The sequence below is a fragment of the Mastigoproctus giganteus genome, chromosome 6 (genome assembly GCF_048544385.1).
Source record: "Mastigoproctus giganteus isolate SK-2022 chromosome 6, ASM4854438v1, whole genome shotgun sequence".
Lineage (NCBI taxonomy): Eukaryota > Metazoa > Arthropoda > Arachnida > Uropygi > Thelyphonidae > Mastigoproctus > Mastigoproctus giganteus.
In genome coordinates, this window is record NC_143580.1 from 22837147 (window position 1) to 22981325 (window position 144179).

At 36.9% G+C, this 144179-nt stretch overlaps 1 protein-coding gene across 1 annotated transcript; it reads left to right on the top strand.

Annotated features, from left to right (window-relative positions):
- Positions 1–16480: 16480 nt before the first annotated feature.
- Positions 16481–96899, top strand: Cp110 (Centriolar coiled coil protein 110kDa). Its single transcript, XM_090376108.1, has 14 exons — positions 16481–16575; positions 30308–30422; positions 35552–35655; positions 41221–41355; positions 46927–48596; positions 55547–55764; positions 62980–63212; positions 75512–75628; positions 79320–79421; positions 79523–79648; positions 84933–85015; positions 87607–87723; positions 96170–96279; positions 96799–96899. Exons 2-14 carry the CDS (start codon positions 30404–30406, stop codon positions 96897–96899), a joined length of 3135 nt encoding a protein of 1044 aa, XP_090232234.1. The 5' UTR covers positions 16481–16575; positions 30308–30403.
- The last annotated feature ends 47280 nt before the right edge of the window (positions 96900–144179 follow it).

The following is a 144179-nucleotide window of genomic DNA, read 5'->3' on the forward strand; positions in this document are numbered from 1 at the left end:
TGGATAAGGCACATGGCTTTTGGAACCAGAAATGGCCGGAGAGTTTAAGGATACATTCGTCCGAGCGCTACAATCTTAATAGGGATAAGGGCTGTTGCATTCATCCACTCTTTGAAGCCCTTACCCTACGAAGAGACAAACGGTTTAGAGCAACCCGTCCACTTTCCAGTTCCAATGCATGAGAAGTGAACTGTGCGCAGACGCCATAGTTCATGTTGCAGACCTGCTGAGACGTATGTAGTACATATAGATTGTTGGTCATCCTGCAACCACTACAGCTGATGAAGGTGGCCGCTGCTGCCGGAAAGCTCCTGTGTTAGTGGTTTTAAAACAACTTTTAATTTTATATATTTTATTGTATATCATAATAAAGATGTTTTACAGATTCGAGTCAGTGTTATTTAGTAGCATTACAGATGAATTACAGAGTTCCTGACTCCAGAGGCCTTTTCAATTAATATACCAGTTACATATATGTTAACTAATTTATATTTTTCGGTAAAAGTTTCATCTGGAAAACTGTTCACTGCTTAATCTTTGTGGGGGGGGGGGTGCAAATGGTATATTTTGTTATTTCTGATTTGGTTAGGGTTGCCAAGTATCCTTCATTTCAAAGGACAGTCCTTTATTTCAGCTCATATGTCCTTGTTATTAAACTAGGAAAGGATGCCAAATGTCCTTTAATTCAGTAATTGACCCCCAAAATTTTGTTCATTATTAAAATTTTTAGATGCATATGTTTTCAAAATTAATTAGTTAAATCGGGATAAGTTAAATCAATATTCAGATATAATTTCTCATTAATGCATAAATTAGAGCAGTTGGCAACTTGGCATTCCTGCCACACTACCCATTGCAGCTTATCACTGTTATCTTTGCTGGAAGGGAATGAGGAAGGCACTGTCCCTAAAGCATTAACATATTTAGTACTTAGCCATAGTTTACCAAGTTTGTCGGTATCTTAAAAAAATTAGATGCTACAGTTAGAGCAACAGTTTAAAAAAATTTCAAATTATTCTATAGCACTGCTTTGAGATGTTTGAAAGAGAAATTAGATTTCAGTCAAACTTCGTCTTTTGTTATACTATCCAGCCTTTGCTTCCAAGAAAACGAATGCCCAAAATATGAAACTTTTATAGAAGTAGTGGAGAATTTTAAAATGATTGATAAACTGGGTTTGGCCATGGTGGTTTGTTTGATGAAGTTTCAACTCTCAAAAGCAACTCTGGATCTATTTTAAACACTGAAAGTTGAAAGTTTTAAGAACTGCTTAAGTACAGCAAGCAAATGGCACCTCATTTTAAAAAGCAGTAGTTTCAAATGTATAAATATTTTCAAAGTGGTGTCATAAGCTTTGTCAATTCCTGGAACATCAGCATATTGTGAAAAAATTTTCAGTGTAATGAATGCAAAGTGGTGAGATGACAGAAACAAATGTTCAGTGGAATTAATAAAAAGTGAACTTTTGGTTTATTTTAATTTGAAAGACAATTGTGCTGATTTTGCTCGCAATATAAAAAGTATGCAGCTTTATTGAAGGCTGATCAAAATCAAGAGAAGTACAGTTTCATAAACAAATAAAGACTTCATTCATCATAATTTTTTCCTGTCTTTAATTCACAAAATATAATAAAAAAAATTTTTAAATGTTTAATATAGTAGTGTGATTTTACAAGTGTAGCACTTTCTAGATATTTTTATCAATGAATATAATAATCACATTATAAAAAATATTGCACAGGCAAATTTTTATCATGGTAAGCAGGGAAATATACGGTAGCCAGCAAGTGTCCTTTATTCAAGATCTGTTGACTTGGCAACCCTAGATTTGGTTGATGGATATTAAATAGGTGTGCCAATGCTGAACTTTATATTCCTGAAATTGCAACCTTTACAATACACGTGTACTGTATGTATATCAAACTTTCTGCAGAACTGAGTCTTTGTCATGTTATCTGCAACTTTACAACCCATGACGACAAATATTAACTGCCATCGGTAGAATCTAAGGGCATATTCATAAATTTTCCGGCCCGAAACAAAATATCCACACACAGGGCTACTAGTTCGAGGGCAAAAAATTCATTCTCTTATGTGAAAGAAAAACTTTATATGGTATAAAATATGGGATAGTAACCAGCACGTAGACTAATGCACATGCCTAATTTCAAAATATGATCTAATGAATGCAACAGAACGAGTGACTGTCAAGGGCCATGAGTCCTGACCATTATCTTATGTATCTTAAGTGTAAATTCGGAAGAAACATTCATTCACTACTAATTCAACAAATTCCCATGTCACATGCGTTTCCTTCGGTATGCAAACAGCATTGGAAAGAAATGTTTACCAATAAATTGTTTTGGGCGAAAAAAGCAGTGCAAAACATTTTTCTTCCCCGCCATCACTGTCTCCATCCAAGCGGAAGCCATCTCATGTGCTCCACACTTTCACTGCAAAAACGTAATAGCAACAAATAAAATAACCAATCATAAAATATGAAAAGGCAAAATACTTACTTTATTTACTTCTGTGTTTATTATCCACTTATCAATTATCATTAATTCATATTTTCGGTAATCACAATTGACGCACATTGCTTTATTTACTGACACACTGAACTTCAAACGGGCATTGTACAGTTACAAGAACGCATCAAATTCTGGTTTCAGCATAATGACAAGCACATCACCCATTGATAAAATGAAGTTTCTCGTAAAAGTTCTCCATTTTCAGCACTATATAATATACTATCCAGCTGATGAACTCTTGCAAATATTTTATATAAAACAACACACACCTCCATAATGTCCTTCGTTCTTGGCGTCAGTCTTACAACAATGGAGTATAACCCCCGATATTTTATTTTAACATTTTTTTAAACTTTATAAAACAACTAATTTTTATTAATCGCTAAGTATATTTGAATAAATTGTATTATTTTTGGAATGGTAAAATATTGACTTTAACGTCTAGTGCTATATTATTACTATATTTTAAGTATAAAAAATTATGGGGAGTGTAGCAAATGCCTTCAACGGAGCTGCCTTTTAAGGATCAAGGACGTTAAGCTTTTTGTCCCGCCAAAACATGTTACGGATGGTGTGAAGTTTAAAACCCAGAGAACTTACGCATTCATTCATACGCTATGTTTGCTGCGGTTCCTTTCCACTCCTCCCCCTTTTACTATTATTTATCATAGACTGAAAACATAGATGATATATGTGAAAATAAAATATGCAGACAAAAGTAAAGTAAAGCAAAGCGAGGTGAAAATGAAGTGGCTAATTTCACTCATTATTCAACTCTGTTATGAATGAATGATGAATTTTCTGTTTATTCTCTGGGACGACAACACGGTCAGAGGAGTTCTTAATTTTTTTTTTTTTTTTTATATTACACGGTTAAAATCCTGTCCACACCACCTACTATGACAGCCCGCCAAACGACAGGTGACAAACAAGTTCAAGGGTGAAGCTCCAATGAGTTCGTGGACCCCTGCGATGTGTCTAGGGCCTGTCGGTACTTGAATTGGAAAATATTAATAACCGGAACCAAACACGCACCCAGTATTTGGGGAGAGGGGGAGGGTTATAGAAATCAGAGCCGCTACTTGACTAAGATTTCTTTTTTTTTTTTTTTTTGTTGTTCGAATCTCTTTAAGGGAAGGAGGGAATAAGATTAAATATTCTGTTTGTCACAATATAATAGCATAGCTTAATTTAATTTATTATGGTACTCACCTTTTTATAATCTGCATTGATGTTGGAATAAAATGGATGACAATTTTAAATTTAAGTTGGCGTGAATAAGTTAGGATTTAAAAACAGAATTAAAATGTGCTCAAGGAAGTAGAAGTGCACGTCTTCGTCCTTGGTTGTCAATGTTGAAATTTGAAAAAATTGAAGTTATATGGTTGGAAACTGAAGGCTAATAGCCATAACAAGTGGCTTTCGTTTTACACGTGTAAAAATGTGAACAGTTCAGAACAATGAGCAAAATACTGCCGAGAATAATACAAAATAGAATATACCCTAAAATAGACTCTAATCTCGATGAAGACAAATTCGGTTTTAGGAAAGAAGTGGCACGAAGAGGCAATATAATCGTTAATCTATAATTAAAAAAGAGATTAGAAATTAGCAAAGGACCTTATTTGCTTTATAGACCTAGAAAGGCATTTGATAAGGTCGATTGGAATCTAATGGTCAATTCTAAGTTCTCTGTTATAGTGTTGAATTTTTTTTACTAATGTTGTTTTCTTTTTCATAAGTCAGGCTGTAGCCACGATATTTAAATCAATTTATTTGTTCAAGAATTGTATTACCAATGCAAATTTTGTTTTGTACAGTTTCCTTTCCTTGAAAGACACAATTTTTGTTTTTTTTTGCAGTTGATATTTCCATGTTAATTTTTTTTTTTTTTTTTTTTTTTGCAGTAAGGTATATCCTAGGTGGTAGATGACTCTCATCAACCGGTGCAATACTAGCACTTTTCTTATTGGAGGCTTAAAGTGGTGAAACCCATGTTTAGTCTCTAGAGCAAAGTTTCCAGCATCCCTGCCCTCTCCCCATACTTCTCCTTCAACCCATGCACGGTACCAAGTACTATAGGTTTTGATACCTTTCGTGTTTGGGGTTTCATAAAAAAAAGAGCATCGAAATTTTGCTGTTTAGAGATAATGCAGAAGACGAGCATGCTAAAATGTGTTTTTAGAATGAATTTTGGTAGGAGAATATCTACTTTTTTTGAAAAACTTTTTTAAAATTTATTTATTGTTCCCTATATACATTATATAAGAAATACCTAAATTACAATGTATCCAAGGAAAATACATATTACCTCAGGGGCTCACATCTAGTGAGTATGGACTTGGCACACCCAGGGTCCTGAGCTAGCTGGATATCATCATTCTTCTCTTTCTTGATGATTCCCTTCTACTTCTGATTCTCTCTCTCTCTCTCTCTCTCTCAGGATAATTCAGAATTTTTTTTTTTGGCTGGTGCAGCATAAGCCTCAGGCTTCCTTGCATATGCATAATAATAATAATAATAATAATAATAATAATAATAATAGTGAGTAAAAAATTAAGAATAAATAATACAGTATAAAACAAATACAGTTGTTGTTGGGTTTAGGAGCATTGGTGACTACGGCTATGTTGCTCCATGTAGATTGTTTGTAAAAATTGCGTGTGTTCTGAGGTCGATTTTCTGTTTGCCGGACAAAAACCCCAAAATTCCAAGAGTAAAAACCCTCGCCTGAGACCGACTAACTCGGCCACATTGTGAAAAAGACTCATAAAAATTCCTCCCGTTATCAACGGGATTCGAACTCAGGTCCTCCCTCACCCAGTGTGAGGAAAACCTGAGTTCGAACTGGGGGAGGGAGAACGGCGATTTTATCAACTGTGCTACCCACGAGGACACAAATATAGTATTAACAATACGGAATATATTATGTACAGTATAATGATAATATACAATATACGTTTTCTTATTAACAAGAATACCGTGAAGGTTCGCGCCGGTATGTTAATTCCTCCCCCTTCCTCAATTCCGGCCCAATAGGAGATTTACACACCATTTTTGTCATATACCCAGTTCAAGTCTTCAGTAATAGTGGTAGTAAATATAGCAACTCTTTTTATTTATTACATAAATATACCACCTCTTTTTATTTATTACAAATAAATAATAAATTAAATAAGACAATAATTAACAATAAATGTGATTTATAATAATAATAAATGTAATAAATATAATAAATTTTATATTAAAATATTAATGTTTTAATATTTTAATATAAAATATATTAATATAAAATATATTAATATTATTTTGAAATATTAAAGTAAATTATTCATGTAATTATTCATATAGGAACAATTTATGCATTTCATATAATTATATAGAAAATTGAAATTCAATTTAATGAAATATTTTAGTAAATGTAATAAAATATTTCATAAAACTTTATAAATTTTATTTATATTTACATTTAATCGTTTTACATCTCATATTTTTCTTTGTCTTTTCTTACATCCCCTCTATTCAAATGATCATTAACTTGTCTCTTCATGGAGAAAGAGAAAGGAAAAACTCAATTTAAACTACTGTAGCTACTCAAAAACGCGAGGTTTCAAATCAAAGAAATAAAGATTTTATCTTTCCTCGATACAGATTAATCCCTTTATACTCACAGATCTAATATTACCTACTCATATGCTGATTACAACAAACTGATGTAGTCAGCACATGAGTAGGCCCTAAAAACCTTCGTAGGTTCTAGGCGTAATGCCTAATGGAAAACAGGAGCCAGATAAAACATAAGTCAAATATAATTCAATGATTTTATTCCAACAAAATTCTACAAACTAATTTTTAAACACATATTTCTAAAATAAATTCTTTCTTGGCTTTTTCTGTTAGCAAAATAATTAACAATATGATCAAAATTCGCATTGCGAGTAAGTTGGTGTTGGAATAAGTGTTGTGGAAATAACTTAAAGTGAACCATCTTTTCCATTCTAGAGATCTTTAAATCACCAACGCATAGACCCTCTTCCCTCTCTCAGAGCCCTAAATCGGGCATCTGCTGCCCCTACAAAGAGATTCTTCTAAAAGAGTATATAGGAAGGCTTATACACTGAGTGGCCACTTTTTCAGAAAAAGAGGACTTTTCCATTCGGTGTGGGGAGAATGGGCTTATATGCACTGTGGTTCTGTAGGGCATCAAGATGAAATAAAATAGTGCATTTTAAAACGGTTATGGTGGCTGTGTGATAACGTTAAACAAAGCAGTTTTCTCCATCCTCAGTTTAAATCCCTCCTACCTTTTTAATCACTGGATGTTGATCTGTACAGGTTTGCATGTGACAAAGCAGTACAGGAGAAGGATTTTTTTTTTGCAGGCACTCAGTAGGATATTTTATTTTTATTTTTTTCCTTCTGACTGCAGGATGATATATATATATTTTTTTTTTTTAGGCACTCGGTAGGATTTTTTTTCCCCTCTGAATGCGGGATGATTTTATTTATTTATTATTATTACTATTATTACTATTTTATTATTAAATTTATTTTATTTATTTATAATTTATATATATATATTTTATTATATATATATATTTATATAATTTTTATTATATATATATTTTTTATTTTTATTTATATATATATTTTTTTTTATTTCATTTTATTTTTATTATTATTATTTTTTTTTTTTTGTCTCCCAGGTGTGGGCTGCTTGGGAGTAGGGGAAGTTCGCACACACCGGTATTGCACTACATCTGGTGAATGTGGTGTTTTGTGCTCAATGCACTGACAGCGAAGTAGACCCAGGCCTGGATCCTCGTGCCCAGGACGAGCACCAGGAAGCAGACTCCCTGGTGGCGAAATGGCCTAATGGTTTTTTTTTTTTTACATTCATATTTCACACACACTTTTTCACTCACTTACACTCCAGGCTCATTTGTAGAGGTTCTACTCGCATACAGGGGATACTGGTGGAGATGGACGTTAGTTCAGGTGCCACCTTAGACATATTCATATAGTGTACATATGTGTTGTGTCTTATGTACAGCGGCACATAAACGTTAGTTCAACTCCGCCTACATATACATATACCTAAACATCATTACTGACCAGGTAAACCCTTTTATGGCAACGGTTCTATCCTCTGGCGGTGCCGTCTTTCAGCAGGATAATGCGCCATGCCACACTGCCCGGATTGTTCGAGACTGGTTCGCGGAACATGAGGAAGACTTCCAGTTATTGCCCTGGCCACCAAATTCCCCAGACATCAATCCCATCGAGCATCTGTGGTTTGTGTTGGAACAGCAATTCCGATCTGCGGCGTCTCAACCACGGAATAAGGAGTTAAAGGATCTGCTGGTTACGTATTGGTACCAGATACCACAAGACATTTAGAAATCTTGTGACGCGTACGATCTCCTCCAATAGCTAAACAGGCGTGACAGCGGTCACCATGCTCGATATTTTATTTTATTACACACGCACTACACACGTATCTGACCATTGTACAGAGTTTTGTTTATCATCAGAAAGAACCATGGCGGAGTTGAATTAAAGTTTAGGGGACGCCTTACCTAAAACACAACACTTGTCCACATCTTCAGTTTCAAGATATTTCTCCACGACTTGAGCTCTATATGCAGTAGCGTTGGCGTGCATGAAAAGAAAATCTGAGCCAACCCCACCCCAAAAGTCACACATAGGGTTGGAGCATCTGTTCTTGGTACCTCTGTACAGTTACAGTACCCCCCATCAAACATCAAAAACATGAAGAGGGGTGTGGCCATCGTTCATAATTCTGCTTCACACAACAACACCGCCTCCACTGTAGGTGTCCCTTTCTCTGATACTGGAGGGATGGTATTTCATTCCTTTCTCTCCGGATGAAATAACGCCTAGAATCTCTTTGCAGGCCAAAGAACAGAACATTAGAGAACAGAACTGTACCCCATGAATCAGGGCTCAAAGTTACATCTTCACTAGTTTCGACGAGCTCTGCAGTGGTTTGGCATTAATGGGATACAAACCACTGGCTTCCTTGCGTAGAATTGGGCCTTCTTAACACCGTCAGGTTGGAAATGTTTTCACTTGTGACCGCAGCAACCTCACGAGACAGTTGATAACAGGACATCGTAGTGTTCCGTCTTGCTGTTAGAGCCAGATAACGGTTTGTTCTGATTGACGTAGCCCTCCGGCGACCTTGGCCACTTCTTGTAATGGTTCTTGATTCCTGAAACTGTTTCCATGGTGCAAAGACGAAACTGCGTGAAACATTACTGAATGCAGGTCTGGAGGCCACATTTTAGGAAGGCTGTAGAGCTGCTGAAATGGGTACAGATAAGGGCAACGAGGGGTGCAAAGGAACATCTTACCAAGAAAAACTTAAGTCCTGCAAATTGCAGCGTCTGCAGTTGCCTCCGCAGTTGAGACTCTTTTCTACTTCTTTTTTTGGCTGGTACAGTAAAAACCTGTGGCTTCCTTGCTGTCCGCGCGTGTAGCGCAGTGGTATCGTCATCGTCCTCCCCACACCGGGTGGAAAAGGCTCCGGTTCGAATCCCGTCGATGAAGCAAGGAACTTTAATGGGCTTTTTTCACTCCGTGGCTGAGTTAGTCGGTCTCAGGCGCAGATAGCAAAAACGAAAAAAACTTGGTATTTTTCCCCAGAAACTCCCCAGAAACTTGGTATATATATATATATATACATATATATATATATATATATATATATTATTCTTTAGTAATATGATAATTTATGTTGTATTTAACTTTTAATATACTTTTATAGTGGTTTTCCTTAAATTATTTCTAGATTTTTCTGTTGTCCCAGTAGCTGTTTTAGCAATGCCCGGGTACGAACAGAGTACATATTATTATTTTATCTTTCTATTGTGGTTTATTGTGTTTATTTTCTAAATTACGGGTGTTTTCTACTCATAGGTATTATGGTTAATACATTACTGGTCTTTAAGCTAGCCTAAACTCGGTTATCTTAAATGCCCAGGGCCTATTCATTTATTATTTTTAACTTGTTACGTATTGCTAAAGAAATTGTCATATTAATTATAGATGAAAAACTGTAGCAATACTACTTTATGACAAAATGATAAAATATTAAACATTTTTATACATTTATTGTATTACATCTTTATACATATTTGTATTACATCACATGGTCGTCAATCCCCTACTTCATCGGGGGCTTTGAGCGGATTGACGGTCCATTCGATGTAATGCATTACTTACTTACCCGTTTCTGTTTGTATCTATCACAGCTTTGCTATTTTATCCGATGCTGAATTCTAAGTTTCTTTTAAATTCCCATTTTTGACCTTTCCCATTGCTATTAGTTAAATAGGTATTATTTATTATAAATTTATTATGAACCGAATTAATATCCCATAATTTCTACCGCAACTGTGATAGAATACACAAAGCCCAACGGGTGAGTTTTTTAAAAAATTACAATAACTTTACTTACTTGATGTGTATAAGTGGAGGTCGTAGTGTCGAATCAGGAAAGTTTCCCATCCTACTTGATGTGTTTCGGTGGAGGTCGTCGATTCGAAAAAGGAATGTTTCGCACCCTTAACTTGTTTTATAGATGGCTATTTTTATGGCTTTGTCGCTTTAGCGTTTCCCTGTGTTCCGATGGTATTTTGGCGGAAGTCCCCGAACTTCAGGCCAAGGTCTATTATGGTGGTTTTGTGGCAGGTTAAATGAATTTATTTAGTTGTGTATTTACAATATTTTTACATTTATTTTATGTCTCACCTCGGACAGTGCCGGTACCGCTTTTCCAAGGCGTAACAGCACTTGTTTGTCCAGAGGCAAAACTATATACATATATACAGCCTCTTACTATGGGAGAGGGGGGGGGTTTAATTTTGGCAATAGGTTGTAGTGCATTGTAGTACAGTAGATATCACGTAAGAACTGCCATATACGCAAATATTAGAAAACACCATCCCAATGTAGACCCATATACTTTTATCAAAAGCCAACTAAAAATATAATAGTAATTACTCAGAAGAGTATCCCCTTATTTACTAGGTTTATTGCACTCAGGCGAGGCTCGTCGCCTGACTGCACTACAACCTATTGCCAAAATTAAACCCCCCCCCCTCTCCCATAGTAAGAGGCTGTATATATGTATATACAGTCGATTCCGGTTATTTGGGACACATCGGGACTAGTGCATTTTGGCCCGATTAAGCGGCTGCCCCAATTATCCGAAGTTTCACGAATAGTTAAAAATACAATTTACTCCCCCCCCCTTTACAATTAGTTCACTGTACAATCAAATCACGTTACGACGAACTCAAAATAGTAAAGTGCCGTTCACTATACGATGTGCAGTAAGCGCCGGTCATTATGATCACGTTTGTGAATTGAATTTTAATTCTATTAAACAGCGATTCTAATTAGCGAAAATAGGAGGAATATTATCCACAGGCTATAAAAGTAAAGATATATTAAGCACAAATTTACCCTTTATTACCTTACCAATTAAAAAATTAAATGATACGTGAAAATCGGAAGAATATACGTGATAATCGGAATAATTAATACGTACTGTAATATGTACATACTAACTAAACTAGTTGACATTTCTGTTCACTGACATTTGTTGGTGGGGGCTGAATTTAAAACAGTAAAAAGATAAGCAATCAATAACAAAGAACAGGGCACACACAAATTGCAAGTAACACAACACGCGCAAGTGAGAACGGAGTAACAAATTAGGAAGCTTTAAAAATAGGAATGAAGAGAAGATTCTGAAAATTATTTTTTTTATATGATTGAAGATTCCATGGAAGTGTAAACACATTTTACCATAATAACCCACAGAATTCCAGCTGCCGGTATTATCGCAAATTCAATAAGATCGAGTTTACTGTCCGTTTATGATAGATTGCACTAACAGAAAAGCCCAATAAACAGGTGGCTGCTAATTGTTTTTATTGTTTTATGGTTGTGACCTCCAGAAATCCGACCGAACTACGTGGTACGGTCGGAGACAATCGTAGGGTAATCTCCAGTGCTGAGGTCTCCTGCCCCGATTAAACGGCATTTTGTCCCAATTAAGCGAAGTAAACCCTGGTTATTTTCTCCATCGGTTTTTGTTTTTTAAGATTTGCCCCAAATAAACGGCTGCCCCGATTAACCGGTGGCCCAAATAACCGAAATCCACTGTAGTTTTGCCTCTGGACAAACAAGTGCTGTTACGCCTTGGAAAAGCGGTACCGGCACTGTCCGAGGTGAGACATAAAATAAATGTAAAAATATTGTAAATACACAACTAAATAAATTCATTTAACCTGCCACAAAACCACCATAATAGACCTTGGCCTGAAGTTCGGGGACTTCCGCCAAAACACCATCGGAACACAGGGAAACGCTAAAGCGACAAAGCCATAAAAATAGCCATCTATAAAACAAGTTAAGGGTGCGAAACATTCCTTTTTCGAATCGACGACCTCCACCGAAACACATCAAGTAGGATGGGAAACTTTCCTGATTCGACACTACGACCTCCACTTATACACATCAAGTAAGTAAAGTTATTGTAATTTTTTAAAAAACTCACCCGTTGGGCTTTGTGTATTCTATCACAGTTGCGGTAGAAATTATGGGATATTAATTCGGTTCATAATAAATTTATAATAAATAATACCTATTTAACTAATAGCAATGGGAAAGGTCAAAAATGGGAATTTAAAAGAAACTTAGAATTCAGCATCGGATAAAATAGCAAAGCTGTGATAGATACAAACAGAAACGGGTAAGTAAGTAATGCATTACATCGAATGGACCGTCAATCCGCTCAAAGCCCCCGATGAAGTAGGGGATTGACGACCATGTGATGTAATACAAATATGTATAAAGATGTAATACAATAAATGTATAAAAATGTTTAATATTTTATCATTTTGTCATAAAGTAGTATTGCTACAGTTTTTCATCTATAATTAATATGACAATTTCTTTAGCAATACGTAACAAGTTAAAAATAATAAATGAATAGGCCCTGGGCATTTAAGATAACCGAGTTTAGGCTAGCTTAAAGACCAGTAATGTATTAACCATAATACCTATGAGTAGAAAACACCCGTAATTTAGAAAATAAACACAATAAACCACAATAGAAAGATAAAATAATAATATATATATATATATATGTAAGAGATTACAGGTGGCCCTAATATAATAATTTGAATTTTTGTGGCTTCCTTGCGCTATATGGCTAATACTAATTACCTACTTTTAACTGAATTCTCTGCCGATTGTTGTTAAGGTTTTAGGCGCATCAGGGACTTACGCCATATATATTATTATTATGTCTGTAAATTGTAATTGTTCGAGTCCCGTCGATGATCAAAGGAATTTTTACTGGCTTTTTTCACAACGTGGCTGAGTTAGTCGATCTCAGGCGAGGACAGCATCGTTTTTCCTACTGGAAACTCGGGTTTTTCGTACAGCGAAACAGAAAATCGATCTCAGAACACACGTAATTTACGGAGCAATATGGCCTTTGTCGCTGATGCTCCTAAAACCCAACTACAACAACCAGGTTTTGATTTGATTTGGGGAACTAACTTGTTATTTTATTAACCTTTTATTTCTTAAATTTTAGTAATGGCTTTATAAAACGTAATTATAAAACCATTAATAAAATAATTTTTAATAAAATTAATTTTATGAAAGGTTTATAATATTTGCAAATTAGTAATGAATTAATTTATAATGGAGTTATAATTATTTATATTAATTTATTACTTAAAAATTATTAACTGTATAAATCTTAAAATCGATTTTTGTTTTAATAAATATGTGTAGAATTCAGTAATAATCTTTCATATATATATTTTTTTTTTGGTCATAACCTCGTTTTCATTGTTGGTCACTTCCCTCCTACTTCATTGCTTATCTTTAATAGACAATAACTCTCTTCCTGTATGAACAGCGTCCTTTTTCATTTAAAAAAAAAAAAAAATCTTCCATGAGTCGCTTCTTTTCCAAATCTTGTCTTGAAATTGGGTCAACAATTTTAGTTCTTCAAGGGCTTTCGTCTATACTGCAGTTCATGAATCTAGACGTGAAACAAAACTATATCTTCCTGAACAGAACAACTATTGAAATCCATTCTCGTTCGCTTTATAAGATCCGGAAAGGAACTATCTTGTGCTGCCACTTTATTAGGTACACCCCTGCTATGCACACAAATGGTTTGTCCCACAACGTTGCAATTCATATGACCACAGTTGTGGATATAAATGCAGCAGAACAACCTTTCTAGTATCAGTTAAGCGTACAAACCGTAGAAAGAATGGGGAAAAGAAGTGATCTAATGGACTTCGAACGTGGCATGGTAGTAGGTGCAAGACATGCTGGACAAAGCATCTCTGAAACGTTCTCCTGAACTTTTCACGCACCACAGTTTCAAGGGTGTATCGAGAATGGTGCAACGAACAGAAAACATCCTCTCAACAGCACCCCTGTGGAAGAATATCGCTTGTTGATGAGAGAGGTCAGAGGAGGACGGCTAGAATTGTGCAAGGAAACAGACGAGCCACAATGTCGCACATCACTTCACAATACGTCACAATTGGTGAGCAGAACGAAATATCACAATGGACCACTAGTCGCACTTTGTCGCGAATGGGCTACAGCAGCCGATGGCCACATCGCGTACCTTTGTTATCAATGAAGAACAAGACAGCACGTCTCTTATGGGCACAGCAACACCAGCACATGAGTTATGAGTTATTGGTGTGGGCACAGCAACACCAGCACATGAGACATGAGTTATTGAGGATTGGAAAACAGTTGCTTAGTCTGACGAGTCGCAGTTCCTGGTGCATTATGGTGATCGAAGGCTCAGAATTTGGCGAAAACAACTGAATCCATGGACCCGTCATGTCTGACGACTACTGTGCAAGGTTTTTATTTGGTTTTTAATGATGCATTGGCAGCTAAGACCATAATGCGCCACTGTGCAAGGTGGTGGAGGCAGTGTTATGATTTGGGCAATGTTTTCTTGGCACATGTTGGGTCCATTGAAACCCATAGATTCACGTCTGAATGCCACATCTTACTTAAACATCATTGCTAACCAAGTGCATCCGTTCATGTTGACAGTTAATCCTTAGTCAGATGGTTACTTCCAGCAGGATAATGCCCCTGTGCACAAAGCCCGAATCACTATGGAATGGTTCCAGGAACATGACAATGACTTTTCTTTGCTGCAGTGGCCCGCTCAGTCCATAGATCTTAATTCTATTGAACGTCGTTGGGATGAGCTGGAAAAGGCTGTTCGCTGCAGGCCTACACCTCCGTCGAATCTCATGGATCTGCGTGACAGACTGATGTCTGCATGGTACTCCATTCCTGCACAACGTTTTCAGCATCTTTTTCAATCCATGCCTAGACGAATTCAGTCTGTTTTGAAGGCTAAAGGAGGTTCAACATGCTATTAGGTAGGTGTACCTAATAAAGTGGCAGCACAATGTATCATAATTAACAGTTGAACAATGAAAATAAATAATAAGAATTTCAAAATATTTTAAGCGATTATTATTTATTCTTAAGTGATTATTATTTAGAAGGATGAAAGAGTTTTTGGAAAATTTTGTATTGTTCTCATTCTTTTAATGTACTATAGCTCTTAAAGAAGAACGACACGACACAGGTCTTGTTATTATTAAGACACTTTGCAGCAGTTGTTACTAATGCATTTATTCCTGAATTCCAAAATATGCCCTCGTGGGTAGCACAGTTGGTATAATCACCATCTTCCTCACACCAGGTAGAAAAGACATGAGTTAGAATCCTGTCAAAGACGCGAGGAATTTCTGTGGGCATTTTTCACAACGCGGCTGAGTTAGTCGGTCTGAGGCGTGGGTAGCTTGGTTTTTCTCCCGGAAACTCGGGTTTTCCGTCCAGCAAATAGTAAATCGACCACAGAAGACGAGAATTTTACAAAACAGACGTTATATTATTATTATTATTTCTCCATGATTGGGTGATTCCACTCCCTGACGGGTACTGCTATCAAGTAAACAGGGTGGTTGTAATGTCTGGTGTTACCGTTGGTCGTGGAACTCTCTGACTATCCTACAGGTGTTCAGGATTGCGACTTTCTGGAGTTCCTTGTAGGTGTTCTCTGGGAGACCTATTGCTGCTAGGCTGCTGTGTAGGATCTTTGGCATCATACCAGTGGTCGACGCGATGATCGGGATGGTCGTTATTTCTCGCATATGCCACATCTCCCTGACCATATTATTATTATTTTTTAAAATTTTATTTTATTTTTATTATTATTTTTTTTTTAGCTATAGGATGCAAGGAAGCCTTATGCGACTTATGCTGCACCAGCCAAAAAAAAAAAAAAAAAAAAAATTCTCGAGTTACGCTGAGAGAGAGAGAGAGTTAAAAGTAGAAAAGGGAATCACCAAGAAGAGAAGAATGATGATATCCAGCTCAGGACCCTGGGTGTGCCAAGCCCATATTCACCAGATGTGAGCCCTTCGGGTTCCGAGCAGTATGACTTAAGTTGCTAATGCGACTAAAAGCCTATATGACAACAAATCCCAAAGTGAGAATCAATAAGTGTAAGGCATCGTTTCTTCCATTTTTCAAGATTTGAAAGCAGCTTTCTTCTAAAAGTGCTTTCAAACCTTGGTCTGTACTTGTGTATGACCTCCAACAGATGATTCGCCGGTGTTATTGGTATTTTTGGTATTATACCACTAGGTGGCACTAATCATGTTTTGATTATAATTGTGTCTGTTAAACTTCATTTGTTGGTGTGTGTTACTAAAGTTGTTAACTGTAGTTATTTGTTTAATTATTTATTATGTTTATTGATAGCAGTTCAGGTTAACTGAAGATTTTTGTTTCTTTAAAAATCAGTTTGTATGTTTTATCATGAAGTTTTGCAGCATAGCTCTCAGTACACGCGAAAAACAATCTGTTTTTGGATAGCTATTGAATTCAAAAAAAGTAGATACGCTGCTATGGAATGACATACACACGTTTGGTGAGTGGAGAGCTTGCATGTGGTATAATCAGTAAGAAGTGACTTCTAAAGTAATTAACCATAACTGGCATATACACAGAATTAAAAGTTCTTAAGTAATAAATGATAATATAAAATCAAAAAATAATTACGTATCTAAAACAAATATATATATATATATATATATACACTCATTTTGTGTACATGTATGTTTTGGTCACAGGCAATGATATAGCAGTTTAGCTACCAAGAGATGAAATTAAGTAAGAAATTGGGATAGAAATAGACCCACCTGCCCTCATATAACTAATAGCCCAGAGTGTGGAAAAAATTAGTTGGAGGAAGGTAAACAGTATACGAATAAAGAATATGAACTTAGTGTTCGGCTTTGATTAATGACATAATGAAACATTTTGTCGTTAATCAAAAGCCTATTAGAAGCCATATTGACCAGGAGACTCGGGGTTTTTCAAAATCAGTGATGAAATTTTCATTTCATTATCAAATCTGGTCACAGTGTGATAACAACAGTAACAGCATCTGCCCCCATCCTCAGTAAATTAGGGACCAGTGATTCTGTAATAGGAAATGACACACCATATTGTTCATCAGTCTCTCTCGCAGCAAGTTCATTTGGCCACTGGTATGCTAGGAGATATATTGCTTGTTTGTTAATGTTTTTTGACAGCTGCATGTAATATTCATTGAAAAACTGAAAAGCTTTGGTGCAGAGGCACCTTAGTAATAGCATGAAAATTTTCATTTTCATGCTAACAATAAGTTCTCTACACATAGTTGCCACTGTTTATTTTCAAGGTCATGAAGTACTTTGATCTGTTATGCAAATACACCTGACATGTGCCATTATAAGTTTTTCATGTTCTGACTTGGGATACTTTAGAATTTTGTCAAAAACTGCCCAACAGATACATTGTTAGTACACTGGCTCCTTCCAAAGTGCTTTTGTTTTATTAACTGACTTTTTTTTTTTTTTTTTTTTTTTGACAGAATTTAGTCACAAGCATCTGTACTGTACATTCTGATGAAAGATATCATTTTGTTTCTTTTGATAGAGGCTTTCAAAGCTTATTTTCTTTTGCCAGCCTAACTGCTTTAATGCTCAATCCACCAGAATATCCATTTCCATATGAGGCAAAAAAAAAAAGAAAAAAAAAATCATCACACGCCATTTCACAAATATCTATTGTAACTTTGTGCATTTCAATGAACAGACATGTTTTAATTTGATAAGAGTTATCGTCTGTCTGCATTTTATTTTTTCTAACTGATTGGAGATGCTTTGTTCCCTCCAGTGGCAGCAACAAGATTTAGATATATGTTCACTTTAGAAATGATTTTGTGCTCCACAAGTTAACCTAAAGTTACTAATTTTGTTTTTTATTTATTAAAAATATGATGATAATTATTAAAAAGCAAAAAAGTTAATAATTTTAGACTAACTCGTGGATAACAATGTTCTTTCTAAAGTATAAGTCCAAGCTTTGTTACTGGAGGGAAGTGAATGTCCTCTGACAGCGCCGACCGGGCTAGCCGAGTGGGTAAAGTACCTGCCCGGCAACCCAAAGGTCGCGGGTTCGATTCCCGCCTCGGGCTTGGATCAAAGTACTGCAAAAACCTTGGGAGGTGCAATATGACCACAGAAGCCGATGCGCCAACAACTACCAAATCAATCAAATCCTCTGACAGCTAGACATAAAAAGAAAACACAAAGAGGCATACTGTTATTAAATTATTTCAACATCTGTGTTGAAATATAACCTGTTCCTTTACTTTGGTAGTCTTTTTTTTTTTTTTTTTTTTTATATAAAATGGCCTGACTCGGGTTAAGCACTGAGGTACATGCTGCCACCTTTTGGGTTACTTTCTTCTGGCCATATTGCATTTATAGGCCCATCAAAAATATCATGCTGAAATAGCCTTATCAGTTGATAAAGGTTTTTTAGGTTATATGTCCATACACAAACTAAGAGCAAAAGTCATATCATACCTTGTGTCTATATGGTAGCCTTGGCTTCCAAAATGTTTAATAGCATTTTAAATTTGACTTGGCGCATTATGGCCTTAGCTGCCAATGCGTCATTAAAAACCAAACCAAACCTTGTGTCTATAGCCTTTGTTCTTCCACACTGTGGAAAAGACCTGGGTTTGATTCTTATTAGATAGAAGAAACTTTTAAGTACTTTTTTTTATACTGTGATTCAGATTACCAACAAATTAAATGAATATTTTGCAACAAAGAAGTTTTTAGGGATAGGAATACGAGGTGTGCCAAGTTATAACTGGTAACAAAATGATTTTTTGATAACTGAGAAGAAAGGGTAAAAGAAAATCTTAAATTTCTCTTTTACTTTTGGTGCCTTTTATGTACTTTTAGAAAGCTAAACGTATGTAAGGCACCTTGGTCTGATGGGATTTATTCAATTATATTAAAAGCAGCAGCAAAAGAGGTAAGGAAATCTTTGACCATAATTACAAGAGCATTTTTGGATTCAAGGGAGGGTGGACTGGAGATGCAAATTTATCCCCATTTCGTATTGGAGAATAAAAGGGTGAAAAGAGTAATTACAGAGCCTTAATTTCTGTTCCAGGATAAATAATGGAGTCTGGTTAAAGTAGTATTGGCAAAGTATTGGAAAATTACTGAAATTACAGCATGGATTTGTTAAGGGGAAATCTTGTCTGGCCAATCTGATTAGCTATTATGATGCAGTAACAGAGAAAATGGATGCAAAATATAATTTTGACAAGTATATAATTAGATTTCAAAAAAGCTTTTGACACTGTTGCACGCATGCATGTGAAAGACTGCTGGACAAATTGGCATTGTGGTCAAGTTACTTACTACTGTACTATGAAAAAAGGGAGCTTATTGACAGATGACAGAGGATGGTTATTAATGTGTACTATTCTTCTTGGACTAATGTTATTAGTTGTCTCCCTCATGGTCAGTGCTGGGCTTATTGTTTCTCATATTAACAGTATTGATGAAGGCATATCAAGTTTAATGTATTTAAGTTTGACGATGATATAAAAGTTGGCAGGGTGGTTAATAACAGTAATCAGGATGTTCTACTCCAACAAAACCTGGTTAAATCAGGCCACACCTTGAGTACTGCATACAGGTCTGGAGGCCTCATTTTAGGAATGACGTAGAATTGCTAGAACGAGTACAGACGGAATCTCCGTAGCCAGGTGGAAAGGAGCAGCAGCAGTGCATAGCACACGCTTCTTGATTAGACCGGGGTTCGAGCCCATCACCACCAAATATGGAGGATGTGGAAAGGTCGGGGAATGACCACCGCATATCCCGGAGCAATATGGCCTTAGTTGCTAATGCTCCTTAAAACCAAATAACGAACAAATGAGTACAGAGAAGAGCAACAAGATTGGTGAGAGGAACAAAGGGGTTCTCTTACCAGGAGAGGCTTAAATTCTGCAAGTTGCAGCATCTGGAGAATAGGCATCTGTGAGGTGATCTGATTGAGGTGTACAAGGCCTTGAATGGTTTGAGCAGGCTCAGTGCTAATGGGATACTTTTGCTTGCTCAGATTAAGAACCTGAGGAGGCATAGATTCAAATTGAGGAAAGACAATTATAGACTAGATGTGTAGAAGTTTGCCTTTAGCCAGTGGGTAGTTGTTTGTTGGAACAGACTTCCATATGTTGTGGAAGTTGATAGCTTAAATAAATTTAAGGCTGAACCAGACAAACATTTGGAGTGACCGGATGGGTGAAATGGGAAGTTTTTTTTGGCTGATGATAAGCTTGCTTTCTTCCATCATATGCCTCAACTAATGCTGATGCTAAAAATTAGGTAGATGGGCTGATAAATGGCAGTTGAGTTTTAATATTGATAATTGTAAGGTATTACTGCACTTGGGGAGCAGTAATCGCAGAATAACATACCAGTTAGGTGATACTACACTCATGTCATGGTCAACAAAACAGACATGAGTAATTGTACGGTCTGATATGAAGTTTCCTGAGCAGTGCAGATAGGTTACTAGGACCTACTATGTAGAAGTTTTGTTATATTTGAGAATGTTTTGTATGATGGAATATGCAGACCCATAGCTAATGGATATGACCTTCCACAACAACAGAAACAGTAACAGTCTGCATGACACCTATGTAGAAAGGTGTCAGCAAACTTATTGCTGACACCTTTCTTACTACTTATTGCATTGATCTCATATTGCAGAGGCTTTCTTGCTATTTATTGCATCGATCTCATATTTCAGAGGCTTTCTTACTACTTATTGCATTTATCTCATAGTGCAATTCCAAGGCAACTTTGCCACAAGTTCCATTACTAAATGAAAGGCAATGCTCCATTGGAGAAGTATATTGCTTTTTGTTTAAAGTGTATGAGTTTAAGGCAATAAATATACTTCTCCATTGGAGCAGTGTCTTTTATTTAGAGTAGGGCAATACCAAAGCAACTTATGGTGAAGTGCCTCTGTAAATAAAATGTAGGTTGATGCACTAAATAGCAAACCCAGTTTGCTCACATCTGTGTACAGCAAGAGGCTATGCCCAACATGTATAACAACTTATTCCCGTAATTAATAATTTTCTTACTAAAAGAAAGCTTCCTACAATCCAGTCTGAATTTCTTTCTCCATTCTTTGCATTTATATCCCCTAATTCTGGAATCATTTATAATTGTGAATCTGCATTAATTCATATAGGCTCTGAAAATGGATAGTTTTGCTGTTTGCTTTCAGAGCTTATATAGACATCAGTTGGGTCTCCTCTAAAGTGTTTGGTTGCCAGGCTTTGTAGCACACATATTTGAAGTATTTCCTCATGTGGTGCTGTTTTGCCTATCTCTGGACCTTTTCAAGAAACTTGATGTTTTTTTTTTTTTTTTTTTTAGGTGCAGCCTCTGTACTCCGGCACATTATTTTACATGCTGTCTTGTATGGTAGAGTTTCAATTTATGTTTATTATAGTTTGTTTATTTTTATTTATTATCCATTTATTTTGACAGCAGATACTCTAATAAGCTTTGCTTCTTTGAATTATTCTTCCATTTTAAGACTGATATTAAGATGCATTGCCATTCAGTATTTTTAAAATTAACAGACTTATTTTTGTACTTGAGTTTGTTATGAACTGTAAACATGGACCAATGACTGTAAACATGGACCAAACTTGGTAGACGAACTGTGCAAGACAGTAGCTAGCACGAGTTGGGAAAATTCTACAATTAAAGCTGTGGAAGCAGTGGCACTAAACCAGCAGCACAACAAAAGCCAAGTGCATGCATTATACATAAAATTTTTGCTGCTGCTAACTAAACAGACTGATAGTAAAATAAAATAAAATGTTTAATTAGCATTGGTAGAGGCATACAATGCAAGAAAGCAAGCTTATGCAGCATCAGCCAAAAAAAAAACCCCTCCCATTTCATCCCTCCATTCATTCCAAATGCTGCATACCAATCATGCATTAATCATGCTGCATACTAAAATCCACATGAAGCCACAGAACACAGTAATGTTCTCATAGTCTTTTGTAATGACCTCAAACCCCACAACAATATAAATCATAGGCACTATAAATAGCATAGGAAGTATAAACATAGACACCATTTCAGCAGGAAAGAATATAAAATGAAATATGATAAATTCTAGAAGGTACTGAAAAAAAAAAATTACATATTAATGGTAAAGAAGCACAATTTAAAATATTGCAGCTGAGAGCTGAACCCTGGTGAAATACCTTCAGCAAGTTTTATGTGTCAGTTATATCAAATGACTTAAGAAGAAAGATGGGCAAATAGGCATTTAAAACTCACACAAATATTCTTAATTGATTCAAACCAACTGATTAATTGACTTAAAAGTACTACCATATCTATAATAGAATAAGAAAAACATGTGCTGCATGTAATTAAATTAAATTTAGAGATTTAAATGGAAACAGTTCAGAATTTAGACAACCATGTTTTACAGTCTGCTATTCGAGATCTTTGACTATGGTAAGTAAACTGAGAAAATGAGGAAAAAACTGATGACTGCCTTACATTGTTCCTCAATGAAGAAATCTGGACCAACATACAGAGTTTCATTTAAAAGACATTGACTTTTTTTTGTCTCATATAGGCTGAATTTTTTAAATTTAATGTTAAAACTGGACTAAGTATTATATGTGGATTTTACAATTTATAAATTAAAATTTTGTCCAATCAACTGCTGTTTTTGATGCATGCTAAACCAAAGATGGGAAAGCTGTTCCCCATCTTTGGTTTAGCGTAAAATGCCATCAGTTTACTTCCGAAATGAATGGGTTTTATTTGAAGTAAAAATAAATGATAATAGTAATAATAACAATACAATGGTTGTAAAGTGAGGAGATGCAATATAAACTGCCCTCATACAGCCAGCTTTATGTGCATGCTGAAGAGTGAATATCACATACTACTTTTTTTTCCCCTTTTTTTCAAATAAAACAAATGTAAACCATTGCAATCGCAATGGTTTACATTTGTTTTATTTGAAACATTTGTTTGAGAACAACTTCCCATTGAGAAAAAAGTAGTGATGATTAAGCCAAATTTAAAAATTGTAAAATCTAAATGATTGTATTTAGCCAAATTTTGACATCAAATTCAAAACTTTCAGCCAAAATACGACAAAAAATTTCGAACAAAAAAACAGCTTAAACCTGAAAATAAGTAAGATAGACTCTAATGTGTTTTTAATTGAAACATCCTGTATATGCGACTTTTCAGTACCTTTCAGTTATAAGAACTACAAAGAAAACAGGAAAATCTTATTGTCCAAGAAATAAGATAGAGATACCTTTGATATCAAGGACTTATGTGTGATTGGTATTGCAGTGCTTCCTTAACATTTATAAATGGGAAAAAAATGGATAATGAAACTAGAAAAAAAAACTATTCAAATTGTTGCAGAAAATGCCTTATTCAGACTCAGATTGTGAAAGACAGTTTGCAATTAGCAAAGCAGAATAACTTCATAGAAGAGGTAATAACAATCACTGAATTGTGGTTTTCAGAGTTTAACTAGAAGTATTTCCCAGTGGAAACATGTTGACTCATCATTGCTGAAAACATTTCAGGTGGCAACTTCTCAGGAGACAGTTCTGTATGCCATATTCTGGGACTCATAAGGTATCATTTTCTAATTGCAAATTAGAAAATGATACCTTTGATGGAACCTATTCACTGGAATAGGTTCCATCAAAGCTTGGAAGAACAAATTCTTTTCAGCTCTGCAACAAAAAAAAAAAAAAAAAAAAAAGGCATAAAGTGCTGCCGAACAATGTGGTTTTTCATTATGACGGTGCACTCCACTGTTGACTGTAAAAACATCGAAACATTTCTTTGGTACAGCAGTGTTTTTTCATAGTTAGTCAAAGAATTTGAACTCGTATCCCATTCCCAAAAGACCTAGTTCCATAATATAATGTTACCTAATGTCACATGTATTAGGAGAACAGCATAATGTACAGCTCCAAAGTGAAAGGAATGAATTCAGTCCAGCTTTTTGCAAAAAATTAGCATTCAAAAATATATATAACCATGTTGGTTGAAGTTCTTACATTTTGACTCTAATTTTTGAGTTTTCTACATAGCTGACATATGGTAATAATCCCCGTATGCTGTCAACGACTGGTCAACATACTGCAGTCTTCTCTAATCTAGTTTCCTACGTTTATAAATACTCTACACACAATATATTTACGTATTTGCTAACTTTGTGCAGATGGTCAAGTTCATCATTCAAAACTATTTTGGGGAAATGTATGTAATTAATTTATTCAACAGTCGTATCCTATGCTGAATGCAAAATTCATATCCCTCAACTTATCCTAGCTTCAAGCTGGTATGCACTATTTGGATATTCTGTTCTCCAGTAGGTAGAATCCAAATAGGAACCCAAGTCACAAAGAAGAAATCCAATTATTTACATAGGTCCTCTAACCAAAAGTTAAGGGACCATGTAGGTTCCCTAACTTTTGGTTAGAAGTCTATTTGCTGGTATTTCACTAAAGGAAGGAAGGCCAAGAGAGAACTCTCTTAGCCTCAGGAGACCTAGCTCCAAGCAAATTTGAGCTCTTCATAGAACTGAAAATTGATCTCTTGAACCCTGATCTGTAACACAATTTGCATTGGAATCAGCAATTGGCCAGTCAACATATCCCTCCTCCATAATGGAGAGAAAAATTGTGTTTTCAGCCTTTTCAGTTCTCCATTGCAAAAAATCTGTGATTGCTGGAGGAACTTAGCATTAGTAGAGGCATATGATGCAAGAAAGCAAGCTTATGCAGCATCAGCCAAAAAAAAAAAAACCCACTCCCATTTCACCCCTCCGTTCGTTTGAAATACCTGTCCAGCTGAGCCTTAAATTTATTTAGGCTATCAACTTTCATAACAAGGGATGGAAGTCTGTTCCACCAACCAACTACCCGCTGGCTAAAGGCAAATTTCTGCACATCTATCCTACATCTGTCTTTCCTCAATTTGAATTTATGCCCTCTCAGGTGATTATTCTGAGCAAAAGGAAGAATCCCATCAGCATTGAGCAGGCACAAACCATTCAAGGCTTTATACACCTCTATCAGATCACCTCGCGGTGCCTAGTCTCCAGACACTGTAATTTGCAAAACTTAAGCCTTTCTTCGTAAGAGCACCCTTTGTTCCATTCACTAATCTTGTTGCCCTTCTCTGTACTTGTTCCAGCAGCTCTACATCCTTCTTGAAATGAGGCCTCCAGACCTGTATACAGTACTCAAGGTGTGGCCTGACCATTGCCTTATACAAGGGAATAATCACCTCCTTATCCCTGCTAGAAAAATTCCTGTATATCATTGACAAGACACCATGAGCTACTCTTGCAGACCGTCTGCACTGCTCAGAAAACTTCATATCTGCCTGCACAATTACCTCCAGGTCCTTTTCATTCTCAACCACTGTCAGTGTAGTACCACAGAGTTGATACGTTGCTCTGGGGTTACTGTTTCTCATATGTAGTACTTTACATTTGTCAATGTTAAACTTCATTTGCCACCTCTCAGCCCATCTGCTCAACCTTTCCAGATCCTGTTGCAGCAGCATACTGTCAGTAGTGTCCTTAACAACCCTGCCAACCTTTGTATCATTTATACACCTCTATCAGATCACCTCGTGGTGCCTAGTCTCCAGACACTGTAATTTGCAACACTTAAGCCTTTCTTTGTAATAGCAACCCTTTGTTCCATTCACTAATCTTGTTGTCCTTCTCTGTACTGTTTATAGATAAAGGGATGGTTGAGGGGAAGAAGACAGAGAGATTACCACTCTCTGTCTGCTTCCCCTCAGCCATCCCTTTATCCATAGCAGCAATTTGCCTCCATTGCCACACTGCTCCAATTTGTGCAGCAGTCTTCCATGTGCAACAGTATCAAAAGCCTTTCTAAGATCCAAATATATAATATCAAAGTTATTCCCTGCATCCAGTTCTTTTGTTACTGCATCATAGTATCCAAATTGGTCAGGCAAGACTTTCCCTTAACAAAACCATGCTGTGTCTGAGCTATAACTGAAGTCTTGTCTAGATGATCCTGCAGTGCTTCTTTAACCAGTGCCTCCATTAATTTTCCTGGAACAGAAGTTAAACTCACAGGTCTATAATTACTTGCATCAGCCTTTGATCTTCCTTTGTGAATTGGGATCACATTTTCACGTCTCCAGTCTATGGGTACTTTCCCTGAGTCCAAAGAAGCGCTCATAATTATGGCTAAGGGTTTGCTGCCTCCTTTAATATAACTGAATAGATCCCATCCACCCTGGGTGCCTTTTTTATGTTTATCCTCAACAATTTCTCCTCCACTTTCCTCTCAGTTATTACAAAATCATCTAGCTCACTGCCAGAGTTTGCTTCACCTCTGGCATTCCCCTTCCTGAATAACTCCTCATGTGCGAATGTAGATGCAAAATACTCGTTTAGTATGTTAGCCACCTGAGCAGGATCATCAACAGTTGAACCATCAATATCCATTGGACCAATCTGATTCATCCCTTTCCTTGTAGAGTTTACATAGGTAAAGAACTCTTTTCTGTTTTTCTTTGCATCTTTTGCCAAGGATTTCTCAAAATCTGCTTTTGCCTGCCTAATTTCCTTTGTGACTTGGTTACAGACCAGCTTATATCTATCATAGGCTTCCATGTCACCCATTAATTTATATGTATCTCATGCATTTTTCTTCTCTGCCATATGTCTCATTAGTTCATCTGACATCCATTTAGGCCTAAACCTTGAGCAATATTTCTTAGTTGGTATGTAAAGCCTAGTAGCTTCCAAGATAAATTCTTTGAATGCTTCTCATTTTGAATTTGCTGTTGGTAACATCATCAGTTGGTCCCACTGTATAGAATTTAAATACTGTTTCAGACCATCATAGTCGCCTTTATGAAAGCAAAAACACTTCCCTTTACCCCTGATGGTAGTTACCTCTTTGAGTAAATCCCACTTCAGCACACTGTGATCACTGCCACCTAGTGGTTCCTTTATCTGCAGATTCTTAATGCATGTAGAATCACTACTGATAATCAGATCAAGAGTATTACTCCCTCTAGTTGCCTCTCGAACATGCTGATGTAGAAAACAATCATCCAATAAATCTACAAAAGCCTTGCTAGTGTGTGAGTGACCAACCCACAAATTCCAGTCAATATCTGGGAAATTAAAATCCCCCATTATAAGACTCTCTGATTTACTGGCCCATCTATTTCACTGTACAGTTTCTTATTATACTCATCAGAGTCATTAGGCCTATCGCAAACTCCTACTCTCAATTTTGATCTCCCAATGCTTATGTCACACCAAACTGACTTGACACTGCACTGTCCATTGATGTCAACTGGCTTCACTTCCTTGGATTTTGTGTTTCTTAACTAATAGCATAACCCCCCCCCCCTCCTTTCCTATCCTGTCTATCCTTTCTGTACATACTGTACACCCCAAATTCCAGTTCTGCATTCCTTATATCTGTGTGACACCACGTCTCTGATATCTCAACAATATCTGCCTTTGATGTTTTGAGCAATACCTCAAATTCATCAAATTTATTTACCAACCTCCTAGCATTGGTGTACACGCAAGTATACATGCACCTGTTCCTATTCTTAGCTACCTAACACAACCCACGTGTTTACTGTACCACAATGACTCCCAGCAGTCTCTGAAATACCCTGCACCTTGTTTTTCAGGCTGTTGCTCATTCCAGAAGCAGTGCAAGAATCACTTTCACCTCTGCCAGTGGCTACTGTTAATCTATTAGTCCTCGTATCCCCCCCAAGCTAGCAGTTTTCCGACCCACCTAACTGCCTCGATAGCATCAGCAAATATTCTTGCACCCTTTCTATTTACCGTATTTCCCCATGTATAAGGTGCACCTTTTTTCGAACAATTTGGGGTCTTAAAACTGGGTGCGTCTTATACAGTGGTTGTAGATTTTTTTTTTACTTGCATTTCCCGCTTTTTCGCGCTTGATGTCTTTGCGCTCATTGTTTCGCACTTGTTACCAGTATATTAGGTTACGTTTTGCCACGTTCTGCCCAGAAATGGCTCAGAAAAGATTTTCGTACAGTGCTGAATTCAAGTTAAAAGTGATCCAGTCTGCAAAAGTGAATGGAAATCGTGCTGCTGATCGTGTTTGGTCCTCCTCTAACTGAGAAAACAATCCGAGACTGGCTATGGGAAGAAGAAACGCTACTGAAAATGCCACAGCAGAAGAAGGCCATTAGAGGCAAGTCAGCAAAATGGCCTGATTTAGAGAGGGAATTGAAGATACGGATTGAAGAGCAAAGGGCAATTGGAATTCCTGTGTCCACAAAGATGGTTCAGCATGAGGCAAGAAGAATTGTTGATGAAAAAGAAGTTACTGATTTCAGAGGAGGACACAATTGGTGATTCAGGTTCATGAAACGGAATGGACTAAGCATGCGTACACGCACCAGACTTGCCCAAAACATGCCTGAAAGCTATGAGCAGAAGGTCCTTGAATTTCATCGTTTTGTCATCAATGTCAGAAGACATCAGTTTGAGTTGGGACAGATTGCAAATATGGACGAAGTCCCCCTTCAATTTGATGTCCCAAGTAACAGCACTGTTGATAAGAAGTGGGTGAAAATTGTAACTGTGAAGAAAGTGGACATGAAAAGAGCCATTATACAGTTGTTCTAGCTTGTTGTGACGACGGAACCAAGCTGCCTCCTATGCTGATTTTCAAACACAAAGCAATGCCAAAAGAAGACATTCCTCGAGGAGTGATTGTCCACATTCATGACAAAGGTTGCATGGATCAGGATGGGATGAAGATCTGGTTTGAGAAAGTTTGGAGCAGGAGACCAAGTGGGCTCTTACGCAAACCTGCCCTATTGGTGCTTGATCAGTTCAGGGCACACATAACAAAAAATACAAAGAAGATTGCTGCAGAGCAAAAAACAAAACTTGTCATCATACCTGGAGGCTTGACATCCCAGCTCCAACCACTTGATGTCAGCATTAACAAATCCTTCAAAGCTGCCATGAGAGATGAATGGAACTAATGGATGAAGTCTTCTGGGGACAATTTGACACCAGCAGGAAGAGTGAAGAAACCAACTATAGGAGAAGTTTGTACCTGGGTGAAAAGATCCTGGGATAATATCAAGATTGAGATTGTTGTCAAGTCATTTAAGAAGTGTGGCATTTCAAATGCCATAGATGGAACTGAGGACGAGGCAATATATGAAGACAGTGATTCGTCATCAGACACAGATGAGGACAAGCTAATGGATGGGAATTTTGACAGTGATGAGTTGTATGAATTTTATGATGAATAAAACTTGAGTTCAATAACTTTATGTAATACATTTTTTTTCAAATTTCGGGCCCCAAAATTAAGGTGCGTCTTATACATGGGGAAATACGGAAAGTGTATCCCATCCCTGTAGAAGCAGTCTCTCCTGTTAACTTGTACCATTCATACAAAGTAATAAATTAATGAGCAGAATTTGAATGACTGCATTTATTGAAGCAGTGGTTTTCTCTAGGTATTACAGTATTCCTTTCAATGTATTAGAGGCGCCTTCGTAGCCAGGTGGACAGGAGCAGCAGTGCGTAGCACACGCTTCTTGATTAGACCAGGGTTCGAGCCCGTGACCACCAAATACGGAGGATGCGGAAAGGTCAGGGAATGACCACCGCATATCCCCGGAGCAATATGGCCTTAGTTGCTAATGCTCCTAAAAACCAAATGACAAACAAACAAACAATCAATGTATTTGTCTTGTTGATATAATATAATTTCAACCATGTACAGTCTGTATTTAAGTGCTTTCAATAAGTCCTGGTAGCAAAAACACCTTGACAACAAATTCTTAGAAATTTTTCTGTATTCCATCACATCTGTGATGGAATAAAGAAAATAATTTGATAGGCTGTGGACAGTTAAGTGGTTAAAGCAGTAAAACCTTGAATAATAATTAAATAATTAATTTTTATATATGGTTGTGTGTTTAAAAAAAAAAAGGAATAAAATTTTTAGTGCGTGTTAACTTATATAAATTTAAAATAATATTTTTCCCTTCATGTAGCATATAAGAAGGAAACAAGAAAAGACAATCATTTCTTGTTTATTTGTAATTATTACATGATTCATAATAAATTCCATAAAGTTAGTTGTCTTTATGTTACTATAAAGCATTCTTCATGATTTCCTGTATTCCTCTCCTTAGAATTTTACCATCAAATGCCTATGGATGGAAGAGTTTGTGGAGGTGTGATCAATCCTGGTCTTGAAGTATACTTGAAACTTCCTGAAATTCCTGAAGATGAGCATATTCGCTACAAGTAAATTTTACTTAAAATTTGTTTAACTTTGTATAACTTTAAGATATACAAACTGTGTGACAATTATATATATATATATATATATATATATGTTACTTTCTTCTGCAGAAAAAAGTAATATATAATTTCATATAAGCATACCAGATGAATACCATTAACCTGAATAATATGTTAAATATAAAATTTGTTATATCTCAGTTGTTATTTTTCAGCATCTGAATAATTTGTTTAGACTTTGTTGAAGTAGCATACACTGATTAATGTTGTTAATTGCTAACCTTTGTGGCAGCAAACTTAGATATTAAACTAGAAATACTTATTAATCATTAATCAGGTACAATAAGGGAATTCACACTGAACCTTGTGAGACTTCACTGATTAACTTGATTACAGACTATTTTATACCCACTGTAGGATTCTTTGTTCCCTGAAAATTTATAATCATCCTTTGCATTGTTCTTCGTTGCTTCTAAACCCATCAGTTGTTGATGGGCTATACCATGAACAGTACCTCTCTGTTGGTATGAAAAGCATAATAACTTCTAGGATTATTTTCTTTTATTTGTTAAAACATGTTGGTCCCATTGAAAAGAATTAAACATCTAAGACCACTGTAATTGCATCTGAAAAAAGCAAAATTGCTTCCACTTACCACTGATATTAGTTACTCGGAATAAATTCCAAATCAGTATGCAATCACTGTGACATAATTATTTATTTTCATGGCAGTTCTTAATACTTGATGAATCACTGCTGATTATTGTACCAGAATATTGCTTTCTCTTGTGTCTCTACTATTCTGTTCTAAAAGCAACCATTCAACCAATCCAGTCATATATTACAAATGTCTTTTTTTGGGAGGGGGGGGATCACAAGGAAGAGACTTATAAAATTCTTGCTGATAACAACTAAACAGGAAATAAATCTGGAGAAAGTTAACTGATGTTTAAGAGTTATTTTTTGGTAATAAGTCAACTGAGATTGTATGTGTGTATGTGTAACTATAAAAATTATATGAAAAGGAAAGGGAAGAAAGAGTGAGGAAAAAGAAAAAGGGGAGAATTTTATGTAAAGTGGCCACTGATAGACAGAAATCACCCAATGACCATAATTGTATAATGTATAGATAAATAATAGCAGCTGAGGAAAGAAAAGAAAAAAAAGGAAAGATTAGAGTAGGTAGTATAGCTACTAAAAAAGGTGAAAAAAAACCCAACACTATATAGAAATAAATAAATATTTATATACAGTGGTTGAGCTGTGAATATTTTAACAATGGGCTCGCAGTTTTGCTGACTTTTTGATGTGAAACATCCTTGGGGATTCCTACCGAGTAAATCTGATTGGTCACGGAAGTGACATCATCTGCCAGAGGAGGTGCTTCCCACGCTCACGCTACTAGCAGGGGCGTATTCAGGGGTGGGCAGAGATGGCACATGTCCCCCTTAACCAAAAATCTAAATTAAAGAAAATGAATGTAGGAGGGGTTTAAAAAAACCTCAAAAACTTGGTCACCATGCCCCCTTACGATGATACCTGGATGGTCACCATGCTCCCCCTTACGATGATATCTGGATACACCACTGACTACTAGTAGTGTGATTAGAGCACGTGATGCATTTTTCATGACGTATGAAATCTTGAGTCAGAGGTGGGGTGGACAGATGGGGCTTATTCTCCCCTGAACCATACATATAAGTGCATGTGTATAATTTTCCTAGGTCTATCTAAAAATAAAAATTTAAAAACCTGGTCATTGTACCCCCCCTTATGATGATACCTGGATACGATAGCGATAGTGTCTGCAGTTCTAACTTTTTAGAATTTTTGAATAGTATGACATCACAATCATACTTTTGAAGTTATCACTGCAGTAAGTATGATTGCAACAATACAAGTATTTGTCATGTGACTGCGACAATACAAATATTTGTCAACAATTTCTTATTTTCGTCTCGCATTTTTGTTACATTCTATTGTTAGGTGCCCCTAATGCCTGCGTATGTTGCTTCAACTACAAGATCGGTACATCAATCGATGCTGTTTTCCAGAGACATTTAGATACATTGCAATCACAAGTATACATCTCTTACTTTAGTTATCATAAATCCATTGTATATTGCCTACCAGAAATTATGAAAATTTGTGAATGATCAATAAAATACTGTATTTACAATACAAAAGCTCTTTTATTTCATAATCAATATATACAAATCAAAATACCTAAAAGAAACGTGAAGGATGTTTTACATAATACAAAACTACCGCACGTGTTCGCATGCGTAACTTTTTTATTGGTCTGTTTATTTTAACAACTAGGGAAATATAATGGATACATTTTTTCATGATAAAATTTTAATATTGTGAATAAAAAATAACATGAAATATTTCTCATATCACAAATAACATAAAAACTATCACACAACATTCTACAATATAAAAACAAATATTACATAAAAAACTAACTATTCTAGAAAAGGTACACAAAAATCACAGATTACATTAAAAAATTATTATACAAATATTCAAGAAAAATTTATTTTGAAAATTGCCATATAGAATTTACTTCTTTATTAATATTTGTTGTTGATCTTATGCTTTTCTCAATAGCTAAGCGATAATTACAGAGGAATGATTTGATGTAACAATCGGGATCAAATTGAAGCAATGGTGTTTTCCATTCAGATGTATGGTTATCATAATCTGCAACGTGTTTAATTGTCACAACATTATTCATTGCACTGAAAGCTCACCAGCTTCAGCACTGCTAATTGCAGTGGTTTCAAAGATATTTCCTGGCTTTCTTAATTGAAAAGGGAATTTCACTCGATTTTAAAGATAAACTGTCTTCGACATAATCTCTAAAATCATTAATTTTTATTTCTTATTTTATCAGAAACTTAAATTTCTTATTTGGTTTTCACCGTCTTGCCACTGAGATGAAAGTTCTTTCATATTCCACAATTCTGGGTAGCATATGTTTAAAATTTCTTTCAATTTCTTGCCGTCAGTGGCATCATTATTTAATTTAAATTCATTCTGTTGCATTAATAGCTTATCCTTTAAGGATAAAACAATGCATTTAATAACTTGTCATGAGGTAATTTTTTAAATGTGTTCTTACTTTGGGACACAATTTTTTTGATTCCTTCAAATTCTCTCCACTTCAACATGCTCTCAATTTTAGCTTCATAATTTCCTTCAGAATTTTTCAAATTAGCAATAGCATTGGTAGTTCCAGTAATTAATCTGCTTTTGCTATAGTGATGCTGTGACTTTGTAAAGCTTCTGAAAGGTTTTTCTTATAATCCTGCAGGATGTCGATCATTAGCGCTAAATCGTTAAGAAATTCCATATATAAAAGTTGGTTTAATAATCCTGAATATTTAACTCCTGATTCAAAATGTTTGCACAAAGCAGGATAATTCCTCCAACCCGCAATTGCCGTCCACAAGCTACAAACTGCCCATCATGGCCTGAATACACGACCGATCTTAACAGTTTTCATATCAAGTTCTTTAGCAATCATCCTTAATTCGCACTGGTTTTTTGGAGATTGGCGATATCATCATACAGTTTTTTTTTTTTTTTTTAATTATTGCCTCTAAATCAAAATCTGCCAATGTTTCATCTTTGGAAAGTTTACTTAATACCTTAGTTGCCTCATTCCCCCCCCCCCTCTACATTGCTGCTGTCACTAGTTCTTTGAATACTGTGCAAAATGTCAGAATCACGCGGATATTCAGCTACTTAGACCATGTAAACGTAGACAGGAGAAATTTACTGAAAGGCACAGATCACTCACTTCTCTGAAAAACATATGCCTGTTTGTTGGAGCAAAGGGGAACCACAACACAGGTTGACCAGAGGCTATTATTTGTGTCAGGAATCTTCTTAATCCTCTGACTGGCTATGGAAAGCATATTGACTAGCACAACTTCTTGATATTTAACCATAGGTTTTATGGACACCACTAACGTTGTGGAATGTAATCCCTTTCACCCTTAATTTGTGCTTTCTAATTACCAAAATTGCCTAAAGGTGAGAACAATGCATACAAAGTTGGCTCTTGTAATCTATTCGTTATATGGAAATTTTCTTCGTTCAATGGAAACTATTTCAAATGTAATTACCAAGGGGAATTCAAAAAAATTAGTCTCACTGTAATTAAATCAAAATTGAGGCAATTTTAAAATACATAACTAGTCAATTTCGCCATTAAAATGCTGGGGATGGAGCCCTGCTCACCCCACTGTATTTTCGGCTCTGGATACTCAATAATTGCATTCAGGACTTCATTTGTGGAATAAATATTGTCTCAACAATGGGCTTGCAATTTTAAAAAAAAAATAGCAATGGGCTCTCATGAGCCCACTATAGCTTGCCACTGCTTATATACAAAATTATATTGTTGCATATTGCACAATCCTGGCATCACCTCAAGTGTAAACCACCAGAATTGCACGACAAAATGATAATATAGTGTCCTCTGTTTCTAACATAAAGTATTTACCATGGCAAAGTAAAATTAATAAATAGAATTAAGGGAGAGGAGGGGAAAAAATTTTTCCCTCCTTGTGGCTAACCCACAAGTTCTAAACAATATATAGAAAATTAAAATCCACCATTATATGAGACATTCTGATTTGCTAGCCTACTCGATTTGTCTGTGAAGGTGTTCACTATGCTTATGGCAGTAATTTAGTTGGTAACATACTCCTCTCATTTTTGCTTTCCCAGTGCTTATGCCACACTAAACTGATTCAGTATTACAGTGACAGCTCATGTTTGCTGGCTATACTGTTTTAGATTATGTTGCTTTTTGACTGACTAAAAGCTTAACCTCTCCCATGTCTTCCTTTCTGTACTTATTTTAAAATTGGATATGATAATTATGATGCATACAGAAAAATTTTAAATATGGCAAGTACAGAGTTACATCATGTTTCTACTTGTAATTATTCCTGTTATGTTAATATTTGATGAGTTAACCAATCTTCAGATTCATAATTTAATTGCTATGCTTTTAGCATTACTGTATAAGGAAGTGTATGTCCATTTGTTTGTTCTCTTAGTGCATCAATAAGTGAATATATATTTAATTTCCTTTTGTTTTATAACCTTTACAGGTACTGCTGCTGATATGGCTACTACTTTACCAAATATAGAACCACTCTCTGCCTATACGTCCTGCATTACAGTTTCTGGGAGACCAATTATGCCACCTTTATTGGTATGCATAAATGATTATTTAGCAAAAATTTTAATGTTCATATTTCAATTTTTTGAATTTTTTATTTAAAGGTTTAGCACTGTAATTATCTCACTTATAAAGTTAGATATTCATAATTTTACTTTTATCATCCCTAATACAAGGTTTTTTTCAAAAAGTTCAGTGAATGGTCTTTATAATTCTTGAATGCATAGCAATAGCTAAAATATTATGAGTGTGACTTAAAATGACATGTTTTGAGTATTCACACACCATGTTTTAACTTGCTACAAGGAAGCCTAGTGGAAAGCCACTTTGAGTGAATACTTGTTTTTCCCATTTGTCGTGTACTGAAAATGGCAAAATTTTAACAGTGTATGAACATTAAAATTTTTGTATGTGTATGGATATGACTCAAAGCCCAAGATTCAAAGCTCCTAGTGGAAAATGTTGTCATCACCAAGGCTGAAAGAGGTGTGGCAGTGAAAATCACATGCAAAGGTCATGTTGATTGCATTTTTGAAAAGGAGGTGGTGTTATCAGAATTTGTTCTATGAAGTGTATCTATGCTACCTGCTACCAAGAACTACCGTAAATAACCCCAAAATGTGGCAGAATGGTTTGCTCTTTCACCATAACACGTGCCATATCGTTCATCCCTCGGCTTCCAGCAGTTTTTGACTGACAAAAACATTCCCATCATGTCAGACCTACTTTATTTGGCACCAGTCGTCTTTTGGCTGTTTTCAGAATTAAAAACAGGACACAGAAGGAGAACAATTTGAAGCTATTCAAGCAAGCTTATTAGACCTGGCAAGATTGCCTAAAGCCATTCACAAAAGATACTTCCAAAAATGTTTTGATCAGTGGTGGGCAAGTGGCACAAGTGTGTGATTGCAGGATAGACTACACTGAAAAATATTAATGTAAATATTTGAATAAAATTAATTTTTTGAAACATTTCAAACTTTCTGATCAAACCTTGTAAAGGCTGCTTATGGTGTATAACATGCATTTCTCATTTTTTTTAAAGCTTTGTTGGCTGTAAGAACCTATAGTGGACCTGAAATATATAACCTGTAACCTGAAATCTATAGTGGACAAAGCTGCATCTTTAAGGTTTTTTTTTTTTTTTTTTTTTTTTTCAAGATAGTACATGAAATATTGTTAGTTTTATTTGAATATTATTTTATTATTTTATTTTGTGTGTACATTGCCACAAAAAGTGCCTGGACCATTACGACTAACTGAAAATCCAGCTGTCCTTAATAATTCAACATGTGTGAAGCCACAATAATTTATAAACTGTTTTGGCCTTGGCCACCTAGAGACTAAACAAAAGTTTATTTATCCACTTGGTCACACCCTACTCATTTTACTCCTTAAAAATAGTCCAATATGACAAAGTCATTCATCAAATAAAGTTTTTAAAGTTTAATTCACACTGTTACTATTTTTTTTAAATGCTGTTAATATAAGTACAGTTCACTGATTTGTTTTATAACTTTCTATTATTGCCGTTTTTTTTGTTTTTTTTAGTAAATTTTGAAGGTATTCTTTATAAATGATTTGCTGGAATAATTTCATTGTTTAACTTTGTAAAAAAGTGGTTTCAGTCTTTAGGAAGTCTGAAATGTGGTAAAAAATGTAAAAAAGCATTTTTTAATCCAAGTGATTCTATTTTAATATATAAAGGAACAAAATTTGTTATATAAACATCATCATTTATTCAAAATAAATGGTTTCTGGTTACTCCCCTCCCCCATAACTTATTCTTGGTTTTTCAGCCTGCATAACATGCAGATCATCCCATTAACATATATTCTTGCATAGACATAATACACTATAAAGTACCTTATCTGGTGAACTGCATGTTAACAAAGTAATCAATGCACCAAAGCTCCCCCAATCAACCAACCAAGCAGACATAACAAAAAATGGCATTGTTAAATCTATTACTTTCATCTCATTTGTGTTCTGATAGCTCTGTTGCAACCATATCTAAAATAAGTTGATTTTTCAATATTCTACTATACTTAAAGATAAGCTGACTTCTCAGGAGCTGACCTGTTAATGTTCTACTCCATTTAAAGGATTGAAACTGGCCAACTTCCAATAAATTTTACACATAAGAACATTTTAAAAAATGTGGCAAACTTCTATGATGATCGTGGCTGCACTGGCCATTTGACTACTTAATCATACCTGCCAACTCTTCCAATTTAGTTGGAAGTTTTTTAATAATAGGGTAGCTCCTGTGGGTTTTTAATAAGTTTTTTTTTTTTTATCCAAGTTTGTGTCATTTTTAAAATATAGAAATATGTTATTTTGAACATATTAAATTTAATCATATACTCTCACAAGCTGATATCTGGGGTCTTGGAGTAATGTATGAGGTATGGCAATGAAGTTACCAGACCTGTGAAATAAAAATAACACAAAGTGAAGAAGCTCAAAAATTATTTTATTTTTATTCAAAGTAATCACCACCTAATTGAACGTACTTATTATACCATTTTAAACTGAAAAGAGTGTCAGCAAAGGCATCCAAAAGATGACATTCAGTTAGGCTGTTGCATTTTTCTTTATGTCCTCAACATCCCAAAATCTTTTTCTTTTGAGGGCTGGTTTCACCTTGGGAAAGAGGAAGAAGTCTGTTAGCGCTAGATCAGGGAATAGGGTGGATGGTTGATCTCTCCATGTTTCATCAGAAATGTCTTCACAACAAGTGTGGAATGGGTGGGAGCATTGTCATGTGCAACAAGAACCAGCTGCTTTCCCTCAAAATTGCATCCTCACCAGGGAAATGTGCTTCAATAGTGTTTGAAAGCACCTGTACATGGAATACAACATTGATTTTCTCCCCTTCAGGTATAAATTCCTTGTGACTCACAAGGAATTTGTACCTGTTTGTCAAAAAACATGATCAGCATTGTCTTGATACTGGACATCTGTAAATGAAACATTTTGGGCCTTGGTGATGATTTTGAAGTCCACTGCATGCTCTGGACTTCAATATCATGATGAACCAGAGATAAAGAGCATTGCATGCTCTTCATCTCTGGGTCACACTGAAACACCCATCACTCATCTCCAGTGACAACAATACAGTCAAGAAAATTAGGATTTTCTTGACAATTTGGGATGAAGTCTTCTCATGATGACACTTTGTTGCTTCTGTTCATCTGTGAGATTGTTGTGCAGCACAAATTTTGCACAGACCTTGCTTTTCCTTAAACTTTCACACAGAATTTGATGAATCATTTCCTTATTCATATCCAACTCACCAGCCATCATTCTGAGGGTCAAATGATGATCTCTTGCCACAATTTCCTGAACTTTTGCAACTCTGTCCTCATTTTGCGATGTTGATGGATGTCCACTTCTTGGGTCATCTTGAATATCCTCACATCCATTTTTGAATTGCTTATACCATTCAGACACATTGGTAAAGTTTGATATTTGTTTTGTTTGTTACTCCATTGCAAAATCGTGACACAGAACACTAACACTACTAATGAAACTGGTTGTTACTTGCAAGCTGTCAGCCTACTGGACAATTTCTGTATTATCATCTGTTGGAGGAAGTTTGAACTGCAATGTACCACTTCCGTTTATTTTCAAACTCATACAATTGACTGCAACAGCACCAGTCTGGGAACTTTATTGCCACACCTCATATATAGTCTCTTTTTTTTTAAATTTTTATTTTTTATTGTATTAAGTGGTTCTTGCCCACCTTTAAATTCACACATTGTGAGATAAAGCCTGCATGCTGGTAAATTGAATGCACTAAAACAGTTATAATGAAGTAAATCTTCTAGCCTTGGCCATCCAGAATATAAATATAAATTTATTTATTTTTGAATGGCCATTACAGATACAATATCCTAAATCTTAGCTTTCCAAAAACTGGACATTTTTAAGATGTATTTTGTTTTTTAATACTTTCTGCTGCACCACTGGAAGATGAACTAGTTCTCTAAATATAATTATATTTAAGTTAAGTATTATTTAATTTAAATATAATTCTGTGGTCTTCCACCAACTCATGATAGAAAGCCTGCCGACTGCCAGAATAAGTTCATAACTTACCAGATTTATTCATTCAAATCAGTACATAATGATCTTATACAATTATTGCTACTGCTTTTTTTTTTTTTTTAACTGTCTGTATAAATATGGAAAGTTTTGCCATGAAGCAGTCAGTGTTGTGCTCCTGATCAATTCCTTATCCATCAGCTGGTGTGATATTCACTGTCTCTACATTCATTTCTTATTGATCTTCAATAATTGTGATTGAAGATCAATCAATTATTGAAGATCAGGAGCACACAGAAGCTTACACACTGTGTTTTGGCAATATTTCTAGATTTCCAAACTATTGGCAGTATGAAATGAGTAGCTCCCGTATATTTATTTTATTTGGAAATAAATATTTTTGATATTGGGTTTTATTAATCTTTATATTTGCTAAACCTTTATTGTCTTCTAAATCTGTTGGAGGAAGTTATCTTCCTCCAACAGATTTAGAAGTTGAGGAGAATTTTGTTTCCAATTGCCATTGCCCAACTGGTTCAAGAGCACAGTTGGCTGACAGTATAGGGTATTGTTGTAATGTTCAGAAAACTTTTATTTCCCAAGCTTGTTAGATAAACTGTTTGACCCCTGTATAACACACCAAGAAATTATGATCTCATGGTTGGTGTGAATACTTTTCTCTGGCCAGGAAGAAAATCTAAAATCCTTTACATTTATTTCTGTATACTGGTCCTCTTGAACTGCTGGTGAAGATATCCTATGTGGCTTTTTGCACTTCTGTATATTTTTTTTCTCATTATTTTATTTTTTAAATAGAACATTACCAAAGCAATTTTATAGGCACTCTGTAACTGCACTATGCCTGAGTTTGTTTTTGTTTAAATTTTTACCCACAATCCAGATAAGAGTAAATGAAAGTAAAATAATATAGTTAATACAGTTAATAAAAAAATAAGTAAATCACATAGAGATATTGGCAAAAAGTAAACAGCTGAGCTGCCAATGTTCTCCATTTATCTATGCTTAGATTTTGTCATTTATTTATTTTGCTGTATTTCAGATTGTTACATCTGTTCTATGTTATTAAACAAAATAAACAAATGAAGCCAATACCTTTTATAGAACAATTTTATTGCCTTTCATGCCAATATGCATGATTTACGTGGCACCTCCATAGCCAGGTGGGAAGGAGTGCGTAGCACATGCTTCTTGATTAGACCGGGGTTCGAGCCCGTCACCACCAAATACGGAGGATGCGGAAAGGTCAATGAATGACCACCCCATATCCACGGAGCAATATGGCCTTAGTTGCTAATGCTCCTAAAAACCAAATAACAACAACAACAAACAAGCATGATTTACCCACTGCAGTATATGACATGCATTAATTAATTCTATTAATTTGAAAAAAAAAAAAAAAAAAAAATTTAAAGTAAGCAATAACAGATAAGTGGAGAAGTTTGTACCGAAGGTGCATTTATTAGTTTGTACCGAAGGTGCATTTATTAGTTTGTACTGAAGGCACATTATCTATTTAAATTTCAGTTAACCCTTGAATCAAAGCAGGAGATGGAGGAATATCGAAGGAAAGCAGTAATAGCTGAAACAAGAATTCTTAGGCGAAAACTTGAAAGAGTCCGCCTGGTTAACAAGGTTCAGGCTGTAGTTGATAGAATTGAGGTATGCTATATTTTTCTTGAAAGTGAATTGTCATTTTATAAGAAAATGTGTAAATCATTAATTTTTTTCTTATTTCAGATTGATCACTGGCAGTAGTAAATTAATTATCCTGGAATTCTCAATATTCAGTAATGAATAAAGCCATTGGAACTTTAATTTGAAAGTGGCTCCATCATAATTTAAGCTTTCAGAAGAGAATTTCATTGAAGAGATGCTCCCAGTAAACATTCATTTCTGTAATGTGATACTCTGATAGAGGTAGAGAAGAAGGCTCTGTGGCTTCAAAAAAATACATTGAAATATGCTTCTTTGAAGTTTGAGATTACATGTTCAAATGTAATCTCTGGTGTTTTAATGAACAGGAGATAGTCTAAGCTGTATTGGTAATTTTCTGTCATTAATCATATATTCAGTATTAATCAAAATCATTCTTCATAGCTGAAATTTACAGAAATTTAGATCTGGCATTATATGCACTGTACAGCATGCTTATGCATCCATTTAATTAAACAGCATCACTTGAGGGAACTACAGCATAACTACTTCTGCAGCCTAGCAAATGAGATCTGCACATCATAGCAAATGAGACCTGCACATCACAGTTCTTTTAAGAAAAACATTGAGATTTTGTAGATTTTATTTATTTATTTTATTATTATTTTTTTTTTTTTTTGCATGCTTACAGATAATTAGGTTTAATATGGTACTGCATGACTTTGTTTAATTTAATAGTATTCATAATTTCTGAAATTTAATTTTACATATAGTATACTTTAACTTATGGTATACTTTTATTTTACTCAATCAAAATACTTAAAATTAATTTTCATCATTATTTTCAGAGAGGTACTTTGCAAAATTGAAGAGAAAGTATTCTGCATAAAAGTATTTCTTAGACTCCTGCAGTTTCATGAAGGACCTTGGGGTTCTGAAGAAAACTTAGAGAATATTTGTTGAAAATGGAAATTGAAAAAACATTCTATAAATTTTTTATTATTAATTTTCTGTTTAATTTGTACATATATAAGTTACTGGAGGAATTATCTATTACAATCAGGCGCCAGAAAGACATTTTGCCCTGGGCATCGATAACCCTAGCTACACTACTGAAAGATTGACTATTTGCATATAACGGGGGCATACTTATAACACTTTTGCCGCAGGCATAGGATTGCTTAGCATTAGCATTAGCAGAGGCATTTGATGCAAGAAAGCAAGCTTATGCAGCATCAGCCAAAAAAAAAAAAAAAACACTTCCACTTCACCCCTCTGTTCGTTCAAAATACCTGTCCAGCTGAGCCTTAAACTTATTTAGGCTATCAACTTCCACGACAAGGGATGGAAGTCTGTTCCACCAACCAACCACCCGCTGGCTAAAGGCAAATTTCCGCACGTCTATCCTATATCTGTCTTTCCTCAATTTGAATTTATGCCCTCTCAGGTGATTATTCTGAGCGAGAGGAAGAATCCATCAGCATTGAGCATGCTCAAACCATTCAAGGCTTTATACACCTCTATCAGATCACCTTGCTGGTGCCTAGTCTCCAGACACTGTAATTTGCAAAACTTAAGCCTTTCTTCGTAAGAGCACCCCTTTGTTCCATTCACTAATCTTGTTGCCCTTCTCTGTACTCGTTCCAGCAGGTCTACATCCTTCTTGAAATGAGGCCTCCAGACCTGTATGCAGTACTCTAGGTGTGGCCTGACCATTGCCTTATACAAGGGAATAATCACCTCCTTATCCCTGCTAGAAAAATTCCTATATATCATTGACAATACACCATGAGCTACTCTTGCAGCCCGTCTGCACTGCTCAGAGAACTTCATATCTGCCTGTACAACCACCCCCAGGTCCCTTTCATTCTCTACCACTGTCAGTTTAGTACCACAGAGTTGATACGTTGCTCTGGGGTTGCTGTTTCCCATGTGTAGTACTTTACATTTGTCAATGTTAAACTTCATTTGCCACCTCTCAGCCCATCTGCTCAACCTTTCCAGATCCTGTTGCAGCAGCATAGTGTCAGTAGTGTCCTTGACAACCCTGCCTACCTTTGTATCGTCTGCAAACTTGGACATTAAGCTTGATATACCATCATCAATATCATTTATGAATACAGAAAACAATAATGGACCCAACACTGAGCCCTGAGGGACTCCACTAATAACATTAGTCCATGACGAGCAGTGTCCATTGATTACCACTCTCTGTCTTCTCCCCCTCAGCCACCCCTTTATCCACAGCAGCAATTTGCCTCCAATGTCACACTGCTCCAATTTGTGCAGCAGTCTTCCATGTGCAACAGTATCAAAAGCCTTTCTGAGATCCAAGTATATAATGTCAAAGTTATTCCCTGCATCCAGTTCCTTTGTGACTGCATCATAGTATCCAATCAAATTGGTCAGGCAAGACTTCGCCTTAACAAAACCATGCTGTGTCTGAGCTATAACTGAAGTCTTGTCTAAATGATCCTGCAGTGCTTCTTTAACTAGTGCCTCCATTAATTTTCCTGGAACAGAAGTTAAACTCACAGGTCTATAATTACTTGTGTCAGCCTTTGATCCTCCTTTGTGAATTGGGGTCACATTTGCACATCTCCAGTGTGTGGGTACCTCCCCTGAGTCCAAGGAAACTCTCATAATTATGGCTAAGGGTTTGCTTACTACTTCTGCTGCCTTCTTTAATATAACTGGATAGATCCCATCTACCCTGGGTGCCTTTCTTGTGTTTGTCTTCAACAATTTCTCCTCCACTTTACTCTCAGTTATTACAAGATTCTCTAGCTTACTGCTAAAGTTGAATACACCTCTGGCTTTCCCCTCACTAAATAACTCCTCATGTGTGAATGTTGATGCAAAATATTCATTTAGTTTGTTAGCTACCTGAGCAGGATCATCAACAGTTGACCCATCGATATCAAGTGGACCAATCTGATTCATCCCCTTCCTTCTAGAGTTTACATAAGTAAAGAACTCTTTGCTGTTTTTCTTTGCATCCCTTGCCAAAGATTTCTCGTAATCTGTCTTCGCCTGCCTAACCTCCTTTGTAACTTGGTTACAGATCAACTTGTATCTATCATAGGCTTCTGTGTCATGTGTTAATTTGTATGTATCCCGGCTCTGCCATAATGAATGCCAAAAATGAGTTTTGGATCATTCGGAGAAGGGGGGGTGGGAAATCCCACATCCATTGGCAGAGTGAAAGACCAGTAATTGCCAATAATCCTCGCGTACCTAGAAAGCTCAAACCCGGACACTAGCAGATCCCTCCTCTGGCACAAGGCTAAAGGCCAACAATAAAATAAATTAAATAAATGGATATGAATTAAAAGAACTTCAGGCAGGAATGGGAATGTTTGAATAGCACAGTGCATGCTTCAGATGTATGATATTAATTTTAGAATGTCTGTTCTCAGCTGTACTGAAGAATAAAATAGCCGTTGAGTTATTCTAAAAAAGTAAAAATAGGAAAGAAAAAGCCATTATATGGGAGCTTTTAAAGAAGAAAATTAATAAAATTAAACATACTGCATCACATTTTTCTGTTTAAATTTGAGTTTACTCCCTTGATAGTGAATTTGTATGTTAATTAATTAACAGTCAGTGTGTCTAGTAATAGTAAATGATTCAAGGAAGCAAACTTATATAGCATCAGCAAAAAAAAAACAAAAAAAACCCAGTTCATCCATCCATACCCTCCAAGAATTTGTCTAGTTTGCCCTTGGATTTATTCAACATTTCCACAACAACAGATGAAAGTCTGTTCCAACAATCAACCACCTGCTGGCTGAAGGCACACTTCTATCCTATTCTATCTTCTGAAGGTACATCTATCCTGCAACCATCCTTCTCTGACTTGAATTTATGCCATTTTTTAAAATTCAAACAGCCCTGTAACCATTCAGATTTGGACATGTTTATATACATTTATTTCATTGTTTTCAGGTCCTGGCTCAATCCTGAAAGTACAACCCACATGTTATGATACATTCTATATGTGACGTTCATAAGTGGACTCATTGGAGTATGTCCATATACAAGGTGTAAGCCAAAAGTTTCTGAACTGGAGTAATAAAATTAATTTATACTTACCTTAGTTACATGTTGGCATTGTCTCCTTGAAAGTAGTCCTCTTCAAAGTTTATACATTGATTCCAGCACTTCTCTCACTATTCGAAGAATTTCTGGATCTCCTGTTTCATGATGCTGTCCAATGCTAGTTGAAATTCATCTTGAATCTCCCTGATGACAACGACTCTTCATCCTTCTAATTGGATTTTGAGGTACAGGAAGAAGTCACAGAATACCAGGTAGAATAGCGAGGGTGTAGGACCATCACCATATTTTGTTCTTAGCTAAAAATTGCTGAACCAGTAAAGACATGGAATGGTGCATTGTTGTGATACAGAAGCCAATCCTGAGTGCGGCATTTGTCTGGGAATTTTCTCCTGACAATGCATAACCAAGAACCAATGCAAACATACCTTGGTTCTGGTACAACTATATTTATTACAAAAATTGTGAACCATTTCCCCAACAATTCAGTATCTCAATAAAACTAAACTTCCTTCAACCAGAGCAGTATGCACTTGACTGTTCTGTTCTGATGTACCTAAATCAGAGGTGCATCACTTGGCAGGTCACAAGATACCTGCCAAGCTCCTAGTTACATTTGTTTCTAGGGCAAGCACCTGTTTCTTCAGTGATGCAAATTCTTCTCATAATGCACCACATTTTAATTTGAGATTGGTACACTCTTTACATCAGGTGCAAAGAAAAGAATTGTCAGTTGAGCTTTTTTTGTCTGCTAGACCAACATTAGAATACATGTCACGGGCTGTACAAGCAATGAACATTATGACTCGCACTGGAAATGCCTGCAGGAATTTCTGTCTGAATCATGGTGTCCTCGGATGATGTGTTGAAAGTAGATCTTGCAATAACCATTATTTAGGTAAAATTTTGCTTAAGAAAGATTACAAAATTTAAATTTTCAACATATTACAGAATTTTAGTTCAAGTAATACAGAAATGAAACTGTTACGAAAATATTTTCCACTAGTGAAGTTAAAATTCGCTACTGAAGTAACAAAGAATTTAACTTAGCAGAAATACTTTAGAAAAGTTAAGAATTAAATTTACAAATATTGTAAAAATTTATTTCACAAAATTACTGAAATAAGATTTAAAAATTACAGAAATTAAATTTAAACAAAAATTTTGTCTACTAGACACTTTATTTTAATCCCCTTCAGTTAAACTGCCAAAGCCAACCTTTGACTGTCTACAGTAAGACCAGAGAAGCATTAATTATCTAATTATTTCAATTCCTGCATGGAAATAAAATTGATATTATAACATTAATTAAATTTGGTTAAAATTAAATTATGATCATTTAAGATTATAATTAACAAAGATCATATTTAAGATCATTGTGAGTCTAAAATGTGATATTTCATTAGCTGTTTTTTAATTCAAATTTAATTTAGGAGATTTTACAAAATCATTTGTAGTTAATATTTATTAATATATTTTAACATTTACAAAGACTTACTTTTCATTCCTTTCTTTTAGAAAGTTGACAATGGTGTATTTCCTTTAAATTCAAAAGTCCTGACGCCCTGTGAAGAAACATCTGAAAGAGAAGATGACTTTTTGACCTATAAGAATCAAGCAGATGAAGAAAAAGCTGAAAATGAAAAGGATTTTTTGTCCTACAAGGAGCAGCTTGCTGAAGACAAATCCACAGAAGCAGGTGAGGAAGATGAGTTAGTGTCCTCTGTAGCAGAGAAGTCTGAGACAGTTCTCAAAGAACTAGATAGGGAAAGACTTAAAAGTGATACCTCTGTTGAGGATATGGAAAACATTTCTCTGTTGAGCTTAGCAAAGAAAAGGAGACGTTCACAATCATGTGATGAAACTCTCAGAAAGCCATCCCTTTTTCTTCATAGGAGCTATTCTTTGAGTGATATTACACATTTCACTAACTGTGATATGTCTTTTAAACTAGATAATCCAAAATATGACATTACAATTGTTAATCCAATTGTTATCAATGATTTACAGAAAGTGCCTCAAATAAATAGCTTCAGCAAAAGTGATCTTGTAGTTAAAGATACCTCTTCAGTTTCATCATCTGATGATAGATTTTCTGACTTAGAAGATGACTGTACTTCATCAGTTACTGTTGTGAAAGTCAACATTGAAAATGTTGATGCACAAGATACAGACACAGAAAGCATTCCTACGAGTGTTGCACAAAGTACTGATTTAGAAAAATACTTAATCAGCTCACCTGAGACCATTAACAACTCCAGTGAAATGTCAAAACAGAATATTAATGGATTTGTTTCTAGAATTTCTAGTGTTACAAGTACACAAACGCTTGTTGTTCCTGATACCCAGAGTTCACTATCAGATGAAGGTACTGAGATAAGAAGCGAATCTGTATCCCCATCACAGACTAGTGATACTAGTAAAGTTTCTTGTAATTTAATAACACAAAAGAGACCCAGTAGTCTTGGTGAGAGTTTATCAAAGGATGAAAAAGATTCAGGGGTAGCATCTAAAGAAAAGAATAAATCTCATTTTCGATGTCACATCCGTCGGTCGTCATACACTTTAGATCAGCCATCTCCAGCTTTGATTAAGATTCATACAGGTTGTAGCTGTGATAATAGTCCAGTTAGTGAAAAAATCTTTCCTCACACAAATCCTGTTAACATTGAGGATGCAAATTTTACCTCTCTGCTTAATAATAACAATAATTCACATCTGTTTTCTAAGATACCTCTGCCTGCAAATTCTTTACATTTGAACCAAAGTGACATAGAAGTTGAGAGCATTTGCACTGTTTCTCCTCTGCCACCTAACACCAACCAGAATACTGAGCAACCTAAACATTTGTCCTCAGATGACTTTGCTGACCATCCTTCTGTTTTGACATATGCTGATAAACAAATTTCCATGTTAGAAGAGAAACAGAAACAGTTACGAAGATACCTCCAAGAACTATCCCAGGCAACACCACCTCCAGTGCAAACTCCTATTTTGACTGAATCCTTACTTAAAAGCCCAGATAGTGTTATAACAAATGAAAAATTTCTTCATTTGCATCATGGTGCTATAAACAATATTAAATATGATAATATTGGTAATGGTGGTGGAGATAGCTCAGATATCAGTGGCTTGCAAGATGAATATCTTATTAAATATGGAAATAGTCCAGTGAGTTCTGATTTAAGGTAATTTCTTTCTTTGAATCCCATGATATATTAATTATTATATAAACTATTAAACTAATAGTTGATTTATTTGTATTAAAAATTTGACAAGTTATATTAACTTATTTTTTGATACCTCAACTCATTAGTGGATCCTTGGGAATCTTTTTGTTCTTATCGCTATAAAACATATTCTGTGCTAAAACTTCGCATCTGGTCATGGGTAATTTTTTACTATCTTTTGAGTGCACTATGAGGATTATCAGCTGCAATAATATGTAATTATGAAAACTAAAGTAAAAGGTCAAATGGTCCTAGCGACAGAATGATCACTTGATCTTTGAAAGAACTTCAATTTCACTTTAGCATAGGGCCAGTCATATGGAAATCTTTCAGAGAAAGCGAATGACTTTTTTCTGAAACTTCTTTGATCAAATGCTTACTCAAAAGTTGAGATAGTGTTATAATAAATAAAAATTATTTTCCTCAAATATATTATTGTGGTGTAAATAATATTAAATATCATTATTATTGGTTGAAGGTGGGGATTTCTCATAAAAACAAACATTTCTTTTTTTATTTATTTATTTATTTTGAAACTTGAGAGAGAGAGGGAGAAATGTTTTTGATGTCATGTGATACTTGTACGTGACTGTTGAGCCTAGGCATTTCTACCTCGTGTTGATAATGGATTCCTGGAAAATCAAACATAACACGGAATATATTTTTCTATAAACTTAATGCTACACTGCCCTACCCATTAATATGAACACTTGTATATCTGCAAATAACTTTTATTTACAGGAAAACTAAAAATGTGTGCTGAAACCTTTAGCCTTTATGACAGCTCCTAGTCTTCATGGAACACTTTCCACCAGTTTTTTGTAAATGTCCTTGGATATTTTCTTCGATTAGGCCTTCAAAGCAACAATCAGTTCAGCTGTTTTGTGGACAGTCTCTCTTCACACACACACACATACACACCTGACAATCCAGTTCATCCCAGAGGTTCTCTGACGGATTGAGGTCCTTTCTCAAACGTTCCATCACAGGACTCGCTGCCCTCCCCACACCAGGGAGGGTGGCAATTCTGCTGGCTCTGCTAACCATGAGGGCCATAATATTAAAGTTGCCAACATGTATAGATGAAGAATTCCATATGAGTTTACAGCTAAAATAGACTTATGCTATGGAAGCTATATAATTAGCATGAAAAAGCATTGTTTTTATACATGTGAGAAAAGTATATTTGTACATTAATTATATACCGTCTGAAGCATAGATTTTTATGCTCTAGACCTGTATGGAGATTTGAAATATAACAAATTATTTATTTTTTACATTGGGGGATGGATAGACTTCTCTTAATGGAAGTCCACACAGACTTTCTACAATTTAGTAAAAGAATAATCTAATCCCTCCCCGATCTCCTTCAACCCATGCACAGTACTACTATACTTATATTAATACTAACCAGTACCACTATTCATACTAATAAATAATACTTTAATATAATAGTAATATAATTCTAATACTTACTAATACTAGGTGGTTGATGTCTCTCATCAACTGGTGCAGTACCACCACTTTGCTTATTGGAGGCTTGAAGCAGTGAAACCCATGTTTAGTCTCCAGAACAAAGTTTCTGGAATCCCCTCCCTACCAATCTTCTTCAACCCAAGCACAGTACCAAGTACTATAGGTTTTGATACCTTTCGTGTTTGGAGTTTTCATAAAAAAAAAAAAAAAAGTGCAAGCAGTATGATATGTTGTATTTTATAGATATTATAGGTATGGGCCTTCCTCAACATGCTGCCACAATGCTAACACAATCATCCAAGACATCTAGACAGACCTTAGCATTAATGATTTTGTCCAAAACAGCCAATTGTTCTAAGCCAAACCATGAAAAACAACCCCAGACCATCACACTGTGTGCCAAACTTCATTGTTTGGCAGACACAGTGTAGACAATGTATAGTCGATCTACAGTCTCCAGTGATCTATGGTCTAAAAACTGCGGGCCTCACACCAAGCTAGACAGCATCTCATAATTGGTTGGGGTGATTAGGTGACTTGTGAACAGATGCACAACCATGATAATCCATGTCATGCAGCATTCTGCACACTGTACTCATGTTGACATAGTAATAGTAGTAGTGGCATGTGATGCAAGAAAGCAAATGTATGATCTTATGCAGCATCAGCCAAAAAAAAAAAAAAAAAAAAAAAAAAAAATCACACCATTCCCTCCAAATGCCTGTCCAGTTCCTCCTTAAATTTATTCAACCTATCAACTTCCACAACGACAGATGGAAGTTTGTTCCAGCAATTAACCACCCGCTGGCTAAAGGCAAATTTCCACACATCTAATCTACATCTGTCTTTTCTTAATTTGAATTTATGCCCCCTTAGGTTCGTAATCTGAACAAGTGAAAGGATCCCATCACAATTCAGCGTGCTGAACCCATTCAAGGCCTTATACACCTCAATCAGATCACCGCGCAGGTGCCTAGTCTCCAGCCACTGCAATTTGCAGAACTTAAGCCTCTCTTGATAAGAGGATCCCTTCATTCCCCTCACCAATCTTGTTGCCCTTCTCTGTACATGCTCAAGTAAATCTACATCCTTCCTAAAATGAGGCCTCCGGACCTGTACGCAGTACTCAAGGCGTGGCCTGACCATTGCTTTATACAGAGGGATAATCACCACCTTTTCCCTGCTAGCAAAATTCCTATATATCATTGACAAAACCCCATGACCTGCCCTGGCAACCTGTCTGCATTGCTCAGAAAACTTCATATCTGCCTGCACAATTACTCCCAGGTCTTTTTCATTTTCTACCACCTTAAGTATAGTACCACACAGTTGGTACGTTTCTCTGGGGTTACTTCTACCCAAATGCAGTACTTTGCATTTGTCAAGGTTAAACTTCAGTTGCCACTTCTTAGCCCATCTGCCCAAATTATCTAGATCCTGTTGCAGTAGCACACTGCCATTACTGTCATTAACAACCTTGCCAACCTTTGTATCATCTGCAAACTTCGACACTAAGCCTGATATACCTTCATCAATATCATTGATAAATATACAAAACAGCACCGAACCCTGTGGGACTCCACTAATAACATTAGTCCAAGAAGAGCAGCACCCATTGATTACCACCCTCTGTCTTCTCCCACTTAACCATCCTTTTATCCATTGTAGCAACTTACCCTTAATACCATTCTGCTCCAATTTGTACAATAGTCTTCCATGCGCAACAGTGTCAAAAGCTTTCCTGAAATCCAAATATATGATATCAAAATTATTTTTTGCATCCAGTTCCTTTGTAACCACATCATAATATCCTATCAAATTTGTCAGACAAGACTTTCCCTTAACAAATCCATGCTGTGTCTGAATTATTGCTGCAGTCTTGTCTAGATGATCCTGCAATGCATCTTTAATGAGCGACTCCATTATTTTACCCGGAACAGAAGTTAAACTAACTGGTCTATAATTACCCGTGTCACCCTTCGATCCCCCTTTGTGAATTGGGGATACATTTGCACATCTCCAGTCCGTGGGGACCTCCCCTGAGTCCAAGGATGCTCTCATAATTATTGCTAAGGGTTTGCTTAGTTGCTTTGCCGCGTCCTTTAATATAAGTGGATAGATCCCATCCATCCCAGGTGCTTTTCTTACGTTTAACTTCAACAGTTTCTCCCACTTTTCTCTCAGTTATTACAAAATCATTAAGTATTCTGCTACAATTTGATAACCTTCTGCCATTTTCAAACCTTAATAATTCCTCACGTGTGAATGTAGATGCAAAATGCTCATTCAGTTTGTTTGCTATCTGAGCAGGATCATCAACAGTCGAACCATCGATGTCAAGTGGACCAATCAGATTCATCCCCTTCCTTTTAGAGTTTATATAAGTAAAGAAATCCTTGCTGTTTTTCTTAGCATCTTTTGCCAAGGATTTCTCATAATCTGCCTTCGCCTGCCTAACCTCCTTTGTAACTTGGTTACAGATCAACTTGTAGCCATCATAGGCTTCTGTGTCACGTGTTAATTTGTATGCATCCCATGCATTTTTCTTCTCTGTTACGAGTCTCATTAGTTCATTTGACAACCATTTAGGCCTAAACCTTGAACAATATTTCTTAATAGGTATGAAACTTTTAGTAACATCTGCGATTAATTCCTTGAATGCTTCCCACTTAGAATTTACTGTTGGTAACATCATCAGTTGATTCCACTGTACAGAATTTAAAAACTGTCGGAGACCACTGTACTCCCCTTTACGGAAGCAAAAACCCTTTCCTTTACCCCTGATGGTAATTAAATCTTTAAGTAAATCCCACGTCAGTACACTGTGATCACTGCCACCTAGTGGTTCTTTTATCTGCAAATTCCTAATACATGAATGATCACTGCTGATAACCAGATCAAGAGTATTACTTTTTCTGGTTGCCTCGCGAAAATGCTGCTGCAGAAAACAATCATCCAATAAATCCACAAATGTCTGACTAGTGTGTGAGTGCCCAAACCACAAGTTCCAGTCAATATCTGGGAAGTTGAAATCCCCCATTATAAGACATTCCGATTTACTAGCCCACTCTATTTCTCTGTACAATTGTTCATTGTACTCATTCGAGTCATTAGGCCTATAACACACCCCTACTCTTATTTTTGCTTTGGCAGTGCTTATGTCACACCAAACTGACTCAACAGTGCACTGTTCATCTATATCAACTGGATGCACTTCTTTTGATTTTATGTTTTTCTTAATTAACAGCATAACACCTCCTCCCTTCCTATCCTGTCTATCCTTTCTGTACACATTGTACTCCCCAAATTCCAGTTCGGCATTCCTTATATCTGTGCGACACCACGTCTCTGATATCCCAACAATATCCGCCTTTGATGTCTTGACCAACACTTCAAATTCATCAAATTTATTTACTATACTTCTAGCATTGGTATACATGCAAGCATACATGCTCCTACTCCTATTCTTTGTTACCCTAACACATCCCATATACCCACCCGTCCCACGATGACCGCCACCCATCCCTGAAACCCCCAACACCCCACGCTCCAGGTCGCTACTTATTCTAATAGAAGTTGTGCAAGAATCACCTTCATCTCTGCCTACGGCTACTGTTAAACTATTAGTCCTTGTATCCCCCCAAGCCATCAGTTTTCCGACCCACCCAACACTGCCTCGATAGCATCAGCAAATATTCTTGCACCCTTTCTATTTAAGTGTATCCCATCCCTGTAGAAGCAGTCTCTCCTGTTAACAAGTACAGACCAGGCTGAAAAAAATTCTATCCCTTGAGCCTTACACAATCTTTCCAGGGCCGAATTTATCGACAAGGCTCTCATCATATACTCCCTCCTATCGTGTCTGGGTTGAATTGCAGACACTTTCAAATTCAACCCTAATTCACGGCTTTTTTTCATCAGTGACCTGTACTTGTTAAGTAATTCGGCCGGTCTCCTACTCTTGCTATCATTAGTGCCAACTTGTACAACTATATCACCTTTTGTGCCCTTAAAAGATGATATCTGCTCTACAACGTCATCAACCTTTGCCCCGGGCAGACATACCTTGGTCCTGTTCCACCTATCCTTTTTACACAATATATTTCCCATCTCCCTGACAATAGAGTCACCAACAACTACTAGTTCCTGTGGGATCAGCGCATTCTGCCTTGGGGGTTGCTGCTGTGTTGCGTGATGACCAAGTGCAAGCTCTGGCATTGATGTGGGCAGCTGAGAGCCTGATCTGCCCCTCAATTTAGATCTTTCGAGGGCATTCAACCTGTCCTTCAAACTCTCATATAGGCACATAACAACGCTGAGTTGTCGTCTGATTTCCTTACACTCCTTACATCGCGCACACACAAAGACATCCCCCATGGCAATATCATGTTCCGCTCCAGATAGTTCGGCAAACATTTCACAAGTTGCACATTTTTTTAGGCTGTGATGCGTTGGAGAATCACCCTCCTCAGTTCTCTCCCGAGTCACAGCACTCCTGCCACTTTGTGCCCGTTGCTTTGCTGCTCTAGTTTGGGGCATGATACTTTAAATTAATAAAATCAATAAATTAAATTAATTAAATGTCAATACTACGCTATCTAATAGAAACAGTGAAGCGTATTACTGTTTCTATAATTATACGTTAGATCTACCTAGCTACCTCAATTAAAAATTTGAATTCCCTATCCCATTTATCTCGTTAAGGGGCTTTTGTGTGTGTGTGTGTGTGTGTGTGTGTGTGTGTGTGTGTGTGTGTGTACTAACCTGGCAAGCTTTATTGACACAATTGCTCATGAGCTGGATGTAAGAAGCAATTTTTACATAGTTTATTTGGGTTTTAGAGGTTACTGTGAACTGGAACATGTTGGGATCACTGGCAAGATTCTATGATGGATTGCAGAGTGGATGCACGGCAGAGGGTTGTGATATTGGATATTCTTTAGATTGGTGCAACATCAAAAGTGGGATCCCCCAAGAATTGGTTCTTGGACCACTGTTTCTGATTTTCATAAACAACAGTGACAAAAGGATAGAGGACATGATGTAAAAATCTCTATGAATCTGCATATCTAAGTTTTCGTATAGAAGATTTGAAAATAAAAACAAGAAAGCCAAGGAAACTGAAAAAAAATTAAAAACTGCTTCCCTCTCTCTCCCCTCCCTCCTGAAGTACACCTTAGTCAAGTCTATCAAATTTAAAACTGCTAAACCCAGGCATAAAATTAGGTAATGGTTAAAGAAATAAAATTATTTCTTAATTTCAAACCTTTCATTTTTCATTTACTTTCCATTCTGCATCTCTGAAATTTTAGAGATGCAGATTTATAGAGTAGAGTTATCTCTAAAAAGAAGTTTCTAAACATAATTCTTATTAATTAAAATTATTCATTTAAAACTTTGTCTTTTATAAAAGTTACAAAATATATTTGTAGATGCTCTCCTCTATCCATGGTAACAGATGAATTAATAAAAGAAAAGAATCATATTTTTGACACTATTAGACATCAGATGCAAGTTCGTCACCAACAACAGATGGAAACTTTATTGGAAGAACAGCGTCGACAATGGCAACAGCTACAAGATGAACTTCTCCGTCAAGATGAAAACTTGCAGCAACAGATGGATTGCATGCCTTCTACTGCTTCTAATGGTGAAACCATTGTAGTGTATTTATATATCTATTGTTATGAACTGCACAGAAATAGTACATAGCTCTTTAAAATGCAGGCATACATTGCATATTTAAAGTGCTGTTTAAAATTGAAAATTTTAAATTACAGTTAAGGTTAAAAAAATTTAAACCTCATTCCAGAATATTGTTATATACCATTTAGAATTAGTGATTTTGGTGTAAACTGGAGATACCAAATATGTAGCCAGCCAGCCAGGCTGCATACAGAACACAAATTAGAGTATACAACGGTGTATCTCACAAGCCCTTGATTTTAGTACCAAAGCAACTGAGTTGAAGCATGGATTTTGCTCGCTCGCTCGCTCTCTCTCTCTCTCTCTCTCTCTCTCTCTCCCCCCCCTCCCCCCTCCCTCAAGCAGTAAATACAGAGTAGTTCAATTTCAAAGAATCCAGAAATCACCTTTTATAGTTTATTAATGATGACCAATACAACTCTAGCTGTTTGTATGCAGATGTTTAGAATTATTATTAGTAGTAGTAGTGGCATGTGATGTAAGAAAGCAAGTGTATGAGCTTATACAGCATCAGCCAAAAAAAAAAAAAAAAATTACAAAACCATTCCCTCTAAATGTTTGTCCAGTTGCTCCTTAAATTTATTTAACCTATCAACTTTCACAACGACAGAAGTTTGTTCCAGAAATTAACCACCTGCTGGCTAAAGGCAAATTTCCGCACATCTATTCTACATCTGTCTTTCCTCAATTTCAATCTGTGCCCCCTTAGGTTTGTAATCTGAACAAGTGGAAGAATCCCATCAGAATTCAACATGCTCAACCCATTCAAGGCCTTATACACCTCAATCGGATCACCTCACAGGTGCTTAGTCTCCAGCCGCTGCAATTTGCAGAACTTAAACCTCTCTCTCTTGGTAAGAGGATCCCTTCATTCCTCTCACCAATCTTGTTGCCTTTCTCTGTACATGCTCAAGCAAATCTAAATCCTTCCGAAAATGAGGCCTCCAGACCTTTACGCAGTACTCAAGGCATGGCCTGACCATTGCCTTATACAGAGAGACAATCACCTCCTTTTTCCTGCTAGTAAAATTCCTGTATATCATTGACAAAACCCCATGACCTGCTCTGGCAGCCTGTCTACATTGCTCAGAAAACCATATCTGACTGCACAATTACTCCCAGGTCTTTTTCATTTTCTACCACCTTAAGTGTAGTACAACACAGTTGGTACGTTTCTCTGGGGTTACTTCTACCAATATGCAGTACTTTGCATTTGGCAATGTTAAACTTCGGTTGCCACTTCTGAGCCCATCTGCCCAAATTTTCTAGATCCTGTTGCAGTAGCACACTGCCATTACTGTCATTAATAACCCTGCCAACCTTTGTATCATCTGCAAACTTCAACACTAAGCCTGATGTACCTTCATCAATATCATTGATAAATATACAAAACAACAGTGGACCCTAAACCGAACCCTGTGGGACTTCACTAATAACATTAGTCCACAAAGAGCAGCACCCATTGATTATCACCCTCTGTCTTCTCCCACTCAACCATCCTTTTATCCATTGTAGCAACTTACCCTTAATACCATTCTGCTCCAATTTGTACAATAGCCTTCCATGCACAACAGTGTCAAAAGCTTACCTGAAATCCAAATATATGATATCAAAATTATTTTTTGCATCCAGTTCCTTTGTGACCACATCATAGTACCCAATCAAATTTGTCAGACAAGACTTTCCCTTAACAAATCCATGCTGTGTCTGAATTATTGCTGCAGTCTTGTCTAGATGATCCTGCCATGCATCTTTAACCAGTGACTCCATTATTTTACCTGGAACAGAAGTTAAACTAACTGGTCTGTAATTACTCGTGTCACCCTTTGATCCCCCTTTGTGAATTGGGGACACATTTGCACATCTCCAGTCCGTGGGAACCTCTCCCGAGTCCAAGGATACTCTCATAATTATGGCTAAGGGTTTGCTTACTTCCTTTGCCGTCTCCTTTAATATAACTGGATAGATCTCATCCACCCCAGGTGCCTTTCTTATGTTTAACTTTGACAATTTCTCCTCCACTTTGCTCTCAGTTATTACAAAATCATTAAGCACCCTGCTACAATTTGATAACCTTCTGGTATTTTCAAACCTTAATAGAAATCTAGAATTTACACCGAAGCACCACAAAAGAAGTGCCTAAGTCGAGTAAATCCATGTTAGTGCATGGATGTGGAGTGGAGAATGTTTGTTCTTGTTTGTTATTTGGTTTTTAGGAGCATTAGCAACTAAGGCCATATTGGTCCGTAGATATGCGGTGGTTATTCTCTGACCTTTCCACATCCTCCGTATTTATTGGTCATGGGCTCGAACCCCGGTCTAATCAAGAAGCATGTGCTACGCACTGCCGCTCCTGCCCACCTGGCTACGGAGGCGCCAAGTGGAGAATGCTGTCCATAAAAGTTATAATATTATCCTGCACAGAATAGGCTAATTTACTGAATTTCAAAAAAAGGAAGCTTTGTGACACAAAAGTCAGTTGGAAAATTAGGAAAAATAACTGCCTGAAATCTTTGTTTTTGAATGAGAGAGATACAAAAAATGTGTTCCACTATGTTTCGCATTCTGGTATAAAATATTTTGAAGGGGCTAAAGCAGTATTCTGCAGAATTATTAAGCCTTAATCATCACATAGCAGTAAAACAATTCACATTATTTTGATCATGGCTATATCCCCTTTAGCCCCTTCCTTGGACAACCACTGGTCTTTACCATTACACCTCCATTGATTTTTTTCCCATCTAAAAACTCTGCTCCCACTTGACAGATTTTCACGAGATTTTATATTTGACTTTTAGAAAGGTTTTAAATTTCGTTAAAATCAAACAAATAGAAATCTAGAAATTGTTATTTTTATATACATATCATATAAGCAAATATACTGTATATTGTTGCCCAGCTGCTCAAAATATATGCTTTGCAAATCACAGTGAAAATTATGTTTTGTATCACTAATTCAGAAATGGATTTCAGACAGGGTTGTTTCTTTTTCATTTTTTCAACTGACTTTTCAGTTATATTGTACAAGGAATATTGCACAGAAGATGTCAAGGTCACAGAATAAGTTCATGAAGATACTTGTATTTTTACACACTTTTATTTAACCTAGTGATTAGATTTGTGTAATTCTCATAACAGTTTTAAAAAAAAATTCTGAAATAAGATGGATCTGTTTTCAGTTCTCAAGTAATTGCTATTGTAGTAACCTTGTTTATACTCTGGCATGACCACCAGGTCAGTGGAGTTGACAATAAATCAACGATACAAATGTTAATCGTATTTAGCAGTCACGGGCTTGAACCTCGGTCCACTCAAAGAATGCCACTGCACTCATGCTCCTGATCACTCAGCTATGTTGATGTTCCTGTTAAAAGTTAACCCTAATTTTGACAGCTGCCTCACTTTATTTTTTGTTTATGAAATTTTCATTTTTTAATGAAAAATTTGAAAATTTTAAAATATATTTTTTACATATAATTTTTAATGAAACAAAATTTATATTAATTCTGTTCAAATTTAAAAAAAAAATTAAATTGTTAGTTACTTCCATTTTCTAGTTCATAAATTTGTTAAGGCTACAAAATTTTATACCTGTGCATGCAGGTATTTCCACATATACGGGGTGTCTCAAAAATAACTTCAGGCATAACTTCAGGAACGAGTTCCTCATATAGACAATAAAAATATTTTATATCAACATAGTTCCAGAAATGCTTGTTTTCCGAGTTTTGAAGGTCTGTCTATGACACTTAACTGTTCACATCACTTTATAGTAATTGTTCAAAATGTCCACTTTCTGCCTGAATATTGGCCTCACATCGACGTCTCATGGACTCGCAAAGACGATTCTAAATTCCTGGCATGTTTCGTATTATCTCACAACCTGCCACAATTCAATTGTGGAGAGTTTCCACATCAGCTACTGGAGTCGATGTTTCCACATCGACTCCGGTAGCTGATGTGGTAACAGCCAGTTGCATTGCTATTCTGCGTGTGCTGATTCCAGGAGTGGCATGCACAACATCCAAAACCTCCTCCTCTACTTCACGAGTCATAGATCTTGGTTGTCCTCTGTCGGCAGCACGAGGTGTAAAGGTCCCATGTTCACAAAGGCGGCAGTGGATACCTTCAAACATTTTCCTGTCTGGACATCTTCGTTCTGGGAACCTTTCGTGGTACAAACGACGAGCCTCCAGAGCATTGCCATCTGCCAAACCGTACATAAAATGCATATCCACTTGCTCCTGATTTGAATACATGATCGGAATGGAAAACCACCAGATTCTGTCAGTACCTTGTGATGAAGGAAATCACCTGCGGGAGATAAGACATTCCTGTTAATAACTCAGGAACGAAGCATTTCCGGAACTGTGTTGATATAAAATATTTTTATTGTCTACATATGAGGAACTCATTCCTGAAGTTATGCCGTGTATTTTTGAGACACCCTCTATACAGTAGTGTTAGTTATACAGAATAATTGATGTCAGACCTCTTCCGGATAATTGAATGTAAGATTAGATTAAATAAATTTAATCTAACCTTACCATTAAATTAAATAATTAAGATTAATTTAATTTAAAAAAATTATAAACCAATCTTGGAAAACAGAAACATCCAACCAGGCATTTTTATGATTTTTATACAAAACAGGAAAATTAGAAAGATTTTGAAATGCTCTCGGTTTTTTTTCCACTTACTGATAACAAGCACAGACAACCTGTGCTTCCCGGTAACATTTGCACACATAGCAATTGTAACTCGCTCTTTTCCCATCTTAAAACTTGGTGTAGGCATTTTTCTTTTAGTGGCTAGGGTTTTTCTCGGTAATGCTTTCCATAATAAGTGTTTCTCGGTAATAGTTCCATAATAAACGTTTTCTTTCTTGTAATTTGCTATAGCTGAAATAAACTTACAAGGACACTGCTGCCAGTTTGTCTGCAGAAAGTTTCTTGCCTTTAATACCTAGTTCACATATACTGTATCTCAGTTTAAAGTTTTTCAGCCAACCTGTGCTTGCCTTAAAATTTTCATTACCTCTTAATTTTCAGTTAAAATCCAATGCTTTTTCACACAACATTGAGCCAGACACTGGTTCACCTAAACTTGACTTCTGAAGAAACCACAAATAAAGTGGACTCTCTAAAGCGGCATTTTCAAGTTTCAATATCGTATTTTCCATAATGGACACAAATTCTATTATAGCATTGGAATTTTTCTTGATGTCATAAATTGTTGAAGTCCCCACATTTCCTAGATTTCCTAAATTTTCACCTTTTCTAATTCTATTAATAATTTCCATTTTTTATTGCAATGTTAAAACTACACGTTTGTTTTGCTCATATTTTACTGTAAAAAATTTAGAATATAATAAATTGCACAGTTTAGTGCCGATATTATTCTTACTGAATATGGAGCTAAACTAATCTGAAATTCACTCGTGGTTTCCGAGAAAACCCAGTAGTCTCTGTGATATTTTTCTAAAGCACATTTTTTGCTTATTAGAATCAAAATTCAGTTTGCAAACGTGATCACTATAACTGGCGCTTACTGTACTACCGTTAATAAAAAAAAAAAAAAGAGAGAGAGAGAGAAAGAAAGATCAGCCTTTCAAATTATTCTGGATAACCGACATTCTATTGTATTATGCATATAAATATTAAAACACACACACAACTAGTATTTCCAACTTCACATTTCAGGAAATCAGTTTCATTTATACATAACTTGTGGTTTCGTTTTTCCATAATTGTGTTATTTACTTCAAAGTAGATGTTTCCATAGTTTAATAGAGGGGTGGGCAACCTTTTTAAATGGCGGGCTGAATAAAATATCTGTGAGAGGTACATACATAGGCCAAATTTTTTTTTGCTTCCCGCGATTTTTAGGATTATTAAAATGGTGTATAATGAAAAAATGGTCGTAAACAGTCTTATGTTATTTATTGTAATATTATACATAATGTAAATATAATTAATTTTATTAATAAGAAAAACAAAATACAAATTCAAGATAAATTTACAAAAATACAAATACAATTCCAGTAACAAAAATTTCAATATTTTATTTTTATAATATTTTTAGTGAGAGATTTGATAATGTTTATTTTTATCAGTGAATTGATGTCTGGATTGATATTTATCATAACAATGCACACAGTATTTTCTAAATTTGTGTCAGAAATTCAATTAATTCAAAAATATATATATATAATAAACTGCAGCCTGTTTATTATATATTTCAAAAACAACTGCAAGCTGGATTACACACATTTGTGGCCAGAAATTGCCCATTCTTGGTTTAATGCATTATCAGTTTCAACTACTAGTGATTACATTTTAAAATGAACTCAGTTGATGTATGCTCAGCAAAATTGCCTAAACCTATCAGTGTTAGGTGTAGACATGTTTGCAAGAATACACTACACAAGTGAGTTATTATGATTTGAGCAGCAACATCTAAAGTACACATCAATGAATATTTCTTACAGGCATGCCTACAAACTCAGCCAGTTTTGATGTAATTTAACAGAGCTCTTTTGTTGTTGAATATTTAATTGTTTTCATTGCATCAATTAGTGTTTTAAATGGCTGACTGAAAACAGTATAAGGTAAAGTTGGAATGGGCAACATGCTTTTTGAAAAAAAGTAAGTATCATAACTTTAAGAAAAACTGTTCATTCGAGAATCAACATTTAACAAATTTCACACCAAGTTAAAAAATAAAATTGTATTTGGAAAAAATGTCTTGCAACAACCAAAACAACTTTATTAAAATATGATAAATGCAGATATAAATAAAACTAGGTTAAAAACTGATGAAATAATAATAATAAAAGTGGTAAAAATATGCAGATAAAAAGATAAAATGAATAAGGGCAAATAAAAGTAAATAAAAGTGGTTACAAGAAAAGAAGCTTTCAGGGCAAAGCTCCTCTTTATCAACCTGACAGCAGGTGACACATCAATTTTAATAGTATAGATATGTGCTATCGATATATGTGACAGAAGCTGCCAGGACATGACAGTATTCAGAGAAAGAGGGGAGGGGGAACAAAATTTATTATTATCTAAAATTTTTGAATGTTGAGTTATTTGAATTAGAGAAACATTATTTAAATTTTGGCATTGAAATAGTTTTTTTTTTTTTTTTTTTACAGCTCAGTTTTCTTTTGAGCAAAAAGAAGCTGGTTTGCCACTGAGGTCACCTGGAACAGACCATTCAGCTGTATTTGTTGATATGCAAGATGCGTCCATTCCAGGAAGTAGTAATCCACATCTTGTGAATTCTGATTCTGATTTTCAGTCAGCCCCTTTTGAAAGTTGCAGCAGTTTCTCAGCTAAAGGTTCACCAGTAATACAGTTGAATCGTAAAAATATTATTCCTTCTGAGGTAAAATTACAGATACTTATCTCATCACCTGCTGCTAAAATGTTGATAAACATAACTGAAATCACAACTTATTAATAAATAAGTTGGAATTTCAGTGAGTTGAAGCTTATTATGACTAAAAATATGAATATTATAAAACACGTCTCTAGGATCAGTACTCTATGATATACACTGGTATTAACTAATTGAAACTAGTAATATAATCAAATGACTGTCTAATATCCTGTTGGATTGTGACTGAAGTTTTGCTTTTATATCTTCTTCAAGTTCCTGATTTAGAGCTAATAAATTTAGTAGTTTCCTCTGTTTTTCTAATGTAAAGTATAAATTTTTCTCTTGAGCAGAAATAGTCTTGACTGAAAAGAAACCTGTTTTCTGTCAAAAAAAGAATTCTTTTGTCTATAAAAAATGTACAAAAATAAGTCTACTAACTTTTTAATATGCCTTCTGGCAGTCGTCAAGCAGTTCAATTTATCTTCTGACATACATATATATATGGAAAAAGCACTTTGAATTATTTTGTCTATTTATTTGCATGTCCCAGTAGATTTTAAAATGTAGTGAATATTTCAATGTAAATACACCCAAAAAGTCTGAAACCACAGGAAGTTGGTTTCAGATTAATTTAGAATTAATAATGATTAATTGATTTAATTATTAATCTCATTAATTAACTGATTAATTAATGAAAATTAATTATATTAAGTTTAATTTTAAATCAATTACAGGTGGGCTCTGATTTATGCCAGGAATGTGTTCCTGTGAAGGGCAATGTATATAAAAATGACATACAGTTGGGTATGCCATTTACATACATACCTTTATCTGTTATAAAGTGTGATGTGGACTTGACAACTTAGTTTAAGCTTCACTTAAATACTCACTAAAAAAAATTAAACAACCGAATATTATACCAGGAAAGCAATAAAAATACATACTTGTATTATACTGTATACTTAAACATTTATTATTTACATACTGTGGTCATGCTAAATTATAAAAATTCTGTTGAATTTTGCTGCTGCTTCTTTTAATACAGTTTATTACCGCAGCCAAAAGACTACTACACCTCTTGACCAGCCTTAAACTTATTATTCTGTTCGTGTTTGAGTCAACTTCAAAAAGAATGACCATCCATTTTTCAAATGAGCTGAAAGCTTCAATCATCCTTTTTTGTTATGAGCTGTAATTCCCCTTTCCCCTTTGCTCTTGTTGCTCAAACATTCGGGTGCTCATTAAGTCAGTTTAGTACCACATTTGTAACAATAATCTACCACCTGCTGGCTGAAAGCAAGTTGCTGCACATCTATCCTGAAACCATTCTTCCTCAATTTGAAGCCTTAGATGCTAATGCGCCATAAAACTCTAAAACAAACAAACGTCCTCAATTTGAATTTATGTCCCCTCGTGTGTAGTCTGTGCAAGAGGAATAATGCCATCAGCATTGAGTTTGTTCAATCCATTCAAAGCCTTAAACACAATATCAACAACTATCCACTGGCTTTCAGTCAGTGGATAGTTGCTGATCATGGTGCAACTGCAATAGTTGATTGTTAGAATAGATGTCTCCATACATTTATCCTACAACCATCCTTCTTCAGTTTAAATTTATGCTCCCCTTTTGTGTTGTCTGATCAAGAGAAAATATGCCATCAGCATTTAGCTTTCATTGTCAGAAGTCTCATTTTAGGAAAAATGTGAATCTGTGGGCTTGGAAGTGGCAATTGAAATTTAACATTGACAAATGCACATTACTGCATTTGAGTAGCAGTAGCCCAGTGTAACATAATAATTGTGTGTTACCATATAATGAAGCTAGTGGAAAACATAAAAGAACTTGGGGATTATTGTGCAGTCAGATATGAAGTTCTCTGAGCAGACTACAAGTTCAGCTCATAGGATTTTGCCAATGATAAAGAGGAATTTTTCCAGCAGGGATAAAGAAGTGATTATGCTGTTGTTGTATAAGGCAGTGTTGAATACTGCTTACAGGTCTGCAAGCCTCATTTTAAGAAAGATGTGGTTATATTGGAACAGGTGCAAAGAAGCGCAATGAGATTAATGAGGGGAACAAAAGGGTATTCTTACCAGAAAAAAAAATTTCAGTTCTGAAAATTGTAGCATCTAGAAACTGGGCACCTTCAATGAGATCTCATTGTGCATTGAATGGATTGAGAAGCTCAATGCTGATATCACCCTTCCTCTTGCTTAGACCACACATGTGAGGGTACATAAATTGAGGAAGGATGGTTGCTGGATAGATGTTTTCCTTCAACCAGTGAGTAGTTGATTGTTTGAACAAACTTCCATCTGGTATTTTGATTAATTTTAATGAAGAAATAGACAGATACTTAGAGGAATGGAAGGTGATTTGGGAAGATTTTTTTTTTTTTACCGTTGTATAAGCTAGTATAAGTCTTACTTCATTTGCCACTACTTAGTTTACTAGTGTTATTGTCATTTCAGACACAGTTGCTACTTGGGTCTGGGAAAGCCAAATTTAGACAGGTTGTCCACATTTCAATGATCAGTGAGTGTATTTTGTATACTCTGACTACAAATGTGGCCGACCGGGCTAGCCGTGTGGGTAAAGTGCCTGCCTGGCAACCCAAAGGTCGCGAGTTCGAATCCTGCCTCAGGCTTGGATCAAAGTACTGCAAAAAAAAAAAAAAAACCTTGAGAGGTGCACTATGGCCATAGAAGCCGATGCGCCAACAACTACCAAATAAAAAAAAAAAAAAAAAGAAAGTGTGTGTGTGTGTGTGTGTGTGTGTACACTGAACTATGACCACCTACCTAATACCATGTTGGGTCTGTGTTAGGTGAATTGTGGTTAACAGCCACTATTCGCCCAGGAATCAATTCCAATAGATGTCTAAAGAAGTCTGTAGGGATCAGCAGCCATGCTACCTGAAGGGCTTTTCACAGTGTTGGAATAGATGATGGTTGCTTGTCCACATGCTTCACTTTCCATTCCAAAACATCCCACAGGATTGAGGTCAGAGGAATTTGGATGCCAATCAAAATGGTTAATGCCTTCACTGTGTTCCTTTAACCACTCATGCACAGTGCAGGCCCAATGACATGGCTCATTATCGTCTTGGAAGATCCTGTTTCTGTCTGGGAAAAAATGCAACATGGCAGGGTGCACATGGTCTCCTAAGAGCTGCAGGTCCAAAAGGAACAACAGGCGAAATCATGAAATCAATAGATTAAATGAAATCTACAAAAAAACAGAAGAATGTATAACAGGACGATCTACCATGAAAAGCATTCTGCCTGGGAAAGGCTTGTTGAAAGGAACTGTGACTCAGACCCATGGGGACTAATCTATAGGATCATCACCGAGAAGCTCCACCCAGGGGGAGGTCTACTCATCCATCCGAGACAGAAACAGTGCTGAGAACCCTCTCATGGGAACAATCAGCTTCCAAGATTCTGAACTCCATCATTCACCAGGATGACAATAGAAAAGAATCAACCATCTGGACTGACATGCGTATTGATGACCTTGCCTATCAAGGAAACCCCTATGAAAGAAACTTTGACAGAGAGGAAATTGAAAGCGCAATAGCTATCACTAAATCTGGCAAATGCCCAGGTCTGGACCAAATTGAAGTCGAAGTTAGCAAAAAGCTTTGGCAGTTCTCTCCAGCTATACTGCAAAACTTTTCAACTCTTGCCTGTGTGATGGAATCTTCCCCACCATCTGGAAGTATGCTCATCTTAAAATTCTGCTTAAGAAAGACAGACCAAAGGATCAACCGGAGTTGTATTGCCCAATCGCCCTGCTCTCTGTCCCTGGCAAAATACTAGAAAAGTTATTGGCTCAAAGATTCTCTGCAACCTACCAGGCAAAGGATTTGCCATACTCTGATTGAGGTATATAAAGCCTTGAATGGGTTGAGCATGCTGAAGGGATTCTTCCACTTGTTCAGATTACGAACCTAAGGGGGCATAAATTGAAATTGAGGAAGGACAGGTGTAGAATAGATGTGCGGAAAGTTGCTTTTAGCCAGCGGGTGGTTAATTGCTGGAACAAACTTCCATCTATCGTTGTGGAAGTTGATAGGTTAAATAAATTTAAGGAGGAACTGGACAAGTATTTAGAGGGGATTGTTTTGTAATTTTTTTTTTTTTTTTTTGCTGATGCTGCATAAACTCATACACTTGCTTTCTTGCATCACATGCCACTACTACTCCCAGCAATTTGGCTTCAAAAAAGGACCACTGTGTGGGGGATGCAATTCATGCTCTCCTTACTGCAAGAAATACAGGTATTAAGTATGCCCTTGGCTTCTTTGTAGATTTCAAAGGGGCTTTTGACACCCCTTGGTGGCAAAGTGTCCTGAAGAGGTTCAGGGAGGCTGAGGTGTCCAAACCCATATACCTACTCATGTCCAGTTATCTCGATAACAGAAGCCTCGTGAGAACCACCCACTCCCAGCTAAACAGGCACATTACCAAAGGATGCCTTCGGAGGCCTTTCTGCTGGAATGCTGTTTTTGATAAATGGCTGAAAAGAACCCACAACAACAACACTGTCAAGCTGGCTTACGCTGATGATCTTGCCATTGTAGTGTATGGAAACTCCAGATTTCAACTTGAGACTGCTGCCAACAGCATCTTGGATAATCTTTCAGAGTGGTATGAAGTAAACAAACTAACAGTCTCCACAGACCCAACAAATGCTCATCAAGGGTACAATGAACACCAGGCAACTACCAACAGTAAAGTACAGACATGCCCAGATCAAATACTTAGGAATATACAAATACCTAGGAGTAGTAGTAGACAACAACTCTTTCTTACTGCATTGTGACTTCATCAAAGAAAAAATCAAGAATATAACTGGGAAGATGGCTAGAGTCATGTGGAGGGACTGAGGTCTTAAACCTCACACTCTCCGGATTTACTATGAATCTCTATTTTTGCCTATTCTGACCTTTGGTGCTGGCGCATGGGGACACTGTGTTGAGAACAAGTCTGTCCAGAAAGGCTAACTCAAGCACAGAGGATAATCCTCCTAATGGTATCCACAGCCTGCAGAACTGTCTCCACTTTGTCATTGCAAGCTATTTGTGGAAAATTTCCCATCCACCTAGAGATCATGCATTCATGTCTTAAATATCACCTGAGAATTGGAAATCCATCAGAAATAAATACTTTTTGGACCTGACTGTCACCCGGCAACTAAAATTAGGAGAATCCATGCCCAGTTTGTCCAAATTTGGCAGCAGAACTGGAACAACAGCCTACTTGGTAGAACCACATTCCACTTTTTTTTTTTTTGACTGATGCTGCATGAGCTCATACACTTGCTTTCTTGCATCACATGCCACTACTACTACTTCATCCCTTCAGTCGGGGAGCTTAATAAACAGTTCCTTCCTCTCCTGGTTCTAATCAGGACTATATGCGATGTATATCCTCACTGGACACGGTAGCCTGAATGCCAAGCTGCACAGCTTCCACCTCTCTCAGACCCCCTATGCACTTGTCGTTCCCAGGAAACGGCATACTACTAGAATGTCCACACTATGCTGATCTTCAGCGGGGGTCTGGAAAATTCACGTCAGTTTATCACATTTTACCGTCTAAAAGCAATGAGATGTGTTCGGTCAAATCATAAAAAGTTATTTTTTATTGAAGTTTCTGCCTTAAGCTATGATTAGCATATTTTTGGAATTCTATGAACTGTGAGGGAATAGTACAGAAATAAAAAAAAAAACACATGTATGGAAATATGTAATTTAATAGGTAGATTATGTATTTTAATAGTTACATGTATCACAAAAATAGTAAAAAATCCATTATTTGAACAATATAACAATTGGTTAATTTTAAACTAAACTAAACTAATTATAACATTATGTATGTCATAGTACACTGCAAAAATTCAAAATGAATGTTTATGCAATCTTCAGAATCAGTCACGTTGGGATAATTAATTACTAAGAAACTGTAATATTTACAACACAGTATGGAAATTATTAATAAGAAATATTATGCGTTATACCTCTTAGATAATCAACAATATCACCCCATTCATCGTATGCACTAACATGCCTTTTAATTCATAAATCACAATCGCGATACTTCTTTTTTTTTTTGCTGTCCGGATCAATTCCACTTAAATATTGTTCAATGCGCATTTCGTTAATACTTTGTTCTTTTTTAATGCAATCGATAAATTTCCAAATGTTGGGATGATAAGTAGCGACTTGTTCCTCAAATCCTCTATGCCACCCTTTAACAGAATTATTCGTTCTTGGTAATCCTTCAAGAACAAGCTGGCATACGTTCCACATTTCATGGGAATACTTTGTTGGTCGACGAAGATGTCGTCTGGTTGGGTGGTCCAATCCATGTATCCTCAAAAATAATCAACAACTTCTCGCGATTCTGGAGGAAAAACACCATTTTCACACAAATGTTCAAAAACGACTGTCACAATTGGAGTGGGCTCAAATGCAATTGCTGCCAAAATTTGCATATTTAAAGCAAAATTAGCGTCAGTTTCATAACGTTGTTTCAATCCATTATTCTGAATGGAATGAAAAATACATTGTGAAAAGTGAAAAAAACAACCCCGTTGCGAAGCGTCAGGAAAAACTGTTCTGCAATCATTCATCACCGCTGTCTGAAAATCTATAGTTATTGATTGCGGGGACATAGCCAGTTCCAATACTTTCAGCTGCATATGTTTCTTCAGACTTGTTAGGCAATAATGCATAAACTAATGGAAGCGATATTTTGTCCTCGAATCCATGTATCGTATACTGCTGATAAAAAAGTAAGAGAACTGTTTTGAAAGTCCCATCAGCATACCAGTGTTCACTTCGCGCTAACAACTGCAAATTTCTTTTCATACTGAAAATTAACATACTATTGTCCTCGGGTCCAGAATCAAATTGTAGAAACAATTTTCCATTGCATGATGTTTTATATTCTTCTGTAAAAATTATGTTTCTATGATACATTGGAAGAACTTGGCAGGGTTGTCAAGGACACTACTGACACTATGCTGCTGCAACAGGATCTGGAAAGGTTGAGCAGATGGGCTGAGAGGTGGCAAATGAAGTTTAACATTGACAAATGTAAAGTACTACACATGGGAAACAGCAACCCCAGAGCAACGTATCAACTCTGTGGTACTACACTGACAGTGGTAGAGAATGAAAGGGACTTGGGGGGTGGTTGTGCAGGCAGATATGAAGTTCTCTGAGCAGTGCAGACGGGCTGCAAGAGTAGCTCATGGAGTATTGTCAATGATATACAGGAATTTTTCCAGCAGGGATAAGGAGGTGATTATTCCATTGTATAAGGCAATGGTCAGGCCACACCTAGAGTACTGTATACAGGTCTGGAGGCCTCATTTCAAGAAGGATGTAGAGCTGCTGGAACGAGTACAGAGAAGGGCAACGAGATTAGTGAATGGAACAAAAGGGTGCTCTTACGAAGAAAGGCTTAAGTTTTGCAAATTACAGTGTCTGGAGACTAGGCACCAGCGAGGTGATCTGATAGAGGTGTATAAAGCCTTGAATGGTTTAAGCATGCACAATGCTGATGGGATTCTTCCTCTAGCTCAGAAAAATCACCTGAGAGGGCATAAATTCAAATTGAGGAAAGACAGATGTAGGATAGACGTGCGGAAATTTGCCTTTAGCCAGCGGGTGGTTGGTTGGTGGAACAGACTGCCATCCCTTGTGGTGGAGGTTGATAGCCTAAATAAGTTTAAGGCTCAGCTGGACAGGTATTTTGAACGAACAGAGGGGTGAAGTGGAAGTGGGTTTTTTTTTTTTTTTTTTTTTTTTGGCTGATGCTGCATAAGCTTGCTTTCTTGCATCAAATGCCTCTACTAATGCTAATGCTAACTGGGCCATCAAAATTTCGATTTCTTATATTTCAGATTGTTCGTTTCATTGTATCTACACTTGGAAGCTTAGGGGCTGCTGCTTGGCTACAGATTCTCGAAACATTTGAAATAATACTATGAGGCGTATTATTTGTTGTTTCTGCATAAGTTCGAATGGTATCAAGAAGTTGTACTGCCTCAACTCCTGCTGCGTCTCCACAATGATTGTGCTCCTTCCATGTTTTAACAATGGTGTTATCTACTGTAGTAACATGAGCGGCACATTTGGTTTTTCGGTAATTTTGACACTTCCAATGAATTTCTGTTTCATTTTGCCTGTCTTTATGAAACAAATGCCGACTAAAGCGCAATTTCAGTTTTCCTTTTTCTGATTTCAAAAATTCCACCGACATGATGCGTTCACAAACTCAAAAGGATGAAAAATAAACTCAAAATAAGAAAATGTTGTGATTGTAAGAGATTATAAATATATAAGTACCTCCCTAATTGGCACGCCCTACCTCCACTCCCCCAAAACATACCACTGAAGTTAAAAATAAATTATATGTATTGCCTGGTGATATTTGTAGGCTATAAATTGTTTATGCGATAAACTGACGCGGTGGTAAACTGCTAGCGATTAATTGCTGGCGGTGAATTGCGGGATAAACTTTCCTAGACTTCTTCTTCTTCTTCTTTGGTCCTTAGCTGGCAGCTGGGGGAGGTGGTTGGCTACGCAACCAGTATGCTGCTGTAGGTGCCGCAGGGTTTCGGACTTGCTCTGTGATGTTCTTCCATACCTTACGATCCATGGCTTCAGTCCTGGCCTGGTTAAGGTCGAGACGTCGGCTCTTCAAGTCATCTTCCACTTTCCTAGACTTAGTCTAGGAAAGTTTATCGCCGAAAGTTTAAGAAAATTTATAAGCAATTTATAGCCTACAAATGATCGCTAGCATATTTTATTGCCAGGCAATACATATAATTTATATAAATTTATTGGTCATTTTAAATTGAAAATATGACTTTTCTATAGGTGTTATATAAGAATTAAGTGCAGTTAAAAATGGAAGTTATATGCTAAGTATACATTTCCTAGAAATACATATGATTGCAGGTGCTTTAATTTAATTTTATTTTCCAAAATTGGAATTAGGTAGGTACCTACTTAATTCCTTTAACTTAAGTGGAAGTGATCCGGGTGACAAAAAAAAAAAAAAAGTATTGCGATTGTGATTTATGAATTAAAAGGCTTGTTAGTGCATACGATGAATGGGGTGATATTGTTGATTATCTAAGAGGTATAGCGCATAATATTTCTTATTAATAATTTACATACTGTGTTGTAATATTACAGTTTCTTAGTGATTAATTATCCCAACGTGACTGATTCTGAAGATTGCATAAACATTCATTTTGAATTTTTGCAGTGTACTATGACATACATAATGTTATAATTAGTTTAGTTTAGTTTAAAATTAACCAATTGTTATATTGTTCAAATAATGGATTTTTTACTATTTTTGTGATACATGTAACTATTAAAATACATAATCTATCTATTAAATTACATATTTCCATACATGTGTTTTTTTTTATTTCTGTACTATTCCCTCACAGTTCATAGAATTCCAAAAATATGATAATCATAGCTTAAGACAGAAACTTAAATAAAAAATAACTTTTTATGTTTTGACCGAACACATCTCATTGCTTCTAGATGGTAAAATGCGATAAACTGACGCGGCGGTAAATTGCTGGCGGTAAATTTTCCTAGACTCATCTTCAGGAAGAACTCTCTTTGTTAGACTCCAGGGAAAACCACAATGCTTTCACATACTATGCCAATGAAGTCTTTAAAAGAAGAAATAGTCATCTGATGCTGAACAACACCACATAACCCTGAATGAATACTCTTGGATATTCTATGTCTTAACAGAGGATATACCTGCCTTCTCCACATGGACATGACAAACACTATCCTAAGAGACCCACCTGGACTGGATTACATCTGACAAACTTTGATACCCACATAGACAGCCTTAATTGTGCTTACCAACTGGCAGACTCCACTACAAACATTGATCCACAATGATACTGACCTGAGACTTCACCACTATAATGACACACCCGGACTGAATGCTCACTGGACTGGAATTTTGATCTACTTCATTTCACCCGGACTTGTCAACTGCTGACCCCCTACCTCTACAGGTGGGAACTCTGCGTGAACTGCTCTCCCCTGCTTGTCTAGCAAACCAGCTGGGTTGGGATCTTTGCTCGTTCTGGTGCTTGGCTCAGAGCAGGAAGATAGACACCCCTCTTAGATGCCAGCTGACCTTGGTAGCCTGAGGGACAGACCCCTTCAGGGGTGGGATTAACAGACACCACTGTCCAGACTTTCTTTGCTTTTAATTTCCTTCATTGATCTTGTAACTTCTACTTTTCTTGAGGATGTCTCCTTCTTTCTTCCCCTACCTTTCTGTCTATCTCCCTCCCCTCCATTTTATCCCATTCTTCACCAACTAGTTCCTCTTCTGTTCAGTGTTTCTTTTGGACTTCTCCAGAATTTTCTGGAAAGTCTGGTGCGAGACCCATCCTTGATAGTTTCTGGCATGCCTCCACTGAGGTTGGGAGGCAGGGGCCAGCTGACCAGGTGTCTGCTGCTCGCTGGCTGCAAAATTGGCAGGTGCCTGCACACAAGCATAACATTTGCAAACCTACGTTACACTTACACAGCCGGCTTTGGAATTTGCCTAGTACACACAATACAGCGACGTATGGGGGGAACCCTGGAGACCACAAAAAAAAAAAACAAGAAACAAAAAAAAAAAAAAACCTCACCAGTGAAATGTTGCTCCATATGCACTGGGGGTCCTAGTTCTTGCAAGCAAAACATACCCTATATTAAGCAACCACTGTCACCTGCCTGAATGTTGGGCACCACACGCAATGGGTCCATGGACTCATGTTGCTTGTGCTACACACACAAAGACATCCATTGAAGTGTTGCACCGAGTATTTGGACTCATCTGACCAGCACAATCATTTCCAGTCCTGCAGCATGTTGTTGACACTACAGCACTCACCTACAATGAGCAGCGGTGAGGAGAGGGTGTCTCCTCACCACTGGATATTATTCTTGCATTCCCCATATTGTATTATGATGTCAACTGTTGCACAGACCTGCCATTGAGCCTGTACAATGCACTGCACCTTTCGCTCACCATGAACATCCACCGTGTGTAATCCTTTACAGTTCTGTTGGTGGGAGGTGGTTCGACCCATTCAGCATTATTCTTTGTACACCTTAACCACAATAGGCCGTGAGCAACCAACAAGACATGCTGCTTCCAATATTAAAGCACCCGACGCACGAGTTCCCACAATCAACCCCTTTTGAAACTCCATGATGTCTACTATGTCTCATAACTGCTACTTTATCATTTTGACTTGCACAATCAGATGCAAATTACCACTGCTCTAGCATGGAAAGCTGTTTGTCTTTTTATACTGTAGGCTATCTGGCATAGCCCATTGTGGATGGGGTGGTCATAATTCAGTGATCACTGAGTGTATAGTAGTAGTAATGGCAAATAATGAAAGAAAGCAAGCTTATATAGCATCAGACAAAAAAAATAAAAGAAACAGTTCACCCATCTGTACCCTCTAAGAATTTGTCTGGTTCTCCCTTGAATTTATTCAACCCATCCGCTTCCACAACAACAGATGAAAGCCTGTTCCAACAATCAACTACCCACTGGCTCAATGCAAACTTCCGCACATCTATCCTGCAACCATCTCAACTTGAATTTATGCCCACTTGTGTGCGTAGTCTTAGCAAGTGGAAGAATACCATTAACATTCAGTTTACTCTGTCCATTCAAGGCACTGAACACCTCAATCAGATCTCCTCACAGGTGCCTGGTCCCAAGGCACTGCAATTTGCAGAACTGAAGCCTTCTAGGTAAAAGCACCTTTTTGTTTCCTTTGCCAGTCTGGTTGCCCTTCTCTGCACCCATTCAGCAGATCTACATCCTTCCTAAAGCGAGGCCTCCAAATCTGTATACAGTACTCAAGTTGCAGCCTAACCATGGCCTGTATAGATGGTATGTAGATGTATTAGTAATGGCCATGTGGTACAAGGAAGCCTAAGGTTTATGCTGCACCAGCCAAAAAAAAAAAAGAAAGAAAGAAAGAAAAAAATATTAAAATAATAATGATGAATTAAATAATATAAGAAAAGGAAACAGACAAACTATGTATTTCCTTCCTTCCATAGGTAACTATCCAACTGACCCTTAAATTTCCCTAAACTGTCAGCCTCTACCACCCATGTAGACAGAGTATACAAAAATTAGCAGCAATATTTTATGCTAAAAATTAATATACTGATATATGCATGTATATATATATATATATTTATTTTATTTTTTAATCAAAGGCAGTGGATCCACGTATGAAGTCAAAATTTGATAGAGTGAGTGCTGCTGTGAAAGGTTATCTTACGAGACGTTTAATGAAAACAGAGAGGGTACAAGGAATCATCCAGACAATCAAGGTATGCATATATCATATACATATATAGAGAGAGTTCTAGCAGAATAAAATGAGATATTGTTTATTATTTGCACGAATTTGCATCCTGTAAATAATAAACAATAAAACAATATCTTTTTAATATTTTATTGGTTATTTTTTGTGTATCGTTTGTTTATGCCAGATTTCATTTAATGTTTAAATCATAGGGTAATGTAAATTAAACAATTAATTAGACAGCAAACTAGGTTACAATTTTGCCACTTACTTTGGGAACAGTGAAATTGCAACTGATCACGAGCCATTCTGCTAAATAATGGGCAGTAATCTGCTGCAATTCAGTTAACAGTGGATCCTGCCCCTGTATAACAGGTGGCCAAGTTTAATTTGTTTACTTATTTTATATTCCTACTAACAGCTAATGGCATACTTCTCCAGTTGTAGCTATACTTATACATACGTATAGCTACAACTGGGATGTTAGTAGTGCAGTTTAATTTTAAATTGTTTCAGTCAACAATTAGCAATATATTTTCTAGCTGCAACCAACTGCACATTACAGATCATTAATCTTAAAAGCAGGTTCAGTAAACCATCCAAAAATCTAATGATGACTCATGCCTGAGTCATGAGAGTGTTGTTAGCTACATGCTCATACCTGTGGCAGCATGTTCCCAAATAGTTAGTCCTTATACTTTGTACTGCAAAAAAAAAAAAAAAAATATTGTGTGTTAATATATCCACATATTATCACCACATTGCATATAATGGTGATGTTTTCCATATGAATATGATTTGTTTGTTCTTTAATGTCATATCCCTTCAGTGGCATCATTATTTTATAACAGTTTTCTGTATGGATCACAGATTTCAACTATATCATTATAAAAATTGAATGATATGCCAGAATTGTTTTTTTTTTTTTTTTTTTTTTTATGAATACCCCAAAATGCAAAAGGATTATAAAAAGAACCTATATATGGGGTTATGAGTTAAAGATTGAGGAAACTGAAAATATGTATTGACATCAGATTTGAAGGGAATTACAGGTGGCAATTCAGAAGGGCAGTGCCCATGAAAGTATCTATACAAAAGACATGCCACAGAAAATGGATGTCTGTAAGATAGTGATGTTCATAAGAGAACAATTATTAATTAACCAGTTGTCTTCTTTTGAATTTCAGTAATTGTTTAGAAGAAAAGTAATATAAAAAATAAAATAAAACATGGGTGTTTTTGATGCAAATGGGGGGAACATTTATGATGTACACTTGTTTAAATAAGTGTAAACTTATACCAGGAGAGATTAGAAGACAAGGTGATCCCCAGTAGAGATATGTGATCTTTGTCTAGAAATTTGGGTGTCATCAAAAATGTGCATAGAAGCAATAGCTTCTTTTTTTGCAAGAAAGAAAGAAAGAACTGGGTTTCAGAAGAGTCAAAGTTAACTAAGTTTTCTTTGGCCCATTGGAAAATTACTTGGAGATTGGCATTTAAAAGAATTGGTGGTAGAGTATCCACTCATTAACAGTTAATAATAATCAATAACTCATTAGTAGTCACAACACAGTACACAGCTCATTGAACTTAAGACTCAAATATGCTCAAGTACAAGTTGTTAGTGATGAATATAGTGCCCAAGCAATGGGCACTTGATAGACTACAACTTTAAGATTTAAATTTGAGTAAAAAATTGCTCAAATTTTAAATCTTAGTTAAGGTGCTATTCTTTAAAATAATTAAATTAAAACATTAATTTTTTTTAAAAACTTAATTTGTTTTATAGTACAGCAGACTCTTGATTTACTGGGATTGGATTTACTGGGACACTTAGACTCCAAATTTTAAAAAAATCAACCAGAAATCATAAAATTCAAGTAATAACTAGAATAGGTATAAACGGGTGCTTTGCAAGTCATAAATAAGTGGCATTGTAAGTCGTCATTGGGAGATTAGTGTGCCTGTTAATTTGCAACCCCCACTGTCTTCACACCCACTGCTTAAAAAAAAAAAAAGAAGAGAGACCAAATGTTTAGTTTGTTTTAGTGCGTCATGTCGATTGTTGTGTTCCGTTGCACCACAAAAAAGACAGATTTTGTTTCATTGTTTGTCAGGGATATTGGAATTTTTTTTAAAAGTAACTATTTATTTATTTATTTAGAAATTGCAAAAATGATGTTGCCCATCATTTTTGCGGCAAACTCAAGGGTTGTCTTTCAATTAAACAAAAACTTGAAACTGTTCAAAAGTTTGAAAATGGTGCATCCGTTAAATCTCTAAAGAACCATTATAATGTTGGTGACCAAACTATACGCGTCATTGTAAAAAATAAAGGGAAGCATCGTATTGGACATGCGAGTCATGCGTGTTAAGTTTTTTATCTATCGTCATACTTTTTATGTAGGCCAACTGGGCTAGCCGAGTGGGTAAAGTACCTGCCCGGCAACCCAAAGGTCGCGGGTTCGATTCCTGCCTCGGGCTTGGATCAAAGTACTGCAAAAACCTTGGGAGGTGCAATATGGCCACAGAAGCCGATGCGCCAACAACTACCAAATCAAAAAAAAAAACTTTATGTAGGTTGCCGAACATTTTTCGATACAATAAGTCCCCAACTTATGTAGCTTCGGACGTACATTACATTATTTATATATTTTTTTTATGTGACTGAAGATTTCAGTGAAGGGGACACACATTTCACCATAATATCGTAAAAACCCACACCATTGCAGTTATCAGTATTATTGCAAATGCAATAAGATCGAGTTTACTACCCGTTTATAATTAGATGCACTAACAGAAAAGCCCAATAAACCGAAAGTCCAAATTGTTTTTATTGTTTTATGGTAGTGACCTCCAGAAATGTGCTTTAGTAAAATGTGAGCTTGTGGGGTGATAATAGTCAGTTTTTGCCTTAACCTTGTGAAGTTCTTTACAGAAAATTTTATTTTGACCGTTATCATGGTGCCGACTAAGAGAAGTGACAGTGGCTAGTAAATCTATCAAGAAAAGGAAAGTGATCAAGTTGAATCAGAAAATTAAAATAATAAGGATGTATGAAAATGGCCGAACATTAACAAGTATCGCGCAGAATTCAGATTTGTCAGCGGCAACAGTGAACACAAAAGAGAAAGACAGAATACGAGAAGTGGTGAAGCATTCGGCACCAATGAAGACCCTTATAATAATCAGGGCTATGAAATACATATTAACTTTTACAGTACAGTAATGTGTTTTTTCTTAATTTTGTTTTTTTTCTTATGTGCCACTCTAGCTACTTCACCACTGTCCCCAGATAAAGTTTTTAATTGAACTAATTAAAAATATATAACTATTTTTCTTCATTCTTCTGAGAATATACCTTCTGAGGTAGTTTTTGTAATTTTGTCATATCAAGGATATAGTAGCAATATTTTATTAGTCATTCCTGAGTTACTTGAAACTCGACTTTTGTAAGAAGTCCTGGAACGTATCTCTTACATATGTCGGAGACTTACTGTAATTTTGAATTAAAACTGGGAAATCGATTATCCGGGACTTTTTTTAACCATCTATCCCGGAAAATCGAGAGTCTACTGTATTTATAAAACTTAAATTATTATTTATTATTTTAAAATTTTAATTATTTTAATATAGTTATATTTAGTGGAATTTTTAAAAAGTTTTTAATTCGGATACTTTTATTTCATTTGTTACTTCAAATTTACTATTTCAAGGATACTTTGGAGTGTGCTGTTCGATTTCACGAAGAAACACCAATCAAAAGGGGTTATGTTACTGAACAAGATGCAGACTTACACCAAAGATTAATATCGCAGGTAAATGTGACTGAGCAATATATATATTTTTTTCACTATAGAAAGTAAAGATGAATGTTTGAAAAATTTAATTTTAATGCTCTTATTTATATCTTTCACAGTTGACAGCAGCTTGCTACGAGCTTCATGATATTTTCTTCAAAATCAGCACCAAAGAACGAATGTTTATAATTGCACAATCAAGAATGGTTAGCGTTAGCAAAGTTATACCAAAGCAACCACATAAGGTAAAATTTATGTAGTGAGATCATGTTATTGACCTGTTTCTCTATCTCTAAATTAATTTTTATTTTTTAATCGGTTTCGTAGATCCTTAAACTTGTTAAAAATAAATAAATGTTTATATTCTAGCACTGCTACACATGGTTAGAGCAGTTTACAATATAGAGAACATTAGTGTATTTAGCAGTTACGTAGACTCGAACCACAGTCAACTCAAGCATGTGTTCTGCTGTACTCCCATGTTAATCACTCAGTTGGAGTGTAATATCTTTTTGATGTCTTTCAACAAGACCGACTGAGCAGTAACAGCCTATGGTGTCCTAGCCAGTGACACATTCTAGTGCCCCTTTATATGAAAAATTTCTATTTGCAATATAAAGACTATATGATGGGGAGAAAAAAATAACATCCAGATGTTTACAATTTTATATTCACTATGAGAATGATTTTTTTTAAATGCAAAAATAATTTTTACATTAAAATATAAATACTGAAACTGCTTACAGAATTTATGTAAATTTTGCAGACTAATAAGCAAATTAGAAAAATGTTTCAGTAAACTTACCACAGAAATCAAATTTTCAGTTAAAATAAAGTTATTACAAGTTCAATGTTATTTTCGTCTAGTGTTTCCCCCTTAGAAAAATCATAAAAATCAGTCTTCGATCAAGTTAGATCCATATTTGGAACCACTCATTTTCATTAGACAGAACTGCTTATGAATCTAATATTTTCTGCAACATTGTTGACTACAAGTAACTTTTGTGCAGAGATGCAGAATATACAGGGTTAGGAAAATCATGTGCAGTCAAAGCATAATATGATGCCTAGTGGAAGACTGTTATAAACAGAATAAGCAGCATTAATCTGTGAAGCAGTGTTGTGAAGTAAAACTGCTGGCAGTATTTGTGACATTACAGTCAGCGTAGCTATGTATATGTGTATAAAAAGAATAATAATAAGTTTCTTCAACTATGACAAGAGTCGTATGGTTATGTGGCAATTCATCAACACACTTGACCTTACAGCTGGCAAGGCTCAAGGTGGAATGCTAACAGTGCTCTCATTCCATCTGGTGATTACTACAGTTAATGTCAAACCCAGTTTCCCTTCCCCCTTGCACTATGTCACTTGCAGTGGAAGACTTTTTGATTTATTTTTTCTCCATAAATTTGGTTTAAAATGAGTTCTCCATAAATACATCAACTATTATCAATTCCAAAGGATAAGTGCAATACATGAACTATTATCAATTCCAAAGGAATTGATAATAGTTCATGTATTGCACTCTGAATGATTTGCTTAGTCATTGAAAACCACTTACCTTTAAAGGGGGCTTTAAGCAGGGGGGGGGATCACAGAGCTAAATTCAGTGATCATGCTGGATGAGTGAAGTGTTTTGCAAGAAATTGTTGAATGGAAATTGCCCAGTGTGCAGCAGGGATATTGTCATAGTGCAAATGCCAATTCCCTGAAACTCACTTTTCAGGCAGTTTTCTTCAAACAGTATCACTGTGTGATAGTGTTTTCTTCCATAGGTCAGTTTTATAGTATTTCTTGTTCTGTTTTTGATCATGCCTGACAAATTCATAATGAGCCATGCTCTGTGAGTCTTAAAATATGGTACGCATGATTCTTCACATTTGAGCAGACTGCTTTGCTTTTTTTTTTTGGGCTTTGGAGAAGATAAAAATAATAAAAAATGGGGTCTTTCACTGAGAAGACTGGGCTTTGTTTCAAGGTCATAGCCATACACCCGTGATTCATGGCCACTAATGATGGAAGAAGCAATTTGTGGGTTAGCAGCAGCATGATGATGAAGCTCCTGACATGCGAGAACTCTGTTATCATCAATGAGGGTGTAAGGCACAAACTTCACTGAAACGCATTGCATTTCCAAATTTTATGATAAAATTTGACTGACATGTCCCATAAGAAGTATAAATTTTATTAGCAACTTTGCAGATAGTTAAATATTCATCACTCCTGACCAGAACATGAACATGCAAATCATTGGTTTTTGAAAGTTGTAGGGTAGCCAGAGTTGAGGATCATCTTCAAGGGACAAATGGACACTCTTTAAACTTTGTGAACTGCTGAAAAGTCTTTAAATGACATAATATCTTCTCCAAAAGTTGCTTTTAACATCTTGTGGATTTCTGTTACACTTTTCTTTAATTTTAACTAAAATTTGATGCAAGTTCACTGCTCATTCTAAAATGTGACAAAACATATAAAATGCCTTCTTTTCAATGTATGTTTACTCATACCGACTATATATATGGGGTGTGGTGAAGCCTACTGTACAATCTAATTGGGCAAATGACAATAGTGCACTGTGCACAAAGTTTGGTATGACTTATTTATCACATAATAGTGACAAATACTAAATGGTGATACCTTACACATTCAGTGCATGAATAGCATTAGCATGGGCACATGATGCAAGAAAGAAAGCTTATATAGCATCAGCCAAAAAAAAAAAAACACACCCTTCTCATTTCACCCATCCACTCACTCCAAATGTTTGTCTAGTTCTGCCTTGAATCTGTTTAAGCTATCAACTTCTACAACGACAGATGGAAGTTTGTTCCAGCAATCAACCACCCACTGGCTAAAGCCAAACTTCTGCACATCTATCCTACAACTGTCTTTCCTCAATTTGAATTTATGCCCTTTCAGGCGATTATTCTGAGCAAGAGGAAGAATCCCATCAACACTGAGCATGCTGCTCAAACCATTCAAGACACTGTAATTTGCAAAACTTAAACCTTTCTTTGTAAGAGCAACCCTTTGTTCCATTCACTAATCTTGTTGCCCTTCTCTGTACTTGGTTCAACAGCTCTACATCCTTCTTAAAATGAGACCTCCAGACCTGTATACAGTACTCAAGGTGTGGCCTGACCATTGCCTTATACAAGGGGATAATCACCTCCTTATCTCTGCTAGAAAAATTTCTGTATATCATTGACAAGACACCATGACATGACACCTACTCTTGCCGACTGTCTGCACTGCTCAGAAAACTTCATATCTGCCTGCACAATTACACCAAGTCCTTTTCATTCTTTACCATTGTCAGTGTAGTACCACACAGTTGATACGTTACTCTGGGGTTACTGCTTTCCATATGCAGTACTTTACATTTGTCAATGTTAAACTTCAGTTGCCATCTCTCAGCCCATCTGCTCAACTTTTCTAGATCCTGTTGCAGCAGTGTATTGCCATTAGTGTCATTAATAACCCTGCTGACCTTTGTATCATCTGCAAACTTGGATATTAAGCCTGATATATCATCATCAGTATGATTGATGAATGCAGAAAACAACAATGGACCCAAAACTGAACCCTGGGGATTCCACTAATAATATTAGTCCATGAAGAGCAGTGTCCATTGTTGATTACCACTCTCTGTCTTCTCCAACTCACCCATCCCTTTATCCATAGCAGCAATTTACCTCCAATGCCACACTGCTCCAATATGTGCAACAGTATCAAAAGCCTTTCTAAGATCCAATTATATGATATCAAAATTATTCTTTGCATCCAGTTCCTTTGTGACTACATCATAGTATTCAGTCAAATTGGTCAGACAAGACTTCCCCATAACAAACCCATGCTGTGTCCGAGGTATAACTGAAGTCTTGTCTAGATGATCCTGCAATGCTTCTTTAACCAGTGCCTCCATTAATTTTCCAGGAACAGAAGTTAAACTAACAGGTCTATAATTACTTGTGTCAGCCTTTGATCCTCCTTTGTGAATTGGGGTCACATTTGCACATCTCCAGTCCATGGGTACTTCCGCTGAGTCCAAGGAAGCTCTCATAATTACGTCTAAGGGTTTGCTTACTTCCTTTGCTGCCTCCTTTAATATAACTGGATAGATTCCATCCACCTGAGGTGCCTTTCTTATGTTTATCTTCAACAATTTCTCCTCCACTTTACACTCAGTTATTACAAGATTATCTAGGTTACTTCCCGAGTTTAATACACCACTGTCATTCCCCTCCCTGAATAACTCCTCATATGTGAATGTAGATGCAAAATATTTATTCAGTTTGTTAGCTACCTGAGCAGGATCATCAACAGTTGAACCATTTATATCAATTGGACCAATCTAATTCATTCCCTTCCTTCTAGAGTTTCATAAGTAAAGAACTCTTTGCTGTTTTTCTTTGCATCCTTTGCCAAAGATTTCTCGTAATCTGCCTTTGCCTGCCTAACCTCCTTTGTGACTTGGCTACAGACCAGTTTATATCTATCATAGGCTTCTGTGTCACCTGTTATATGTATCTCATTATATGTTATATGTATCATTTATATGTATCTCATTTTATGTTATATGTATCATTTATATGTATCTCATGCATTTTTTTCCTCTGCCACATGTCTAATTAGTTCATCTGACATCCATTTAGGCCTAAATCTTGAACAATATTTCTTAGTTGGTATGAAAAGCCTAGTAGTAGCTTCTAAGATTAATTCTTTGAATGATTCCCATTTTGAATTTGCTGTTGGTAACATCATCAGTTGGTCCCACCGTATAGAATTTAAATACTGTCTCAGACCACTGTCACCTTTACGAAAGCAAAAACCCTTCCCTTTACCCCTGATGATAGTTACCTCTTTGAGTAAATCCCTCTTCAGCACACTGTGATCACTGCCATCTAGTGGTTCCTTTATCTGCAGATTCTTAATGCATGATAATCTGATAATCAGATCAAGAGTATTACTCTCTCTAGTTGCCTCCCGAACATGCTGCTGTAGAAAACAATCATCCAATAAATCCACAAAAGCCTTGCTAGTGTGTGAATATATCAGTATGCAGCTTGTGTTATATGCTGTGTTAAATTATTTCGCAATTATGCTTATCATTCTACATCATGTTCACTGGTCATTTATCTCTTATATATGTACTTATCGCTGTACCAGATGTACACATTTTTTCCCTACACACAGTGCACGCATTTATGATATGATCTTGCAGAATTAGGACTGTTTGTTTTGTCCACAGTAGTCATCTATGAAACATTTTCACATTGTATTGGGCAGACATTCCCTAAACTTGATACAGATAGATAGGAAGGTACCTCCTTAAGATTTTGGTTTCCCATGCTGCACCTGACTTGCTGATATTTCATTCCAGCAGTGAAACTGTTCTGTATTTTCTTTGATAAAGCAAGCAGATACTTATTTTAAAAGATTATAATTGTGTTTTGTATATGTAACTTGTTGTTTATTTGCATTTTTGATCAAAAGCACTAACTGTTTTAATTTTGCTTTATCAAGGTAACTTCTGTTAAGAGATATGAACCTTCAAAACCAAGACTTTCCAGTGCTACAATAAAGGCTTTAGAAAGAAAACGAGCACAGTATCCTTTTTTATGGTTTAATAATTCTGTATACTGTTTATATATATATATATATATATATATATGTGTGTGTGTGTGTGTGTGTGTGTGTTACAAATGAAAATAAAATAAAAATAAAGATGGAGAAGTTATTAATCACAAAATGCCAAGCCTAGTTGAAGAGAAAAAAAGAGAGAAAGAATGTTAAGAACCTATATAAAAAAAAAAAAAAAAAAAAAATCATTAAGTAGAATTAAGTCTGAATTAATGCCGAATTAACAGGCTCTTCAACTAGGCTTGGCATTTTGTGATTAATAACTTCTCCATCTATTTTTATTTTATTTTACTTTTATTTGTAACACTTATTTATATACATGTATCCTGTTTTGCTGCTTGGTGCATTCAGGTACACGTACTGTTTTTCTATTTTTATTTTTATTATTTTTTTTTCTTCCACTTCTTCGTTTTCATATTTCACACACACACACACACACACACACACACACACACACACACACACACACATATATATATATATATATATATCACCTCAAAAAGTATTCAGGCACTAGTAATATTGCAGAAAATGGATTTTTATTGACAAAGATAATGTGTTCATACGTTAATGGCATCATGATCACTCCCTGAAAGACTTTTGACTACTTCATGATAGCAGCCACTTGGAGTTTGGCACCATTCCTCTTGCATTGCAGTTTTGTGGATTGAGATCAGGACAGTGGGATGAATAGAACCAACTGTGGAATCTCATTTTCCTCAATCTGTGCTTGAAGAAAAACCTTACTGCCTGGGCTTTATGGACAGTGTACCACTTCAAATAGTGTTTGGCACTTGTTGGTGCTATGTGATGCTTTTGAGTTGCAGTTTTTCCATGAAAATCAAGCTTGTGCAAGTTTCCGCGTAGTGCACACATCCTGTTATGTGTAACTCCACCATCATGTCTTGCAGGGGTGTATTTGAGGATGATGCAACCAACTGCTTAAGGATTTGCTGATTCTGTTCATCTGTTTTATTTGGAGTAATGGTTCATGGTTAATTGGTATATTGTTCTTTGTCATATATCTGTTCACAGCATCAGCCACTGTTGGTTTTGTAAGACTCAAACGCTTGTAACAACAAATTACTGACAAGCGCACCGTTTTAGAGCCCCCACCCCCAAAAAAAATTTACTTGTCACAAGTCTTACTGGCTACTGATATCTGCAATGTTTTTTTCTTATCTACATATCCCCAGCTCATATTGTCTGCTAGATTCAGAGGAGTAGCCAAATGCAGTATTTGTTTGGACCATAAGACTCACTTTTTTTATCTGAGAAGAAATTCCCTTATCTTATGGTCTGAAGGTATTACTAGGGGTATGCAGTGAATTTTTTTTATATATCAGGCTATATATTGTTGTTGCCTAGCATATTTGAGACATGATATGTTTCACTAGATGATTTCTAGATGGTTCTAGAATGATAAATAGGGTCATGGAGTGGTGGAGAATTTTGCTTCACACAGAAAAGGATTGCTAGAAGCAGAAGGTGAAACACTGCTCCAGTATATTCATTTTTCATCCATGTATATTGGATGATCAGTTCTTTAATAATAAGATGTAGGTCCATATACCTAATTACCCTTTCAACCTCCTCTAACATATTATTTAACATTATTAGGGAAGTAAGGCGAGGTGGCTGTTTTGCTTCTGTAATCGCTTCTGACTTCTCCTTTTCTTGGCTATAAGCCTTTCCCTGTTGTATCCTTGATACTATGATGTGATTACATCAATATGGCCCCCGTGGGTAGCACAGTTGGTAGGATCGCTGTCTTCTCTCACACTGGGTGGACAAAGACCTGAGTTATAGTCTTGTTGATGACGGAAGAAATTTTTATGGGCTTTTTTCACAACGTGGCTGAGTTAGTCAGCCTCAGGTGAGGGCAGCATGGTTTTTTCTTCCAGCAAACAGAAAATCGACCTCAGAATACATGTAATTTACAGACAGTATATACAAAGCAATATGGCCTTAGTCACTGATGCTCTTAAAACCCTACTATAACAACATCAGTACAGTCATTTTTGTGGTGATATTGGCACCTCTCTCTCTCTCTCTCTCTCACACACACACACACACACATACACACACTACCCCACATTCAGAATTAGATAAATCGCTGATTATTTACAATTTGTGTGACATCATGAAAGCAATAAACACAAATTCAAGAGGAAATACTGAACACTAGTGATTTCATTTCAAATATTGTTCCATTTGTAGCCTAACAACTGAAACATTATGATATTTGTTCATCCAGCCGTAATTCATTACTTACCAAAAAAAACCTTTTCTGTGTAAAGAATTTCAGTATGGTGGTTTTAAAGTGCAAAAGAACTACAAAAAAAAGAGAAAAATGACCTTCAACACACATACTAACAGATTAATGTAATAGTTGTTCTGTATTTGTTCTTATTTAATTTTTTTTTATTTAATTACATATTTTTATCGATATTTTTTTTTATCATGTTTTATTTTGTTGCACCAAATTTATTTCAGTAGAGTTACATTCATATGATTTTATTCTTGTGGAATGCTATTCATGCTTAACTTATGTCAGGCTCTCTTCATCTGTGTCTGATATTAGCAAAATTAAAAGGTCACCCTCAAGATCTGTTATGAAAGGATCTACTCAGAGAATTAGCAGAAATAAATCATTTCTAGTCAATAACCCATAGTAAGTAATAGGAACTCTGCTTTAATGATGTTCTTCTAGTATTATTATTGTAAATGCATTTTTATATTATTTTAATATTAGCATAAATTTTTTTTAAACATAGGAGTTGAAGACCATAGTTTAACAATTTTATACTTTTGGCTATAATAATCTGTTTTAGGTTTCATTAACTCTAGCTAAAAATAACTTTTTTTTTTTTTTTATCAAATATAATTTGGGGTGGGTAGGAATGGGAAATGGCTTTTAAGTTCCCTATTCATTTTCACAAATTCCTTCGTTGATAGGATTATTTATTGCATTTGAAACATGCAATGCATTTTGAGTATTTTATTTGTAATTGCACACTGTGAAATTACAAATAAAATTCAAATTAAGTTATATTCAAATAAAAACTGTGTAAAAAAAAGAAAAAGAAATCTGCCTACCAGGAGGTAGTAGAATATGATTATTACACCACAGTCAGTATCAGTACATCCATAGGATAGCTAGCATCTGTCCAGTTTTCACCATTTTGGAGTGTACACACCAATTTTATTTAATTTTTTTAATTATTAATTTGTATTACATCCTTTATCACCCATTTGGTTGATAAAGTTGTGTGTTTTTTTCTTGTGGAAAGTACGAGAGAAGTTTGAAATGTGTCTGGCCCGAGTGTGAAAGGGTAGTGATATAATATTAAAAATTTCTGTACTTATTGTATAACAATTCAAATAGTAATCCAAGTTTTGTACAGTTTAAATAACATCTTTTCTAATTACGGGTCCTGAAGTCAAGAAAGTTACATTACATCTTTTTAAAGTTGACTTCAGGACCTGTAATTAGAAAAGTGTGAATGAAGGAAGATGGACAAAATTAGTCACCATGCAGTCATCCAATATTTGGGGTAAAAAAGGGACTAATGCCAAATGCAATTCATGAGGAAATGGTTACAGCACTGCAAAGGATGCCTTCCTATTCCATGATTAAGAACTGGGCAGCAGAATTTAAATGAGAGAGGAAGAGCCTGGTCGATGACCCATGCTGTGGAAGCCCTGCAACATCCAACACTCCAGAAGTTGTTGACAGTGTGCATGATATGGTGTTGAGTGATGATTTGTTACATTTTCAGCACCTTTGGCATCTCATCTGAATGTGTGTACCCTGTTATGTGGTACACACATCTGAATGTGTGTACCACATAACAGAGGTCCTCCCTATGAAAAAGGTGTTAGCAGAAAAGAAAAGGAAAAAGAGGTGTCAGGACAACAGATCAAAAATATACAAGAGTTGTCAAGTCAAGTCAACATTTGCATCATTTTCAAGCAGATCCAGCAAATTTCCTTGCAAAGTTTATGACCATGGATGAGATGTGGGTCCGTCACTTTCAGCCAGAGACAAAGGAATAGACCAAACAGTAGAAATGGCTCTTCTTCCCCTCCAAAGAAAGCCAAGTTGATTCCTTCTGCTGGCAAGGTAATGGAATCAGTTTTTTGGGATGCTGATGGAGTATTGCTACTGGATTACTTTCAGTAAGGCCAGACAGTCATGGGGGCCATAATATGTAGACCTTATGAAGCAGTTGCATGAAAACATCAAAGACAAGCACCAAGGGAAAACTCACTAAATTAGTCTTGTTCCACCAGGGCAACATACCTGCTCACAAGTCTTTTATTTCCACTGCTGCATTGCATGAGTGCAGCTTTGAAATCTTGGTCTATCTTCCATATTCATCCGATCTAGCACCATCAGACTTTCATCTGTGTTCTGATTTTAAAAATACCTAGCTGGAATCCATTTTCTCACTGACAATGATGTCATTGCTGTAATTGATGTATTGCAGTGTCATTGGCAAAAGTATGTTGCCTCCGAAGGGGGGGGACTATGTTGAAAAGTAACATGTTATCAGACTCCTCAAATAAACCCTTTGTACTCAGGCCACAAACTTATCAAATGCCCCTCATACAATTATTATTTTTGTATAATCATTTGTGTTACTATATTTAATGTATACAGTATAAACCTAACATATTAAATTACTCTGCATGTTATTGTAATTAAAAATTTTGATTAAATATTAATATAAAGTTCCCATATTTAACCTGGAACCTATTCTGGCATTTCCAAGATATTATTTTAGTCTTATGGAATGATTTACATGATTTAATTTACATAAATTACATAATTGTAAAATTGAATTCTAATAAACTATAATTTTAGTGATGGAGAAGATTTTTTGGTAAACATATAACCCATGAATATGACTGTTTCAGAAGTAGACAACGTAATGCGTGCCTGTTGATAATAACCTGAATGTAGTGATCCTTTAGAACAAGCTTTATTTTAGAGCCAATTACAATTATCGCAATTAACCCTGTGATTAAAAGCTTTAAAAAATAAAATTTTTATCATGGAGTAAATAGAAGGCATATTTTTGATGCTGCTTTATTTTTACAAAACTTTTCCTCTCTATCCAAATACAAGAAATGTGCAAACTAAAATGATTACAAATATAATTTTTATAAACATTATTTCAGTAATAAATTCCTTTCCATCATTCAGAGATACATTATATCAAATTTTTAGTAATATTGTTTAGATTCAGATGTATCTCTTTTTGTTTATTAGATGCGCGTCCTGTAATTAATTACATATGCAGCAACATAAATTGCTGCATTTTAACATTTATCAAATTTTACATCTCTGTTAGTAATACAGAACAAAATTATAATGAATAGTAGATGATTTTTATAAAATGGATGGGGAGTCCATAAATTCATTGTAAGTTTGCGGTCTTCATTTTAATAATTATTGAACAGCTATTTATTTTAAAATTTTTTCTTTACTTTATAATTTTTTAAATTTCTATTGTTCTATGGTGGAAACATATATACGGAATTAACCTGTGTAATCAATGAGGCACACTTAGCATGAGAGACAAAGGAAGGAACACAGAGAGAGGAGAATAGGAGAAAAATGTAGAATGGTTAGGCACAAAATGAGTATTAGTATTAGCCATATAGTACAAGGAAGCTACTGGCTTTTTCTGCGCCAGCTAAAAAATTAAAAATAAATAAAAATAAAAATAAAAAAGTAATAATAAACAATAATAATCAATAAATCAAAAACAATAAAAATATAAAGCAAGATATAAAAAAAATAAGTCGTATAAAAAGCAGATAAGGCTAATTACACACTTCCTCCTTCCATAAGTAACTATCCAGTTGAATTTGAATTTCTTCAATCTCTCAGTCTCAAGTTGTGGAGGTAGCTTGTTTCATTAATCAACAACTTGCTGGCTAAAAGAAATCTTCCTGTTTAAAAGATAAAGAGAGGTGAGAAGGTGAAAAGATAGAGAGAGCAATACAACAGAGTGAAAGGATAGAGAAACAAAAAAATGTGTATTAAAGTGGGGGGGGGAAGAGAGAGAGAGAGAGAGAGAGAGAGAGAGAGAGAGAGAGAGAGAGCGTGCGTGCGTGCTCTCTACAGTGAGGTGTGGGAAATAGAGATGTGATAGACAGATTCTTACTCTGGTTCTCTCTCTCTCATGACATAATGGATGGATATTCCATATTATTGAACACTACAAAAGCACACAATACAAATTGGATACCATGTTATTAATAATAGAAATGTAGTATCCTATGATGAAGGAAAGCATGAAATTCAAAGTTACATATTTACATAATTGTTTTTGGTATTCTGTACAGTGCCATGCATTTTGTTTGCCATAATAATGGTTATGCTTAATTTACATTTACTTTCCCCTCAGTAACATGAAGGTAAAGTAATGAGGTTTATCGATGGGAAGATGCTTATTATGGGATAAGGTGTAGAAATTTGTAATACAAAAAATTTAATTATGGTAAGTAATTCAATTTTTGAGCCTCTCATGTTGACGGCTGTTTATTCCAGTTTTATTTATATTTAACAGTGTTGTATATAGGCATAATATATGGTGTCCCCCCAAAAAAAAAAAAAAAACCTAATTTAAAAATGAAGTTTCGAGATATAATTAAATAATAATGTATTAAACAGGAAAAAAATTTTGTTGTTTTTACTAAAATAACCTTGTATTTTTGTTGTATGATCAAAATGAATCATTTTCATTAAGAAGCATATTACCACTCAGCACCCACATGCATTCAGAAATAAATTTCCATGACATGAAACTAATGCAAATGTGATGGATTATGTAGGAATAAAAATGACCAATCCACAACCAGTGCATAAAAACACCCAGGGCAGGATCTCGTATAGACTATATTGAAGTTGTGCAGGATATTACCCTGCATAACTTCAGTTTTATTATTACAATTAAATCAAGATTGAAAATGTAATTTTCACTAATGCCCTGATGGCATTATGATTCTCTTAATATTTCAGCTCTGATCCCATTTAAACTCAGTATCCAAATTATTTTTTGGACCATAATTTTTGTAGTAAACATTGAAAATGGAAACAGTACTGGTAAAGTAAAGGACAGACAGTATGTCCAAATGCTTGATGGTTATTTTGGGAGGTTATGATCTTAGCAAGCTGTGGAACAAAATATACCCGTTCACTTTTCCATGCCACTTGGTTTTCTGCATTTCAATTTCAATGTTTTCCAGTATAACTGTATTCTCCCTACATTTCCTCCTTTTCCCTACATTTTTTTTTTATATAGGTTAGTAGGTATATCTTAAAATTAAGCCTTATAGACCTCAAGATAATGCTCAAGCAACTCTACATCCTTCCTAAAATGAGGCCTTCAGACCTGTATGCAGTACTCAAGGTGTAGCCTGACCATTGCCTTATACAAAGGGATAATCACCTCCTTTTCCCTGCTAGCAAAATTCATGTATATCATTGACAATACCCCATGACCTGCTCTTGCAACCTGTCTGCATTGCTCAGAAGACTGCACAATTACTCCCAGGTTTTTTTCATATTCTACCACCCTAAGTGTAGTATCACACAGTTGGTACATTCCTCTGGGGTTACTTCTACCCATATGCAGTACAGTCTGTCCTCGTATAGCACGATAGTTGCGTTCCTAGAAAACCTCGTGCAATGCGAAATCGTGCAATATAAACAACAGGCCCTATGGGAAAAGTAGGGTTAGGTGCCGGCCACCCAAGATTGAACACACATTTGGAACCAAAACATTACCAAACAATAAATAATCGGGTAATTTTAATCGTTATAAAATGTAAGTATTTTATAACGATTAAAATACGTAATAAAAATATTATAATAAAGTATTTTTAGTATTTTTTAATACTAAAAAAGTATTTTTTACGAATAAAATACGTATTTTGTTTTTTTTTATTTGATTTTTTATTATTTTTTTTTATTTGATTTAACTTGTTTTTTATTTGATTTTCTATCCAAACAGATGACAGCCATTCCATCTCTTCCAATTCTTGTGTCTTAATCTAATGGATTTTAATTACACTGAGTTGTTCCTGCTATGAAAGTTGTTTTTATTTTCTCTGCATTCTTTGTAATTCTCGGCGTTGCCTGATTTAGGTCTATAGCACGTGCAATATCACATGGCCTTTCATTTCGCTCAAAGCGTTTCACAATTTCATATTTTTTCTCTATCGACAGAGGTGGACAGAAGCCTTACGGGGGAAACCACGGTGGGCTGGAGGCCGGTGTGATTTTGGCCATAAACCGTAGTATGAGGCCACTATAAATTTTCCCGGTTAAGAATTTTTGATCCAGTCCGCCTCTGTTTATCGATATTGCTTTTTTTTTTTTTTCTCTCTAAATCTGCAGTATCTTAGCCAGAACGCTTCCTTTTCACACCTTTTAAGTATTTTACTCATTTTTAGGGAATAAAGGACAGGAAGGGAGGAGGGGTTATGCTGTTAGATAAGAAACACATAAGATTTTATGAAGTGCATCCAATTGATGTGGGTGGATTCCAGGAGGTCATGCCTAGGAGAATGGATTTCGAGATGGTGAACGGGTTCCCTCCCAGACGGTTCAGATACCGCAGAATTATAAAACGAGGAGGCACGCTTGATACACATAAACAAAGCTGCGCGCGTGTAGCAACTGAATAAACAACACCGTAAAGGCTGAGATACACTATTAATTAACACCTCACATTTTACTAAAGCACATTTCTGGGGGTTACTACCATAAAACAATTTCCAGTTGCGTTTCTGCTAATGGAATCTGTTATAAACTGGTAGTAAACTCCATCTAATTGCATTTGCTATTATATCGATAGCTGGAATTGTGTTAGTTTTTACGTTATTATGGTGAAATGTGTTTCCCCTTCACTGATATAAAACACACAAATACATTTTCAGAATCTTCTTCATTCCTATCGTGTTGCGTTCGGTTGGGGTGATTCTGCGTTCGACTGCCATTTCTTGTAAACACAAAGGCGAATCGTGTATAAGCGAATTCGGTTCGTGTTATATAAGATAACGTTCCCCTATTTATAAATCGTGTATGATCGAATTCGTGTAATGTAAACACGTGTTATACGAGGACCGACTGTACTTTGCATTTGTCAATATTAAACTTCAGTTGCCACTTCTCAGCTCATTTGCCCAAATTTTCTAGATCCTGTTGCAGTAGCACACTGCCATTACTGTCATTAATAACTCTGCCAACCTTTGTATCATCTGCAAACTTCGACACTAAGCCTGATATACCTTCATCAGTATCATTGATAAATATACGAAACCACAGTGGGCCCACCACTGAACCCTGTGGAACTCCACTAATAACATTAGTCCACAAAGAGCAGCACCCATTGTTTACCACCCTTTTATCCATTGTAGCAACTTACCCTTAATACCATTCTGGTCCAATTTGTACAGTAATCTTACATGTGCAACAGTGTCACTTTTCCAGTTCCTTGGTAACCACATCATAGTATCCAATCAAATTTGTCAGACAAGGCTTTCCCTTAACAAATCCATGCTGTGTATGAATTATTGCTGCAGTCTTGTCTAGATGATATATAAAAAGGTTTAGAAATTCTGCTCTAGACTGTGCTGTGTATTTGGATGTATCAGGTTGATGGAAATTACTTTAGCTGTAATAAAGATAGAAATATGGAGAAATAAGTGAAATTTATGAAAATATATAAAATGAGTATATGAAGATATAAAGATACAGTAAATGTTTTAATTTCTGGCACCCTCGGGGATTGGGAGGTTCCAGATTTGAGAGAGAGGTATTCTGTCGGTTGAACGGTTTTGGAGAAGCACATTTCAACAAATAATTTTAATAAATAAATAAGAACTAATAACTTAAGTTTATAGTGACTAAAAGATGGTGCTAGTTAAAATGTAAATGGTTCAATTTGTTATAGGTAAACAAATTACAATAAACATAGTTACTGCTAATTTTGCTGTATGCTACAATGTCAGTTTTAAATGCATGCCTAGTACAGCATCAGAGAGAATATATCAATGAATGTGCTTCAAAGAAAAAAATGCTTTTGCATTGGAGAATAAGAAAAATTAACTATTCTTGTTAATCAGTAATTATTAGTACTAGTAGTGCCACATGATGCAAGGAACCAAGCTTATGTAACATCAGCCAAACAAAAAAAGAAACTACTGACATCATCTGTATAATTCCTCCTAATAATTTGTCTAATCCTTTAAATTTATTCAACATCACCTTCCACTTTCACATCAGATGAAAGCAAATTTTCACATATCTATCCTGCAACCATCCATTTTCAATTTCAGTTGAATAAACTAAATGCCACCAGAATTAGTTTATTCAATCCATTTAAAACCTTAAATACTTTAATTTTCCTAGTTTCCAGATGCTGCAACTTGCAGAGCATATGTTTTTTTGATAAGCGTACCCTTTTGCATTGCCCCTGATAATATTCTTGCCCTTTTCTTCACAAATTCCAACAGATCTATATCCCTTCTAAAATGAGACTTCCAGACCTTTATGAAGTACTCAAGGTTTGACCCTACCTTTGCTTTATACAACAGGATAATCACCTCGTACCTGCCAACAAAATTGCCATATCATTGACAGGACCCCCCATGGGCTGTCCTAGCAACCTGTTTGCACTGCTTGGAGAAGTGCATCTCAGACTATACAATTACTCCTAGGTATGTCTTTTTCGGTCTCCATTAATTTCAGTGTTGTACCACTCACTTTGTTGTTCTGTGATTACATCGGTTTGCAAGTAGTGCAAAACCAGACTAACTATTGCAAAATAAAGTTTGTTCTTGATTTTTTGTGCTGGCTGCAGGAACTGATGAAAGGAGATGATGGTCCTGCAAGCAGTTTATAAAGGGGAAATTGTAACCCTTTTGTGTTGATTCTTAAAGATAAATGCGATCATTAAAGTAATTTAGCGAAAACATTTATTGCTACTTTTCAATATCACAATAAATGATTGAACATTTAAGATATATCTGCTATCTGGAATTCAAAATAAAACTATTAAAAATAGCATTTCCTCATCAAAATTTTTCCTTTTTGTTAGCCGTGCATCTGTAGGGAACAGGCCTCACACTGCCCCTCCATCTAGTCATGTAGCAATCCGAAATCCATGGCAGGTCACATCAATGCAGAAAACAGATTTCCATCCAAAAGGTATATATATATATATGTGTGTGTATGTTTGTGAGTGTGTGTGATATCTCTAAGATGTAATCCTGAATTCAAAATAAATAATTAAAAATAAGATAATTACATTGGAAATATAACTTGCAGGACATTCATTTTGTTTATATTATCATTTATTTTGAACAGAAATAAAATTTAAAGAAAAGTTATTGCAAATTTTGTTGAAACAACAAAAATCATTAATTCTAATGGTATAATTCCATTGTTTGCCACCAGATGGCGGCACACCACTTGGATTCTGTATCATATGAAAGCTGAATAATTATCTAGTTTAGGATATGCCAGTTTTAATACTATTTACATTGTCTATTTAAACAACAGTTGTTGAAAGATCCTATTTTGGAATTAACCAGTTATTTCATTTACATTTGCATTAATATATCTTTCAAGCTTTCACCTTACAAAACACAATGTGTTTTGCATTTTTTTTATTTTATAAAGTTTAATTTTAAAAATTTAATTTTTATAAATTTTTATATTTTTCAGCAAATTTCAGAAAGCCGTCCAAAAATGTCCGTCGCTCCTTGCATTTGAAGAAGGACCAAGACATAGCACAAAGAGAAATCAACAGAAAAGTGTTTTTATGAAACTTCTACAACTGCTTCTAGTTTTTGAACAGGAATTTACTGTACTTTTTCCTTGTTCCTTTGTTGTTAGGAATTTTAGAAGGCTCTTGCCATGTTTCACAATAAATATTTATGTTCTTCAAATACTTAAGAATTATATATAAAGATTCTGGACACAAACTTTACACTGGCAACCCAAAGGTCGTGGGTTCGAATCCCGCCTCGGGCTTGGATCAGAGTAAAATGCAAAAACTTTGGGAGGTGCATTATGGCCACAGAAGCCGATGTTGAAAATGAAATGAAACATTAAACTATTGAAACAAAAATTTACATTAAAAACGTAATTTTTTTTCTGTTTTTAAAGCTTTAATTGTAGTTAAGTTCTGTAATTAAAATATAAAGAAAGGTAATGAAATTAAGCAGTACCAATTTTAATTTTAAATTAATATTTAATATAAATGCAGGGCTAAAAGCCTCAGACTACGGAAAAACGTACAGACATTGAAGTTAGTGCAAATGCATTATGTGTACATATAGTAAGTTATAGAAGTTAATTATAATGGCATCGTTTCATTACTTGTCATTATTGTGAATACTGCCATGACTTGCCTCTCTGGTTTTACTTTGAATAAGCAACGCTTCCCCAAAGCAATATATTCTTCTCTATTGGAGAAGTGTTTTATTTGAAGTATAACTGGAGAGGCAACTCGTGAAGGCATTCACAATATGAAATGTAATTGAGACAACCATTATAATTAGCTTTTATAACTTACTATGGATAAACATGATACATTTTCACTAACTTATGTTTGTAAATTAATTTATAACTAAAAGCTTAATTTACATCTAATTTAAAAAAGATTTAATAAACATTATTAGTCTGTATTATTAAAAAGATCAACAAATAATTTTTTTTATTTTAAAAATTGAATTATTAATTTTTTTTTTGTTACTTTTGTTACTCACCTTGTGCCTGTTTATAACCCAAGCAAGGTGCACATCAAGGGATTCCCTTTTTAAAATTGGCAGAAATAATTCAAAATAAATCACTTGTTGATACCATCCTGTATTTTCAATCTGTTGTGAACAACCTATTTCTTAAAATTGGAAACACATACTTTTTTAATGAAATTACCCGCTGCTGCTGCACCTGATATAAGCCATGCTCACTCATTGAATAAAATGCACAAACCTGCAGATTACACTTTTTGCCTCCTCAGTATTGTTGGAATTATACCAGACATCATCATAGTAAGCAGAATTTTGTTAATATTGATTAATTTTTTTTTTTTTTAATACTGGCTGAAGAATACCAGAATTAAACAGCTTACATGAAATGACATTCTCCTCATGCAGGACTACAACTGTCATTTTATTTTTTTGTGACAATATTTCTAAATTTATAACATTTAATGATGGATATCAAAAATGGATCCTAACACAATACTGTATGAAAGGCCATTGGTACAGAAGCAAGATAAAAAGAAATATGCTTTCGGGGGTGGGGAGTCTTGAAGTACATGTTTTTCAAGTGGCTAAGATTGGTTGGTTGTGGGTTGAGAAGGATAGGGAAATTTATTAATACAAACTAGAAGGGGAGAAATTAAGATTAACGGTTTTATGTTTTTTTAGGCTATTGAAGCTCTTTATGCAGGATGGATTGTTTGAGGTTTTGGAAACTTGTTTGCAACCATAATTTTCTTGTAGCTTCTCAATCCTCAACCAATTCATGCTAGAAAAGCATAAGATTCAATTTAACAGGTATGTTAAAAAATATTAAATGATCTTATCTTTGGATTAAAAGTTACAATATACAGGAACTCCCTGACTTACGTAAGAGTTGTGTTCCGCGAAACGCTATGTAAGTCAGAATTTCCCCCATGCTTGTGCAGCACTAGCAACTGCTCACTGAATTGATTGAATCAAAAAAGAAATGTTCAACAAACATGTAAATAGAATTATTTATTGTATTTATTCAATTTTTTTATCTCTTGCGCAGGAAAAATTACTAAAGCGTGCAATTTAAAATTCAAAATTACAAAAAAAGAGAGGAGACAGGCATAACGTGATTGTTTTACCTCTCGAGCATCGCTGCCAGAATCGACGTTGAAGGCTGTGGAGATTTAGAAGGGGTCAGCCGCTCAACCTTATGAAAGAACATATTAATGGATGGCTGGATGGTGGCTTTTTTTCTTTTCATAAATTTATTTGTAGCAAGCAAGCAAGCATATCATTCACCCCTCTGTTGACTTTTAAGAATCGGTCGCTATCAGGATCCAGCGTCTCAAACCTCGCCGTTGCCAATGCAATTTCACGAAATGTCAGTGCCATCTCTGGTATGAAGCGTCTCGACTCGTCATTTGGTTCATCTTGAACTTTGTTAGCATTTTCTTCTTTCACTATCACTGCCTGCAAGTCAATTTGTTAGATAATTTCTTCTCTTCCTCTATTAACTCCACATCTTTGGCATCAACCTCCAAATGAAGTAGCTCTGCAACCTTTACAGTCTTATCTCTAACCTTCATATGATTCTTTTTCAAATCCTTTGAAGCCTTTTACGTGCCGTGGCCATATTTTCTTTTATGCGCCATTTAAACAACTTTTAGTAATTTCTACCCAGTCCTTATTAATGTTTAAGATGGCATGGTAAATACTGTAAGATTTCCAAAATCTCTTAACGTAAAATTTTTCTCATCATCTACTGCAGACAATGGCTGAGCAAATATGCACAAATAGAATGCTTTTAAATTCGAAATAACACCCTGATCCATAGGTTGGATGAGTGAAGTTGTGTTTGGCGGTAGAAATATGACTCACATTTGAATTGAAATCATGTAGATGTGTAGGATGTCTAGGAACATTATCTAATAGAAGCAAAATCTTGAAAGGTACATCGTCTTTACATATTTCAACCACGGGAATGAAGCAGAATTTAAACCAATCCTCCTCAAAGAGAGATTGTTATCCATGCTCTCTGGTTTGATGGGAAATGCATGGGTAGGGTGGCTTTATTGATGCCCTTAAATGCACGAGGATTTCCAGAATGGTACACAAGCAGTGGTTTTAATCTGTAATCTCCCGCTGCATTAGCCCCAAGAGTGTGGCCATATCTTTTGACGCCTTGAAACCTGACATTGCACAAAGGAGCAGTTTCGTCAATGTTAAAAATTTGCTGCGTTGAATAGCCGCCTTCATCGATAATTTTATTCGTGGCCCATGTGTGATGAAGTATGAAGTGACCTCACTGCATACTTTAACGTTGTGGAAGCCAGTGCGATGCATGAACCTACGCTGGTGTGCAAAACTTAAGGACCAGTCAGGGTTCACCTGTAGCTTCTCATAGGAGTGGCCTGGATATGGGAAAAGCATACCAAACAGTGGCATAGCTAGGGGAGGGTGAAGGGGGCAGTCCACCCTGGGTGGCACTTTTCATGTGAGACAATTTTATATATATTAACTTAGTAATTTTTATTAGGCAGTCCACCCTGGGTGGCACTTTTCATGTGAGACAATTTTATATATATTAACTTAGTAATTTTTATTACTTAACCGAAAAGCAAGAAAAATAACATTTTAGAATGTTGGAATTAAAGTTTTACTTCAAAAATAAACATAGTATTTTAATTTATTTCCCTATACGTCGTTTTGACTTTTAGCGTGTATTGAGAGGGATGGCAAAGTCAGGGCCCGCCCCGGGCGGCAAAAGCTGTAGCTAGAGTACAGATACCAAAGGAACCTTGTGAGGTACAGAAATGATGAAGGAAACAACACCGACACAACAACGGAAACAAAATGGTACAGAGACTTTATTCAAAAATGGCAACATAGCACTGGCTGCGATTATACAGATGCATTACTGCCTAAGATGGAACAAAGGGAAGAGGTGGTCCTCAGTAGGAGATATGGCCACCACCTAATGTCGATGCAGGCTTTGCACCGCCTGTCCATACCTAGAACAATGTTGATAAGTTCTTGCAGTAGCATCGTCCATTCCTCTGTCAGCTGTGAACATTTTCTGGTTGGTGTGGATGTGCCACTGGGCTCTTCAGAGCGTCCCATATGTGTTCGATGGGATTTAGATCGGCGGTGGAATGGGCAGGCCAATCCATACGAACAACTCCTCACTTTCCAAAAGCATATCAACAGCTGCAGTGCGATGGGGTGTGGCGTTATCATCCATAAACACGAACTCGGGGCCAATGGTACCTTGGAACAGACGCACACAGGGAAAGAATCATCAGTACAGTAGTATGCACCAGTTACAGTACTGCCTTCCAGAATCTGCAGTTGTGTATGTCCATCCAAGATAACGCTTTCCCTAGACGAGAACACATCGCCCACTATATCGATCCCTTTCAGTGATGTTTGCAGTGTGATCCCTCTCGCCAGATTAGCTGACGTCCAGAAATGCTGTCGAGACTGAATCTACTCTCATCAGTAAAGAATACCTTACCCCATTGCGCTGCTGTCCAGTCCTTGTGTTCGATGCACAACTGTAAACGGTGTCTCCAATGGGAAGTGTTAAAATGACAGCGTACTGGCAGTCGGGCTAACAGTCCACCTTTGTGGAGTCGCCTGGCCACAGTAAACCACGATATCCTGCATCCTGTGCAGCTGGTTTGCAATGGATCTCGCTGTCTGGTGTCGGTCTCTCTCTTGTCCGGTAGAAGTATATAGCTGTCATCATTGGGCGTTGTTTTTCGTGGACGACTACCACTGGTCCTTCAAACAGCTGTACCTGTCGTTCTGAAGGCCGACCACGCACGTGCGACAATGCTATGGGCGATACCGAACTCAGCAGCCACACTCCTCACACTTCGAGCTTCCCAATTATTCGAATCCGGGGGTAAAGTCATCCAGATGTCTACTGGCCATTTCATTGTCTGTAGCACTGTATGAAACCAATCGAACGTCTGTAACAATTGTGCTCACCATTCGGTATTTTGCACATAACTGCTGAACTGCTGCTTTTATCTGTTTATGTGAGCCCTCTCATCACGATTCAAATTTTTGCACGTGTACCAGCTTTGTACTGAACGACCACAGTTCTGCAAATCGCCACAGGCTGTTTCGTTTGATTTTGTGGTTGTAACCTTTAGAAATAGTGTTGGTCCTTAAGTTTTGCACACCAGTGTATTAAACAACCCGTTGCTTGCAATGAGACCTAATTCCTTGCAATAGATGGCAAACTGTGTCCTTCTTCGTACTTCTTAACTTGGAATGGGGTTCACCGTACTTATCCTTAATATCTTTATAAATACTTGTTGCTTTTGTTTAAAGTCATTAGACTCAGGGGCACACTCTTCTGAATCTGATTTTCCATCCATATTATTAATAGCTGTTCCATCTTCTATATTGTTGAATGCTGTTTTGTGATCACTGTTGATCTTTTGACATGTTCTTTTATACACGCACTGTCCTTTAAAATAGTATTCACTGTCGAAGCAGCGAGACCTAATTCCCTACCACTCACATGATGACTACCCACCCACAATGGTTTTCAGCGAACCATTCCAACATAAAGGCTTCAATAACTGATGAAAATTTAATTAAAACTTGTGTTTGTAATTTGTTAGTTATAATTTTATTTATGATAAATTGAAATGCAGGATTTTTTAAAGTACATTGTCGTATTATAATAAGCTGAGCTGGACAGTTTAGTTGTCTGTAATTAGTGTACGCTTCTATATTTAAAATTTTATTGTGTGATATTTTAATTAATGTTTTATTGAATATATTGATATATTACATATCATCGGACATCTGCTCTTGTTATTAGCATGCTAACCTTATAGAGGATTCATTTGTCAAGGAAACTAAGAACATTTTCTGAAATGAAGACATGATATGAAACCAGTTTCTCGCAGTTGCAGCTCTCACGGGTAGCACAGTTGGTAGGATCGCTGTCTTCCCCACACCAGGTGGAAAAGACCTGAGTTCAAATCCCATCAATGATGTGAAGGATTTTTGTGGGCGTTATACTCAAAGTGGCGTTATACTCAAAGTTGGTCTCAGGGTTTTTTTCTCCTGAAAGCTGGTTTTTCGCCCAGAAAACAGAAAATCGACCACAGAACATACACAATTTACAGACAGAATACACTGAGTGGACGGAAATCATGGGATACCTACCTAGTAATGGGCAGGTCCACCTTTCGCCCAGATAAGGGCAGTCGCACAGTGAGCCGACTAGTTCACGAAAGTGTTCCACGGGTATTTCCATCCATGCTTGTTGCACCGCTGTCCGTAATTCTGTCGCATTCTTGTGTGTAGGATTTTGTTTGTGTAGGTAGCACACCTGTATTGTCACCAACATCATCATATTTCCCCACACTGAGTGGAAAAGGTCCAGGTTCGAATCCCGTCGACGATGCGATGAACTTTAATGGGTTTTTCATTCCGTGGCTGAGTTAGTCAGTCTCAAACGGGTTTTGTGTCCAGCAAAACGCAAATCTACCAGAGAACACATGCAATTTTCAGACACAAATACGGGTTTATGTTATGAATTACAGGTGACCCTAATTTAATAAATAAATAAATAATTCCTGGATGGAGAATCCAAAGCTTGAATGGACCTTTTCACAGCATCCCAAAGATACTCCACATGGTTCGCGTTCGGTGAACGGGGAGGCCATTGCATGGTGGTAAAATCTGTGGAATGTTCTTCGAACCATGTTCTGGTCCCCATGGCTCTATGAGGAGGCACATTGTCCTGCTGGAAAAGCCCATTGCCATGTGGGTGCACGATGACCAAGGGATGCAGATGGTCTGAAAGAATGGACACGTAACCTGGACCGTTCAGCATCTAGACATACCAGAAGTCCTAATGTGTGCCAGTCGAACATGCCCCAAACCATTACTGACCGTCCACCTGCCTGAACAGTTCCTTGTTGATGTGATGGGTGCATAGCTTCTTGCAGTTTCTGCCAGATACGCACCCGTCCGCTCAAAATAACTGGAAATGGGACTCATTGGACAAGGAGACCCGCCCCCAATTGTCCTGGTGTTAGCAATTGTACTCTGGTGGGTCAGCGGCTCCCATAACCTATTGCAGCTAATGATCGCCTGATGGTCTTTGTGATGTTTGTGGCACCTCCCTCGTTGAAGTCCTCGGTGATTTGAGCCACTGTCGCTGTCCGGTTGGCTGAAACAATGTGAGAGACATCAATGGCCACATTTTTCTGTGCCCACAGCACTGTTCACGATGAGATGTTATTCCAGAAATGGTATATTCCCGATACACTCTTGATACTGTCAAACAAGGAGGGTGCAATTTCTGTACCACATCTGCGTTAGAGTGACCCATGCATCGGGCACCCACCATCATCCCTTTCTCAAAGTCGGTTAACTCATGACATTTATCCATACTGACATCGAATTACCGTCTACGTGAATGCAGTGACGCAATGTACCTATATACCTTCCAAGCGGTGGGTTCGTCTACTAGCGAGAGGGATGACAGCGTCGCATTGCCCAAGAACCAGGTATTCCCTGAATTCTGTCCTTTCAGTGTACATGGAGCAATATGGCTTTAGTTGCCGATGCTCCTAAAACCCAATAAGTAACTCAGTTGCAAAAATAAATTTTACTAACCAACTGTAACTTCTTAGGGGAACTAAAGGGACTTTAAATTAAAAAAAAAAAAGTTTCAAATTATGATTTTAATGGCACCCAAGATTGTAGCTCATATCCATGTGTCAAAATTGCATGTTGTGCAGGGTGAAATATGCCATAGCTCCCAGGTTGACTTACTCCTTATGCTTGAGATTGTTTAACTAGAGAGGAAGAAGGACTTTAGAAATTCTTCCGTTCATCAACAGAAATGAAATGCAGAATTCTCCAAACAAGCGACAGATTATTGTATTTATATCATGCTAAGCTGCCATAAAGGACACTAATGGAATTGTGGTTACCTATGTGTAAATTAAAGATATAAAATGGAATTATAAGGATTTCATGGGTCATTGTTTCTGCAATTCTATCTGTATGCAGCAGGAGGGGGTTTATGATGAGACCCCTGATTGACAAAACTTGAACTTTGCAAGGCTTATCGGGAATAAATTTTTCCAAGCATGGTCTGTCATTGCTGGTAGATGCAATTTCTGTGGTAATTTATTTGAACAGATGAGGTATAAGAATCTTTCAGTACAGGAATACAGGAGGTCTTTCTCTTATTTTAATTATTTTATTTTAAATTTCTCTTTGATTTTGCAAATGGGATATTTTTTGAACCAACTGATGACATTTTTATCAACAAGTCAGAAGAAACAAGGAACTCAAATGACCTTAATCTATGCAATAACGAGGATGTATCACTGCAGGTACTAATATCAGAAATTGAGACCACAATTTCTGAAGTGGGCTGTGTCCAAAGAAATCTCAGTGATCAAAGAAAAGAGAGTTTCAACAGGTGGATCATAGCTTTTGTGGTATTCCTTGAACTGTATTAATTGGGGAAGACCTCCATAGCCGAGTGGCCAGGAGTGGGAGTGCAAAAGCACACACTGTTTGAGAAGACCGGAGTCCAAGACCCTGAGAGCTAAATACGGTCAATCTGCCAACCCGCACTGGACCATAATGCCAGATTATGGTCAATTTTCCTCAATATGTTGCAATCATTGTCAATCCTCCAATCTTCAGTGGATTGACCATGGCTGCAGATTTATTTTATTTGTTATTAATTTTGGAGAGAAAAAACACTTCCTGAAAGCAAATAATACATTTATTCCAGTGTTTAAAGTACATAATTGAGCTCACCAAAATGCTGAAAGGTGTAACTGAAGAGATGAAAGGATCATGTGATAGTAAAAGGTTATTGTGAGGCTCTATTTTGTGTGGCTACAGTCGTATGTTTGTAAGAAAGCTGTTAATGGTACGAGAAAGGTTTAATACAAGAAATCTCAGTAAGAGCTAAGGACCGGACGAGTTCTACTCATATATGAATGGAATCAAAAAACAGTAAATTAGTCTCCTTTAAAGATGGTAGTGGTGGAATCGTATACAGTGGAGCAGAGGAGTTGAACAGGCACTTTGTAGTAATCTTTACAATTCAAAGTGCAGTTAAATCAAAGCTTCTGTGCGTAGAACAGTTGGTATAATCATCATCCTTCCCACCTGAGTTCGAATCCCGTCAATGGTGCGGAAAAGACCTGAGTTCGAATCCCTTAGAAAGAAAGATGATTGGATTTCCTGAAATTTATTTTTGAGGATTTGATAGAATTCAAGTCAGATGGTTACTTGACTATAGGAAAAATATGAGTCACGGATTTTTTTCGATTTTTTTTTTTTTTTTTGGCAGATGCTAAAATGTTTGCTTTCTTACATCATTTGGCCATACTACCACTAATCAGTAATTATGAAAATCCTTTAAGAATGTAAAATTTTCCTTGAAATTGAATGGATTATATGATGCATGAGTCTCCTGCTGACTACTGTTGCTCAACTGTGGGAAGCGCAAGCAGAATTCTGAATCATATCTCAGGATGTGATTTGTAATCCTGTCAAATCCAAGTCATGGTGCCTTGTATCTTTCAGGCTGTTGTTGTTGTTTGGTTTAAAGAACATCAGCGACTAAGGCCACATTGTTCCGTGTATACTGTCTGTAAAAATTGCGTGTGTTCTGAGGTCGATTTTCTGTTTTCTGGACAAAAACACCTGGAAAAAAACCATGCTATCCTTACCTGAGACCGACTAACTCAGCCACGTTGTGAAAAAGGCCTATAAAATTCCTTCCGTCATCAATGGGATTCGAATTCAGGTATTTTCCACCGGTTTGGGGAGGACAGCGATCCTACCAACTGTGCTACCCAAGAGGGCATCTTTCAGGCATGCATGCTGATGATGACGATGATTAAGTCTCAAGATAATTGTAAAAATCATTGATGTCTTGAAGAAAATTATGCAGTAGGCAATGTTGTGTTCTTTTTAGCTTTGCTTCAAAAAAATTAAAATCAAAGAATTCTTCGAGATAAGAACTCTCAATAAGCATGCGTTGTGCAGAAGGTGGTGTTTTATCGCTTTCATAAAATGAGTGATATACCAAGCAAAGATGACCAGCGTAGTTCCGCCAATAAACCCCAACCAACCAACCAACCAACCAACCAACCAACCAAGGAATTTGTAGGAAATTTTGTTTCAAATTAAAGAAAAGTGTAACAGAAATTCAAGAAATATTAAAAACAGTTTTCAAAGATGGCATGTATAATTCGTAGTCTTTTCAGTAATTCGCAAAGTTTAAAGAAATCCTCTTGTCCGGCAAAGATAATCCTCGCATCCTTCAATTCAAAACCCAATGATTCAAACGCTTGTGTTCGTGGTCTGCTCAGCAGTAGTTGACGTTTAACTATCAGCTAACTTGCTGAGGAAACTGGTATTTCTCATGGAACATGGTAATCAATACAAGATTTCGGAATGCGTTGCATTTCAGCCAGATCCGTGGCTCTCATCCTCATTGATGATCGCAGAGATTTGACAATTGTCGCATGATAGAATCTTCATCAACGTGCTGCTGTTGACCCACACTTTGCTTTTTCCATTATTAGCGATGACGATGTATGGCTATGACCGGAAACAAAGGACCAATTCTCTGACTCCGTCTTCTCCAAGGCCCAAAAAAATACTCAGAGGGCATTGTTCATTATGAATTATTCCCACATGACCAAACATTGAACCACAAATACCACAAAACGGAGATTGTTCAAAGTTGATACCTTGAAAAATCATTCCACTAAAATTTCTTCCCTGTCACCATTGCTTTTAGATGTAAATGAGAGAGCAGTTATTAGTTACCCAGTGCCCTCAGATGCGCCTATAGAAATTCTCTCTACTATAGTAGAGTGGGTCACTAACCGATTACCCGTGAATCACTACATTAATTCAATTTTTTTCCCCCTGTGATTATCAGAAGAGAGAAGTAAATAACCAATTTTCTTATTACCAATTAATTAATAATTGATTGAACTGCAAATGCTTTTATGCGCAAACAACTGAAAATATTTCTGATTTTGCATCACTCAAAAAATGTAAGCCAATCCCGCAAACACACATCCTTACAACGGACGTTTTCTTTTAGGAACGTGGAGGAGGATTGGATTGGTTTGCTGGACAAATTGACTGTGAGTCTCCTCAAATGTCTTGAGGAGAGATCCAGCTGGAACATAGACGTCGTAAGAATGGATACAATAGGGCTCTCTGTGTAGGGTCATCGGGTAGTACATCTCTGCAGAATCATTGGAATAAATCCCATGATTGGCGCCCTTACTCTTTGTAAATCAAACTGAAATCGCACACAGATCAAGTTGCAGACGAACCTATCATGAACCTATCATTCTGACCTTTTCGGCACCAGCCAAAAAAATAAATCTGAATATTCATACCACCTTCATTCCTAAAGGTAACCATCCAGTTCCACTTTGATATGTAAAAATGAATGGTTTTTAATAGATCGGTCTTACTGTGCTTCACTTATTTCGATTGCGCGCAGAGACCACGCATATCTGAGTAACATAACAGAAAATGCCCTTAATGCCCACCCAAATATGCTTCTGGAGACAGTTGCAAGAGAAGAAATGGTCCGAGGTCCCAAAAAATGTACGAGGTCGACCAAGAACGTGACCGATATCTAGTACAACTACTAGGCAATACAGGAAGATGAAAGCACAAAAATGTATCCTCCTTCGAAGAAAAAAAAAAGACACCCAAACAAAATCCTTAACATCAGGAAAAGGAACCGATACCGTGTAATTGGTCTGATGGTCTTCGTTAAGCCATTTAAATGGACGATAATGTTCTCCCCATAGATAGAACTGATGGACGACTTAAATTTGAAATAAGGATATTCCCAGATTGGTATTCAACAACCATCTATAGTACAAAGTTTGATAATTAAGTCCAGGATTGAGTCCATTGCACATGGTCAAAACATGAAGCAGATGCAGTACACGCAATGGTAGTTGACCTAGATAACTGCATTCCTTATTTGCGTTTCGTAAGTCGTTTGCACGCAGTCGTGTTAGAGCTGTTTTTGTTGTTCGGGACATTGTTATTGTGTTAAGTGATAGAACAAGGAGCATTATATCTTGCTCATCCTGGAACTTAATTATCAAGTTACTTTAAAAATTATACAAAAACATTGCTTAACTTCAAAAAAAATTATAAATATCAAGAGCATGGATAACGAACCAATGGCACGCATAGGAAAATATACTAGCACGCGGCCATCCATAAGTAGTTTATATCACAAAAAAAAAAAAAAAGAATACTAGGTGTATCAAAAATACAGCTGGGTGCGTAGCTAAAAGATTAGGTGACTTTTATTTAAAATACTTTTGGGAACGGTGAACCCAAAATTCCTACGATGGAATGACCCCTACAAGGAGCATGGACGTTTAGTTTTGGTTCATTTCTTTACTTATAAAAAGAGGAATGTTCCCCTGTGAAGTCTGCGCAACAATTTTCAAAATACACAACAAAAAAAAAAATCATAGATTCACAAAGAGTGGAGGGATGTTGGAACCAGCCATCGGAGGAATAAAAACCTTTGAACATAATGTCGGACTTTGACCTCCGTGGTTTGCGATGGCTAATGATATCTCTTTGGCTACAAATGAAGCCTTTTGAGAATGTTTCTGCCGAATCCATTGTACGTGTGTGATATGTTGATTGTTAGCCTGTTCACTACATCATCGTATGCCCCTTATGAAGGGGGCAGAAGGGGGCCGATACTGCTTGCATCAGGAAGGGAACCGGTTACCTCCAATGACGAGGGACCAAACAGTAATGGCAGGTTAAGGATGCGCCTTCAAGATAGACTCACGCTTCGAAGACGGGCATTTTTTCATGACCCTACCACTATAATAAGAACATATTTGAGTGTTGATTGAAAGGGTGCTGTCTCAAAGGGGGTAGGGGGAGATGCGTACAGAAGTCTACTTTCTTATTTTTAGTTCATTGTGTGCGCTATTTCCTTCTGTCCCGGTGCCCATTTCTGAGGGGTTAATGACTATAGGGCAATGAGGTGTCAGTTGATGTTTTCAAAGAAGGTCCGGTATCACGTCCCTGAGTTACTGATCTCTTGTCCACCTTCCGCTTTTCTGTTGCCTTTCTTTTTTCAATTTCGAAATATTTTTCTTCTCTTCTAACGTGGTTTCAATCCGTTAAATCGGTATCGCTGCAACACACGTGGCGCCATCTGTGATATCTAAATGCCTGGAGTTGTAAAAAAATGATCGATTTTTGAATACTAAAATTATTTCTGACTTTGTTAAAAGCAGACGAGATCATTTCAGATGTCGTATCGTCTGCTGGTTTTCGCGATACCTTTTGTTCCTTGAATGGTAAAAACAGATCACGTGCTGCAACTGTCCGTTAAACCGGTATCACTGCGTCAAATGTAACGCCATCTATGTGCAAAATGCCCGGATATTTTGAAAATTCGCAATTTTTCGAATCCTAAAATTATTTCTGACAATTTCCATAAAAGCAGACGAAAGCATTTCAGATATGATATAATCTGCGTCCTTTTTTCTCAAAATACCTTTTCTATCTTGAAAAGTAAAATTGAATCACGTGATTACAATTGTTCCTGAAATCGGTAGTGCCATCTATGATATCGTGCAAAATACCTAAAGATGGGGAAAATGAGTTTTTCTGAATATCCATAAAAGCAGACGAAATCATCACAGATCGTCTGCGTCTCTTTTCCTCATATTCCTGCCATCTCTCGAAAGATAAATCAGTATATCTGTTATACGTGTGGCGCCATCTACCGAGTTGCAAAAAAAAAATGCCTTCGGGAAGGCTGGATGTGTTAAGATTTGTTGTGATTCAGTAAAAAGAGACGAATGATCTCAAAATTATATCGCCTGCGTCTTTACCCCAATATACTTTTCTTTCCTCGAAAGCAAAAGGGGATAAAATTGCCTGTATTGAAGACAAGAAAAAAAGGGGGGGAAAACCACGATGTTGTAATTTTGGTATAATTTCCATCAATCACGAAGACTTGTTCTAGAGCCGCGACAGCCATCCCAAGATTCCACGTGTAGTTTGTTTAATGGCGTTTACTACAAGAGCCTGTCGTCTGCTAACGGAACATCACGAGCGGTTTGGCACGTGCTTAATAATTCTTGTAAATTTCCCTTTAATGGTTTCCCCCCATTTGTTGCTCTAGATGGCAGACATCGCTGTTGATAAGGGGCTGTGGGTAATGATATATAATCACCGAGGGAGGGGGTGAGGGGCGAACCTAGGAATGTCTGGATCACCAGAAGAACGAGGAATGTTGATGGGGGTAGGAGTAAGTCACGATCTGATGATAGCATCCGCCATTGTTTTAGGAACAGCAGGCGATTTTGATGTACCACAGAAAGTAGGTCTGAAAGTGGACTCTCAGTGAACACACAAATATAGAATTAAACCCCATCAAAAAAAGGAAAAAGTAACAAAAAATTATCGCTTCACGAAGCTGTTAGCCTTGTGAATAGAGTTTATGACAGCTAAGTCTTTTGGATTTTATTTAATTTGTCTTATAATTTTAAAAGTGGTGTCGTCTGCAATTGCACCAGTTGGTTAGAGAGAAGTAATTAAAGGGACAAAATTTTGAAATATTAATTGCTCTTCTGAATTTTAGACAAAATTTCTCTTTAAATCTTCTTTTCCCGGCTGATCAAACGGACAGGTATTTGCTTTCATAATGAAACCTTCTGCCCCTGCGCGTACACAATTTGTAGCAACATTTATTTCTGTTTGGGGACGTGAGTATCTCCTGGTACTCCAGAACTCATTGATTCATATTTAAGGAGATCATTAAGAATTGTCAAAATATTCATTCTTTAATTCACGTCCAGTATTGGACATATTAAAACATGTATTCGTACAAGTTTCTGCAATATAAAGCCGAAAATATTGTGTCATACTGTCAATCTAATTACAGCCCTGACCTTGCACCTTCTGATTTTCACTGTTTAAGCTACTAAAGACGCTCTTTGAAGGAACAAGGTCGAGGATAATTTTAATTTTAGACCAAATTGCATTTAAGCTGCCTATAACTTTTTACACTATAGCGTATATTTCTGTTTCGTCTTCCCCTTTTTTTCCGAAACTTAAACAAGGGTGGGTTAATAATAAAAAATAATAAATGAATAAATAAAACACAACAACCTTAAAAGTGCCCATAACTTTTTATCGCATAATATACATTTATTTTCCTTCCTCCCATCTTGCTTTCTGAGACCTACTAAGCAAGCCTGGATGAACAGTAATTGAGCATGTACCAATTGTCCAGTAACAAGAGAATTCGCAAGCAGCTACAATGGCCTATTGTTGTTACTTTCAATTAAGGTAATTGCTTGAGAATTGCGCAGTACACATATCTCCATGGTTACGAAAACAGACGATTGTTAAGTAATTTACCGTTAACTATCCAACAATGGATAAAATGCTTCGTCTGCTGCGACCTGATTCCCATTTCTCACTGCTTGTTTAATTGTTGCTAATACGTTTGGACTTCAGCAGCGCGCGCGCCAACTGTGAAATAAACCTGAAAGAAAAAAAAAAAAAAAAAAAGCATCAGCGCATGCGCCTACTTGTACACATTGCACGTGCTGCTGTTTACATAGGAACTTAGCGTGTCTTTCACTCGGGGTGCTGACTGCCTACGTCACTAGTTCCCACAGCGAAGGTAAGATCACGCAGCGTGCGAACCGCATGCTTTTGGAAGGCGGGTGGCATTCGCGTTGGTCACCGACGATATGGCGGCGATGCGGCAGGTGAAGTGTTCAGTTCGCTGTTGACTACGATGCCCGAGCCATGCCTAAGGTGGCGCTTTTGCCCGATCAGCTGTACGAAGAGGACGAAAACGAATTGTCCTCTCCAGAAGATCCAGGTCAACCGTCAGACGAGAGCGAAGAGGATCTGTTGGCGCAGTACCAGCGGGAATTACGGAAAATTAAGGACAACCTGCGAGCCATCAAAAAATTGAAGTCGAGAAAAATATCCGGACGCGCGAGCAGCGTCTCCGTTCTGACTGCATCGTCGGCGACTAGCGCTCTTAACGTCCGATCGTCCAGAGTGACCTGCGGAACCTCGCTGCCTCGTCTGCCTACCCATGGATGCCTTCGACGACAGGACGTGGGCAGTCACCCACACTGGAGCAGATCGCTGTCCAGACTGAATGTTTCCAGAGGCGTGGGAGGATCGTCAGGTAAGTAAGATTTCGTTATTTGACCTCTTGGCATCTACCCAAACTTTGACTCTTTTAAAATCATCCCAAACCTCCCAAATGGTCCCATAACTTTTGAACTGTGGACAGAATGGGTTATAACGCGATAGTATGCATGCAAAATAGGCCTTGACCTTGAATGTTCTCTAGCGTAACTTATGGGAATGATGCTCTTCTTCTCCAACCCCCCTCCACTTCCCCTATAGCATACCGTTTCTGTTATTACCTGAACAATAATGCATAACAACACACCACTGGATTCAATAGATTCGTGGCATTCACTTCCTAATGGTGGATTCACGGATGCATGTCCATGTAAGTTTGGTATTTTTAGTTCACGTATTTTTAGCCTCACGTAGGTCCAGTATGTCTGGCTGAACTCAATTTATTATGTAATTCTTTATTTTTATTTATATTTGGAATAAATTTTACAAATTTTCCATAATTTACGCATATCAGTTCCCCTAGTGGTGAATAATAACATAATTTGAATTTAATGACGTCACTGATAATTTATCAAAAGTCAATTTCCATAATTTGCGCTTATCAGATCCCCTAGTGGTGAATAATAATATCATTTGCATTTTATGACGTCACTGTTAATTTATCAAAAGTTTTAAAATTTACATATTTCGTGGATATTTGGACTACTTTGATCTCCATACAGATTTAGACAACAAACTTCCATTGTAGAATAAACCATGGCCTTGATTCAGACAGAGATGGTTCTCATCTGGCCTTCTGTCTGGCCCACTTCTTTCTATCAACCTTCTGTCCGCTTTGCAACCAGTTTGGCTATCATTTTGCAATGTCAGGTTAGGTTATCAACACATCAATAAGTTTAGTTGGCTATCTGATCCAGTTTTTCCTATTCTCCTAAGAGTCTCCTCATTTATCATCCAACCGGCCCGAAGATAAATGCACCCCCAAACAAAAGTTTAAAGTATATTTTGCCCTTGTGAACTTCTGTCTTAGATACAGAGGTATTCGAATTAAAATAATCGTTTATCAAATGAAAACACGTTTTTAGCTTCATTAAAATCCAACAGTTCACAACGCCCTCTAGCGGTATCAAGATAGGATATCTTAACGTAAGGGTACGATTTGCAGAACTATCCCGAAAAGTCCAATCTATGTTTTTATTTGAAGCAGATTTTAGAGAATTTACTCATATCAGCCCCCTGGTGGTGAATAGTAATATCATTTACATTTTTGTGACGTCACTGTTAAGTCATCAACAGTTTTTGAAATCTACGTATTAGGAAATGAAAAGATATTTATAACCACGGTGAGTAGTTGCCATAGAAACCGAAATAAACATTTTTATTTTACGCTTTTTCGTTTGGTGATTATCTTTTCGTTTGCCATTTTAAAATGCGATTTATTTTGTCACATCCCAGTGAAGGAAAAGATTTTTAAGATGGGATGCACCCAGTTCTGCCCTTGTCCCCCACCACCCAGACAATTGCGTCATTTACACCCTGCACCATCCAAATTCTGCGTTTAGGCTTATGCAATAAAGTCGCATCTAACATTCTTAACGCATTTAGCGCAAGATGGCGGATAAGATAGCTCTCATAAAGAAATACAGTCCTTGACCTTTGACCTTCTCTTTCTCTCTCTCTCTCTCTTGCTCTTTCGGCTTTGCAAGCGGAAGTGCGGAGATTGGGAGGTTGACCTGGTGATTCAGTAAAGTTCGGGGCGAGGTGGTCACGAGAGAAAAAATAAAGCGTCGCTTGGTAACATTTTTGTCTTAACCCCCATTTGAACCCCGTAAGATTGGGCAGGAGATATCCAACGAATGATTCAACCTTGTGGCCATCATGTTATGGATACGCACGTGACGGTATTGCTCGGGGAGAAATTAGTGTAATGGTATTATACAGGTACGGATCCCCAACCAGACCTTGCAGACCCCCCACCTCCCCCTATCACGCTTGTGGCTGCAGGCGGAAGTTCGAGCAAGACTCCTAGCTCAAGATGAGGATCATTGGAGGATGCTCTCTCTACGTATACAAGATGGCTAACCGAAGTCACAGGTTCCAAAGAGAGTACTCTCTGAAAGGCCTCAGGGGTGGCCCTATTCTGTATTAAATTCAACCATCGATGTCTTTTCACCCATACTTTTGGTTAAGTATATGCTGACTATAATACAGCGAATCAATTGACATTAAAAGATTACTTTCATTATTGACATTAAAAGATTACAAATACCAGAATGGCCAGTGCCCTAATGGGCCGGATCTAGTGGAAAATACTAACCAATATTAAACCTCAAAAAATATTTTTATGATCATAAGTTATCTTTAAAAATAATATAAACTATATTAAATATTACTTGTTATTTAACGGGTTTATTGAAGACTTATGAATATATCTGTTCATATTGCTGCTGAGAAGTTCAGGAGGTCAGCAGTTTTCTAAATCTTGCTGCTGTGGTCAGTTCGCACAGTTCCTAAACTATGCAATATATTTCCCTCTTCCCATCCCTACAAGCTGTATGTTAGGCGAACCTTCCAGACAGCTCAATCAGTTCGAGTTAAAAGTGGGTGGATTAAGTTGTTACATATTAATAAATTCGTGCTTGCTTTTGAGTTTTGGGAGTAAACTGCAGCTGAGCGTGCTTTTAAAAATTACGTCAGTGCCCTAATTCACTGGAATCAACAGTAATCGAGAGTTTACGTTATTTTATTTTATTTATTTATTTTTTTTTTTAAATTTTTTTTTGACATTAGCTATCACATCATCATTAGCCATTTTGAATCCATTGCAGGATGAAGGCCTCTCCAGCAACTTTCCAGTTCCTTCTGTTTTGAGGACTGGACATCCATTTACTACCCACAAACTCATGAATTTCATCTATCCATCTCCGCCTTTGTCTTCCAGGTTTTCTTCTAGCTCCTCTTGGATACCATTCTGTTATTTTCTTAGTCCATCTGTCATCATGTCTTCGAGCTATGTGTCCTGCCCAAGACCATTTTAGTTCTTTAGTTTTGATCAGAATGTCCTTTACTTGAGTTTGTTGCCTAATCCATGTGTTTCTCTTCTTATCTAACAGTCTTATTCCCAATATGATTCGTTCCATTCTTCGCTGTGTGGTTCTCAGCTTCTCTTCCATTCTTTTGGTGAGTGCCCAAGTTTCACTTCCATAAGTCATGGTGGGGAGTATACATTGGTCCATTATTTTACGTTTCAGGCAAACTGGGATATTGCTCTTCAGTATGTGACTATATTTCCTGAATGCTATCCATCCAAAATTTATTCTTCTCTTGACTTCCAGCCATTTATCATTATTACAGCTAATAACTTGTCCCAGATAAGTATATGACTCCACCTTTTCAATTACTGCTCCTTCAATCATTATTTCCCTTTCCGTGGCATACTTGTTCATCATTACTTTTGTTTTAGCCATATTCATCTTTAGTCCAAAATCCTTACTAACTGTGCATAACTGATTAAGATTTTCCTCTATTTCTTTGGGATCATGGCTTATGACCACAATGTCATCTGCAAATCGCAAATGGTTTAGGTACTCTCCGTTCACATTGACTCCTTTCTGCGACCAGTCTAATCTTCTGAAAGCTTCCTCAAGGGCAGCAGTAAACAGCTTAGGAGATATTGTGTCTCCTTGTCGAACTCCTTTCTCAATTTTAAATTTCCAACTGTCTTTGTCTAGTCTAATAAAGGAGGTAGCTCTCTCGTATATTTTCTTCAAAATCATAATATATGGGGTATCAATGCCTTGTCTTTCCAGTGCCCGAAACATTGCCTTACGCTGTATGGAGTCAAATGCCTTTTCATAATCCACAAATGCCAGGCATAATGGTGTTTTATATTCATTTGCTTTCTCCATTAGCTTTGATATTACGTGAAGGTGATCCATAGTTGAGAATCCTGTCCTAAAGCCAGCTTGCTCTTTCGGTTGATTCTCATCCAGTATTCTTTCTAATCTGTTAGTAATGACCCTTGTGAACAACTTGTAGATGTGGGATAACAAGCTAATTGGTCTATAATTTCCAATTTATCTCCTTTCTTATGCAGCAAAACTATGATTGCATTATTCCACCCCTTAGGCATCACACCTTTTCTAATGCACTTTGTGAAGAGCCTTGCCAGTTTCTGTGTCATGTCTCTTCCTCCCACTTTTAACAACTCTACAGTAACTTCATCTTCCCCCAGGGCTTTCTGATTCTTCATTTTCTTCAATGCATGTTCTACCTCGTCAGGAAGAACATCGGGTATGTCGTATGTGTTGCTAGTTTTCGATCCATCTTCCCCACTGCTGGCATCATTCCCTCGCTCCTAATATAACTCATTATAGTAGTCTTCTGCCCTTTGAATTATGCCATCTCTGCTATTTATAAGTACACCATTGCTATTCTTCAGTTTCAGTATCATTTGTCCTTCTGTATTACTGCTCGTAGCTGCTGATTTAAATCCTTTGTTTCCCCTTAATGCCTGTTCCACTTTTCTTGTGTTAAATCTTCTTAAATCCTCTCTGAGTCTCTTTCTAATGACTTTGTATAACTCAGTATACTCAATTTTCTCCTTGTCAGTGTTTATCTTGCTCTTCATTTGTCGTCTTTGGTTCATCATGACAAGTGTTTCCGGATTAATTTTTCTTCTTTGGATTTCTGTTTTTTCCCTATAGGTTTCTTGATCTTTATCACTTTCAGAAAGTTATAGTGTTCCTCGTCGATATCTTGGTCCCGAACATTCTGCAGAAGCTCAAACTTGTTAAGTTCCAGTACATCCTGCTTTTTCTCCTCTTCTGTTATTCAAAGACCGTATTATTTACTCGAGACAGTTTTTTTGCTCAATATCAAGTGTGCAACTTACCATTCTGCGATCACTTCAACATTTACCTTGTGACGAATTTCAAAAGTTTCCAATAAATTTTGTAAGAAAATGGGCAGACTTCAGGGATTTGGAGTAGCCAGACCATAATTTGTAATACCCATCATGTTTAGTTGCTGGAAAGTCTGTGTCTAAGCTGTGTTTCTTGTTGTAATAAAAAATTTCTTCCACAAAGTCGCAGTGCAGAGGATATTGAATGATATTCAAGAATGTTTTTATAGCCTTCATTCTTTTCTAAAATTCCTTAAATTCTGACGATGTCATTCACTCCAGAAAAAGCAACCCCAGATCGTGATGGAACCACCAGAGTGCTTGACTGTAGGCATTGAACAGGGTGACACCATTTTTTATTTAGTTAATCGTTTCACATAAACTGTACGTTTGGATCGAAAAATTTTAAATATGGACTCATCCGTCTTTTTCCACTCTTCAAATGTCCACTGTTTGTGGCTTAGCCCATGCCCAACTGTTTCTTTCGATTTTCCAATTTTAATAAGGGTTTTCGGACTGCTACACGACCATCAAGTCTTACTTGTTTAAGACAAAGTTTTACAATGGATGGAGACACGGGATTTTCTCTGTTCCTGTTGAACTCAGCTCGGATTTCAGGTTTTAGAAATCAGTGGTATGGTCTTATTTTGTGTTTCCGTTGTTACACCCGGTCATCAATCATGGTTTAAACTTCCAGTCTCCTTGAATCTTTGGATGGTAGTTTGTACTCCTTTAAATGAAACACCGAGAATTTTTGCCAATTGTTCTCACAGAAAAGCTTTCTTTATACAGAGTTCTAACAGCACTTCTTTATTCAACACTCAGTTCCTTGTTTCTTGCCATGTTTACCAAGAAACACAAAAATTACACCAAACACTCTTTCTCAATGACGGCTGCTCAATTTTATAAGTTACAACTGTTACTCCTCACTGTATTGTTGATGATTCTACTCAGATAGCTGACAAACTGAAGGAGTATTTTGAATCTACATTCACACATGAGGAATCCTGTAGGGAAGTGGAGCACAGAAGCTTATTAAACCCTAATAGGAAGCTAAATGATTTTGTAATAATGGAAAGCAAAGTGGAGAACAGATTGTTGAAGTTAAACATAAGGAAGGCACTTGGGGGCAGATGGAATCTATCCAGTTATAATGAAGGGGGCAGCAAGTGAAGTAAGCAAACCCTTAGCAATAAATATGAGAGCATCCTTAGAGTCAGGGGAGATCCCCATGGATTGGAGATGTGCAAATGTATCCCCAATTCACAAAGGGGTTCAAAGGGTGACACAAATTATTATAGACTTGTTAGTTCATCTTCTGTTTAGGGGAAAATAATGGAGTCACTCCTTAAAAAGGTGATACAAGATCACCTAGACAAGACTGCAGTAATAGTTAAGACACAGCATGGGTTTGCTAAAGGGAGGTCTTGTCTGATCAATTTTATTGGATACTATGATGTGGTCACAAAGAAACTGCATGCAAAAGATAATTTTGATACCATGGACATGGATTTCAGGAAAGCTTTTGACACTGTTGCGCATGGAAGACTATTGTACAAATTGGAACAGTATGACATTAAGGGCAAATTGCTGCTATGGATAAAGGGATGATTGAGTGGGAGAAGACAGAGAGTAGTAGTCAGTAGACATTGCTCTTTGTGGACTAATGTGGAGCCCTCCAGGGTAACATGTTGAGCCCATTGTTGTTTTCTGTATTTATCAATAATATTGACGAAGGTATATCAAGCTTAATATCCAAGTTTGCAGACGAAACGAAGGTTGGTAGGGTTGTTAATGGGAGTAATGGCAATGTGCTACAAGGTCTGGAAAAGTTAAGCAGATGGGCTGAGAGGTGGGAACTGAAGTTGAACATTGACAAATGTAAAGTGCTGCATATGGGTAGAAGTAACCCCAGAGAAACGTACCAACTGTGCGGTACTACACTGGCAGTGGTAGAGAATGAAAAGGAACTGGGGGTAATTATGCAGTCAGATATGAAATTCTTTGAGCAATGCAAACAGGCTGCCAGGCAGCTCACGGGGGTCTTGTCAATGATATATAGGAATTTTGCTAGCAGAGACAAGGAGGTGATTATCCCTTTGTATGAGGCAATGGTCAGGCTACACCTTGAGTACTGCATACAGATCTGGAGGCCTCATTTTAGGAAGGATGTAGATTTGCTTGAGCGTGTACAGAGAAGGACAACGAGATTGATGAAGGGAACAAAGGGGTGCTCTTACCAAGAAAGGCTTAAGTTCTGAAAATTGCAGCGTTTGGAGACTTGGCACCTGCTGGATAGTCTGATTAAGGTATGATATAAGGCCTTGAATGGTTTGAGCAAACTCAATGCTGATTGGATTCTTCCTCTTGTTCAGATTACGCACCTGAGGCAGCATAGATTCAAACTGAGGAAAGACAGTTGTAGGATAGATGTGCGGAAGTTTACCTTTAGCCAGCGGGTGGTTAATTGACGGAACACACTTCCATCTGTCGTTGTGGAAGTTGATAGCTTAAATAAATTCAAAGCAGAACTAGATGAACTTTAGGAGTGAATGGATGGGGGAAATGGGAAGGGATTTGTATAAGCTATGCCTCTACTAATGCCAATGCTAAATCGTATGAGGAATATTTGACTAATTTTTGGTCAACAACCGAGCAGACAATTATAAAATCTTAATTGAGAATTTATTACAAATTTACCAAAACTTCGGTTGTGTGTTCCTGGATGAAGAAAGGCTACGAAGGAAGTTGGAAGACCGGTACACTGGGGAAAGAAAAATTAATTGACGATATAGTACATAAAACCGAAGAAAATTAAAAGATTGTATAAAAATTAAAAACAGTACCCGTTTTATGGAAGCCAAATTTTTGAAATCTTTTGTGTCAAAGATTGTAAGATCCCAAACTGTTGCTTCTTAAGATTCATCGACATAGTACACGGGTTTAGCAAGTTTCTCTTTACCTTCTATTAAGAATAAATTCGCATGCAGGATCTTCATTCATTTGTAAAAAATATTCGACTCTGTCTATTGTCTTTCCAAGTCATTGGTTAACTCCAGTTCAGTCTGCTGTCCACTGAGTGCAGTCAAGGCTGAGATAAAGAAATCAGCGGTGGAATTTGTTACCCTAGAAACCTCCTCAACAACAGAAGACTACAGAGATATATAGCAACTCCGAGTACTAATTGAGAGTAGGACCTAGTGTTCATAATGAAGATTATTACTAGCCAGTTTTCGCCAATAGCAATCTGGGACATGTGCTGTTACATGGTGCTTCAACCATCTCTTGGGGGGGGGGGACCTCATAGATTAGCTCAGTCACTGCACGCAGACTTCAACAAACTGCTTTTTATCAACTGCTGTATTCAAATCCATAAAGAGATTTGGATGCTGTATCCAAATTCATAAAAAGTTTATTCTTTTCCATAAATATGAAAGAACCAATTGATCAATGCCAGATTTTGGTAGTCTGGTTGACATGAAAATTTGTTACGAAGATTCCTAAAATATGCTAAGTAACCATTGAAATTTCGAGAGAAACTGGGAGGAGATTGCTATGTAGGAGAAACTCGGAGGAGATTGCTATGAAATCGGAACGGAATTTGAAACCATCCTAGGGACCAACAGAATAAATGCTGGAAATTTGATAACAGTTCGCACTTTTCTTGTTGATTAATGCGAAAACATTCTTCATTTATTATGCCGATTATTGTAGAGGGGGAGAAAGAGTGCTGTGAAATTATAACTGACCCTGAAATTTTCTCAAGGACCAACAGAAAAATTTGGCCTCGATCTGACCATAAATTTTATGAAGATGGGCATACTCCATGGACTTCATTGTCTGGATGAGCCCATAAAAGCTCTATTGGGTTTAGATCAGCCGATTGGGGTGGCCACACCGTAATTTGTAATATCCCCTCTTGTTGTTTTGTTGCTAAAAAGTCCCTCCTTAGAACCCTTGCAATCTTTTTTTTTTACTTGGTTAATTTTTTTTCTGTGATTAACTGGAGTAAAATGTAAATTTAGTTGTCTTAAATATTTAGATTATAGAACTATAGATTGATCACTTAATAAAGCTTCTAACTTAGCCGTTCAGTTTAATTACAACTGTTCTACAGAAGCATGTTCAAGAAGCAACCAGAGGGAAAAATATTGTTCAAGGTTCAGGCCCAAATGGATGCCAGATGAACTAATGGGACTCGTGGCACAGAAGGAAAATGCATGGGATGCATATAAATTATCAGGCAATACAGGAGCCTACGATAGATATAAGCTAGTCTGTAATAAAGTCACAAAGGAGGTTAGGCAGGCGAAGGCAGGTTACGAGAAATCTTTGTCAAAAGATGCAAAGAGTTCTTTATTTATGTAAACTCTAGAAGGAAGAGGATGAATCAGATTGGTCCACTTGATATCGATGGTTCGATTGTTGGTGATTCTGCTCAGGTAGCTGAAAAACTGAATGAGTATTTTGCGTCTACACATGAGTAACTCTTTAAGGAAGAGGATGCCGGAGGGTTATAAAATTCTGACAGGGAGCTGAATGATTTTGTAATAACTGAGAGGTGACTGATGAAGAAATTGGTGAAGTTAAACATAAGAAAGGCACCCGGGGTGGATGGGATCTTTCCAAATATTAAAAGAGGCAGCGAAGTAAGTAAGCAAACCCTTAGCCATAATTATGATTGCATCCTTGGATGATCTCATAATTAAATCTCCAGTCCAGGGGAGGCCTCATGGACTGGAGATGTGCGAATGTATGCCCAATTTACAAATGAAGGGGGATGGAAGAGTGATACGAGTGATTACAGACCTGTTTGTTTAACTTCTGTTGCGGGTAAAATAATGGAGTCGCTGGTTAAAGATGCATTGCAGGATCATCTAGACAAGACTGCAGTAATTAGTACAGACACAGCATGGGTTTGTTAAGGGAAGGTCTTGTCTGACAACTTTGATTGGATACTATGACGTGGTCACAAAGGAACTGGATGCAAAGAATTATTTTGATATCATATACTTAGATTTCAGGAAAGATTTTGACACTGTTGCACATGGAAGACAATTGTACAAATTGGAGCAGAACGCTATTAAGGGTAAGTTGCTACAATGGGTGGTTGAGTGGAAGAAGGAAGAGGGTGGTAATCTTTGGACGCTGCTCTTCGTGGACTAATGTTATTAGTGGAGTCCTTCAGGGTTCGGTGTTGGGTCCACTGTTGTTTCGTATATTTATCAATGATATTTATGAAGGTATATCAGGCTTAAGTGTCCGTAGATTTACCGTTCTTGCCGCCATTGTTATACGACACAACGTTATATCCCGAACTAGATAGCGTTAGTATAGTATAGTGTATAATATAATATTGTCAATTAATCAGCAAAATCTACTAATTTTGTTAAACTTCGTTTCAATTAAATTGTACTTTTAACTAAATACATATAACGACTTAGATTACAAACGAAACTTAATTAATTAATACATAGCTTGATATGGAAGTTATATAAACGGAACTCGTAGATAATATTTGATACTGAAAAATATATATAGCGTTATAACTTGGGATACAAGTTTAGGGTTATAATTTTGTACTGAAATTGAAATTTTATTGAAATTAAATCGAAATCATGACTCAGACCAGAGCAGCAAAGCAAAAGGCTCAAGCTAATGGGAGTGCTGTGGCTCAGAGGTGAACTGAGGGGGGCAGTTGCCCGCAGAATCACAGCCTTTTAAAATGCACTGCTTGCATAATGTTTGTGGGCAATCAGGAACGGGACATGATATTGCCATGGGGGATGTCTTTGTGTGTGCGCGATGCAAGGAGTGTAAGGAAAGCAGGCGACAACTCAGCGTTGTTATGGGCCTATATAAAAGCTTGAAGGACAGGGTGGATGCCCTCGAAGGAAATAAATTGAGGGGCCCATCAAGCTCTCAGCTGCCCACATCAACGCCAGAGCTTGCACTTGGTCATCACGCAACACAGCGGCAACCCCCAAGGCGGAATGTGCTGGTCCCACAGGAACTAATAGTTGTTGGTGACTCTATTGTGAGGGAAACGGGGAACATGCTATGTAAAAAGGATGTCCTCCCCACACCGGGTGGAAAAGGCCCGGGTTCGAATCCCATCGATGACGCGAGGAACTTTAGTGGGCTTTTTTCACTCCGTGGCTGAGTTAATCGGTCTCAGGTGTAGATAGCAAGGTTTTTTTCCTCAGAAACTGGGGTTTTTTTCGTCCAGCAAAACTGGCAAAACGACCAGAGAACACACGCAATTTACAGATACGGATACATACGGGTTAATGTAATCATTTACGGGTAACCCTAATATAATAATTTTTTTTTTTTTTTTTCTGTAAAAAGGATAGGTGGAACAGGACCAGGGTATGTCTGCCAGGGGCAAAGATTAATGACGTTGTAGAGCGGATATCATCTTTTAAGGGCACAAAAGGTGATATAGTTGTACACGTTGGCACTAATGATATTAAGAGTAGGAGACCGGCGGAATTACTCAACAAGTACAGGTCAATGTTGCAAAAAAGTCGTGAATTAGGGTTGAATTTGAAAGTGTCTGCAATTCTGCCCAGACACGATAGGAGGGAGTATATGATGAGAGCCCTGTCGATCAATTCGGCCCTGGAAAGATTGTGCAAGGCTCAAGGGGTAGAATTTTTTTCAGCCTGGACTGTACTTGTTAACAGGAGAGACTGCTTCTACAGGGATGGGATACACTTAAATAGAAAGGGTGCAAGAATATTTGCTGATGCTATCGAGGCAGTGTTAGGTGGGTCGGAAAACTGCTAGCTTGGGGGGAGACAAAGACCAATAGATTGACAGTAGCCACTGGCAGAGGTGAAAGAGATTCTTGCACTGCTTCTATTAGAATGAGCAGAAGCCTGAAAAACAAGATGCATGGTATTTCAGAGACTGCTGGGAGCCATTGCGGTACAAGTAAACACATGGGTTGTGTTAGGGTAGCTAAGAAAAAGAACAGGTGAATGTATATTTGCGCGTAAACCAATGATAGGAGTTTAGTAAATAAATAAATAAGACATCAAAGGCGGATATTGTTGGGATAGCAGAGACGTGGTGTCACACAGATATAAGGGATGCAGAGCTGGAATTTGGGGAGTACAACGTCTACAGAAAGGATAGACAGGATAGGAAGGGGGGAGGGGTTATGCTATTAGTTAAGAAATACATAAAAACCAAGGAAGTGAAGCCAGTCGACATCGCTGGACAGTGCAGTGTTGAGTCAGTTTGGTGTGACATAAGCATAGGGAGATCAAAATTGAGAGTAGGAGTGTGCTATAGGCCTAATGACTCTGATGAGTATAATAAGAAACTGTACAGGGAAATAGAGTGGGCCAGTAAATCAGAGAGTCTTATAATGGGAGATTTTAATTTCCCAGATATTGACTGGAATTTGGGGGCTGGTTACTCACGCACTAGCAGGGCTTTTGTGGATTTATTGGATGATTGTTTTCTACATCAGCATGTTCGGGAGGCAACTAGAGGGAGTAATACTCTTGATTTGATTATCAGCAGTGATTGTTCATGCATTAAAAATCTGCAGATAAATGAACCACTAGGTGGCAGTGATCACAGTGTGCTGAAGTGGGATTTACTCAAAGAGGTAACTACCATTAGGGGTAAAGGGAAGGGTTATTGCTTCCGTAAAGGCGACTACGGTGGACTGAGACAGTATTTAAATTCTATACAGTGGGACCAACTGATGACGTTACCAACAGCAAATTCAAAATGGGAAGCATTCAAAGAACTTATCTTGGAAGCTACTAGGCTTTACATACCAACTAAGAAATATTGTTCAAGGTTTAGGCCAAAATGGATGTCAGATGAACTAATGAGGCATATGGCAGAGAAGAAAAATGCATGGGATACATACAAATTAACACGTGACACAGAAGCCTATGATAAATATAAGCTGGTCTGTAACCAAGTCACAAAGGAGATTAGGCAGGCAAAGGCAGATTACGAGAAATCCTTGGCAAAGGATGCAAAGAAAAACAGAAAAGAGTTCTTTACTTATGTCAACTCTAGAAGGAAGGGGATGAATCAGATTGGTCCACTTGATATTGATGGGTCAAGTGTTGATGATCCTGCTCAGGTAGCTAACAAACTAAATGAATATTTTGCATCGACATTCAAACATGAGGAGTTATTCAGCAAGGGCAATGCCAGAGGTGTATTTAATTCTGGCAGTAAGCTACAGAATCTTGTAATAACTGAGAGTAAAGCGGAGGAGAAATTGTTGAAGTTAAACACAAGAAAGGCACCTGGGGTGGATGGGATCTATCCAGTTATATTAAAGGAGGCAGCAAAGGAAGTAAGCAAACCCTTAGCCATAATTATGAGAGCTTCCTTGGACTCAGCGGAAGTACCCATGGACTGGAGATGTGCAAATGTGACCCCAATTCACAAAGGAGGATCAAAGGCTGACACAAGTAACTATAGACCTGTGAGCTTAACTTCTGTTCCAGGAAAATTAATGGAGGCACTGGTTAAAGAAGCACTGCAGGATCATTTAGACAAGACTTCAGTTATAGCTCAGACACAGCATGGTTTTGTTAAGGGGAAGTCTTGCCTGACCAACTTGATTGGATACTATGATGCAGTCACAAAAGAACTGGATGCAGGGAATAACTTTGATATTATATACTTGGATCTTAGAAAGGCTTTTGATACTGTTGCACATGGAAGACTGCTGCACAAATTGGAGCAGTGTGGCATTGGAGGCAAATTGCTGCTATGGATAAAGGAGTGGTTGAGGGGGAGAAGACAGAGAGTGGTAATCAATGGACACTGCTCATCGTGGACGAATGTTATTAGTGGAGTCGCTCAGGGTTCAGTGTTGGGTCCTTTATTGTTCTCTGTATTTATAAATAATATTGATTATGGTATATCAAGCTCAATGCCCAAGTTTGCAGACGATACAAAAGTTGGCAGGGTTGTTAAGGACACTACTGACAGTATGCTGCTGCAACAGGATCTGGAAAGGTTGAACAGATGGGCTTAGAGGTGCCAAATGAAGTATAACATTGACAAATGTAAAGTACTACATATGGGAAACAGCAACCCCAGAGCAACGTATCAACTCTGTGGTACTACACTGACAGTGGTAGAGAATGAAAAGGACCTGGGGGTAATTGTGCAGGCAGATATGAAGTTCTCTGAGCAGTGCAGACGGGCTGCGAGAGTAGCTCATGGTGTTTTATCAATGATATACAGGAATTTTTCTAGCAGGGATATGGAGGTGATTATTCCTTTCTATGAGGCAATGGTCAGGCCACACCTTGAGTACTGCGTACAGGTCTGAAGGCCTCATTTTAGGAAGGATGTAGAGCTGCTGGAACGAGTGAGAAGGGCAACAAGATTAGTGAATGGAACAAAGGGTTGCTCTTTCAAATAAAAGTTTTGCAAATTACAGTGTCTGGAGACTAGGCACCGGCGAGGTGATCTGATAGAGATCTGATCTGATTGAGGTGTATAAAGCCTTGAATGGTTCGAGCATGCTCAATGCTGTTGAGATTCTTCCTCTTGCTCAGAATAATCACCTGAGAGGGCATAAATTCAGAATGAGGAAAGATAGAGCTAGGATAGATATCCGGAAATTTGCCTTTAGCCAGCGGGTAGTTGTTTGGCGGAACAGACTTTCCTCCCTTGTTGTGGAAGTTGATAGCCTAAATAAGTTTAAGGCTCAGCTGGACAGGTATTTCGAACGAACGGAGGGGTGAAGTGGAAGTGGAAGTTTTTTTTTTTTTTTTCCGGCTGATGCTGCATAAGCTTGCTTTCTTTCATCAAACGCCTCTACTAATGCTAAAAGTTGGGCAGATGGGATGAGAAGTGGGGAATGAGGTTTAACATTGACAAATGCAAAGTCTCCATATGGCTAGCAGTAACCCCAGATTAATCTACTAACTGTGTGGTACTACACTCAGAGTAATGGAGAATGAAAAAGACCTGGGAGTAATTGTGAAGTCAGATACGAAGTTCTCTGAGCAGTGCAGACAGACTGACTTAGTAGGTTATGGGGTCTTGCCAATGATATACCAATGGTCAGGCCACGCCTTGAGTACTGCGTACAAGTCTGGAGGACTCATTTTAGGAAGGATGTAGAGTTGCTGCAATGAGTACAGAGAAGGGAAGCGACATTGGTGAGGGGAGCGAATGAGTGATCTTATGAAGAAAGGCTCACGTTCTGAAAATCGCAGCACCTGGGAGGTGTTAAGAGTGAGGTGTTTATGACTTTGACTGGATTGAGCAGGTTTAATGCTCATGTCCCCCCCCCTCTTTCTTAGACCACACACCTGAGGGGGCTTAAATTCATATTTAAGAAAGGCAATTGCTGAGTAGATGGGCGAAAATTTGCCTTTAGCCAGAGGGTGCTTTATTTCTGGAATAAACTTCCGTCTTTTGTTGAGGAAGTGGATGACTTAAATAAATTCAAGGAAGAACTGAACAAACTATTGGACGGAATGAAAAGGTGAAATGGGAGATGTCTTTTTTTTTTCTTTTTGACTGATGCTATATAAGCCTGCTTCCTTGCATCATTTGCCACTGCTAATGCTATATGCATGCCTTCACAACCAACGCCACGGTCACGAGCCTTACGTAACAATCCTTGCGAAATGTGCACGAACTCTCCAAAGCCAACAATAGTGCATTAAAACATTTAATCTATGAATTTTTTTTTCTTTACAAATTATGAGAAAATAAAGGATTTCTGTTCGTCCTGTTTTGTTAAAATTTGGAACGGCTGTACAAATATTTTAAAAGGCTCAAATATAAAATTTCATAAAAATCCGTCCACTTGGAGTCAATTGTTACATGCGGACGAACGGACGGACATGTTGAAATCGTTACTTAAAAAAAAAAAAAAATCTTATTAGTAATTACAACAGTTTGAAGGGTCCTTATGACCTCCTGTCCCTGCAGCAAGTGCACTTCTGTATATTCTCTGCAGCAAGTGCACTTCTGTATATGTTCTAGAATATACAGAAGTCCTATTTGAAGAGCATCTGAGGCAGCTTTTGATGAACTTCATAGCACGCTCTCTCATACTGATGCTTCATAGGCTTAGTTGCTTTGTCGCTTAACGTCATTGTAGGGAATATGAAAAAATTGTGTTTAGGAATCTTGAATGAAGAAGCAAGGGTGCATCTATTTTTATTCGTGACTCAAACTTAACTATTCCAATACACTCGTGACCAGTTTTTTGAATCATCTGGATCATCTGGTATTTATTTCAACGTGTCAGTGAACGCGCAAGTGGCCCAAATATCCTTGGCTTGGTCCTCACCAAATATCAAAGATCTTCTGACGTTCTCTCAACTGGGGTGGTAATTTCAGGTCGCTGGATATTGAATAGGAATTAGAAATACCCTCCAGTACTCGGGATGGCAAACTGTTTAAACAAATTGTCTTGCAAGCCAAGAAAATCTGTTCCGGTGGAAAACCATCACAAAACGAGAATGCCAAAATGAATGTCAAGAGAGTTCACAGATCTTATGGAACTAAAGAAGGAAGTATAGAATAGTTGTAGATTATCGCATAACACTGCCACATATGAGAACTACGCTATTCAAAAAAATTAACAAAACCAATAAAAATCGATCTACCACCTTACAGAGCCACACATTATGCAAATTATTAATTCATGCCTATAAAAACACGGGTTGCGACAACATCGCTTCATTCCAGTTTTTTTGGCTTGCTCAGTGAGATAGCCACATTTCCAGTACTCGAGATGGCAAGTCATCTTCGTTTAGATGATTCTTTGAGATGGCAGGCGTTGGACGACGTGAAGCCAGGCAATTGCAGGTGGAGGTGGCGCCTTGGCTTAATGTGTCACGAAGTGTCGTCTCGGCACTATGGAAGTTGTTTTAGGAGACAGAAACCATTAAAAGACGAGCTGGCCAAGGTGGCCCGAGGGCTGCATCATCCAGAACAGACCGTTATTTGGTTCTAACAGCAAGATGGAACCCTACGATCTCCTGCCTTCAACTCTCTTGAGGTTACTGCAACCAGATGTGATGACATTTCCCGAACTCTGTTAAGAAGGCTCAATTCAAGTGGATTCTACACAAGGAAGCCAATGATTTATGTTCCATTAACCCCAAACCACCACAGAGCTGGTCGAAATGGTGCCATGAACCATTTCGACTTGAAGCCCTGACAAATGGGGTACAATTCTGTTCTCTGATGAGTTCCGTTTTAGCCTACAAACAGATTTTAGATGTTATTTCATCTGGAGACACTTACGATGGGGGCAGAATAATGATCAACGGCCACACCCCTCTTCATGTTTTAGATAGGAGTACCATAGCTGCGCAGAATCGTTAGGACAGTGGATTTTTCTCGTATTGAAGAAGGCAGTAAATCATATGCATTCACGGGCCAATAAATTAGGAACCTTTATTCAATATCTTCTTCTTCTTCGTTCAGTACCTAGTAGGACCACCTTTTTCCCATATTACAGCTTATACACGTCGTGACATGAATTCTACTGGGTTTATGAGGAAGTTTAGCTCCAGATTTCACCATTCTTACAGTAGAATATTTGGCAGATGCTGCATTGTGGTCGATAAAGGCCTGTGAAAGCGAACTGTTCTTCCAATACATCCCAGACATTCTCAAACCGATTCAAATATCGAGAATTAGGGAGCCAGGATGGATGTTGGGAATCTTCTTGGAACCATTCGGATACAATTTCTGCACGGTGGACAATTGCGTTGCGTATTGAAAAAATTCGTCGGAATCCGAGGAAAAATAAAACATTGCAGGGTGAAGTTTGTCCAATACGAGAGAAGGACATTCATCATAGGCAGATGAGCAGAGCAAGTCAATCCAACAGAATAATCCATACCGTGATACCACCTCCAACTACCTGAGCGGTGGACACGAGACGTTCTAGATGCATGGCTTCATGAGTTTCACGCCACATTTTCGCCCTACCATTGGTGCAAAAAAAGTGTAAATCGAGATTCGTCAGATGTTCTTTTTCCACCCTTCCACAGTCCATCTGTGGCCTTGACGGTGCCCCTCTAGGGGAATCTTTCGGTTGGAAATGGGTCTTTCTTTGCCTAAATTGAATTTTTCAGTCATTTGCTGCACACTGGATCTGTTCTGACAATTCGCTTTAAATTCTTGCGGTCTCGCTTTCGGAACGCCGTATTTCTTCCTTTTGAGCTGCATTCTCCTTTCTTCTTTCACTCATTGTATAGTTTTGAGACAACTACTTTCAACACACCAGTGATTTTCTTTCGTCTTCTAAACACTGGCTCTTGCTAAACGTGCTCCAACAATAAACCTTTCTGGAAATCGGAAAGATTACCTGTCTTCCCATTGGCCAGATTACTAAGAAGTCCCTAGAAAGCGTATAGTATTTTTCTGACAGGAAGGAACATGTAATCGTAACATGTGACATCTTATATTTTCACATTGTATGTTTAATTATCTGTTGACACCAATTGCAAAAGGATACAAATCGATTTCATCTAACTTTTACTAAAGATTTTGATTTGGTGTCCAATGAGAGTCTACTTTCAAGGGGTACTACTGGAAACCAGAGCGTGGATTACTAGGAAGATTCTTAAGTGGATTAGAGCTTGCTGAGCAAAAGGAGATGAAAGGGGTGGTTCATGGGCATTCATCATAATGGACTAATGTGGCTGGAAAGTCTCTCAGGGTTCAATAATGGGGTCCCTCTTGTTTCTGATTTTCTTCATTGATAAGGGTATACAGGAAAAGTTTGCTTTGATAAGCAAACTCTGTACCGATTGTTAACCTTAACCTGGTCCGACTGTTCCCTAGTTTTAATTTCACCCCTGCAATTGGGGTAATGCAATTCAGGAGTGATAGAAAGACTAGGAAACGCAGGATTAAACGCGCAAGACAACAAAGACGTAGGGGTTATGACACAAACTGATATGGATTTTTCCTTGCAGTGTCCAAAGAGGCGAGAGAAAGGCTCGCGAAGTGCTATCGATGATCAATAGGACCTTTGCTAGCAGGGAGAAAGGGTTATTATTCCCTTTATAAAACAGTCTTGGCCTTTTCCGCTCTGTTTATTGAGAACAGAGATTATAACCACTCAGCGAAGACCAACAGACGATTTAATCTCACGAAATTCGCCTTTCGGGGAGCTTGTCGTTGATCACTGGAACAAGTTGTCTCCAAAGTAGTTGTGACAGGTCTGATGCAGTTCAAAGAGGAATTATGTTGTTACTTAAAAGAAATGGAAATTTATCAACTCAAGTTATTTCAGTGTCCATACGCTTCACTTCCCGTTCCATAACATCCCACAGTTGTTCAATTGGATTGAGGCGGCGAATTTGGAGGCTAATCAAGATAAGTGATATCTTCACTGTGTTCCTCGATAAATTTGTGCACAGTGCGGGGCCCGATGACACGGCGCGTTATTATCGAGGAATATTCCATTGTCCTGGGGAAAATGCAACATAGTAGGGTGCACATGGTCTCCTAAGAGTTGCCGGTAGACTTCACCAGCGAAACGTTGATCTATAAGCACTAGGGTCCTAGTTCTTGTTAGCAAAACGTGCCTCGTATTAAGCAACCTGCCACTTGTCTGGATAGTGGGCACACTGCACCATGGGTCCATGGACACGCGTTGCTTGCTCCACACACTAAAGCTTACGTCGGCGTGTTGCACCAGGTATTTGGACTCATTCGACTCGTTGGATTGAGGAAAGGCACACTCGTTTCCAGCTTTCTAGTGTCCAACCAGCGAATTGGTGAGGAAAGGGAGTCTTTTGGGTCGTTCTGCTGTGGAACCCGATACATCTAAGTGGAGTGCATCATCATTTAGGACATTGTTTTTGAGTTCCCCATATTGTATTGCGATGTCATATTTGCTATTACAATTCCATATCGGGAATGGTCCGTTTAAAAAACGAAACCTTTAAGACTTTCTCTGACCAACATTCAGAAAGCAAGACGTTGTAAACAAGAAATTTCACACATTGCGATAGAATATATGGATTTTATTTTTATTAGAAATCCTTATACGCTGGAAATTGTCCTCATTTTCTTGAAGAAGCTTTACCTTGTCAACTCCTTTATCCACCTTAAAAAACAAGGAAGTTTTAACTGGTTTCATAAAACTAAATAAATGACCTGTATGGTTCTATGTGGTTGTAGTTGGGTTCTTTAGTTGGGTTTTAGGAGCATCAGCGACTGAAGCCATATTGCTCCGTGTATACAGTATATAGTCTATAACTTGCGCATGTTCTGAAGTCCATTTTCTGTTAGCTGGACGAAAAATCCGGGAGAAAAAACCATGCTCCCCTCGCCTGACTAACTCAGCCGTGTTGTGAAAAGGGCCCATAAAAATTCCTCACGTTATCGACTGGACTCGAACTCAGGTCTTTTCCATCCAGTGTTGGGCGGACAGCAATCCTACCAACTGAACTGTGCTCTTAGTCGCCGATGCTGCTAAAACCTTATTACAAAACCCTTTACTCGATCGTCGAATTCAAAGTGCACTCGACGATCTCCTACGACATTTAAATCTACCCAAGGGTCTGCAGTTTTTGTAGGATCAAGACTGAACTCTAAGAACCTGCTGGCCCGAAGACCAGTCCTTTCATGATATAGACACGACGAAAAAGAATTGGTTCCCCCATTTTTGTGAAGAAGACTGATCTATTCTGGTAGTTATGAACTTTTTTTTTGGAGGGAGGAATTTTCTACCAACCAACAGGGCGGAGGCTAATTATTAACCATTGAAACAAAGCCTGAAGGGGGTTCTTCAAAATGGCAAAAACAACTGTCCATTTCCTGTAACCTATTTACAACACTTAAAAGAAAACTGCGAAAATGTTAATCTTTTTTTGTAGAAATTTAGTATATGGATCATGGTTGCACAGTTTGTGGAGATTTTAAAGTTATTGGTCTGCTACTAGGCCAATAATTTGGTTGTTGGCCGAATAGCAGAACAACACCGAAACCAGCTGCCTGAGAAGTCAAAATTGCACAAGTTTAATCAGGTCTACTGTAAGAAACTCGGTTTTTCATCCAGCAAACAGAAAATCGACCTCAGAACATACGCAGTGTAGAGATAATATACACGGAGCACTATGGTCTTAGTCGCTGATGCTCCTAAAATCCTACTAAAACCTCCTGTTTACTTCGTTTAGGCTGCCCCTTCTAGAAAGTTGTTTTGTTTTCTACTTAATCTTACATAGCATCTTAGTACCCTCACTAATGGCCCAACAATGTCCTTCATATTCAGAAGGAAGAGATTTTCCTTTAAGCAAGTTGAATACGGTACCACAAATCAAATTTCCTTGAAGTGATCCTAAGGGAAAACGCTTATGAAGGAAATACTTATGGTCTTCCTGGTTCTCCAAAAAGTTGGTCGACACCAATTCGGCATATGTTTTCGTGGTTGCCGAGATGGTTTTGGGTCCAATCGAAATTTTACTGCCCTCCCAGCCATTCCACAGAAACATTGCTATAAATCTGGAATGGTAGTCAAATTAAAGCAGCGAATTGCACCAATAGCTATGGATGTCTTTAGAACGCCGCAACCAATCATTTGATGCAATATACGATAATATTGCGTCATGTATTGAGAACTTTCGCATAATTTTGTGGCCAATATTGATCATAGTAACCTTATTTATTAGATGCGGTTAATCAGAGATTGCCCATAAACATTCAACAATGTTATTGGAGGCCTGGCAGAGATTCCAACCTTTTTTTTTTTTTTCTCGTCCCCTCGCTTTGCGCATCTCACGACATGTTACAATCGTCTGGAGTGTGTTGTTTCGTCTTTACAGATACGTTTGGCATGTTGTAAACCCACCATTACCATCTTCCAACAGGGTTAGCGGGCAGGTAATTATACACCTTAACCTCTATTGTCGTGTGTGGTTATATAAGGCATCGGCATCAAATGACACGTTTGGAGGAATACTTGGAGAAGAAGGGCCCCTTTTACAACTGTATATTAGCGTGTAGGGGAAAGTAAATGCCAGCCGAAGATAAAGACGCAACCCCCATTAGTGCTGTCAACGGCGCATGTGCGAAATTACAAAAATAGATCTCTTTATGGAGTTTCATGCATTCTCCACAGTTTTGTAAGGATTTGTGTGCCCATAACGTCCCTAAGGGAATTCCCAAGCTAATATTAAGCATTCCCATGATTCGCGTGGTTATTGAACTGGCCATGACATGTTGGTCATGGTAAGGTAACCAGTGGCAGGAAATCGTACATTCAGTCATGCATGCTTTGAAGTGGCCACTTTTCTGCTGCTGCTATGATGTATTCTCGAAGATTCTTACCGAAGATCTTAAGAAACTGTGGGAACTTGGAGTCACGTGCCTCCAATTATTTTTCAAGTACGTTTCAAGAGCTTTTTTTGACGGCCGGTTTTTAAAAAGCTACTTGGAATTGCTCCTACAAACGCCGACATAACAGGAAACAACTGATGCCATTCAAAAAAAAAAAAAAAAAAAAAGAAAAAGAAAGAAAAAAAGATAATCGTACATATGATTCATAATACACTGCGTCTGCGTGGGCTATAATTTAGCTTCTGCGTGTAACAAATAGAATTTGCTGAAAGCGACAAGATCCCTCTGAAGCGCATGCGCTGTTTATCCTAACAATAAATGATCACTTCATTTCAATCACATTTGACGTTCTGACGCATGCCCACTAAGTTTTTGTAACTCATTCACTTAGGTTTCGCGCGTGAGTTCTGTTGCACGCGGTCAAAACACGTCGATTTCTCTCGAGGGAATTTTAGCGCATGCTCAAGTTTAGCACGTGAGCATGTGCACATGCTACGAAAGCGTGTCAATTTCGTTTTCGTGAATTTTAACGTCTGCTCTCCGAGCAGACGTTACAGTTAAAATTCAATGATGATAATATTGGTGCATGCGCACTGATGATCGTTAAACAAATTAACGTGATTCAGAAACAAACTCTTTTGGTTTATTAACGTCTGCTCGGAAAGCATGAGTTAAAATTCAAAAGATGATAATATCGGTGCGCATGCGCACCGGTGATTTTTAGTGAACCTGATTCAGAAATATTGACTTATTTCGTGTTGTTTAAGATTTAAAAATTGCGGGATTAATATTATCCGTTTCTGGGATTAATGACGTATGCATGATTGTACACGAGATTCGTGAAAACACGACGTATTTCGGGTCGGCGCGTTACAGATGACTCTGTTAACATTTTTCACAATAGGACTCCGTGTTGGCAAATGGGAATCATTGTCCGTGACTGACCTTTAGTGACAGACGTTGCACGGTCTGCTAGTTCCGATCATAGTGCTGATGCGGTGTGGGATAATGAAATTAGGGGCAAGGTTGACATTCCACCTCAGCGAAGCGTGATAAAAGTGCAGCGCAGTGTGGTTTATGAGATCGCCGCAGTGCCAAGTACGAGCCGAAAAAAAAAAAGGAAAAAAAAGAAAAAAAAAAAAAGAAAGAAAAAAAGCGGCTTGCAAATGCTTCATCATTTTAGTTTCTGAGAAACAAGAAAATTGAAGCAGTTTCAAAGGATCTTATGCGACTTGAACTGGGAGTTGAAATTAACGTTTTGTTTGAGAAAAATACGGCAAATACGTCATGATACGTCATTTAAAACACGTCATTGTTTTTCTGCAAATTACAACAAAATAATTGTGAGATGCACAACAGAAGCCCATTCGGCCCCCTACACATTTTTCGCAGCGACGGATTGAAGTCCATACTTTTTGGAACAGCGTTGCTGCTCCAAATTAAAAGTAAGCAATTAATGATACGTCGCAATACGTCATTGAAAAAAACAAATTTCAGAGAAATACGTCATGATATGATGTTTTTAAAACACCATCGTATTACGTAATGGAATATGAAAACTGCAACAAAATATTTTGTGATGTGTCACTCTAGAATACGTCATTTCGTTCATGAAAATTTCAACAAAATAATCATGGAATGCACATCACATGGTCAGCACCTGCATTTGGCCCGTCTACACATTTTTACAGGGCCAGATTGAAGTTCCTACTTTTGGAACAGTATTGCTGCCCCAAAATTAAAAGTAAAAAATTGATGATACGTCACAATGCGTCATTACAAAAAATTTTCAGTCATATACGTCATGATATGATGTTTTCAAAACACACTTTTATTAAATAACGGAATGTGAAAATTTCAACAAAAAATACGTTGTGATACGTCACTTTAAATACGTTCTTGCATTCATGAAAATTTCAACGAAATAATCATGGAGTGCACAACACATGATCAGCACCTGCATTTGGACCGCCTACACATTCTTTGCGGGGCCAGATTGAAGTCCGTACTTTTGGAGCAGCATTTCTGCTCTAAATTAAAAGTAAACAATTCATAATACTACAGGAAAATTGAAGTAGTTTAACGTTTTGTTTGTGAAATGTCGTGATACGTCATTTACAAACACGTCATTGTATTCGTGAAATTGACAACAAAATAATCGTGAGATGTACAACCTGCCTACACATTTTTCGATGGGCCAGATTGAAGTCCATACTTTTGGACGTATTTCTCTGAAATTTTTTTTTTGAAATTACGTATTGTGACGTATTATTAATTATTTACTTTTAATTTGGAGCAGCAACGCTTTTCCAAAAGTATGGACCTCAATCTGGCCCCGCGAAAAATGTGTAAGTGGGTTGTGCACCTCACGATTCGTCACAATACGTCGTAAAAAACTTTCAGCGAAATACGTCATGATATGATGTTTTCAAAACACATTTATATTACATAATGGAATGTGGAAACTGCAACAAAATATTTGTGGTATGTCACTTTAGAATACGTCATTGATTTCATGAAAATTTCAACAAAATAATCATGGAATGTACAATGTATGGTCAGCAGCCGCATTTGGCCCTCCTACACATTTTTAGCAGGGTTAGACTGAAGTATGTACTTTTGGAATGGTATTATTGCCCGAAATTAAAAGTCAACAATTGATGATATACGTCTTAATACGTCAATAAAAAAATTTTTCAGTGATATATGTCATGATATGACCTTTTCAAAACACATAATTATATTATGCAATGGAATGGGAAAACTACAACAAAATACGTTGTGATACGTCACTTTAGAATACGTCACTGCATTGATGAAAATTTCAACAAAATAATCATGGAGTGCACAACACATGGTCAGCAACCACATTTGGCCCGCCTCCATATTTTCTGTGCAGCCAGATTGAGGTCTGCAAGAGTACTACCGCTCCAAAATTGAAACTGTAAACTATTCATTATACGCTGTGATATGTCATTTCAAATACACGCATCTCAGAAAACACGTCATGATATGACGTGCTAGAAATACGTCATATAAAATAAAATAAATTTTCTGCTTATACTCCGGGACGACCAAACGGTCAGATGAGTTCACAAGATATAATACAAGAAACAGCACCGTATTCAGTAGTCACGGGCTTGAACCCCGGTCACTCAAGGCACGTGTACTTATGTACCCGCGCGCCTGACCACTAGGCTACGGCAGCCTTTATAGGTCATTGCATTCGATGAAACTTTCAAGTTTGAAAAAAAAAAATATATATATATATATATGTTATTAATATAATATAAACAAATAATTATTTTTGTAAATTAACATTTAAAATACATGTATAATTAAAAATAAAACGATATAAAATAAATTTTAAATTATATTAATATAAAACTAGGGGGCTTTTTTTGATAAAATAAAATAATTACAGGAGCTTTCGACACTGTGTGTGTCTCTTCTTGAGCTTTGAACAGATAAATAAGATATATTTTGAAATCAAGAATGGTACCGCGTGATAATGCTAGATAAACAAAGCGCGTGCACGAGGTTTATCTAGTTAAATAGAAGCTCGTTATACCACAGTAAAACAAGCTTCTGTTATGTATTTTAGTATTTTTTACGTAACCTATATCCCTCTTCTCCCATTGGCTGAATAAATATTACTAGGAGGAAAATTATTTTAATGAATAGAAAGATAATGATATAAAGACTGCAAGAATGTACATTGGGAAAGAGAACAGAGGGGGGGAGTTCTCTTTCCCCTGGATTAGGCCTTGAGGAACCCGTATATCCGTAAATTGTGTGCATTCTCTGGTTGGTTTCTTGTTTTGTGGGATGAAAATCTCGTATTTTCGAGGGATAAAATGATGTATTGCGAAACGCTCACAAAAACGCCTTCCATCCCGGTGAGATGAATTTATCAACTTCAATCCAAGGACTCTTCTGCTGACGATTTCCACTTCGCTGCCTGAGAGTTAAAATTAAAATTGTCCCAGTTGAAATGTGCCCGTGAGGAAGGTACTGCAATATTAATAAAATACGAGAGGTGCTTGGAAGGTCCTGAGACAGACCAGATTGAAGTACCTACTTATTATTGAAATAGCAGCCATCATAGTTGAAAGGTACTTTACAGATGGTACTTTGCACCATTTACTGTATTATTACGCCTACCAGAGCCATATAACATTCCTGACTACCAATCTGACTGTAGTGTCTTACATAGTCCAGCTCTAAAAATATTTAAACTACCCTTTGTAAAATAAAATATTATAATTATACAAGAAAATATTAAGGAAGAAAATCATGAAAAATTTAAAAAAAGATCAAAATAACAAAATCATGAGAGACTATAACAAGAAAATACTTAAATTATTTATTTATTCATAATAATTATCGTGAATTAATAAAAAGTCATAAAATTAAAAATCATAAAAATAAAAAAATAAAATGAAAACGCAAAAATAAAAAAATAGAAAAATAATAAATAAAAACATAAAAACGAAAGATAAAACACAACAATATAAAAATAAAATGCATCAAAACAAAAAATCATAAAAGGTCATAAAATTAAAAATAAAGTGATCAAAATAAAAAAAATAAAACACATAAAAAAATCATAAAATTAAAAATCTTAAAAATTAAAACGCAATCGTAAAAAGTCATAAAATTAAAAATCATAAAAATTACAAATAAAGCGCATCAAAATAAAAAATATATAAATAAAAATAAAACACATAAACATCATAAAAGTCAAAATTAAAAATTATAAAGTCATAAAATTAAAAATCATAAAAATTGTTAAAATCAAAAATTTAAAAAAGCATATAAAATAAAAATAAAAATAAAAACACATCAAAATAAAAGCAAAAAAAAAAAAATAAAAAATTATAAATATATTTACATTTATGACTAATATAATAAAAAATCATAAACATAAAAGTAAAATCACAAAAATTAACGAAGATTAAAAATAAAAATCAAAAATCATAAAAATTTAAAACAAAGCAATACAAAATAAAAAATAGAAAGCATTAAAATAAAAAATAGAAAGCATTAAAATAAAAAATAATAATAAGTTATAAACTTAAAAATCATAAAAAAATCATAAATTTGAAAATTAAAATCAATGAAATTCACAGAATTAATAAAAATCGTCAAAATTAAAAATCGTAAAAACTCTCCTTCTCTCTTTCTTTCTCTCTTCGCTTTGCTTCTTCTGAATCTAAAACACGAAATCCCTCAGGTGAGAGGCAGTCTTTTCAGAGCACAAAAACCTTGTCAAGTACACAGCCCTTTTAACCCCCAACTGGTTTCAACGCGCTTTACATCGTATCAGAACTTACGTGCTTCTTAAAAATTCTACCTGTTGGATTTGCTTGTGAGGAAATGAATGGAGGAAGAGATAATACTGTACACAAAAAGACTCAGCATGACGTTAGATGTTGTGTGCATTAAGACTGCAGGCTGTCCATCATCAGTCAGTCTTAGAATTATGGACATAGTGAAACACGCTTGAGACGTCTAAAACTTTTTCCCTAATCTTACGTTCGAGTTTTGAAATCCTTTCTCTGAAACCCGCACTGGTTTTCACGCCATTCAAATTAAAAGGATTAAGACAGTCTGAGGGATTTTTCACAGAGCGAGCCTTCAAAAGAATTTTAGCAACGAAAGTGGATGTGGACTGTACGGTCCTGTCAAAAATTATGCCATTAAAACGGGATCGTCGCAAGCATGTTTCGAAGATTCTCCTCTTTAATATTCAGTCCTCTTCCAGCTGTCCTTTGAAGTGCCAGTGTTTACCAACAACCCTATTCTTAGCCTTAATTTTACCAGTATTTCACCTTGACAGCGGTGTCATCCACGCAACTACACCCTGGTCCCGATTTACAGATGTCCTGTAGCCTAGGACATCTCTGAGGAGTTTCGCTGAGGACTCAAGGGCTTGACAGCAGCGAATCTCGACTCATCTGTAATTGGACAAAATGGATGAAAAACCTAGACCTACTTCGTCCGCTTAGATCGGCCCAATACAGTTACAATTGAAATCAACACAACCTGATTGACTATAGATTATGCAAAACAGTTAATATTAGATGATGGAAATGTCAACTCTGGGAAGGGATGAGGGCTGGTTATCTTAAGGAAACCTCTAGTGTTCATCTCAATAAATGCGTGAATGCGGATCTGGCCCCATAGCGCCCCTTCCTCTCATCGCCACTGCCCTAAGCTGTTCTATCGTTAATGTTGATCTCCGACTCTTCTCCGGGCTCGTTGATCGTACGAGAGGCTTCCTTAAGAGAACCAATTCCCCCACCTCCCCCGACCACTCACATTACAGACCCGTTGTGGCGCCATCTTCATCGCACTCCCGAATAAATCGGCCTTTCTCTTGCCAACCCACGCCACCCTATTACCTCTTGCTCCCTGACCGTTTGCTCCTACTTGTGCACGTGCCGAGCTTTCGCGGTTGACCTGCGGGCAATTAAGCGCTCGCCTCGTCGATGGCAAAACTTGTCCATTCCTGTGGTGAGGTTAGTGAGGCGTAAACTCTCCGCTGCTGATCCACAAGAGGGCCGGGTTTCGTCAGATGGCATCCAAAAGACCTTTTTATCTTTTTTTTTTTTTTTTTATTTCTTGGAGCGAGATAGTCATCTGCGGTGGCACTCTTCCGACAAGGCCTATTCCGAAACGATCCCCTCAATTCGCATCAGCCTTGCCGACGAAGCAAAATAAAAAAATGAGATCCTCGATAACCTCTGATCGGTGTGGGAGCAGAACTACAGTGTATACGGAGTCTTTAACTATGTCCTATTCAAAAGCGACATAATAAGAAAAGGGCAAGGGTCACTGAGCTCTCATTTCTCATAGTTTACTCCCCCCCCTTTGTGATTAATTCTTCTGGACTACCTTACGAGAAGTATTCACCCTCTCATATTACAGACTCAGCTTTCATTGCTTTATGCCTCTATTGAAGTCCATGAAATACGCATGCACGGTTGCTAGGAAACCACTCCGTGTAGATGAACCGGAGTTCGGTGAAAAGCCTTGCACGGCGCATTCACAAACGTGTCGTTTTCTGAAACGAATGTGTTCGGTTACTTTTGGTCGGGTAGTGTATTTCATTTACCTTCCACCCCAACTTTTCAGCCCTGCATCCAAGGCAAGTGCCTTCGTTACAACATCCTCGTCCCAATAGAGTTAGCGCTTACCGGGCTAGTCGGATGGGTAAAGTGCCTTCTTGGTAACCCAAAGGTCACGGGTTTGAATCCCGCCTAGGGCTTAGTTCAGAGTAGAAAATGCAGAAACTTTGGGAGGTGCAGAAGCTGATACCTCAGTTGGTGATTGTAATCACCGACTGGTAATAAATTCAGAAAAAGATTTAATTAAAAAAAAAAAAAATCACGAAATCTACCATAAATTTTGTATCATGGACTGTTTAGTTACCATCACCACCGGTTTCCATGGTTATGTTTAATAAAAATGACCGATTTTAAGTTACATACATAAATTTTGTATCGTGGACTGTTACCATGGCCACCTGTTTCCATGGTTGCGTTTAATAAAATATGACTGATTTTAAGTTACAGACATTGAAATGGACGACGATTCTTATTGTTTAGTCACTATGAGTAACTGTTCCCATGGTTACCTGTAATGGAATGTGCGACCAATTTTAACGCAAGAAATTAAAACCAAAAGTTGCGCAGATTATTTTGTTGCTATGATTACTGGTTCCCACGGTTACATTCAGTGAAAACTGCAATTAATTTCAAATAGCGCGTATTGCTCAGTTGCTATGACTACCAGTCCTGACCGTTACAGCCAATGAAATCTACGATTATTTAGTTGCTATGACTACCAGTTCCCACGGTTATAGGCAATGAAATTTACGATTCTTTGGTTGCTATGATAACTGTTACCACGGTTACAAACAATGAAATCTACGTTTATTTAGTTGCTATGACTACCGGTTCCCACGGTTACATTCGATTAAATTTACGATTATTTGGTTGCTATGATAACTGTTACCACGTTTACAGGCAATGAAATCTACGTTTATTTAGTTGCTATGACTACCGGTTCCCACGGTTACATTCGATGAAATAAGGTTCATTTGGAGTCGCGCAGATTATTTAGCTGTTACGACAATGAAACAGAACTTGAAGAAATGCGCCCATCGCATTTTTTACAGCTGGATGCCCTTTCTGATGTCCTCTCCAAGGCTGTTGTTCCTCCACAGCAGTCCCTGTTACGCAGATTTCTATGCAAATTTAAGGTTGTTGACTCAGAATGTCGTCGAGACCTATTTTCATAATTTCTCCATTTACGACAGTGTATGGCACGTGGGTTTGAATATTTCCTGTTCCTGTAATTGATGCGGTCAGTGTGGCGCGGCGATCTGATTGCTCATTCAATGCGACGTCTCTTTTGACCACACAGAAACACCTTTTTTTTGATGTCGCCTCTTTTGCTAAGTGTGGTAGCGGCCACTCTGTCTGAAAACAATGAATAAAGTCGACAGTGGCAAGAGAAGAGAACTCGGTGGATGAGCGGTTCCCTGTCTGTTTATCAGCACTGCCACGAGTGGACAAAAAGTTGTGAGATCTCAGAAAAGTTGATCCTCTTTAGAATTTTGAGAGATCCTAATTGATTACAACCAGAAAAGTTTCTCGTGTGTCTCGCTCAATCTATAGATCAACTTGGAGTTGCACAGCTGGGTTACCAATTATGAAAAAATGCAAGGATGTCCCGTGGTGCATTTGGCTTACGAAGCTTGTGGGGGGGGGGGGTGAAGCTGCCTTCTCCGCTCTGTTCTCGTGAAGATTCGCCTGTTTTCTTCATCTTGTCCTGACACTTCAAATCTCTGATTCTGAAACAAATATGCAATCGATATTGATACTATGAATGGAAGAAACTTCACT

Coding starts and splice junctions, on each gene's coding strand:
- Cp110 (XM_090376108.1), top strand. Junction 63,213..75,511: donor AAAATATTATTCCTTCTGAG/GTAAAATTACAG, acceptor TTTTAATCAAAG/GCAGTGGATCCACGTATGAA. Junction 75,629..79,319: donor GAATCATCCAGACAATCAAG/GTATGCATATAT, acceptor TACTATTTCAAG/GATACTTTGGAGTGTGCTGT.